Source organism: Lissotriton helveticus, chromosome 9 (assembly GCF_964261635.1).
Source record: "Lissotriton helveticus chromosome 9, aLisHel1.1, whole genome shotgun sequence".
Classification (NCBI taxonomy): Eukaryota; Metazoa; Chordata; class Amphibia; order Caudata; family Salamandridae; genus Lissotriton; species Lissotriton helveticus.
Window position 1 is genome coordinate 377,023,588 of NC_136070.1, and position 144,179 is coordinate 377,167,766.

The following is a 144,179-nucleotide window of genomic DNA, read 5'->3' on the forward strand; positions in this document are numbered from 1 at the left end:
GTGACCGTAAATCCAGCAGCAAGGAAGATTGGTGGTATTTCTGAAGCAACAATACATAGGAGTTGTTCATATACACAGAGATGATTCAGAAAAGGGGGTGGTGATGAACAGAGTGCCTGAATTAAGCAGACCACTCTTACCCAGTCCAAAGATCAGGGCTTGATCCATCACCGTTTTTTAGCTCACTGCACCATCCCAGCTCAGAACTTGGCTATATGCAAATTAGTCTGTTCCTGTCCCAGTGCATGATGGGAACAGGGCAAACCAAACTACCAAGCCAATTCTTATACTGGGACGGAAACAAGCTTCCGGGGACCGGTTTCTGCCATTTCAGGCGTCGTCGGCCCGGCTTGCTTGAATCCTGATGGTGCAATGAGCAAGGGACTCACATCTGAGTATACCCTTCCACGCTTATGGTGGACAAAATGATTCAGAAAAGGGGGTGGTGATGAACAGAGTGCCTGAATTAAGCAGACCACTCTTACCCAGTCCAAAGATCAGGGCTTGATCCATCACCGTTTTTTAGCTCACTGCACCATCCCAGCTCAGAACTTAGCTATATGCAAATTAGTCTGTTCCTGTCCCAGTGCATGATGGGAACAGGGCAAACCAAACTACCAAGCCAATTCTTATACTGGGAAGGAAACAAGCTTCCGGGGACCGGTTTCTGCCATTTCAGGCGTCGTCGGCCCGGCTTGCTTGAATCCTGATGGTGCAATGAGCAAGGGACTCACATCTGACTATACCCTTCCACGCTTATGGTGGACAAAATGATTCTGAATCATTTTGTCCACCATAAGCGTGGAAGGGTATACTCAGACATGAGTCCCTTGCTCACTGCTCCATCAGGATTCAAGCAAGCCGGGCCGACGACGCCTGGAATGGCAGAAACCGGTCCCCGGAAGCTTGTCTCCTTTCTGGTGAAGAATTGGCTTGGTAGTTTGGTCTGCCCTGTTCCCATGATGCACTGGGCCAGGGACAGACTAATTTGCATATAGCCAGGTTCTGAGCTGGGATGGGGCAGTGAGCTAAATAACGGTGATGGATCAAGCCCTGATCTTTGGACTGGGTAAGAGTGGTCTGCTTAATTCAGACACTCTGTTCATCACCACCCCCTTTTCTGAATCATTTTGTCCACCATAAGCGTGGAAGGGTATACTCAGACATGAGTCCCTTGCTCACTGCTCCATCAGGATTCAAGCAAGCCGGGCAGACGACGCCTGGAATGGCAGAAACCGGTCCCCGGAAGCTTGTCTCCTTTCTGGTGAAGAATTGGCTTGGTAGTCTGGTCTGCCCTGTTCCCATGATGCACTGGGCCAGGGACAGACTAATTTGCATATAGCCAGGTTCTGAGCTGGGATGGGGCAGTGAGCTAAATAACGGTGATGGATCAAGCCCTGATCTTTGGACTGGGTAAGAGTTGTCTGCTTAATTCAGACACTCTGTTCATCACCACCCCCTTTTCTGAATCATTTTGTCCACCATAAGCGTGGAAGGGTATACTCAGACATGAGTCCCTTGCTCACTGCTCCATCAGGATTCAAGCAAGCCGGGCCGACGACGCCTGGAATGGCAGAAACCGGTCCCCGGAAGCTTGTCTCCTTTCTGGTGAAGAATTGGCTTGGTAGTTTGGTCTGCCCTGTTCCCATGATGCACTGGGCCAGGGACAGACTAATTTGCATATAGCCAGGTTCTGAGCTGGGATGGGGCAGTGAGCTAAATAACGGTGATGGATCAAGCCCTGATCTTTGGACTGGGTAAGAGTTGTCTGCTTAATTCAGACACTCTGTTCATCACCACCCCCTTTTCTGAATCATTTTGTCCACCATAAGCGTGGAAGGGTATACTCAGACATGAGTCCCTTGCTCACTGCTCCATCAGGATTCAAGCAAGCCGGGCCGACGACGCCTGGAATGGCAGAAACCGGTCCCCGGAAGCTTGTCTCCTTTCTGGTGAAGAATTGGCTTGGTAGTTTGGTCTGCCCTGTTCCCATGATGCACTGGGCCAGGGACAGACTAATTTGCATATAGCCAGGTTCTGAGCTGGGATGGGGCAGTGAGCTAAATAACGGTGATGGATCAAGCCCTGATCTTTGGACTGGGTAAGAGTGGTCTGCTTAATTCAGACACTCTGTTCATCACCACCCCCTTTTCTGAATCATCTCGTTCATATACACAGAGCAGTTGAGACCGGTAGGTAGAAAGTAAGTTTATATCGACAATTGTCCTTAAAACATTCTAAAAACTGCACATAAAACAGTTCAAATATAAAATTAATATGAGCCCATCTGGCCAACCCATCACCCTACCTCCCACTATAATTCATTGTTAAGACTCTGTTTGACAGAACATCAAAACCAAGGAATTCCTACTGCCACATCTAAATAATGCATTTCTGACAGCAACTCTACTGCCTTCATCCTTTGAACAATTCAATAAAAAAAAAAGGTCTTCAAAACTTAATGCGGCTTGAAAGATAAAAAAACACAGTCCATAAGTATGCAGTAAGGAGCATTTTACTTTCAGTGAGCAGGGACAAAAGCCACTGTCATCCTGGACCAACCCACTCTTGCCCATAAAATTTAATTCTGTAAGCCGGGGTTAGGTAACTAAGTCGGGTATGGAAAAACAATATCCTGGCCTAGAGCGGATATGGAAGAACTGATAGGTTTCTTACTCAAATAGGCCATGTCAAGAGTCCCAGCCACCTGTACTTTGGACTCTTTCAGTACATGTTTACATGGGAAAGGGGACAAGGACATAATTGTACCACAGTCAGAATGGAGGTCCTTGATACAAATTAATCTATTACTTCCCTTTCCCATCTTCTTTCACTACCTTGAATCTCATCCCAACAAAGTTTGGATACCTTCATCACTTCATTGTTCTCCGCGAGTCTATTAAAGAATCTTAAAGCCTGAATAAATGCCAACAAGTTCGAGTAGGTAAGGTTGAACTCCATCCTTATGCCCTGGACCATGGTGCCGAGAGGGAGCGACAGAAGTCGTGTGAGAACTGCTCCTTTTTATCGGTCCCACTCATGGAGTGGAAAGAGGCAAATACCTCTCCACCATACAATCCCAGGTAGGTATCTTCCCTTCATAGGCCCTCAATAAAGGAATATGGGAAAGCCCTCCAAATTTCCAATTAAATCTAGACTTGCAGCAGGGACTTCTGTTTAGTACAATCCCAGTGTGTGTCCCCTTTTAAGTTCCTCCTAAATGCCAAACCAAAATATTTATAATGGTCAACTTACTCCACCTCGTGAGTGTCTAAATGCCAGCTGACTTTTTTACTCTTTTACCAAAGACCAAATACCTTGGTCTTTCTAGATAAATTTGGAGCTGGTTCTGCTTACTATATGTTTTAGGGCATTTAGGGGCATATGTAGGTAATTTCCATTTTGCGATTCCCAAATAGCGATTTTTGAGGAATCGCTATTTAAGAATAGCAAAATGGAATGTTGGTAAAAATTCACAATTTTTTTGAGAATCTTTAACATTCCTTATTTGCGATTTAGCAAATTGCGAATCGCAATTAAGTAGGAATGAATGGGGATACATTCTCAAATTGCGATTTTCTGTGTGAAAATCGCAATTTAAGAATCGCAATTCCAAGGGTGACAGGGTGTCCAAAGGACACCTGTTGCACCCCTGGAGTGTGCCTGTAAGTACATGTGGCGCACATACATGCCCTAAGGGCATGTCTGAGCGCCACATGGCACTTTGAATTTTTAAAAAAAAATGCATTTTTGAAGGAAATCGCAAAATACCATCTACTTGAAGTAGGTGGTATTTTGCGATTCCTTATGCAAAAATCGCAATTTTTAAAGCACTCCTACATAGCATTTAAGGAATCGCAAAATTGTGATTCCTTAAATGCTATAAGCAAATAAGGAATCGCAATTTTTCCGATTCCTTATTTTGCTAAGTGGCACCTACATATCAAAACGCCGTTTGCGAAACGGCTACCTACATATACCCCTTAATTTCCTCTGCAGACCAATTGGGGTACAGTCTACCCGTACCAGAGCATCTGCATAAAGCAGATAAACAATATGCTGTTTCCTGACTTTGGGGGACAAGGACTTTGAGATATAAAAGTGGGGAGGTTCAGTAAAAACCAAGGGTGCTAAATCACACCCCTTCCAAGGAGGCCATTCTTAAAGGGGATTCTCTGGGATAGTTGGCAGTTGAGACATGTTCAGTACAGTTAGGTTTCTTGGCAATACCCCATTCCTCAGCGATTATGTAGCCCATGAAGAGCCAAATTCTCTGAGCAGCTGCAAAGATAGCAGACCATACTAACAGAGGGTTTCAGTATCCAGGAAATGGCTGCTTACCTCAAGCAGAGGGGTAACCATTAGGGTGCAACAATGCACGGCTGTCAAGGGCAGACTAAGTTGGAGACTTGACCCACTGGCAAATGATGAGGCAAGGTTACAGTTCCCGCAGAAAGTCACAGACTGAGGCTAGATGCAGGTTCAGAGGCAGGTGATGGCGGGTAGATGTAGCATGCTTGCACTGGGATCAGTAAATCCATGCCTCCAGACCTTGCCATTTAATGGCTGTGTTGGTGATGAGCAGTACCTGGTAGTGTTGCTGCTAATCAGCCTGCAGGTTGGAAGGCTGAATCGACAGGCTGGAAGTAATAGCAAGCATCCCCAGTGGACATGTTATTTGACAGCTGTATGAAAGTAGGATCTGCTTTCACGGCCACCCCCACTTTTTAGGTCGAGCGACCTATCTCAATGCGCATGCGGATTGAGCGGGAGCGAGATATATAGGGGCTTATCGAGAGTTTACCTAACTGGCGATTCCTCTGGCGATTTCTTGCAGTGCATGTGCTTTTTAGGTCATTGCGCAAGCCCTAAAAAGCGCGTGCACAATGCCACCAGCCGCCTGCCTGCCTGCCTCGCAGTACCACATCAAAGGCGGCCGCGTCTCAGGCCCCTGCTGCTTCACACCCTCATGCCGCTCTCCCCGCTCAGCCCCCTCCCCTGCCCGCCGTGTCGCATTTCTCCTCCCCCCTCCCCACAGCAATGCCCTCCGTCTTGTTTTACCTGTTTCTTCTTTTCTCTATCTGTCCCGCGTCCCTTTCTCTCTTTGCCTCGCAGCGTCTTTTTTTTTGCTTTTGATGCCCGTTAAAAATTCCACCTCTCCTTGCAAATGTTTTCCCTTTACACCGCATCGTGTCTCAACTCTCCCATTGTCACGTTTTCTGCATTTCTTTTTCTCTCGTTTACCTCCTCCCCCATTTCCAGTCTCCGCTTATCTCTTGTTTATGTTTACGATGCTTCCATTCATCAACTGCCATGCTCTCGGTTCCAGGAGCTTTTAGTGAGCTAGATTTACTCCCACCGCATCAGCGTGTCTCAACTCTCCCTTTGTCACGTTTTCTGCATTTCTTTTTCTCTCGTTTGCCTCCTCCCCCATTTCCAGTCTCCGCTTATCTCTTGTTTATGTTTACGATGCTTCCATTCATCAACTGCCATGCTCTCGGTTCCAGGAGCTTTTAGTGAGCTAGATTTACTCCACACAGAGTGCAGTAAATGTCAGTATAAAAGGCTTCAGGAGGACACTCCACAAACAGAGCCCATTTGGCCCCAAGAAGCCCAAAACAACATGTTCTCCCAGGGCACTTCTAGCTATTCCAAACGGAGGAAGTTGTTTTCTTGTTTTATTTAGTGCATTCAAAGGCTGGCCAGACTTGTAAATAACCCAGAAAGATAACAATGACTTGGGAGCAGAGGCTGATTTTCCGTCACCAACCTTTAACTCTGATCAGGACAGCCTCGGAAGCCGGCCCTTATCTGCCTTTGAGTTCGGGACACCCTGCTTGCCCCCTATTTAGTCTGCAGCCTCTTGGCTTTGCTATCGGCCTGATAACAGGCTGGCTTATTGTCAGCCCCAAGTGCGCCAGGGACACTTCCTGCAAATAGTTAAAGGGTCGGCAGGCCAATGCAATGGGCTATGTTTGTCTGTGCTTAAATGCATTCATTTAAAAATCTCAATAAGTACATGGTCTGTCAAACATCTTCCCCTTCTCGCTCACCCTTGCGCATGCTTGTCGCTGTGCAGAAGGCAGCATGGTGCATATCTATCTGTGCCTGGAGTGTAATTATCTACGGTGAGGGATGTATAGATAAAAAAGCAGCTCTCGTCTATATTTTGCAAATGAGGAACCCTTTATTATCATCAAATTGTAAGTAAGCACTAGCACTGAAATACTTTACTGACGCTTTGCAGTTTGCTCAGTGATGGACGACAGCATCACATAACAAGCATTGGCATAGCCAATAGGTCTCGCCTTTGGGACCTTATAAGTGTTTAACCATGCAACAGTTAATGTCGTTGCACCAAGGATATTGTGCTGCATAACTAAGTACTTATACAGTCCCAAAAGCGAGACCTATTGGCTATGCCAATGCTTGTTGCTGGTGTCATTATGTTTCTTTGACTAGTCTGACTGGGATCCTGCAGATCAGGACCCCAGTCTCTCTCTGTGCTTCTTCCCTGAATTGGACATGGTATTTAAGTATTCCCTAAATTGGCAACTGATGTGCCCTTATAAGTCCTTAGTATATGGTACTAAGGTACCCAGGGCATAGGTACACCAGGGGTCCCCGATGGGCTGAAGCATGTATTATGCCACCCATGGAAGACCACTCCCATTGTGACTACAGGCCTGCCATAGCAGCTTGTGTAGGCTGGTGCAAACACCACCTATGACAGATACGCTTTTTTATAACTGAGGTCACTACACTTAAAACATATAAGTCACCCGTAAGGCAGGCCTTTCAATCCTGAAGGCAGGGTTCTTGGTCAGAAGTGTGAGGGTGCCCCTGCATGAGCAACGCACCGCTACAATCCACGGAGTCCTTTCTCCCGGGTTGTAAGTGCATTAGCCATTACAATACATAGTGTGGCCAAGCGTGATTACGCAATGGCTATCTCTAAACTGGCTGTAACGAACCCTGTCGTGTTTGGTACCAAACATGTTGGAATCATTCTCCAACACCGTAAACGATGTTGGATTAAAGATTCCATGCACTGTAAAGCTCCTCTGGGAGGCCCTCAGTGCTCCCGATACTAATCTTCTAGACCCGGACAGCAAATTATGGCTGCTGCCGACCAGAGACACGATTATGCCCTCCCGCTGCTGAGCCGAGCACGTGCAGGGGAAGGCAGGACGATGGGTTTCCTGTCACAGGGAGGTGTAGCCACCTCCCAGACAGGACTTAGTGTATTGGGACAGGGTGGTGGTGCTTACCAGCACCACTAGACTGCTTTGAAGGGCACATATGGTGCCATCCTTGCATACTCAAGTTGAGACCAGTTTAGGGAGCCGTTGGCTCCTGCACTGGTGTGAAATTGGACATAGGACATGGAAGGATCCTCCCCACTGTCCAGCCCCTCCTCTAGTAGGGACCCCTGAATCGTCCCAACCCTTTCCTTAGGGTACTTAAGGGCTTATCTGTGGGTGGGTCTCTAGATTCGTCTTGGGCCAAGATTCAGATCTGAAACCACTTCAATGGTCTGGGCACTTTAAACTTCACTTTAGGAACCGAGACTGCAACTGAGAAGACTCCTGCTGCTCCTGGTCTTTAGTCCTCTGCAACTTCTGTGCCTGTGCTCCATACAAGTTCTTCACAAGGCCTGTGGACATCCAAGACACCCGAAGGAATCTCCTTTGAAGTGAAGGAGTCACTTCCCTGCATTTGCAGGCACCGCAATGAAGCTGACCGGTCTGCTGTTCCTGACACCTCCTGTGGACTCCGAAAGGTTCAGCAACGCCCTTGAGGCCTGCACTGTCTTCATAGCAAGTTTAAAGTCAATATCCCTCGTTGGAACCGCTGGAGCAATACCCCTGTGCACTGCCTCAACTTGCTGTTGCCAAGGCTTGTTGACTTTCTTCACCAGAGATCTTCGGTCTCAAGCATCTCCTGCAGCCAAGATCTTTGCCTGCACCGCATCCACTGCACTGTGGGCCATCATCCTTTGGTGAGGTGCTCGAGGTCCTCTTGCGACTCCTGTGCTTTCAGCCCATGGGTGTCCTCTTGAGGGTCTTCTTTGGCTCGAGTGGGCTCCCCTGCTTGCTCGGGCCTGCTCTATCTTACCTGCTCGTGGTGAGTCACTTGGACCTTGCTGGTCCTGACACCGCACCATTTTCGACAACTATGTTGGTTGTCTTTGCCAAGGCTTATTGGTGCCCCTGCCGGACACTGACTCCTGACTCCTGACATCTGACGTGGGACAGCTCGTGAACGCCTCCTGGTCTTACACAGAGTCACCTGGTCCGCACAGCTGCAACTTACAGGACACCGTCAAATCTCCTGCATCTCAGATATCGGTCAACATGCGTCTTCTATGCCTACTGGTCACTCCTGAGTGGCATAGACTCTGTCCCATATATAACAACAAAAAGTAGCGGTGGGTCAAAGAAAAACAACGAATGCCTGACTAAACAACTGACAACATGTGCTATTTTCTAAGATCTAATGAGATCACTCCACTAAAATCTATGGGGTACTTCATTCATGACTGAAGAAAAATACCCATCAGTAATCGACCTGTGGCGCCCTTTTCATCATGTGGGTTCCTTCAGACCACGAAGGAAAGTTGTTTTTCTCCAGTGTCGAATATGTTTAGACTGGAGAGGAACCAGTGATTATATTTCAGGGGTAGCAGGAAGCTACTGAAAAGCAGTGCATATAAACTATGTGATAAGTGCAAATGTGAATAATTGTGCTAATTAAAATTAGATAGACAGGAGGAAAAATATTTTATTTAAGACCTCACTGCTTCTAAATCAATAAAAAGTAGTGTGATTATAGTAGTTTTAACTAATAGCTACTAATATTTACTGGTCGACATGTTTCTGCAGATTTCAAGGACCCCAGAGGTATCCACTGCATTCCTCAGGACCTATGACGCTACTGCTTAAAAACAAAGTGAATTTCAAAAAGTAAAATGGAAGTATTTCACCTGGGTATTTGAAGATTCATTCTCCCAGCTGGATTTTCCACATTCCAAAAACGAACAGGGCACATGTGTACAGTTACAAAAAAAAGACAGACAAACAAACAGTTAGCATAGATCAGATGTCCAATATCTCACATTATTCGATACATCATGTCTATAATGGGAGAAACGATATATAGGTTGTTTTTCCAGTACTGTTGATGTTAATTCCACAGTGATACCTCTTTGTGGTATTTGTTCTCTCACTCACCAATTAATGCAGGAGAGAAAAGCCCCACCTCACCTGGCTACAGCGCAGGTAGTTGAAGCACCGCTCTGGGGGGGGGGGGGAAAGACGAACAAAGACATGTCAGCTGTTGCTGACTTCACAACACAAAACAATGCTGGCTCGGTCTATGCCGCGGTTTACAACTTAAGGACTGAATGGTAAGTCCCAAGTATTGAGGTCATGGCAACATTTGTAATCACTAACAGAATAGGTCCAGTGCAAGCGTAGAAGAGTCTGACTCATCCGACATACACACAACCGAATTTCACCCGACTCATTAGCGCATTACTTCTTGAGTGATTATATCTCTAATAAAGGTTTTGAATAAAGGCGGGTACCCCATCGACCGCTATTTTCAAACGCGGGAAGTTTACAGCCCATATTGTCTCTTATCCCGGCTGCCAAGGGTTAGATGTAATAAGTCCTCATCAGTCGAGTATCAAAAGCACATTCGGGAATGACCTTAGAGAGTGAATGCTAGCGAGTACGCATATCAATAATAGATGGATTTTCGTTCCTACCTCTCCGTCGGTACTCCAGGCGTCCCTCTGGGCCGTTTGGGGAGGTACCGAGCGGACGAGGAGCTGTAGTATTTACTTCCTCAATCTCTCATGGTGTCACGACGTCACAAGCGTTTCTCACAGTCACGTGACCGGACGTCTCATGGGAATTGTAGTTTAAAATGCACAATTCTCCGCGTGTGGGTTTCCCGTTTGTTATTCAATACGGAAAACGTCTATTTTTGGACACAAAATTAACAATTAATTCCGAAAAACGGGACTGGCAAAAATTATTTATTTCGGCAGGCCAATGGGAAATACTCATTTACCCAGAGTGACTGTAAAAAAGATGACATTAATTAGATACAGTTCTGTACACCACTCACTCTGATAGGAGGCATACTCATGGCCATTCAGGGTGTATGTCAATTATAAAAGGTGGTAAGCGAGATGGCATTAAATATTAATTAACATTAACAATTTCAACAGAACCACAAATCTTTTGTTAATTTCCCAAAGAAAGAGCAAGAGGCTTTAAGAAAGTTAACTAAAGATGAGTCGGTAGTGATCAAACCCGCCGACAAAGGTGGAGCTATAGTCATACTGGATAGCTCCACATATCGTGAAGAGTGCCTCCGACAACTCAGTGACATCAAGTCCTATCGGAAACTAGATGAGGATCCCACAGAAAGATTATCTGTAACCATCACTCAATTTGTGGAAGAAGCTCTTTCAGAGGGATGGATAACACCAAAAGAAGCACTGTTTTTACGAACAACTCATCCAGTGATGCCGTACTTTTATGTACTGCCAAAAGTACATAAAACCCAGAGACCGCCTCCGGGCCGCCCCATAATATCGGGCATAGGTTCACTGTTGGAACCCCTATCTACTTTTGTGGATCATTTTTTGAGACCTATGGTCCGAGAAATGCCGACGTTCCTACAAGATACAAAGGACGTTTTGAGGATTCTACCTGATGTAGAGTTCGATATGGACCTGGACCTATTAGTGTCCTTCGATGTAGAGTCTCTTTATACATCCATTCCCCAAATGGAGACGCTCGAAGTGATAGAGACTTTATTATCAGAACGTGATCTATGTTCCATCACACCAGTCACCTTTATCATGACCTTAGCAAATCTAGCTATGACTGAGAACTATTTTCAATTTGATGATTCTATCTTTTTACAGGTCTCTGGGACCAGAATGGGCAGTGTTTTTGCCCCGAGCCTGGCGAACCTTTACGTTCACAGGTTCGAACAGGAGTTCATTCTCAACAATACCAACCCTTTTTTCAACTCAATACGCCTATGGAAACGTTACATTGATGACGTTCTTGTCATATGGCGGGGAACTGTGGACGAACTATCTAGTTTCCATAATTGGTTGAACAGTAGGAATGATTTCCTGCGGTTCACTGCAGAATACAGCAAACAAAATCTTGCTTTTTTGGACCTCATGATAACAGCGACTCCCACTGGTTTGCAGACAGAACTCTATCGCAAACCAATGGCAAGGAACTCTTTGTTAAGTTATGAGAGCTGTCATCCTAAAGCTCTAAGAGACAATCTTCCCTACGGACAGTTTCTAAGGATACATAGAAACTGTTCGCCAAAGGAGAGTTTTCATGAACAATCGAAGAAACTAGAGAGCAACCTGGTTGATAAAAAAATATCCTAAACATCTGATACGCAGGTCAAAAAAGAGGGCTCTTAATAACAATCGAGAGAGTTTGTTAGAACCATCAGTGTCCAAAACCAAAGAAGACCGCATTACATGTGTAAATACCTTTGGAACTCAATCCAACAGTATACAGAAGATCATCAGAAAGCATTGGGGAATCTTAAATACAGGCGATGATACCTTGCCTCCTCCACTGTTTGCATTCAAAAGGAGTCAAAATCTTAAAGATCAACTGGTTCATACCAGACCACGATCAGTGATCCCGAGGGCAGGAGGAACGCTTTGGGATATGCCAGCCGTCACAGGTCACCATCCCTGTGGGAACTGTGCGGCTTGTCCCCAAACCACTAAGACCACGACGATCGACATAGGCAGTAAGCGTCCCTGGGAACAGAGGCGGTTTACGAATTGTAACAGCCAGAATGTTATCTATTTAATAACCTGCCCCTGTGATCAAAAATATGTGGCGATGACCACGAGAAAAGTTAAGATTCGCATCTCTGAGCATAAGAGCACGATTAGATGTCGAAAACAATCTACTAAAATGACCAACCATTTTCTCGAGGTAGGCCATGGCCCAAATGATTTTCAATGGACAATAATAGAGCAACCTCTGATACCGAACCATGTAACAGATTTGAACAGGTTCCTGTTCAAGAAAGAGCAGAAGTGGGTATACACACTCAATTCTGATAAAAACGGGCTGAACGATGATATCCCATGGATGTCTCTCTAATGGCAGACATCCTCTCTTTATTTCCCTTGGATATAGTTCTGATTAGAAATTGATAACGTTTACCCTCTCATAAGCGACATAAAACACTCTGAAGGGTTACGGGCATGCTTCCTATCTGGGTGTGTGGGGGACAGAACCCTATTTAATTAATATTTAATGCCATCTCGCTTACCACCTTTTATAATTGGCAGACACCCTGAATGGCCATGAGTATGCCTCCTATCAGAGTGAGTGGTGTACAGAACTGTTTCTGTAGTAGGGGATCTCTGTGTATAGTCATAATCTAGTGAATAGTCCCGCCCATGTGCGTGGACCCCGGAGCAATCAAAAATAATCTCTTACAGTGTCAAAAAATGCAGAAAATGCATAGACACTTAAGAGAGAATTTAAAGACAGATAATGCAGCCAAAAAGGCTACACTGTCCAGTACTTCAACTAGAAATTCCACCATAAAATCCACAAAACAGCAAAGCCTGTACAGATTTCCCTTGCTTAACAGCAAAATCCCTCAGGAATGATAGAGAGAAGAACCTGGACAGACAAGCCCCATAGGCTGCCATTATGTGGCTTAATTAGGATACTGTGCCTTTAAGGAACCTTCCAGAACCTTCTCTCAGTATCCCAGAATGCATAGCAGGTCCAACTTAGCCTCAGTTCTTTTTTCCGGCTCCTGCAAGCAGGACCCTGGAGCATTGAGCTCTCCCTTTTCAAGGGTTTTGTTGGTGTTTTTACACTAATTTCGATTTTTGGTGCTTTTAAAGTACTTTGGTGACTTTCTTTCTGTGTTTCTGCACTCTTTTTTGTCCATAATGCCTGCATTATTCGACAAATGCCCTGAGTGCTCAAGAAAGAAGGCCAGGACAGACTCCCATGAGGTCTGTATTCTCTGCCTTCCCTCTTCCCACATTCCTGAGGAGTGTAGGATCTGCAGAAGCTTCTCTGGAAGGACCCTGAAGGAGAGGAAGAAGATCAGGCTTCAGGGCCTTGAGGAGAGAAAGCTGAAGGCACGAGGTGGGTCAGGAGGGGCTCCTTCTACCCATGCTGAGGCCTCTGGGGGGCTCCCCAGGGGCAGGAAGACCAGCCCTCGCCCAAGGTCTCCGTCTGGGTCAGCTGCGCTGACCACGACGTCGAGGGGACGGTCAACGGCCAGTTCCAGGTCTCCCCAGGGCTCTGGGTCGAGAAAACGTCGCCCGTCGACGTCGAGGAACGTGTTCCGGCCGCCGTCGAAGCCGGTGTCGATATCCTCGTCGTCGCTGTCGGCGTCGAGTGGTCGACATCGGAGGGCCCGGCGTCGGCGCTCGCCGTCGAGGCGACACCGCCGTTCGCCGTCGAGGACATCGTCGTCGAGGGGATCCTCGTCGTCGAGGTCGCCGTCGAGACGGAAGGCGTCTCCGGCGCAGAAGAGGTCGACGTCGAAGCATTCCAAACGACCGACGTCGAGACGGTCTAGGAGATCGACGTCGAGAAGGTCAGAGAGGTCGACGTCGAGAAGGTCCAAAGTGTCGCCGTCGAAGCGATCCGAGAAGTCGACGTCGAGGCCGGCGAAGAGGTCGAGGTCGCCGTCGAGGCACCATCGCCCGTCGTCGAGGTTTCGTGGCTCGTCGATCTGGTCGGGGTCGACGTCGAGACGGAGACACGGTTCGACGTCGAGAAGTGTGATTCGGTCGACGCCGAAGGACCGTTCGACGTCGAGGGGACATCGGTCGTCGTCTGGACACCGGTCTTCAGCGTCTGGAGGTCCTAAGGACAGGCCCAGGACTGTGGGGGGCTCCCCACTCTCTGGTAGAGGTGATGGCTCGCCGGGACCGGCGCATTCCGGGGTGGATACTCCGATGAAGCCGTCTACACCTCCTCCGCGGCCGGCTGTGCCGAAGGGTCCTCCTCCGAAGGCCCCTACCCCGCCTCCGAAGCCGGCTCCGCGGGACCCGCGTCCGGTTGCTCCTCCACCCCCGATCCCACCGAGGGAGGTGTCGATGCCTAAGTTCCCGACGCCTCCGAAGAAGACTCCTAAGAAGCCTGGAGCTCCTGACCCTGGTAGGCCGAAGGAGCGTCCGAGGCCCAAGAGGTCGAGGTCTCGCTCGGGGAGACGGGACAAATCGAGGAGTGGCCGCGGATCTTCATCGCGATCCAGGCATCATCACAAGAGACGTCGGTCCAGGTCACGTTCTCCATCTGGGACCCGTTCCTACTCGCCCACGCTGTCCGATTCGCCGGAGACTAGGGTGTCTCCGATAGACGATATAAGCACGTTTCAGGAGGTTCTCCTGCGTGGTGCGGCGAAGTTGGGCATTGAGGTTGAAGCACCTACGGCTTCTACCTCGGTGATATTTGAGACTTTACACAAAAGGCACTTGTCTCGCCCCCTGTTACCTCTGGTGCCGGGACTCCTTGAGCCCGCCGAACAGCTATTCCTGACGCCGGCGACGGTGAAATCTGTGCCTTCCAGGATCCTAAAGAAGTACAGGGCTCCGGACTCAGACCCAGCCTTCTTGAGGAAGGACCCGGTACCGGATTCAGTCATCGTGACTGCTGCTCGGAAGCTTCATGCCACCTCCCCTGCGTCCACGGTGCCTCCGGACAAGGAGAGCCGGTGGATCGATTCTGCTGGTCGCAAGGCGTGTGGGACATCCGCCTCGTCCATGAAGGCCGCCAGTGACTCGGCGTTGCTGGGACGTTACGACCGGTCCCTGTGGGACTCGATGGAGCAGTTCGCAGACCTCGTCCCTCGGGACCGCAAGGAGGACTTTGTGGAGATCGTCAAGGAGGGGATGCTGGTCTCTAATCAGGCCATCGGCGCCGCAGCGGACATATCATTGCTGTCCGCGCACGGATATTGCCACGGGATTCACCAGAGACGCCACGCTTGGCTCAGGTTGACGTCCTTGAAACCGCAAGCACAGCAACGCGTGGCGAATCTCCCGTTTTCCGGAGATACCCTCTTCGGGAAACACGCGGATGATGAGATGGCCAGGATGAAGGCCGAAGCGGAGACCCTGACGGCAGTGGGCTTGGAGAAGCCCAAGGAAAAGAAACCCTTCCGACAGTACCAACGTCGGTTTGGGTCGCAGGGTCGTGGAAGGGGGCAGTCTGCTGGACAACATCAACAGCAGCAGCAGCAGCAGCCGTACAGGCGGCCCTTCCAGAAGCGACAGGGTGGTAGAGGTCGTCAACAGTCCTCTACCGCGACCAAGGGCCCGGCCGGGTCCCGTCCCTGAGCTGTTACTTTCCCCTCGTCCGTTACCCGCTCCGGTGGGGGGAAGCGTTCAATTTTTTCTGGCAGAGTGGAGAAAAATTACTCAGGACAAGTGGGTGCTGAATATTGTTTGCAATGGATACAGTCTACGTTTCACCAGCCCTCCTCCATCGATTCCTCCCGTCAGCTCGCAGTATCAACTGCGCGAGCTTCAGGCGGAGGCGGACATTCTGCTAAGGAAAAGGGCGATCGAAGACGTACCTCTGTCTCAAAGAGGAAGAGGTCTTTACTCTCGGTTCTTTCTTGTCCGCAAGAAGGACAAGAACGAGTTCAGGCCCATTCTGGATTTGCGGCAGGCAAACAAGTGGATTCGCAGAGAAAAGTTTCGCATGCTGTCGTTGCATCAGATCTACCCTCAGCTGCAACGAGGAGATTGGATGTGTGCCATAGATCTACAGGACGCATACTTCCACGTGCCCATTGCATGCAAACACAGGAAATTTCTGCGCTTTCAAGTCGGCACCAATCACTATCAGTACACGGTGCTACCCTTCGGACTGAAGTCGGCACCCAGGACATTCTCAAAATGTATGGCAGTGGTAGCGGCGCACCTGAGGAAGAACAAGGTGTTTGTCTACCCGTACCTGGACGATTGGTTGATCAAAGCCTCCTCCTTCTCGGAAGCTCAAGCACACTTCCAGAAGACGTGCGTTCTCTTGAACAAGCTGGGGTTGCACATCAACATGTCCAAGTCGGTCCCGATTCCGGTGCAGTGCATCCGGTACTTGGGGGCCTCCATCAATACGCTGTCAGCAAGCGTGTCTCCTTCGGAAGAGCGACGTTTATCACTCGTTCGGAAGGCTCAGGCTCTCCTGAGAACTCCGTCTACGACTGTGAGGACGGTGTCTTCTCTACTGGGATCGATGGCCTCTTGCATCTTTCTCACTCCTCACGCACGGCTACAGATGAGACCTCTGCAGGAGTGCTTGGAGGTTCAGTGGGACCAGAGGAGAGGTTCTTGGGACGACAGGATACGACTGTCTCTACATGCTCTTCAGTCTCTAAAGTGGTGGTGCTCGAAGGAGAATCTCCTCAGAGGCGTTCCCTTCCACAAGGACATTCCCACACAGACCATCGTGACGGATGCGTCTCTCCTAGGTTGGGGGGCGCATTCCGGAGACCTGCAGATTCAAGGGACGTGGTCCCCGGCGGAGTCCACGTACCACATCAATTTCCTGGAACTGAGAGCTGTCCACTTGGCACTGAAGGCCTTTCATCCGTCCTTTCAGACCAACTCTCTGCTTGTTCAGACGGACAACACCACCACGATGTATTACCTCAACAAGCAGGGGGGCTCGAGATCGCGCACTCTGTCGCAGGAGGCGCAGGCGATCTGGCACTGGCTTCTGGCTCGGGGACTGTCGATTACGGCCACCCATCTGCCAGGTGTACAGAATGTTCAGGCAGACGAACTGAGCAGAATCGTGCAGGAAAACCACGAATGGGTCATAAACGACGAAGTACTAGGAGAAGTCTTCGCACGGTGGGGCACTCCAGACATCGATCTGTTCGCCACCGCCGAAAACAGCAAATGCCGAGGCTTCGCTTCCAGGTACTACCAGCCGGGGACGCTGGGGAACGCGTTATGGATCAACTGGTCGAACAGCTTTCTGTACGCTTTTCCACCAATTCCCCTGATTCCGGCGGTTCTCATCAAGCTGTCTCAATCCAGGGCGAGGATGATTCTGATTGCCCCGGAATGGCCCAGACAGTGGTGGTTCACGGACCTACTTCACCGATCTCTCCTTCCTCACATGAAGCTGCCGTGCAGGCCGGACCTTCTCACGAAGTTCGGGGGGCGGATGGTGCACCCCAACCTCTCGTCTTTGAGTTTGGCGGCATGGCTCCTGAAATAGTGCAATATGGCCATCTGAATCTCCCAGAGGATTGTATGGGCATACTGAAGGAGGCTAAGCGACCTTCCACTAGGACTTCCTATGCTTACAAGTGGAAGAGGTTTTGCATCTGGTGCAAGTCTAAGAACTATGACCCTACGTCATGCAAGGAAGAGGTCATCCTTCCATATCTGCTTCATCTAGCGCAGTCGGGCCTTAATGTCCATTCCATTAAGGTTCATCTGGCTGCTTTGCCTACAGGAAAGGCCCTTCACAGACTTCCTTTTTCCAGATCCCTGTGATCAAAGATTTTTTGGAAGGCTTGAAGAAAGTGTTCCCTCCTGTCAGGCTTCCTTCGCCTTCATGGGACTTGAATGTGGTGCTGTCCAGATTGATGAAGGAGCCTTTTGAACCCATTCATAAGGCTTCGTTGCAGCACCTGTCCTGGAAGGCGGCGTTCCTCGTGGCCATTACATCGGCCCGCAGGGTGAGTGAGATTCAGGCTTTGTGTTGCCAAGAACCTTATACTGTATTTCATAATGCTAAAGTTGTTATGCGTACTCACCCTAAGTTTCTTCCCAAGGTTGTTTCTGATTTTCATATCAATCAGACTATCACTTTGCCTACGTTCTTTCAGAATCCTTCATCTCCGGCGGAAAGGTCTTTACATTCCCTGGATGTGCGGAGGGTGCTGAAGTTTTATCTTGATAAGACTACAGATATTCGTAGGTCAGACCAATTGTTCGTCAATTATGGCTCAGTCAGGACAGGTCTTGCTACCTCTAAACAGTCCATCTCGAGGTGGATTGTGTCCTGCATACAGTTGTGTTACTGCAAAGCTAATAAGACCTTAGGAGGTAAGCCTAAGGCTCATTCCACCAGGGGCAAGGCTGCTACGACAGCTATGCTCCGTAATGTTCCCATTGCAGAGATCTGCAAGGCGGCCACTTGGAAGTCGGTCCATACCTTTGCTAAGCATTACTGCCTGGACTCTGATGCCAGGGCAGACGCTCAGGTTGGGCAGGCTTCGCTGCGGAATCTGTTCGCACAGTAGTGGCGTTATTTTATTCTCCACCGCCGCTTGGTGTGGGGATGGGCTTGCCATTCTATTCACTAGATTATGACTATACACAGAGATCCCCTACTACAGAAGGAGTAGTTTCTGTCCTGTAACTCCAGTTCTGTAGTAGGGGTATCTCTGTTATAGTCATAAGCGCCCTCCCGCCTCCCCGGTGGAGTGTTGTTCATGATCATAATGCTACAGGTCTGGCGTTTTCTGCGCCTTCAAAAAGAACTGAGGCTAAGTTGGACCTGCTATGCATTCTGGGATACTGAGAGAAGGTTCTGGAAGGTTCCTTAAAGGCACAGTATCCTAATTAAGCCACATAATGGCAGCCTATGGGGCTTGTCTGTCCAGGTTCTTCTCTCTATCATTCCTGAGGGATTTTGCTGTTAAGCAAGGGAAATCTGTACAGGCTTTGCTGTTTTGTGGATTTTATGGTGGAATTTCTAGTTGAAGTACTGGACAGTGTAGCCTTTTTGGCTGCATTATCTGTCTTTAAATTCTCTCTTAAGTGTCTATGCATTTTCTGCATTTTTTGACACTGTAAGAGATTATTTTTGATTGCTCCGGGGTCCACGCACATGGGCGGGACTATTCACTAGATTATGACTATAACAGAGATACCCCTACTACAGAACTGGAGTTACAGGACAGAAACTACTCCATCTAATTAATGTCATCTTTTTTACAGTCACTCTGGGTAAATGAGTATTTCCCATTGGCCTGCCGAAATAAATAATTTTTGCCAGTCCCGGGTTTCGGAATTAATTGTTCATTTTGTGTCCAAAAATAGACGTTTTCCGTATTGAATAACAAACGGGAAACCCACACGCGGAGAATTGTGCATTTTAAACTACAATTCCCATGAGACGTCCGGTCACGTGACTGTGAGAAACGCGTGTGATGTCTTGACACCATGAGAGATTGAGGAAGTAAATACTACAGCTTCTCGTCCGCTCGGTACCTCCCCAAACGGCCCAGAGGGACGCCTGGAGTACCGACGGAGAGGTAGGAACGAAAATCCATATATTATTGATATGCGTACTCGCTAGCATTCACTCTCTAAAGTCATTCCCGAATGTGCTTTTGATACTCGACTGATGAGCACTTATTACATCTAACCCTTGGCAGCCGGGATAAGAGACAATATGGGCTGTAAACTTCCCGCGTTTGAAAATAGCGGTCGATGGGGTACCCGCCTTTATTCAAAACCTTTATTAGAGATATAATCACTCAAGAAGTAATGGGCTAATGAGTCGGGTGAAATTCGGCTGTGTGTATGTCGGATGAGTCAGACTCTTCTACGCTTGCACTGGACCTATTCTGTTAGTGATTACAAATGTTGCCATGACCTCAATACTTGGGACTTACCATTCAGTCCTTAAGTTGTAAACCGCGGCATAGACCAAGCCAGCATTGTTTTGTGTTGTGAAGTCAGCAACAGCTGACATGTCTTTGTTCGTCTTTCCCCCCCCAGAGCGGTGCTTCAACTACCTGCGCTGCAGCCAGGTGAGGTGGGGCTTTTCTCTCCTGCATTAATTGGTGAGTGAGAGAACAAATACCACAAAGAGGTATCACTGTGGAATTAACATCAACAGTACTGGAAAAACGACCTATATATCGTTTCTCCCATTATAGACATGATGTATCGAATAATGTGAGATATTGGACATCTGATCTATGCTAACTGTTTGTTTGTCTTTCTTTGTAACTGTACACATGTGCCCTGTTTGTTTTTGGAATGTGGAAAATCCAGCTGGGAGAATGAATCTTCAAATACCCAGGTGAAATACTTCCATTTTACTTTTTGAAATTTACTTTGTTTTTAAGCAGTAGCGTCATAGGTCCTGAGGAATGCAGTGGATACCTCTGGGGTCCTTGAAATTTGCAGAAACATGTCGACCAGTAAATATTAGTAGCTATTAGTTAAAACTACTATAATCACACTACTTTTTATTGATTTAGAAGCAGCGAGGTCTTAAATAAAATATTTTTCCTCCTGTCTATCTAATTTTAATTAGCACAATTATTCACATTTGCACTTATCACATAGTTTATATGCACTGCTTTTCAGTAGCTTCCTGCTACCCCTGAAATATAATCACTGGTTCCTCTCCAGTCTAAACATATTCGACACTGGAGAAAAACAACTTTCCTTCGTGGTCTGAAGGAACCCACATGATGAAAAGGGCGCCACAGGTCGATTACTGATGGGTATTTTTCTTCAGTCATGAATGAAGTACCCCATAGATTTTAGTGGAGTGATCTCATTAGATCTTAGAAAATAGCACATGTTGTCAGTTGTTTAGTCAGGCATTCGTTGTTTTTCTTTGACCCACCGCTACTTTTTGTTGTTATATATTGCACTTATGGGGAATATAGCTGTGTGTGGTCGGTAAAAATTCCCTTGGACCTTCCTATCCCTGTTTTGTTCATAGACTCTGTCCCCTCTCTTATCTTGGATCCACCTTTGGGTTCCACTGGACTCTTTCGTCTTCTTCGCCAGCGGCATCTTCACTGAAGTCCTCTATTTTGGTCTACATCAGTTTCCGACGTCACTTTGCAACTATGCACCCAGCTCCCCAGGTGTAAGTATCCTGGTTCCTGTGGTACCCACGAGTGGGGTGACTCTCCAACCTTTCTTCTTTCACGGGGTTTCTTCAGGGTGCGCTGTGAAAGGTCCTTCTTTAAAATTGCAACCGCAACTTACCCATTCACTTGTATTAAGCACGCAGTCATGTTCCCACTCTGCACACGGCCTCCGTGAGGTTCCCAGATACCCACCTTGGGTGGTTCCTTTGGCCCCGACTCTTCTAAGTCCTCTGGGTCCAGTCTCGACTTGAGTTGTGGTTCACATTCCACTATTTTAGTATATGATTTGGTCTCCCTCTGGAGACCACTGTTTAATTGTGCTACATACGTGTTCTCTTATCAAATTATTGTGCGTATTGTGGTTATATCTCCGGGTAGGAGATATTGCACTGTGTTAATGAGTGTTTATATTAAATACATATTTATATAACTACACGGTGCGTTTTTTTTTCACTTAACCTATACCATAAGATTTAGTACTGGTAAAACAAGCTGCTTTAAACTCCTCCTGAACTAAGCCTGAAGGCTGCTCTCCACAGCCAGCACTTAGAGAGCTTTCTATGGTTGTTTAAGACCACTAAAATCACTATAAGGGTAGTCTGGATTAGTGCAGGGTGCTTCACTTAAATAAATGTGCACCATATACTAAGCCAGGCTCTCACAACGGCTCTCCCCCTTTTGACCAAAAAGCAGACTGCCTTGGAGCGATTTAATGAGAGGAAGCCATAGCATGCACCTTGGGTCTTTCTGCTCTCACCAGACAATTTCACCATTTTCACCCTCTCTGTGACTATGGTCGGGGCTTCCAGTTCTGCCCACACCAGGCCTCTCCACCATCCTTATCTGGACGAGGCCATGGTTCTCAGACATCACACCTAGAAGAGCATATACAATGTGCAAGTCAGTCCTCCAGCATCTGCAGCCGCAAAGCTGCTTTAGTTTGTCCTTGCCGGCACAGAGCCACCTTGTCTGTGGCAGGATCGAATATTTCCTGTAAGAGTGGCAGGCCATCACCTCAGACAAGTGGGTCCTTCAAATTGTCCATCGGAGCTACACTGTCTCATTTTCTTCTAACATGCTACACCTTACGCCTCCATCTGGGTGACTAATGGGGGACCATCTGTCTCTCTTGCAGCAGGAAGTTCTGACCCTCTTACCCAGCGGGTCAATTGAGTGCATTCCGGCCTCGGAAGTAGGAACTAGGTGTTTGGCTCCAGCTGCTGCCTTGTGCTGAAGAAGGACCGAGGCCTGCACCCTTTCAACGCCTTCCTCCAAAAGCACAAAGTCAGGATGGTCATGCTAGTCGAGGTCGTATCTGCATGGCACACTGGGACGTGTGCCATGGTGACTCTTCAGTTTTCTCTGCACCAAAATACACAGGCTGCAGTGGCAGTGTGTGTGTTAAGGTGCAGGGCCTCTAAGGGTGGCAGAACAGGTGCTGCACCCCTTAAGGGCTTTCCCTGGTTACAGTGCCCTTGGTACCCATGGTACCTTTTGCAAGGGGCTTACCTGTGGCCAGGGATGTGCCAATTGTGGATGCAAAAGTGCAGTCTTGTGAAGGAACATAGGCCCTGGGAACCTGATTGGCAGGAACCCAGGGCAAATCAAGTCAGGTTGCATCAGATGTCAGGCAAAAAGTGGGGGTAACCATGCAAAAAGGGGCACTTTCCTAATATCTCTCTCTCTCTCTCTCTCTATATATATATATATATATATATATATATATAGATATTTATATATATATATATATATTTATATATATAAACGCTCAAACACTCCTCCGTTTTCGGAAAGAGAAGAGCAGCACTCCAGGGAATTACTTAAACAACGTGCAGTTTATTCCAGCAAAACATATATCCTGTACACTCTAACCACTTCCAAATTCGCAGCGGTTTGGCGAGGAAAGAGACGCAGACCACACAATTTCTGGGCAAGAAATCTTCTTTTTATTTAACGACCCAAACACACAACGCGTTTCAAGCCCTAAAGCCCTTGTTCACGTGCATATATATATATATATTTATATACACACACACACACACACATTAAAAACAAAAGTTACAGAGATATTGTAGTTAGGCTTAGATTTCACTTGTACAAAACCAGTGAAATTCAGCAGTCATAGTTACCTGAGCTAACTAGAACTTACACTCCGTCAGTGCACTGCTTATGACCTCACATATTACATCACTCATGACATGGTCAGTGACATCACTGATGACATCTCAAATGGCATAGCTCATGACATCATCTAGTGAGTCCAAGTTTTTTCTAAGAGTTTATAATTGTTAAACATATATGCTAACCTACTACAAAAGTTAAATTAGTATACTAGGTGCACTACTAATAAGTGATACTACTTCTAACACAGTGGTTCCCAAAGTTCATCTACCTGGGGCTCCCTTGACCTATTTGCAGTTGGCTGCAGCTCCCCATTATGTTTGGTGGGCGGGGGATGTTCACCCAGCCTCAGAAGTACTTCCATTTTTCTCCCTTAAACAAATGCTTACAATTCATTAAAATACCCAAGGCAGCATCCTAACCTCGATGCCTTCCACAAAGAGATTATTTGTGGTCTATTCGCTATCTCCAGCGGCTAGCCATAACCCATCAAAAGTTGTAATCAATTCCTTCCAAACTTGGCCCAGTAAATATTGCATTTATTTATTGATGTAAACAGGCAATCAGATGTTGCCAGGAATGTATTGGTTGTCGTAGCTTCAACACTGCCTGCATTTTATTTTCCATAAGTATTTGCAAAATGAAAATGAAAGTAAAAAAATGCTGACCTTTGTGACACTCACAGTTGTGCCAACAATCAAACAGAAGACTGGCAGTAATCAACCTCAAACATATAGGTCTTCAATTAAATGGATTCTATTTAATTAAACAAATTGACACCACTGAAGTTATAGTGTGAAAGAGCAGGAGACTTGGTTAACCATAGTTTGTCATAGCTGATAATGAAATTCCATAGTCTTCGAATTTCCCCCAGCCTTCCGAAACCATGGGCCGTTCCAGCCCCTGCCAGGCCTCTTGAAAGGCTCTTGTGAATAGGTGAGCACTGTGGTGCCCTCCTTGAAGTCCATGGACCTGCAATGGCATCATAGGTCACAGACGGAATTACTCCGCAGCCAATGCTGCTCTGGAGAGACACTTCCGAGTTCGCTGCATAGCGACAGCAGAAGCTGAGGTCTTTGAGCATGCACGTTTCTAGACTCTTAAGTGTGAAAGTGATGCCCTGATATGCTGGCGAAGAAAAGAGGCTGAAACGCCTAGTCTAAATAGTGTGCAACGCGGAAGAAAAAAAGATGTGAATTTAAAAGATGTGAATTTTCATAGTTGCTGGGTATTTTTTAATATCTATTGTATACTCTGTAGCACTGCGGTTTTAAAAAAAGATATCTGCTTTCCTGAGTTACGGACGCAGATCTTTTTGTAGTTTTACATGCATTTTACTCCAGCATGTCTAAAGCACTGTGCACTAACCTTTGGGTAATGTTAGTCCTTTATTATATCGTGCAGGGGTTCCCAAACGATGCCTGGTGCGCTTCAATTCACGGCGCCCCTAGCAAGTTTTGATGGCACACTGGGGAGCCACGGCGCACAGATTGGGAACTGCTGTTCTAACATATTATGTGAGTGGCTGTGGTTGTAACTATGTATTCTTGTGTGTATGGGTGTGTGAGTGGCTGTATGGGTGTATAAGTGGGTGTGTCAGTATCTGTGTGAGTGAGTGAGTTGCTGTGTATGTCTGTATTGGTGAGTGAATGTGTATGTCAGTGGCTGTATGGGTGAGTGAGTGGCAGTATGAGTGGCTTTATGGGTGGTTAAGTGGGTGTATGAGTGCTTGTATGGGTGAGTTAGTGGCTGTGTTCAGAGGCTGTAAGGGTGAATGAGTGGGTGTTTAACTGTAGTTAAGTGGGTTTGTGAGTAGGTATACAGGTGAATGACTGGTTGTGAGAGTGGCTGTGTGAGTGGCTCTATGGAGGAGTGAGTGGGTGTGTGAGTGCTGGTATGGGTCTGTGAATGAGAATGTGAGTAGTTGTGTGGCTGTGCGAGTGAGTATATCAGAGGTTCTATAGGGGTGTGAGTGAGTGTGTGTGTGGTTCTGTGGATGGTGTCATCAGTTATGTCACTGACCATCTCATCAGTGATGTGATATGTGAGTTCATAAGCAGTGTATTGTGGGGGCATGCGTTATAGTTAGCTCATGTAACGATAACTGCTGAATTTTTAACTGGTTTTGTACAAGTGAGATCTGAGCCTAACTATAATGTCCCTATAACCTTTGCTTTTTTTTTAAGTGAATTTATATGTTTTACAAAAATAGTTGACACGTTTGCAGAGTGGTCAAGAAAGGAGGTGGGGTTTCCATGAATGCCGCTGTATGAAACTTACTGGACGTAAAAGGAGGGGTAGTTGGCCCCCAAGGACTCTCTGCAGCCAAGGGGACTTAATCCCCTAACCAGTAGTGCGCCAGGAGGCATGTTTGCAGAATGGTGGTGAAAAGGGGCAGGTTTTCCGACGACCTCAGCAATGCTGCAGTGTGGAAATTACTGGAGGTAACAGGAGGACTTGTTGGTCCCCAAGAACCCTCAGCATGCAACGGGACATCATTCCCCAACTAGTAGTGAGTTTGCACAGTGGTGGTGAAAGGATGCGGGCCTCAGGTGACTTGCAGGGTGGCTTTTAAAAAAAAAAAGTGTTTTATTAGGAAAGGGGGGCCGCGAGGCCCTCCTTCCCTGGGCTGATTTTGGCCCCAGGGTCTGCATCATCTGGCATTTTCTATGGCTCCAGGAGGAGTGGCTGTGTGGCCCCCCCTCCTTTCTAATTGGTAGGGCCTGCCCTGGGGAAGTGGTGGTCGCGGGGGCTGAGAACTACCCGGGAGGGGGGCCACACGGCCTCCAATTTCTTTTTAAAGAATATGACCCCGGAGAGGTGGTGGTGCCTGGGGGGAATCCCTGAGGCCCCAAATACAAATTGATCATGGCCCGGGAAGTGGTGGTCCCCGCAGGGGGTCAGAGAGGCCGCCCATAACACTGAATTAGCCCCAGGGAGGTGGTGGTTCCCGGGGTACGGGTGGGTCCAAGAGGCCCCAAATTTGTATTTTGCCATGTGGCCACCGGGAAGGTTATAATCCATGGGGGTGGGGTCCAAGAGGCACCCTGTTTTATTCATAAGCCCCAGGGAGGTGGTGGTTCCCAGGGCATTAAAAATCCCCAGGAAGGGAGGCCCATGCTCACCTCCTTTATTATGCTAACTCCGCCAGGACCAGTCCCACCCAGGGGCCGATTATTAACGAAGTGCAGGAGCCCATGCTTTTTTTTTATCCGGCAGGATCTGCAAATTCAGCATGACTCCAGCTGGAAAAAATACATGCTTTTTTGGCCCTGCGGGGTTCCTGTGGTATCCCCCCTCCTCCTCGAGACCTAGGGAATCAAAGTATTTCTACACTGCCCCATTTTCTTTTTTTTCTGAGATTCGCCTTGAGTCCCAAGATGACTGCCAACAGTTCCTGGTTCGAAGTGTTGGCTGACAATCAGACCTCAGCACAAGATCAGGAGGGGTCGCAGATCCTCCGCATCCCTATATATACAATTGGAAATGTCTTCAAATAACTCTGCAAGGGCGTGGCTAAGATGGCTGCGAGGTAGGAAGCTGGGTTCTGTCGCTCTCGCCATTCAACACAGCACAAATGGGTGAATTATGTTGAGCATCGTCCCCTGAGGGCCTTGGAGCAATTTAGGCGACATCCGTGTGGCGGGAGCAGCGAGGCAGAACGGACATGGAGGAGCTGTGCGGCCCTCTGTGTGCACCACTGGTAGAGCAGGCGTGGTCAGCCTGGCCCTCCGCACTGCCTGGCGAGACGCCGGAGAGACATTGGCCCAATCCAGCTCTTGGGAGGTGAGCAAAGCGAGCTGTGCACAGCGGAGGCCAGCGTGGACTGAGCGGCTGGGCTCTGCTGAGGCCGTGCGGCTGCAATGACCAGGGGCCGAGACCTGCCCCGCCAAGTTCGAGGCATACTGATCGGCTGGTGCAGTGGCGAAGGAAAGCTGCAACGCTCCCATCGAACGTGAGTCCAGGGACACCTTGGTGATTAAGCACCCCGCACCACACGGCTAAAACCGTCTTTAGGTCCCATAAAACGTTTGGGCACAGGCCTGACATTGGGGGCTATGAGAAGGAGGGATCCCAGGCGCAGTAGCGGCATAGTGGGGAAGAAGCCACCCTTGGAACCATCTTGAGGGCCCGAGCGCACCAGGTAGGGCCTTCGGGGTGCCAACGTTGTGCCCCACAGAGCAAGAGACTGTTGACCCCCCCACACCCGCTCAGCAGAGGGGATCAGCTAGGAGACCACTGGCAGCTTTGCACTAGCTCACAGGAGGGAGTGGGCACCCGCTTCGAGGAACACAATTGAAGCGCCAGGACTTTTCAGGAACAGGCACGGCCGAGGCTCGATCAGAAGCTCAAGGCCTGGGCCCTCACACCCTGGATGTGGTCAGCCCCATAGCACTAGAAAGGTGGAGTTTGCCGGGTGTGCTCGCCCTCCTAGTGAGAACACCAGGCAGGTTACAAGGCAAGGCCACTGGACAAGTGGGCACCTGGGTCAGCTGGGACTGACAGCACAACGGGCCAGCTCTGAAACACCCTTCAGACGGTAACAGCTGTCTGCAACAAACCTGGACTATGACCTCCACCCGGGTGAAGGACAGAACACTTAAAGACCTGCTTACACGCCCCCTGGTGTGCAGCACAATGGAGAACCAAGAAACAGGAAAGGCAGCCCGTGTTCAGTCAGAGAATATGTAGGAGGTACCAGTGACTGGCATTTCCGGAGTCACTTTTCACGGTGCTCCGCGAAGATCTACAGACGGTCAAGCGCGACCGTACCCTGAAAATCAAAGACATTAGGAAAGATGTGGACGCGATCAGAGAGCGGGTGGCTTCGTTGGAGGACAGAGGAGACAATAGACACACCGAAATGGCATCCTTACAACAAGAGGTCATCCTCCTCTAAGACCAGCACATAGACTTGCATGCGCATTTGGAGGACCTTGAAACCCTCTCCCGTAGACACAACGTCCAGATTAGGGAGTCAAAAACTAACGCAAAAGGAAGCGGCATCTTCAGCTTTGCAAGAGACTTGTTTAATCACATCCTCGCCAACCCCTCTAACACTGAGCTCAGGCTAGACAGAGCACACAGAGTTGGCCCGCCGTGCTCTGACAAAGCCCCCCCTCCCCAGCAGACATATTAGTCTATGTGCAGGAATACCAAACAAAAGAAGAAATCCTCTGTAAAACCAGGTCCATGCACCCTATCACCTTTAGGGATCAAACTCCGACACTGTACCAGGACCGTGCCATGTTGAAGCTGCAAAAACGAAGGGACTTCCGACCGATCACTGCACACCTTCACCAGCACGCCATTCCATACTCTTGGGGCCATCCGATCCGGCTCATCTATCGCTGGGACGGCAAACTTTACCAGCTGAGATCCCTCACTAAGGCAGGTCGGCTGCTGGGAGTGGAACTCCCTGAAGAGAATGAAGAAGGAGAAACCCACCACCCCAGCTCTGGAGAACAACTTCCACGATGGCGGTGCCAAGGCTGCAGGCTACACCCGAAAAGACCTGGCCAGGTAGAGATCAGGAAAAGACAACAGGAGGCGCTGGAGTTCATCCCAGCCGCTTTGGCAAAGCCACAGGCTTCGTGAGCACACAATTTGGGCATACACCCTTTTCACTAGATAAGGGCAGGCGGGTCAGGGACCCAGCACTTAGCCACACTATGGACCCCATAACTATTTCCTGCAAGCCACATATGGCTGACGGACTATTCCTGAAAGTATTACTGTTTATTTGTACACATGTTTTGGGGTTCCTCATTCACTGTATCACTACACTGTGAGGCTATACAATGGGATACACATGTCCTCTAGGAGCAGCGGCAACAAACAAATGAGACAGCCTACCCTCAGGACTACCTTTATAGGTCCTGCACTCACTCTTCCTGATGCACCCCTCTGACCTCAAGATCCTCGCACTCACTGTGAGGGGTCTCAACAATCCGATAAAAGGCAGGGCAAAATTATCGTACCTAGAAAGCACCAAGGCAGACATGGGTCTCTTACAGGGTCACACATCCTTACCTGCGACTGCTATAGGCTCAAGTCCTGTATGTTCCCCACACATGTATTTTTGTCTGGCCCTACCTAAGCTGCAGGGGTGGCTATCCTGGTGTCCCGGTCCTTCCGAGGCAGTGTGGTTCAGAAAGAGGCAGAAATTAGAGGGAGGCTGTTGAGACATGGGTCTCTTACAGGGTCACACATCCTTACCTGAGACTGCTATAGGCTCAAGTCCTGTATGTTCCCCACACAGGTATTTTTGTCTGGCCCTACCTAAGCTGCAGGGGTGGCTATCCTGGTGTCCCGGTCCTTCCGAGGCAGTGTGGTTCAGAAAGAGGCAGAAATTAGAGGGAGGCTGTTGACTTACCAGTTTACAATTGGGGGCCAAACATTGATAATTGGGTTGATTTATGGGATTTATGACCTTTGGAGATCCCAACACCCCCAACTCAAAGACTACTCCTTTTTTTCAAACGATCACAGAACATACGCCAGACTTGACTACTTGATAGGCTCTAGGACTATACATGACCTTTCCTATGGAGGTGGAAATACTTGCAGCATCTTTGTCGGACCATTCGCCGGTCATAGCCACATTAACGCTCCCCCCTTTGCACCGCCCTGCTAGGCAGTGGCACCTTAGGGACACACTTTTGCAGCACCCAGACACAGTGACACCAATTCAGTGAGACATTGACAACTACCTCCTCCACAACAATACCCCAGATACACATACTGCAACATTATGGGAGGCACTCAAAGCGGTAATTAGGGGTGAGCTCATCACGATTTCGGCTCCAGCTAATGCTTGCCGCAGAAAGAAAAGAGAGGACCTATCTCGGCAGATACGGGAGCTAGAGCAGATAGACCGGACGACGGGGCACCCCGGGACATTGCTGGAGCTGGCCCAGGGGCGTGGCGGTCCCTAAGGCCATCTATGGCTTCTGAATGGTGTCACTCCATTGCAGAACACAGCCCGAGGGAGGAAGTGGTGGTCCCCCAGGGCTGCGGCTGGCGTGCAGGCCCCCCGCATTAATGTTGAATTTTGCCCCGGGGAGGTGGCAGTCCCCAGGGCACAGGGGATCATTTTCAAAATGCCCTCGGGAGGTTGCAGTCCCCGGAAATGTAATGGTCCAAGGAAAGGGGCACCAGGTGCTCACCTCCTAAGTATTATACACTTGCCCCTGGGACCTGGCCCACCCGGGGGCCGATTACAAAGTGTGAGAGCCCGTGCTTCATTTTTTATAAACATTTTCGGTGGGAGTCACGGATCCAGCATGGCTCAATGCAAATGAGGCCTAGGTGGTCAGGATGTTTCTACCCTGCCCCCATTTCTGCCAACACTTCCCGGTTTGAAGTGTTGGCAGCCAATCAGATCACCAGCATGAGATCACGAGGGGTCGCGTATCCACTGTGTCCCTATATACAACTGGAACTTTTGTTTTTTTTCTCCACAGCTACTGAACGGATTTACTCCAAATCACAAAAGGCACTTTCTTGGACTAACATCTACCTTCCTGCCAAATTTGTTGTAATTCTGCTCTGCAGTTCGGGCTGTAGCCGTGTCTAAAGGTCCTATGGGAATTAACGTGGGGAAAAAAGGTGCTTTTAAGCATCCCCTAGTTCTCGGTCTCCGCTTGATGGATCACCCTGAAACGTTCAAGACAGCAGCTGAAGTGACGAAAAACGGCAAAGTTATTGGCAAATGAAAAAATGCTATTCCTATTGAAACTAGGTCCTAACTATACCTAGTGCCAGTAGGTTTTATATTTATATATATATATATATATATATATATATATATATATATATATATATATATATATATATATATATATATATATATATATATATATATATATATATATATATTCACTGAAAAAAACATAGGTTATAGACCATATATAGTTAGGAATTAGCATTTAAAAAACCTTGTTTTACTCACACAAAACCATTGAAATTCCATATATAGTTAGTAGTACTAACTATATATCGCGCACCCGCAATCCACTGCTGATGATGTCACATATTACATCATTCATGACATGGTCAGTGACATCACTGATGACATCACTGATGACATCTCAAATGACATCACTGATGACATCTCATTTGACATCAATGACCACATCACTGATGATATCATTCATGTGACAATACAATGCATCTCCTCACATTTTAATATAACCTCTGTTACACCCAGTGTTAAATACAGAGTATAATTTTTGAAACCATTGACACACCAATACTAGTTACTACATACGCACTCACTGATTCCTACGTCTACACACACATTCACTCATTCACCCATACAATCATTCATACATACAATCACTCATCTTTACAACACTATCATATGCACTCATACACCTATACAGACACTCACACTCTGCCACTCATCCATGGAGTTACTCACACACCTAGTCAGTCCTGTAAAGAATCAATCACACTTCCATTTTCTAATCTATACAGTTAAACATAGATCACCGTACGTTTTCAACCATATACTAACACATACTTACTCTCTTATACAATCATTGATACAAGTACACATTGATCTGCACAGAGTCACACACCTCCCAGCCAGCCACACACACACTCAGTCTCCCATGCAAATACTTGGGCAATCAATCAATAACCCATATAGTTACTCATATAGCTACTGATCAACACATGCAGCAGTTTACAGAACAACAGACATAATGATGCACAAATTAAGACAGTTTAGTCACTAACCCATGCACTCAGTGAGACACATTTAATCACTCACTCATACATTCAGTCACGCACCTACTAAATCCTTCGTCCAGACACTTATACATCTACTCATTCTTCAATATGTAAAACATATTTAAACTTTACAGAAACACACAGTCACTGGATGATGTCATCAGTGATGTCATCAGTGATGTCATTTGAGATGTCATCAGTGATGTCATCAGTGATGTCACTGACCATGTCATGAATGATGTAATATGTGACATCATCAGCAGTGGATTGCGGGTGCGCGATATATAGTTAGTACTACTAACTATATATGGAATTTCAATGGTTTTGTGTGAGTAAAATAAGGTTTTTTAAATGCTAATTCCTAACTATATATGGTCTATAACCTATGTTTTTTTCAGTGAATTTTCAAGGTTTTGTAAATGCTAATTCCTAACTATATATGGTCTATAACCTATGGTTTTTTCAGTATATATATATATATATATATATATATATATATATATATATAAAATTTCTATGGCAAAATTAACCCCCTCATTTTGTTCCTTTGCAAATTAAATGTTTTAAGTGTTAACACTTTATTCCAATCAAGATGACTTCAGGTGTGCCATACTTTTGTCATAAGTAAGACTGTTAGCGCTCTAGTTGTTCTTTAGAACACTCTGGGACATTCTGTCACTGGGCTATAGTTGGGCTACATCTGGCTGATATTTGGGCTACATTTGGGCTCTTTTGTCTCTGGTGGCCATCTTTGGGCTACATTGGGCTACATTTGGGCTCCAACATATATATAGCCCAATGTAGCCCAATATATATTTTTCAAAGTTAATTTTCGTAAAAACCACTGGAGCATATATCTTGAGACATAGCAAAGGCACATCGGGCTACCAGTCCCTACAATTTTGCCAAGTTTTGTGGAAATCCATTCAGCCGTTCGAGCTAAAAGTGAGGCCAACCGCCCTATGGAAAACTCAATGTTAAAAACTCGTTTTGGGACCCCCCTTTTTTCTCGGCCCCCCCTAAACGAAACCCCCCCAAATTTTCAGGGGCTGCTCAGAAACAAAATGTGCCATTTTCCTGAAAATTTCAGCCAATTCCGTCCACAAACGCCAAAGTTATTAGACATAGAATTTTCAGAAATCCCATAGAGAAAAAATCCTAACTATATATACCTACTGGCTATCGCCAGTAGGTAATATATATATATATATATATATAATATATATTCCTTCTTGTAGCCTTTAATCCTCAGACTCCCAAAAACTGAAACGGACTCCAAGTTTCTTTTGCAATTTTACTTTCAGTGCTTGAATGCCGCCATGATGCGTTTCGGGCTCGAAAGCCCTTGATCACATGACATGTCAAAGCATGTTTCCCCCCATTTAAAGTGATAGTGCATTGGATGACATGAAAAACAGAATTACGTTTCCCAGATCTTTCTTTTAGCTGCATAATGCTTTTTCAAAGTTTTCATCAAAACAAAACATGAACATTGTTTGTCTGTGTTGTTTCACATTAATGATGATATTAACTTAATATCTGTTTAAATACAAGATAATAGTGTGACTTCTGACCCATCGATATAATACATATTTAATATATAAAAGCTGAAACCGTTAATAAATATAAATAACTAAAAAGTCATCTGATCCAAAAAAATTATCATCATTGGTAAAATCTGCTGATATTTGCATTATTAAAACCAACGTAACACCATTTTTTAAAAGGTATCATCCCACATATCCTATCATTGTACCCAAACAGTAAAATCAGTCGTCTAAAACAATGCATAGAAACAGTGCTAAAAATATGTTTTAAAATTTAAAGTGCCTCAGTGCTGTGTAAAATTAACACCTTTAAAGTGATAAAGTGCTTATTGTTTAAAAAAAAATTTCAAAACAATTTCTTTCTCATAATTTTTTTCTATTTCTTTCGGTGGAAAAAAGCTCTGGAGGTTGGGCATGATATAGAAACCATAGATAATGAACTTTATTTAATTCTAGATAATCCTATATGTTATTCCAATTTTTAGGCAGTTAACTATCAATGTGCACTTTTAAAAAGTATTTATACTTGAATTTTTACAGTAGTGCCAAATACACCCCCTCGATTTGACCTATTAGAGCCTTGTATATAAATCCTTGGTTGGTGGTGTTTAGGCCATTCGGACTTTTACTATCGAACTCCAGGATATAATGAGTTTCAAGATTTTTTAGATTTGCCTCTCTATTGCCACCTCGTCTTAGGGAAGGTATTAAATCCATAACAAAATACTTTAGATCTGATAATTGGTTGTTGTGGATTTCCCTGAAATGGCGGGCCACTGCATAGCTTGGGTCAAAATTGGTAATGGCTCTCATGTGTTGGAGGACTCACTTATGGACTGGCAGTTTAGTACTGCCAATGTACTTTAGTCCACAGGAGCACTCCAACACATAGATGGCGTATTCAGTTTTATAGGTCAAAGTTTTAGTAATTGGAGTGGGAGTTGTCCTAAATGGGGTACATTAAGAACTTCTGTTAATGCCTAACTTGGAAAGCTTTGCAAGTCTGACATTTTCTGAACCCTTTTTTGTCCCAAAAGCCAATTCTTGTTAGTAACAATCTCAGGGCTATTCTTTACTAAATAATCACTAGTTGAGGTTACCCTTCTGTACGTAATGATCGGATTTTTAGGAATTAATTCACCAATTGATGTCATTACGTATTATATGCCAGTTTTTCCTTATGATTCGGCATATATCTACTCTGTTTTATTCATTTATTTATTTATTTATTTATTCAAAGTTTTATATAGCGCGAACAAGATCTTTGCAGATATCAGAGCGCTTTACAGAAACAAGGGGGTAGGGGCAACAAGAGGGTGAATAAACAATCTATTGGGTACAATATAGTAGTCGGTAGTAAGTGAGTAGCAAAATAGGATAGCAGTCATGTTAAAATACAATACCAATAAACAATCAGGTAACCAATAATACAAAAACGGTGCAAAGTCTTTGATCCAACAACAATAGAGTTCAGGTGAACTTGGCCATAAGGATGGCTTTTACTTCTTTCTTAAAAAATGCAGTGGAGGAGATAAGCCTGGTTTCAGGAGGGAGTGCATTCCAGATCCTGGGTGCCATTCCTGAGAATCTTCGAGGTTTCAGGAGGAGATTTTTTGTACTTCTATTGGATCTCGAGCCTCCTGATATAGTCAACTTTTGAGTGAGGTAGTTGGGTGACTTGTGGTGTACAGCCGAGTGTGTCATACAGGCGATTTTTAGCTGTATTCTGGCTTCAAAAGGCAGCCAGTTCAGGGATTTTAGGTAAGGGGATATATGCGAGTGTTTTCTTGAACCAGTGATGAGTCTCGCGGCAGCGTTCAAGGAGGCTCTTAGGGGTGCGGTTGTTGATAGGGGGAGTCCGCTGAGAGCCACAATTCCGTAGTCTATGCGAGGGATGACTAGGGCTTGTACAGCAGTTTGGAAGTCCTTAGCTGGGAGGAAGAGTTTAAGTTTCCTTAAAGTGTTGATTTGGAAATTAGCTCCTTTAGTTGCTTTGCTAATGTGCTGCTGCATGTTGAGGTTGGCGTCAAGTGTGATGCCTAAGGATTTCGCGATTCCACGATGGTGGGTTGGACATTGAGCGCAGTTAGGTGATTGAGCCAGATTTGAATGATGGCGATTTTCGCAGGAGGTGAGATCAGAAGGAACTCAGTTTTCAGAGCATTTAGTTTGAGGTGATTATCGGCCAACCATTATTGGGTGTTTCTGAGTGTGGTGTTCAGAAGTTTGATGTCTTCCGGGGATTGTAGCTTGAGGTAAAGTTGAGTGTCATCGGCGTACATATGGAAGTGTACATTAGATGCTTGAAGCAAGGTGGTGAGTGGTTCCATGACGAGGTTGAACAATGTGGGGGATAGGGAAGATCCTTGTGGGACGCCTAAAGTTACAGGCACAGATGAGGACAGCACGTTGTTGGTCTTGAACTTCTGAGACCTGTTTTGTAGGATGGAAGTGAACCATTTGAGAACAGTCCCGGATAAACCCATTCTGGTATTTAACAGCTCCAATAGGTTCTCATGTTTGACAGTATCAAATGCTGAGGAGAGATCAAGGAGGATGAGGAGGCAGGAATCATTGCGATCAAGGATTTGGAGGGCGTCATCAATTATGTGCGTCATAGCCGTTTCCGTGCTGTGTTTTGCTCGGAAGCCTGATTGATGAGGGTTGAGGAGGTCAAACTGATCAATGTGTTCTGTCAGTTGGAGTTGTACGCATTTTTCCAGCAGTTTGGCCAAGGTGGGGATATTGGTGATAGGGCGGTAATTGTTTAGGTCAGCCGGGTCAGCTGTAGGTTTCTTGAGTATAGGCGTGACTTGCCCCACCTTGAGGGAGTCTGGGATGAGTCCTTGTTGAAGGGAGCTGTTAATGATTTTAGTCCAGAGTGGTAGGAGCAGGGGGGTGAAGTCTTTTACAGCATTAGCAGGTGGGGGGTCTGTGAAGTGATTAAAGGGCGTCAAGGTGCCGAGCAGTTTGTGAATTGTTTCTTCAGAGTAGGTGTCGAAGGACGTCCATGATGCGTTGTTTTTAGGTTGAGTGGTAGTCATGCTGATGGGGCTGGAGTATCGGCTTACATCATTGAGGAGATCACTTCTTATGTTGTCGGTCTTTAGCTTAAAGAAAGCAGAAAAGTCTTCACAGTGTGGAATATCGCTTGTTGTGCTGTTTGATTGTAAGGGTTGCATCTTGGTTTGAGTTTTGACTAGTTCGAACAGTTTTCTTGCTCGGTCCAGCTGGAGGCTAAAGAAGTCAGATTTGGAGCGCTTGATTTTCCTAAAGTAGGCATTTCTCTTGTTCTTAAGCGTTTTAAGGTGCAGTGCTGAGGGGTCAGATCTCCAGGTGCGCTCTGCCATTCGCATAGCACGCCTGTCTTCATTGAGTCTACCATCATACCAAGGGTCCGAGTTCTTGGTGGAGACTCTCTTTAGTTGCAGGGGGGCGGCTTCGTTGATTATTGAGGTCATAGAATCGAGGTAGAGGTCGGTCAGTGATTGAACATCAGAGGCGCCCGGAGGGGGAAGGAGGAGACTGCAGTTGTGGGAAGGCAAGGAGTTAGGGTTAAGATTCTTCAGGTCCCTTTTCCAGATCTTCGATTTGGTGGGTTGAGCCGGGTTAAGTTTAATTTTTTCGTTGATGAAGAAAGTAATAATGTGGTGGTCTGACCAGTCACAAGGTCGGATCGCCCCCAGTTGGATAGAGTCTTCTTTGGCGATGATGAGGTCGAGGATCGAGCCTTTGTCGTGTGTCGGGCTGTTGCAGATTTGGGTGAGGTCAAGCGCATTAAGGAAAGTTTTGAGACTATTCACTACTGCGTCTTTAGGATCGTTCCAGTGGAGATTGAAGTCACCCAGGTAGATTTGAGTGATCTGCCGACCGGCGTTGGATGAGATCGTGTCCATGAGTTGTTGGGTGAAGGTGAGGTTGTCCCCGGGCGGGTGGTAGATGACATGTAGAGAGCATACAGGTTTGCCCTCGCTGGAGATATCGAGGCAGAAGAGTTCAGTAACTTTAGTAACAGCGAGGTTGCTCCTAAAAATGCATGTGATTCCCCCGCCCGTCTTGCCGGTCCTGTCGAGTCTAATGATGTGGTAGTCGGGGGGGACTAGTATGTCCATTATAGGTGTAGAAGTTTCAGTTAGCCACGTTTCAGTCAGAATGGCTAGGTCAAGATCCATTATTATGATGAGATCCGCGATGTCGGAGGAGTGTCTTGGGGCCGATCTGCAGTTGAGTAGGATGCATTTGAGTCTGGGGGTGAGAGGGGTGGTCGAGTGTTCTAGAGAGAGGGGGACTTTTCTAAGATTAGTGGGGACGGAACTTCTGTTGCTTAGAGTGGGGGGCCTAAGAGGATTTGAGAGAATTGTAGGTATGGGGAGGTGTGTGGTGGTTGTGTGTTTTAAGGGACCTGGGCCATATGAGCGAAGGAGGGTGTGTAAGTCGTGGTTCGAAAGGGTGTTGAGGGTGCGACGGGGGCGGCAGGTGTGATTGCGAGCGGGGATAGAGGGCCAACGCGGGGAGTATTGAGTGAGAGGGTCTGTGGGGAGGGTGGGGGACTTGTTGGGTGAGGAAGTGGTGGTGAGTAGGGGGTGTCTGGGGTGTGTGAAAAGAAGTTCTTTGATGGTGTGGAGATCTTCTTTGACTTGTAGGAGGGTGGATAAAATCATGTCCAGAGTTGGATTGGGGATGGGGTTGGGGATGAGAGCCGTGGGCGAGTGGTCGAGTAGGGAACTGGAAAGGGAACTGGGGAGAGGGTGGAGGGATATGCTAGCGTTAGTGCAGGGCTCTGCGGTACTAGTAGGTGGGGTGGCATTCAATGGGTGAGAGAGTTTGTGGGTGAGGGGTGTGGATGAAGTAGGGGGAGGTTGGAGGCATAGGTGAGGACGCTGGTGGGAGGCGGCGCAGGTGAGTTGAGGGATGAGTGTAGGCTGGAGACGGTGGGGGTGCAAGGAAGGTAGTGGGGGCTGAGAATGGGGGGAGAGAGGAGGAGGGGTTAAGGTAAGGGAGGTGGTGTGTTCTGTGAGTCTAGTTGGGAGAGTGGGGTAGTGGGAGTGAGAGTGGGGGGAGAGATAGGGTGGAAGATGGACCTGCCGCGGGGAGATAAGTTCAGGGCAGTGGTGGGTTCTGCAAGACTCGTAGGAGGTGTGGTGTGGGGGGTAGGGAGGGTGGGGGTATGGAGGATGTATGAGGGGGAGTGATCTTCGCCAGTGGATGAGGGGTGTGGAGAGGTTGCATCGGGTGGGTGACTGACTACAGTGCTGGGGGGGCGGGGAGAGGTGTGTGTGTCGTTCAACTGTTGTGATAGGTTAGGCATGTTAGATTGATGATTGGAAGTGGGTGTTGTGTAGTCTGAGGTGTTAGGGATGGAGGATCGCCGGTTGGAGATGTGTTCTATGAAGGTGGGGAACAGGTTGTCGAGTAGGTCAAGGTTCCTATCTGTGGATTGAATAGGATGGTCCCGTTGTTGTAGATGGTGATGGTGGCTCTGCCTGGGAAAACTTGGGATGGTGTGATAGAAAGCGTTAGACCATGAGCGGATTTTCTGGTGGAGGAGATAGTGAGAATGGAGAGGAGCGCTTTCCTCCACTGTGCTCTACGTAGAGTGTAGAGGATGATATCGGTGCTCGTGGCTCCATTGATCAGTGAAAAGTAGGTGTCCACAAACGGGGTTTCAGGGTGGGCCTTCAGGAAGTTGTGTTTGAATCGTTTGGCGTTTTTTTTTGTGAGCTCGGGTGGGTAGTTAATTTTGTATATGTGCTTGCCCATGCGTTTCATGGTGGAAGAGGTGTAGGTAGAAGAGGGGGGGGTTGTGCGTGGGTGAGTGTGTGAGGTTACAAGGCTGTTAGAATGAGAAGAAAAGAGAAATTGAGGATAGCCTTAGGTGTGGGCAGTTAATGAGGATGAATAGTCTAAGATGGCCACCAAAGTGGAGGACTAGTCAAAGATGGCCACCAAAATAGCATATAGCGAGACAAGGGTAGTAGTCCTTTGTCTGTTGTTGTTGTGATTTAGAGAGTTTAGTTTCCCTTTCTACTCTGGGGCAAGTCGAGTCAGTCCAGCATCTATGTTGCTTGGTGGGGAGGAGAGAGACCAGCTTCTATGTTGCTTGGTGGTGAGGAGAGAGACTTATCTCCGTTTTGATGACCCCTGACCGCGTTGGTATGCAGCCTCATGGTCATCTGGGGGGCAGTGGAGGCGATTTATTGCTCCAGTTTTATGGCCCCAGCCATTTTAGACAATGGAAAGTGGAAAAGACAGCCCTGACCGCGCAAAATAGAATTTGAATGCAGGTACCACTTTAAGATTCCGGGCAGGGAGTGAAAAACCGGCATGAGTGTTCAAAATAATAATTTTGCGTGCAGACACCTTATAAGATTTCAGGACATCGTGGTCATCATGGTCGTCAGGCTGCACTGAGGCTGCTCAGATCAGGCACTTTAAAAGCAGAGCTGCAAAAGCAGAGCTGCACTGTAGCTGCCTGATCACGCAAGCAGGGCACACCGGAGACGCCTTGATTGCCAAACTCGCCAATGTAGAAGCGGGCAGCTGGGGGGCAGTCTCTGTTCTCGATGTTCCTTTGGGGGGGGGGGGGCATCCGGCTGAAGCAAAACGGATGTTCCGCGTTATAAAGAGAGTCTACACGGGGGTGGGGTTGCCCTCGATCACTTGCGCTGGGTCGGTCCGCGCTGACTCTCTTCTGCTTGGTTCCCGCCCGGCGGTTCCAATGATATTGTTTGGGGTGGGGGGACGCCAAACTCGCCAAGTCAGCAGGACGCCACCTCCTCCGGGTGTCGCCGGGGTGTGAGGGATTCAGCCCAGGAGCGAGCAGACAGGCACAACAGATCGCAGGGTAGGGCAGGGTGATCACTCCCAACGTGACCGAGACACATAGGACCAGCCACCCTGCTCTGGAGACCGTCGTCTCAGGGATCTAGCCTCGTTAGTTTTTAGGGGTCTCCATCTTAATGATCAGTAGCCGCCACTGCCCCACGTAGGGTCTGGTAGTAACGGTCCGATGGACACCCGGGACCTCTGGCGGTAGATCATGCAATCTTCCTGAATCGACGATGACGAATCTCCCTCGTTGCAGCCCGAACGGCGTCCAGTCCGGGGTCCACGGGCAGGATGTGGGAGATTAAGGCAGAGAATTGCAGGCGGGCAGGACACCTCCGCACTCCCGTGGGCAGTGGGTTCCAGTCGTCCGTCCGGAGCCTCTCGATGTCGGCCTCTCAGGTGGGTGCAGCAGGGATCCAGGCTCGGGTCCACACCCACGTAGTCCGGTGCTGGTGCGGTGATTTCAGGCAGGTCGGACACCTCCGGTGGTCCGCAATAGCTCACTCGCAGGCAGTGTGTACCAGTCGTCCATCTAGTGCTGCTAGAGCATAGCGGGCTTCAGGCAACAAGCATCCGTGCCGTGCTCCGCCGATGGCCAGGGACAGCCCAAGGTCCGAAGAAGCAGGTGAGTGTGACTCGGTCTTCTCCTGCGATGATCACAGCCTCAGGGCGGTGATTTCTATATGTCAAAATGAGTCTAGGATTACTAGTTTCTGCTGTTTGTTTGAGACCAGATTTTGATTTGGTTTTGGACAAAAGGTCTTCCCTACTTAGTTGGTTGGTTTTACGAATCGCTGCATCTGTAGTTGTGGAGAAATACCCTCTGGCTAAAAAGCGATCCTTGCATTCCTTTTGTGCCTGCATGAGATATTTTTCTCTACTGCACAACCTACGCATACGAAGCATTTGCCCGTAGGGGATACTATTTATTGTGTGCTTAGGATGAAAACTGGATGCGTGCAGTAGAGTATTTCCTGCAGTGAGTTTGCGGAATAAGTGTGTTTCAAAGTGATTATTGGCAACCAATACCTCCACATCTAGGAAATAGGCAGATTGATTACTGATGTTGTAAGTAAGGTGTAAATTGATGTCATTTTTGTTCAAATTGGCAATGAAAGATTCTGCACTTGATCTGTCACCTCGCCATATCAGAAACAGATCATCTATATATCTGCCCCTTTTAATTACATGACTAGATAGTATCTCTTCATACAAGGTGTTGACAATCATCTCTTCCCACCACCCCAAGTGATAGGCAGGCATAACTGGGGGAAAAACTTGCCCCCATAGCCATGCCTCCCACTTGTTGATAAAATTGGGTCTGGAAAAGGAAGTAGTTGTTATTGAAGCAAAATTCTGTTAAACTCATCAACATCTTGTTATGATTGCGATATTGATTTGGTCGCCTATCTAGAAAGTGTTGTAGTGCTCTCAAACAATCCTTGTGGTGTATGCTAGTATATAGATTTGGTACATCTATAGTTATAAGCAGATAATCTTTACACCAATGACACTCTTGTAAGGATTTTATATATATATTCACTGAAAAAAACATAGGTTTCAGGGACGTTATAGTTATTGGCACATTTCACTCATACAAAACCATAGAAATTCGTCCGTTTATAGTTGAGCTAACTATAACTCACCCCCCCCGCAATGCACTGCTGATGACTTCACATATTAAGTCATTCATGACATGGTCTGTGACATCACTGATGACATCACTTATGACATCTCAAATAACATCACTGATGACATCATCCAGTGACTGTGTTTCTGTAAAGTTTAAATATGTTTAATATATATATTGGCCAAGGTGTATTGAAGAATGAGTGGGTGTATAAGTGTGTGGATGGAGGATTTAGTAGGTGCGTGACTGATTGTATAAGTGAGTGATTACATTTGTCTTACTGAATTCATGGGTTAGTGACTAAACTGTGTGAATGTCTGTATCAGTCTGTCTATTGCTGTGTAGGCTGCTGCATTGGTTGGTGAGTAGCTGCATGAGTGTCTATATGGGTTATTGATTGGTTGTCTGTGTATTTGTATGGGTGCCCGAGTGTGTGTGTGGGTGGGTGGGAGGTGTGTGACTTTATGCATAGATGTGTGAGTTCTTCATTCACTTGGTGTATGGGTTCAAGAGTGCATGTGGAAACAGCTGTTTGGGTGGGTCAGTGTGTGTATGGGTGTGTTGGTGAGTGAATGGATATCTCAGTGCTACATGTCCAAGTAACTACGTATGTAAAACGCAGTGCATGAGAGAGTTGGAGTATATATATGACTATACGTGAGAGTCAGTGATAGTGAGAGTCGCTGTATGGATCAGTGTGTACTTGTATCAGTGATTGTATAAGTGAGTAAGTATATGTTAGTGTCTGTATGATTAAGTGAGGTTGTGTATGTATAACTGTAGAGGTGAGTAAATAGAAGTGTGATTGATTCTTTGCATGACTGACTAGATGTGTGAGTAACTCAGGATGAGTGGCGGTGTGTGAGTGTTTGTATAGGTGTATGAGTGCCTATAACAGTGTTGTATTGATGAGTCACTGCATGTATGAATGACTGTATGGGTGAATGTGTGTGTGTGTGTGTGTGTGTGTGTGTGTAGACCAAGGAAACAGTGAGTGTGTGTACGTAGTAACTGGTATTGGTGTCTCTATTGTTTTGAAAATGGTAGTCTATATTTTAGAGTGGGAGTCAAAGGTTTTATTAAGGTATGAGGAGGTGCATCAGATTTTCACGTGGTTGATGTCATCAGTGATGTCATTTGAGATGTCATCAGTGATGTCACTGACCATGTCATGAATGATGTAATATGTGACATCATCAGCAGTGCATTGCGGGGGCGTAAGTTATAGTTTGCTCAACTAACTATAACGGCGGAATTTCTATGGTTTTGTACGAGTGAAATGTGCAACTAACTATAACGTCCCTGAAACCTATTGTTTTTTCAGTGAATTACAAATGTTTTTAAATGCTAATTTGTAACTATAACGTCCCTGAAACCTATTTTTTAGTGCATTTTAAAGGTTTTTTAAATGCTGATTTCGCATTATAATGTTCATTAAAACTATATTTTTTCAGTGATTTTAAATTATCATTCCATTCTCAACCTAGTGAAAACAGCCAATATCCCCAGTTTTCCATCAATAGCTTCCACAAAAAAATAATCGCCACAAATGACAGCAACAACTAACTGTAATAATATGCAGAGTAGGCGTTCCCATGCAAAAATAACACAAAAACGCCACTTCCCGATATTTTCAACGAGCAGCCAAATCTGGGGTGCGATCCAAAAACAGGCAATAACCCTTGTTAGCAGTAGGAATCTATTATTTTCCTTTTACTGGTGTAAACCAGGATGACTACCTACAGTGTGAAAGGGAGCCCAGCCCAGAATCACATCTGAAGAATAACACGTCATAAATTTAGTGTTCATGCAGCTCCGACACCCGAGAAGGCCACAACGCCCACTGCCACCAGCCTCAGGACGTTCCCCCCTGGACCTCCCCCTCCCTACTACCACCGAGGCCTGCAGAACAGGACAGCAGACCTTCCAAAAGCAGCATGGTCCCTCAGCCACACAAAACTTGAATGTTGGCAGATGTGGCAACCAAGTATGTGTGAAGGATGCAAGTCACCCATCAATAATAATGCACACAATAGCAAGTGTGGCGGCAGTGATGTGCTGGAGAGACCTTACTATGCAGAGCACAAACCTCTCCATATGTACATATACTGCTGGTGCTTGTAGTGTTACGGACAATAGATGCAACCATGTTACCTCAGGCAGTGGAGAAGATCTCGGTCATGTAGCTGCGTTGTCCCCCCGCGGAAGCTGAGTGGGCTGCTCCAACGTATGCCACTCCAGCGTAGGAGTATGAATAAATAGGCCAGAGCTCTGGGTGTGGTTCACTTCTGGGAAGGCCAAAGCTTCTGCCAGAGCAGTGGCCCTCACCTTGCCACTTGGCTGCCTCCATGACCGAGGGCCTCCTCGACACAGGCCCCATGATAATCCAGCGGCACAGCACCACAGACTTATGTCTGTAGAGACTACTGCCTTCGATCTACACTGCAGACAGCAGGGCTCACAATTGAGATGGAGTGGTGATTGCAGTTGACGTAGTCCAGTACGCAAGACACATTGCTCCCAGTGCAGCCCCCCCCCCCCCCCCCCCCCGGACCACGCATTATCGCAGGGTGCGCACAGGCTGAGCGCCAAAGGTACCATTAACTCAGTGCACCAGAAGTCAATGCCACGTGGCCTTAAGGGCAGAATTCATTAGACAAGAAATATTGCTCCCAGTGCGGCCCACCCGGTAACCACGCTTCATCGCATGCTGCGCACATGCTGAGTGCTTTAGGTGCCGCTAACTCACTGCACCGTAAGTCATTGCTACGTGGACTTATTAAGGCAGAATTCAGTAGGCAAAAGACATTTCTCCCAGTGCGACCTGCCAAGACCACGCATCATCGCAGGGTGCGCACACGCTGAGTGCTTCAAGTGCCACTAACTCACTGCACCATAAGTCATCACCACGAGGACTTATTAAGGCGGAATTCAGTAGGCAAAAGACATTGCTCCCAGTGAAGGCTCCCCGGACCACGCATCATCACAGGGTGTGCACACGCTGGTTGCTTCAGGTGTCACTAACTCAGTGCACCACTTATCATCGCTGGCTACACACACACACTGAATTGCCAATAACTGTGCAGCTCAACTCAACACCACGTGGCTGTGGGCCCTTGTTAACCGCCGCCTCCTGCCTAAACTGCGGTCATCAGGGCTCACAATTAAAATTGAGTCTTCATTAATTGCAGAGTGCAGAAGGCAACTCGGTATAACGTCCCTCAAACCTACACAATATCCTTTAAGTACCCTTGCTTCAAGAACTTGTTTTACATCAGTTATAGCTTTACTACGATGACCAAATTCATCTTGCAAGTCCAAACGAACACTGAATGGCAGACTACACTGCTGACAGCAGAGCTCACAATTTGAATTCAGTTTTGATTTATTTATTGCAGAGTGAACTGTACTCTGTCGTTGGATTTTCTCAAGAGGAAGTCACAATAGCATTCCTTGATGTCTATACTGACACTGCGGATAGAAGGGCTCACAATTCACATCAAGTCGCAATTGCAGATGACGCAGTCTAGTACGCAAGAAACATTGCTCCCAGTGCTTCCCGCCGAACCACGCATCATCGTTGGCTGCGCACACACTGAATGCTTCTAATGCTCCTATCTCAGTGCAGCACAACTCATGGACCCTTTATGATACAATATTTTGTGTATAATTTCACATCTGGTGCCCCTACCTCAGTGTACCACAAGTCATGGACCCTTTACTATAGAATCTTTTGTATATTATTTCACATCTGGTGCCCCTACCTTTGTGCAGCACAAATCATTGACCCTTTATGATAGAATCTCCGTGTCTGATCCAATGATTACTGTTGTACTTGTTGCCAGAACCAACCATTCCCGGAGGGCTGGCTTACACTCACCCCACATGCATCCAGCATAGACGTCACTGAACATGTGGCCCTGATAATAAAAAGGAGTCGAGCGCACGTGCCCGTACCCAGTTCCACTATCTATCTGTGTCGGTGTGTTCAATATGTATGCAACATTCTGCCCCTGGGCCCTACCACATTACATTGTGCTCTGGACAGCATATGTAACCAACTTACCTTTGACAGTGGGAGAAAACTTTGGTTGTATACCTTTGTCTCAGTCATTGTACAAGTACGTACGTAGAGACTGGATAATTAGAGTACGGCAAGGAGAGTGTATAGTGAATTTATAAGTGCGTGGGGATTGGCGGAGTGATTGTATAAGTACATATGTTGGCGCAGCCTAACTCCGACAATGAGTTTGTCTCTAATTGGCTGCCCTCTATGTGCCAAAACCGAAATTTGGGCTTTGCATGACCCTGTATTGCTACAGCTGCAACACTCCACTGAGCGTGCAATAAACATTCATATCCAAACAGATGTGTCATGTCCACCATCTTTCTTGTGTGGAACTATGGATGAATGTAGTCTCAGTAATTCCCCGTACCTTCCATGTTGGCCATGTTGTGGAACTTGGCTCACAGAGCGACACATTGACGCTTGCCACCCAGGTGACGACAGCACTACAACAAGAACACCCGCAGTGCATCAGTTGATTCCTCATACAGCTCACGATGGAGGCACGCCCATAGCTCCGGACTCATTCTTCACAGCCTCAAGCAGGACTGGCATATGCCAGGCAGGCCCACTCCGCTTATGCTTACAGGGAAGGACAACAACGCTACATGGCCCAGATTTTCATTGTAGTGATCTGCTGGTCACAGGTCTAGTTGTCAGTATGCCACAGCCACTCCCTCACGGCTGGTATACACCCACACCACACCCATCCAGCCCAGGCGTCCCAGGACACGTGACCCTACCAATAAAAAAGACCGGGCGCACGTGCTCGATGCCATTTTAGAGTTGCTCCCTCTGCATGCACTGTGATGGCCCGTCCCGGTGGTCCGGACACCTCATGTAGGCCTGAGCCATCGAACAGGGGGGCCTACCGCCACTTGCGTGGCCTCACTGGTCGCTGAGTTTGTGACACCGCAAGGACTGAGCAGGTGTGCAACCTGCGATGATGATCGGTGCACTAGTATGTCCTCTGCCATGCAAATATCAAGGTGCAGCACTAAATGTAAGACTTGTTGACTTGCGGAGCGCGGCTACATGATGTTGAGAGTGCCCTGTCTGCGAAAAGGTGAGCAGTGGGGTCTGGGTGCACAGCGGCGGGCAGATACCTCTGGACGCAGGAGTGGATGGGGTGCAGCAGCCTGGATGCAGAAAGGCGGCACAGCGATTAGGTGTATGCAGTCGTATATACTCTGCCATTACTAATTCTGTACTATGTTTCAGATGTGGGAGTTTGGGGGCTCCACTAGGTCCCGGCACGTGGTTGGAGACACAGTAAAGGTGAGCTGTGAGGGTTTTGTCCACAGTATGGGCACTCACTATCCCTCTTCATCTCTTCCTTTCTCTCGCTCTTCCTCACACTTTTTCTTTTTCTCTCTCTCTTCCTCTCATTCTCACTGTTTCTAGCTTTCTCTCTGTCTTCCTCTCACTCTTTTTTCTTTGTCTCTGTCTTCCTGTCACTTTCTTTCTTTCTCTCTCCTTTGATGGACGCATGACGCACAATCTTATCTTGCTTTTTATCTAACAGGCTGTGATTCACAAATTGAGCCCCCCCCGCGACACGGAACTCCCGCCACTCAGTGCCACCAGAGCTGAACTCATGTGGAACCTGTAATGATGCATGGCCATCCTGACAATCAACACCCACTCTGGTGCGCTCTGCTTTACCGCGAGTACACCACGCCTGAGAAGGTTGCTTCAGCACGTGGTGGACCCACTTACACACACGCCGGTAGCGGAATGTGAGCAGAGAGACTTCTTTCCGCACTAGCGGGCAGTCACCTCTGGGCGGTGGGAGTGGGTAGTGTGCAGCAGCCTGGGCGCACAAGAGCGCACAGACACCTCCGACCAGTGGGAGTGGATAGGGTGCAGCAGTGGCGAAACAGAGAATTCCGCGTGTGCAGTTGTATGTACTCTGCAATTACTGCAACACCTGCCTGCTTTATTGAAGAAAATGTCCCGCCCAACTGGGCGTGGTCTCCAACGGGCTTATGTCGTTTGCCGCTAAGCACTCTGGTATTTGCAGTCCCAACAACTATCAAACCACAGTGGGTGCTGATGAACGCCCCCAGTAAGTCTATATACACTACCCAAGTGGGTTGATGAGAGGCAAGGGCACTCGGGGCAAATAAAGGAACTCCTCACTCCCACAGGTGATCTAAATATATGCAAAGAAAATGTGTGTCATTGTTGCAATGCATCCTGGGCAAGGTAGTTCAAAATATGTCACAATCATAGGGGTCAATATGCTGCAATCAAATTTTTCAAGGGTTCGGCTTGTTCCACCACGGGCCCACAATCAAATTGGCCCTGGTAGACCCTCAAACGCGGCAATCCGCGGTGACTACACCACCAGTCTGAGAATCCGCGGGCAATGTGATGTCGTTTTGGAGGTGGCGCCAACTTCTACAGGCACTGGCCTGTGCCGCGAAATATGTCTTTACCAATGCTCCCACGAAGACCCCGGAAAGCAGTAAGTGGCACACCCAAGCTGAAACTGTGTCCTTTAATCATTGCAGCAGCACTCCCTTTATATTCCCAACGCGTTTCGACAGTTCGTCTTGATCACGGGATTTGACAAATACAGGAACTCCTCACATTGTCTCTGAGTTAAGCCTGACTGCTTTTGTGCCAAGCTACAAGATGGCTAAGTGCTGGTTGATTTGTAGTTTGCTTGTGACTTCACCCTGATTGAAATTGTGGATGGTGTCTGAATAGGATTTCTACCCCCTCAACCATTAACCCGATTTCCAACAGAATCATAAATGTGCCCTACATTACCAAACAGAAGAAGAAATCATGTCCAATCCACTTCCCATTCTGACCCAACCCTATCCCACCGCTCTAGTTTGAAAGAGATGGTGCAAGCTTATCATGATTAGCATTACACCCAAAGCATGGCGTGGCCAACAGCATGGCCGAGTAGACGCTACTGCCGGAGCTCAGGCTGCCCGCATTAAATCCTGTAATAAATCCTGCCTTCCGGATTCAATCTACCCAACCAAATTGGCACCCTCAAGTGCCCAAGAACCACAGCGGAACGAGCTCTGGCGATCCCGACCGGCAACACAACAGCCACCTAAAATGGCGATTGAGCATGGGCCGGTGTCCCAGGCGAGGCAACGGCCTGAGAGGAACCGGTGAGTGGGGTGCTTAAACCCAGCAGAGACTGCCTGGCAACAGCATAGACCGGGGGCTGTGCGGCGGTGTGAGGAAGAGAAATGGAGAGTCGGGAGCGGCCTCCATGACCAAGGAGACTCCGTGCCGGTCGCCGAGGGCACCACGTCAGACCTCCTCCGGGACCCTCCCGGGCAAAACAAGTGCTGGGGGGGAGCGGCAAACCCCTACAGAGAGGCACGGCTGACACAACGAAGATCAGCGCACCCTGCAAGACCCAGCTGCTGCTCGCGGGGATGAGAAGGCAGCAAGAGAGGATGGCGAGGCTGCCTGGCAGGAACCACAGCCGCAGTAGCAGACACCCTGGAGTACCGTGAGACCAAGGGCCAGTGGCTGGTGTCCCGGCGTTTCCCCATTGAAGTTCTGTGAGCACCCAGTGCCAGGCACAGAGATCGGGTGGAGTTCCCTCGCGGCCTGACGGGCTGCTGAAAGAGGGTGCTGAGAGGGCCTCCCTGCGGCACCTTAATAGTGAGTAAGCCCCGGGCTGCAAAGGTGAAGAGAAGACTGGAGGTCTGACTGAGGCCCGGGAGGGCTCCACACAACAATCTGCCATTAATCCAAATGTAAGGAGCTGGTGGCCTGCAGCAGAGCCAGCTTGTACCAACTGGACAATGGACTTACAACAAACATCGGGTGGCCAGCAGACGGAAACAGAGGTGTGGAGCCCTGGTGGCCGGCAGGAATGAGAGGGGAGAGACCCTCACTGCAGGAATAAGAGCATGGCAGGGGACCGACCACTCCTTGCCCAACCTGGGAAACACAGACACCGTGAAGAGGTGGGGGGATGCCGAAGGTTGCACCTTCCACTGCCATTCCCTCCTCCCAACACAGTGCAAATGCGGGGGGTACTGAGACTGGAGACACACAGTGAACATTGAGAGGTGTGCCGGGGGACCGTTGGCCGTCAGAGGGTAATTCCGAGGGACTAAGCCAATGAGACAAATACACCCCTAGACCCTCAAGTGGAGGACAGCGCACAATGGCGAGAGATATAGACCCTAAAGCAACTAAACAGGGCAAAATGGACAAACACACTAAAGTGATCCCCCTGCCAACGGAAGTAGCAGGCGAGGCGAGCGTCTTGCCAGACAACCCAACTCTCCTTCAGACGATCTACTCCTCCAGAGAGGAGAGGTGCTGGAGGGGAGAATGGCTGAGATACTATCGGAGGTGACCCTCCTGCACCAAGACATGCATAACATCTCCGAGAGGGTGCCGCAAATAGAACGCCGCATTTCCGAAGTAGAAGATACATCAGGCACCCTGCCGAGAGAGGTCTCTGGCCTAACAGCAGCTTTAAAGGACGTAACCTGGAGAGTGGATGATGCTGAAAACAGGGCCCTCAGGAACTACTTGCGCTTCATTGGATTTCTAGAGGGCATGGGGGCGCGGACCCCTGTGCGTTCTTGACCACATGGCTCAGGGATTCATTGCCAGCTGCCAAATTCTCAGACTGCTTCATAATGGAGCGGGCCCACAGGAGGCCCAGTACGCAGCCGCCGCCCGGGGCCCCCACAAGACCGATGATTGTGCGATTCCTCAACTTCCAAGACCTTGACCTAATACTCCGGGATTGGAGAAAACTTGGGGAGCTTAAACACCAGGATAATGGCGCTCCCAGACTACTCCAGGGAAGTGAAAAGGCTGATGAGAGGCAACACACAAGCTCTGCAAATTACAGTGCACACAAAGCAAAGTTCATTCCGCAGGCGTTGTGAGTTTTGTTGCGCGTCTTTATTTTTCAAAAGTCCTTTGTACACATGTGCCAGCCAACGTGTTTCACCCTTCAAAAGGGCTTCTTTAGGGCAAAAGTAAGGTAGCCAGATTCGTGTGTCAGTCTAATGAATCCAGCAATAAGTATTATTGCAAAACGTCCCTGTTGGGGGACGTTGTCTCCACAAATGAGGCCTAAAGCCGGTAATGAGTACCCTTGTATCATCAGTCCAATTAAAACGTACGTTGCATCCAAACGGCGATAAAATAACTCATGGCATTAATAAGCCTCCACTGTAGTCAGTTAAAAGTACTTGAATAAGCCTGTATTTGTGTTAGAAATGAGCCTGTGTCTGACAGAAGCAGAGGTACTACTACTGCTGCTGCCAGACACAGGCTCGTTGTGCAATAATTAATCTCTTGAATTTATCTGTGGTCATGTGGCAGCTGGCCATTTGAGGTGGGCAATAGGAGTTGAATGTACTTTTCATGACTAGCCTAGGTAGTGCAGTTGCCCTACACCCTGCTGACCTTTGCCTTTGTTGATACTCCAGGGAAGTGAAAAGACTTTGATGCACGTTCGACTCAGTCAAGGGCAAACTCAGAGCTCTTCATCTCCAATACATGCTCCTCTTCCCCGCAAAACTGAAGGTTGACTTTTAGTACAAATCATACTTTTTCCAAACGCCCAAAGAAGCCTGGGCATGGATTGAGGCGCGCCCCACACCGAGGTGAAGCCATAGTGCAGAGGAAACTCCATACAGGGGCTCCCAGAAAAGAACAGGCCCCAGGTCTAGGAGAGAAAAATGGAGATGCCTTATTGCTGAGAATCTTAGAACGCGGGCAGGAACCCCATTTCATACGCCATCCCTTAGCAGGAGCGGGGATTATTTCTCAAACTCCGAGGAGTCTGCGAAAGATAAATCCCCAAGGAAACAACTGAGCAAGCGGGAGTGTGGAACACCGGATCCGTCGGACAGAGATAACTCAGCAGATGAAGACAGTGACCTCCCGCTCCTCTGCAACATTAATCTCATGGAATGCACGACAGGGGAGACAACCAAACTAACGCTAGCACATCAACAAACCCTTGCAGAGAACAAAGAAGAACACAATCCATGGCTAACTGGTGGCTGAGCCAGTCCAGAATGACCAGGACCCCCCCCCCCCCAAGACAACGGCTACTTTAAGCCACTACAGAAAAACGGACTAACTACAAGTCTATATCCCTGTTGTTGGTCTAATCTTTCACAGTTTACATCAGATTGACTTAAGTTACGGGGAGGGTGGGGGTACAGACCTCTCAGACTACACGTACGCCCGGATTGTCATGTTGACCATTGGGGACTGTGGCGCGGGCAGTGGGAGAGTGTGGGTTGGAGGTATAAAAGGGGGGGGCAGCCAGCAAATAGTGTTGCCGGAGAAATCGCTATTTACGTTTCCAGCCAGATATCAGGAATTAGGAGCAGCATACAAACAGTCAAGCGCTCTGAGCAGCTGCAGGGCGCAAATGAGCGGTAGGCACGAGATCACACACAGGAAATATGGGTGACAGGAGCCATTTGGTGCTGAAGTGGAACATCAACGGGATGGGGAACAAGATTAAGAGGGTGCTTGTTACCAGATACCTCAAGAGGCTTAAACCTGACATAGTTCTCCTCTAGGAGACACACCTACGCGGTGAGCAGTGTACCTTTCTGGGGAGTGGGCCATACACTGTGATAGCACACATGGGCTTCACGTCAGGATCGAGAGGAGTCGATACTAGCCAGAAACCTACACCCTTTTGCATAACCAAGACCTGAGCAGATCCCATTGGCACATATGCCGCAGTACAGGGTGCATGGGGTAGGAGACAATTTACTCTGATCAGTGCATATGCTCCACCATGAATGCAGAGCCACACATTGAATAAGCTAGTTGAGATACTCCTTGGGTCCGGTCCCTCCACACACATAATAGGTTGCAATTTTAATGATGTCCTGGACCCTCGTATGGACCGCTCCAAGGTAACTGAAGGGACGTGTATACCTGCCCGGCTAGGAGAGTTTATAGGCTCTTTAGGACTGATTGACCTCTGGTGTAGACACAATCCCATAATATGGGGCTACTCATACTTCTCAGGGGCTCATAGAACCTTCTCCAGACTGGACTATATTTTCGCACCCGTAGGGGATCTGGGAGGAGTTCAAAGAGCAGGGTACTTAGCTAGAGGTATATCAGACCACGCACCTCTATGGTTGATGGTGGATGGGAGTACCCCCAGGTACAATCGGGATTGGAGGATGTCTGCTTGGGATCTGCACGACCACAAGGTGGCCGGGAGGTCCGCACAGCTACAGTAGTTCTGTGCAAACGAGGGTACAGTGCCCTCTGCAGTAACCCTGTGAGAGCTGCAACTGCGCCTAGTGCAATATAAGATCTTGCACAGAGTATACTTCAACAGGGCATGTCTTCATGCATTGGGGAGTGCAGACTCACCCAACTGCCTGAGATTTAAAACCCTATGTGGCACATTCATACACACATTATGGGAGTGTCCTCTTGTGGATAACTATTGGGACCTGATACTGGGGGACCTGAGCGGGATACTGGAAGCCCAGATTCTCAGGGAGGCTAAACATGTGCTATTGGGAGTCTCCACAGAAATTGATCTACCTCGTGCTAAGCTTCTATTATGCGACCTGGGACTAGTATTCGCCAAAAGGGACGTAGCAAAACACTGGGGAGCCCCTGATCGCCCTACTCACAGAATGGGGGGGGCGGGTATGGACCTGTATATGGTCACAGAAAAGGTGACTTACAAAGCCCAGGGCTGCCCTAAAAAGTTCACCAAGATTTGGGCCCCATGGCGGAGACATTATGGCCTAGAGATAGGAAACAATGATAGGGACAGCAGTCACACACCGGAGTGAGACGGAGAACGAGAGAGGGGGGACCAGTGGCGAAGCCCCTGCGCCAAAACCCACATGGGGGAAGGGGTGGTTGGGGGAGCCCTTCCCCATATCCCTTCTAGAATGTACAGTCGAATTTTACCGCTGTACCAAAAATGTTCTTCTACAATGTGCTCGGAATCTGTTTATGTGTACTGGCAACCTCTGTTTAAACAAAACCAGTTATAAAAAAACAAAATTACACCCAAATGCGGTTTCTTTATGAGTGCGGGGGAGCATTGCCCCCCGCCCACTGCACTAAGTGTTCAAAATAAAATGGCAATGAAGTGCTTTTATTGACATTTTATTTTGAACACTTTGCACGGCTTGCAGCAGCCGCCATCCTGCCCCCGAGCCAGTAGAAATGGGTGCATCTCCTTTGCTGCCGATTGGCAGCATGGAGGACTGGCCAGACACAGTAAAGTACGCATGTCAGTTTGTCCGGCTGTCTTACGCCGGCCAAAGTGACATGCATACTTTGCTGCTCTCCACTCAGCTGTCTTAGACAGCAGGGTGGAGAGCAAGATTAGGCCTCCACGGCCTAATGGAGCGTTAGTGCAACCCACTCCATCCAAACCTGGAGCTCCTCTCATGCTGGTGAACAGCATGAGATCAGTGTCTGGATTGGTTATGTAAGCTCTTCCTGCCACTGACTGCAGGAGTATACTGAGGAGGGCACATAGTAGCCCGTGGGTAAGTACAATTTACATTAAATGTGTAATGCATGTAGTTAGTTCATATTTCACTTTGGGGTTTTAGAGGGAGGGGTTGTTTTTGTTTGGGCTTTTAGAGGGAGCGGTTGTTTTACCTTTGGTTTTTGGAGGGAGAGTTGTCTAATTAAATATTTGGAGAAGCAGAGGGGCACTTTGCTTGCCTCACCACTTTCAAAGGGTACCAGCTACCCCTGACTACATCTCTTCGGATTCCCTGGGTCCAGGGCCGATGTAAACCCTGTAGCAGATAGCAGTCTTCAAGAACGTCATGCTGCAAAATTTCAATCCAATTCTGGCACTCTTTCAGGCCCCAAGAAGCCTCTAGGGCCTACAGTTTGATTACCACCTGCAGGTCCTCCCCCAAAGCTGTGCCTGTCCCCTTCGGACCCAATATCGGGCCCAAATCCGCTCTGGTTCAGTCTTCCAGTGATCCACACTGGTTCCTGCTGCACCAACACCAACTCCACCAGTGCAGTTGGAATGCCTGGTGCCAGCACCCATATTTTCTTTTGAACCGAAGTCAACTGGAGCTCGACTGACGTGGCTCTATGAAATTAGTAAATTGCAGCCAGTTGTTTTAGCATATGACTCTCACCAGACACCTCTAACACCATGCAACTACTAGCAAAGGCTCCACTCTCTTTTTGGCTCTGATTTTGACCCTATAAAAAATACTAATAGGGCCACTCAAGACACTGATGATGAGGAATAGGGCATGGGCAACATTCCACTCACTATACATATGATGCCCTAAACTTTGATCACAAAATGGCAGTCTGCAAGACATCTCCCCTAAAATGTAGTTTGACTCGCCACATGGGCCACCAGTCGAGTAAAGTGCCTTGTTTGCAGTGGTGGTCCAGAGGGCAATTGAGGTGCTACATCTGCAGTGGCCTTCCACTGAGACAACTTTCTGAGAGAAATTCTCAAACTAGAGTCAATGTCATTTGAGCCCTTGCTATCCATTTAATGATGGCCTTACTGATGCTATGATGGCTGCATGGTCCAAGCCTTGCTGTTTCCGAACACTAGCCATTGTGGTGATATAGACCTGTGCCTGATGATCCGGACTTCCTAACCAAGCACCCTATACCTAAGAGAGCCTTATTGTGCAGGCTTCCAGTAGTAACCTTCCCAACAGTCCTACGGATGGGGAGTCCAAAAAGATTGATGCATTTAGTAAAGTAATGTTTTATTTGGCATCAGGTTTATTTATTGGGCAGGGCATGCACATGTAATCATGTAAATGACACATTTCGGGGTTGCAGTTCTTGAACCTTCTCTGTTCCCAGTGGGTTTCATTATTGAATGTTATTTTTTTACTCTGTGTGGTCAAATGGCAGACATTACAATTACCGCACGTCCTGCAAGCGGGGAGAGGAAACTTTGTGATGGTTCTTCATCCTTGTTTTGTTGTGGTCTTTTGTTTATTATCATGTCTCTTAGACTCCTGCCTCTTCTATGTGAGAGCATAGGTTTCGGGAAATCTAGGGTTCCACTATTCAAGATTCACCAATGTTTGTTGATTACTTTGCTAACCTGGTTTGACGCTGTATTGTAAGTGGTTATACAGATCAGTCTTTCCTCCCTTGGTTTTTGTGTTCTTTCCTCCAGAAGGGCCACCCTGTTGTTATTCTTTACTTGCTTCATGGCCCTGTCTATGACTCGGGTTGGATAATTTCTTGTCACAAATTTGTGATGTAACTCCTCTGTCTGTTGTCTGAAAATCTTTAAGGTCTGTGCAATTTCTCCTCAGTCTCAGGAATTGGCCGAAGGGGAGATTGTCCCTTAGGTGTCTGAGAAGGAATCTGTTGTAAACCAGGAGGCAATTCTTTGCCGTTGGTTTTATGTGTGTTGTCATCTTCAGTTCTCCCCTTTCCGAAATGAAGTAGAAGTCCAGGAAAACTAGTTCCTTGTTTGATATAGTGTTGGTAAACTTCAGGAACTCGTCTTGGCAATTTAACCATGTTGGAAAGTGGCGTGCTGTTTCTTCATCACCCTTCCAAATGATCAGAACATCATCGAAGTATCGTTTTGACAAACCAATGTGTGGTAGGAACGGATTGCCCTGACTGAGGATTTTGTGTTTCTCTAAGTGGTGTGCATACAGTCCAGCTATGCTTGGAGCAAAGGTTCTCCCCATGCTGGTCCTATGTTTTTGAAGGTAAAGGGCATCGGCAAACTGAAAGAAATTCTTGGTAAGTGCCCACTTGCAGAATTCACCTTCAAACAATACCTCTTCAATAATGCACAATGTTTCGTCATGGGGGAGGATGGTGTACAGGCTCTTGACATGTAGGTGTCACTGGGAATTTTTAAATTAGAACATTTCCCTCCTTCTGTGAGATCCAATCATGGGAGAGTGCTTCTTCTACCGTACTTGTGATGTGCACACGCAATAATTCTGTAGGGTCTTCTTTTAATACCTTGCAACAGTCTCCCGATTTTTCCTTCCTCACTGCTCTGCCTTCCAAGCTGCTTTAGTTTATCCTCAACGCTTCATGTCAGGCGAGGGAGAAGGCAGGATTCAACATTTCCTCTCCATTGGATATCTGTATGTCAGACAAATGGTCTTACAAATGATCTAAAGGGACTGCTATCTACCATTTATTTCCTCCCTGCCCCATCCTCCTCCAACACCAAAACAATGGCTGAGGGTCAATATGACATTTGACAATCCATATACATGAGCTAAATTGTTTACTCTCCAAGTATGCTATTGAATGGGTACTGGACTCTGAGAAAGGCAAGATATACTATTCATGCAATTTCATCATCGTGAAAAAGAACGGGGTTCTTAGGCCTGTTCCATACCTTGGCCACTTGAATTCATTTTTGAGGAAGGACAAATTCAAAATGTTACTGCTGGCTCAGATTCTGTCCACCATAGACCCAGGAGATTGTATAGTATGATTGGATTTGCAAGACGCATATTTCCATATACCCGCCCTGCAGACCCAGTATTATTATTTGCAGTTCAAGATGGGCCAGGAATGCTTTCAAATTGTTGTGCTCCTAGTAAGCTTTACCTTGGACCCGCGGGTGCTCACTAAACTGATGGCAGTGATGATGGCCAATCTTCTGACGGTGCAAGTGCCTATATTCCTGTACATCAATGACTAGCCGCTAAAGGTGGGTTCACCACTATCGGTCATTGACCACCTCAAGGGGACAGTCAAACTCTTTACATTGTTGTGTTTCGCCCTTACTGAGCCAAAGTCCCACCTGAGCCCAGCACGGAGACTTACATGCATTAGAACATTTCTGGACACTGTAACGTGTAACATCTTACCTCCATCTTAGTGAATTTGAACATTTAGGATCTGACCTGATGTTTCAGGATCAGTTCTGGATCTCGTGAGGATGGCTCTGAAGACTCTTTGCCTCTGGCATCCTCCTCATTCACAATGCCAGGTGGCATCAGTTAGTCCCACTAATGCAGGGATCTTCAAACTTTTTGATGACGAGACCCCCCCTGTCAAACATTTCTAGAACATGGTACTCCTCTTCATTGACAACTATCAACAACCATAAACACCCCCAATTCCCACAGCAAATCATTTTTACAGTGAGGAAATAATATTAAACAGTGTTTAGCAAACTAAAGATCAGTGAGCGTGGGGGTATAGTCAAAGGTGTAGCTAAAAACAAAGGGCCTCATTTATGTAGAATTGCGTAGGTCAGTCTTCTTGCTGCACTGCCCTATGCCAATGTCAAAAGGGCATGAATGCACCTTATTTGTGAATTATGGTGCTTTCCTGTCCTTTCCCCCTGCGTTGGTGCACAAATTGCTGTCTAACGCCAATGTAACCAGGATTGTTTTTGTGCAGGAAGGCGCACCTTCCTGCACAAAAACAATCCAGAGAGGGATGGAAAGAGGAAATAATGTGGATAAATGAAACATTTCTCCTCATTTCACCTGCTATGGGGAAGAGTAAGGTCTTGAGGCTGATTCAGGTTTACATGGTTTTGTAAATCTGGGGCAGAGTCAAAATCCATAGGTGTTGCATGGGAACACCCATCGCAATGTCCATGGAACGCCTACTTGACCTAGAATAAGGCAACAAAGTGAGTTGCACTGCTTTTTCTTACTCCATATCTATGAGGCCATGCAAACCCACACAGAGTGACTTTGCGCTGCTACATAGATATGATTGAGACGCTTGTGCCGCTGGAGCTTCAAAAAAAGTGACTCTGGTTGGGCAAGCATCTCATAAATTGGCCCCAAAATAACTTGTTAGTTCTTTAGGTCTTTCACCATAAGGTAGCTACATATAAAATAATAAGTAGCTTAAATGAAAAATATATTTTAAAAAGTTGTTACTCAGAGGGAAATGCGCTGTAGTACATTATGAAACCTCTATTAGTTAATGCACTGCAGATGTCTGTGTATAACCAGAAAGCCACAGAATTTAATTTGGTTGGTGCAGAGGAGAATACTGACTTGTGTATTTTTAGTGCTACGAGGTCACAGCCTGTGACCAGTGGCATAATGAAACTTGAGGGGGCCCCCTCCGGACTCTATCAGGAGCTCTCCTGCCGAAGTGCTATGCTGAGGGTGGCCCCTGGAGCAAGGGGGCCCCCACACTGCAGGGGCTGCGTGGGCCTTTGTTACACCCCTGCCTGTAGCAGGAAGCTCTTTGGTTGTGTAAGACATTAGTTTATGCTTGCATTACACACATTATAAGATAGACTGCTACAAACTGTGCAAATTGTTGGAGGATAAAAATGGAGCCTCCAAAATGTAGATTTTAGTAACACATGACCGTAAGTAATGCATTTTTTTCTTTTTTGCATAACTCCCTTCAACACCTCCTCGGGGGTACTAAGCGCTGTGTAAATACAATTACGATTAAAAGCATGTATTTTACAGTCCAGTTGTAAAACTCTTAGTGCTACCACTAAAAAAAAAAAAATAATCTTTGCCATCACTATGCTTGGAGTGAATCGAGCAATTAAAGTCCGAACTGCTCCCAAGCACCTTTTACATTTGCAGATTAACTCATAGCGAAGGTTTGCATTTTATTCAGGAAAGCAGGCACCCAGGCACAAGGACTGTTTTACCTGTCTGCCAGGCCTCTTTATTTCACAGCACAGAAGCCTCAATTAACTTAAGCTGAAGCATTTTAAAGATCAGAATGAAGCATCCCTGACGGTGAGCACATGTTCTGTATTCCAGGCAGAAACAAGGCCTGGAAATGCGCAACCCCATTCCCAAGACTCCAAGGCTCACCTGGGGGTCGCGCCCCACAGTTTGAATACCTCTGCTCTAATGGGTCCCCAAATCTCATTGGGCTCAGCATCAAGCCTCTCGCTCCCACTCCATTCAGGCATCAGGTGAGATGGTTCAAGGTCTGCAGTGGTGGTTGCCAGATGCCAATGTGACCGGCGGCAGGTTGCTCTCCCATCCCACCAAAAGCTCGTAGTTGTGGCAAGCTCATCGCTGCTAGGTTGAGAGGAGTTACCATGGGGAGGTTGAGATCAGAGGCATCTGGTCTTCAAATGAAGAGTCTGCTCCACATCATCCTGCTTGAGCTTCTAGCAATATGCATTGCCTCCATAGGCTTCCTCCGGTCAATCAAAGACAGGCTGAGGCAGATTCTAACGGATAACACTACCAGCATATAGTACTGCAACCAGTAGTGCAGAGTGATGTCCTGAGTCCTGTGCCAGGTATGTCTCCTTCTCTAGAGGCTGCTTGAAACAACAGAACATTTGCTTGGTCGTCAGTCACCTGGCAGGGACCGTGAATGCCAGAGCGAATGAACTGAGTAGGCATCATCTGGTAAGTCAAAAGTGGTATCCCCATTCCGAGGTGGGTCAAGTCATGTTCCAACACTGGAGGGAGGCCTGGCTATCTCTCCTCAGCTCCTCCAGGAACTCACAGTGTCAACAATTTTGCAAAACTGACTTTTCCATCAATGGCTATCTTTAGGAGATGCATTCCAGCTGTCCTAGAACAAGGTATTCATGTACACCGTAATACTGATACCTCTAATGCTTCTGGTTCTGATGAATGTCAAGAAAGACCATGCACAAGTCATCTTAATTGCTCCAGATAGAGCTAGGAGAGTATGTTACTTGGAGCTTCTGAGCCTGCGAATGTGTCTTCTGTTCCACCTGCCTCTACAGTACGACCTCCTGTCTCAGCAGCAGGGCAGTGTTCTGCATCTGAATGACCTCCTGTCTCAGCAGCAGGGCAGTGTTCTGCATCTGAATCTCCAGAGCTCCATGTTAGGAGATTTAATGTTTGCTGTTAAATGAGATTGAATGCTGAACAAGGTGGTGGATGTTGTCCTTGCTTCTAGATGCCATACCACAAAGTCTGTCTACACTGGACACTTGGAATGTGTTATGCATGGTATAGTGCTCGAGAAACTGACCCTTTACAAGAGAGACCAATTTGTTCATTATTTTTTGCTAAGCCTGGTGTGGCTTTGCAGAGGGCACAGTGAAAGGTTACATATCATCCCTTTCAGCCATTCTGATTTTACCAGACCAACCGTCCTTGTTTAAGTCACTACATGTGTTGCTTTTCATTAAAGACTTTTGTTTGTTTCCTCACAAATCATTTGTGATGCCCCAGACGGACCTTAACCTCGTCTTGACATTCCTTATGTGCTCACCCTTCGAGACTATGTGCAACTGATCCTTGAGACAATTAATGCTAAAGTATTCCTTATTGCCATTACGTTTGTAGGCCGGGTGATTGAGCTGCAGGCACCATCATTAGAATCAACTAACAACACCTTTCTGGCCCAATTACTGTTGAGGACCTGGGTAGCTTGCCTCCTGAAGATCATGACGCCCTTTCATGTTGTCCACGGGTCTATACGTAACCAATCAACCTGTCAGAGAACATGAACAAACAGAACCAGTGTGTAACAAGGTGCCACACAGATGTGTCTAATAAGTAAGGATACCCATCAGTCACTATCCGATACTGCCCTAGTCATCATCTGGGCTTCCTGGTGACCATCTTCTAGTGAGTCATAAGAGATGTATAAGAGGACTAGATGGATCCGTCCTATGCCTTATTATGAGACACAGGGTCACTTAACTGATAATGAAAAAGATGTCAGATGATGGGTAAGGAATAGAGACAGATTACAGTGCATAGAGAAAATGAAGTAGTGGCGAATTAAAATTGGGTAAATGAGAGAATGCAGAGTTTATTCTTATCGCTCAATTGCCAAAAACTAAAAACAGTGCAAAAAATGGCAGTTGTAACTAATATCTTCCAATATAATTTATGTGGTCTTATGTGGTCAACATGTTTTAGCAGAAAAGTTAGACACTTTTATCCCCTGCCTTCGTCAGGGCCTTAATCAATATATTGCTACTGCAAAAAGTGAATGTATAAGAACATAGTAAAATTAATGAACCCTTTCACCTGGAATCCTAGGTGTACGGTTCCTCCTCCTGTGTGGCAAATTTTCGCCAATGTAGAGAAATTATGTTGGTTACATGTCAAAGAAAGGGAAAAAAATGAGACAAAAGACATTAATTTGTTAGTTCAATTGCTATGGGATGCCTATAGCATTACAGTTAACCACAGGCATACAAGTGTGTGACTGTTCCTCCTTACCCGTTTAACAGGAGTTCATAGCTTCGCCTCACCTGGCTGCGGCTCAGGGGGAAGAAGCACCGCTCTATAAAAACAAAAAGAAGGCATAGACATGACCCATGTCCCATAACCAACTCCTTGTAGTGTGACTGTGCAAGTCTGAACCATCTATACAATCTCTGCCTGTGTTTCTGCTTAAGTAGAACAGACTCTAGTCAATGTATCATGTCTGCCTTAAAATACCCAGGTCGATGTAGGTTCCATACCATCTTAAGACAGTTTCTTTTATGTATGTCCCCGGTGCATGTCTCGCTGCGTTTATTCTTTTAGGCTGATCAAAGAACTCATACTTCTAAAGAACTGACGAAACAACTCTACTCAACTCAGGAGTACCGACGGAGAGGTAAGCTGGCCGTGTATGTGTACTCCATGCAAGTGGAAGCGGGCAATGAATGTGTGGCAATGTACATACTATAAACTTAGGGTTACGAGTGATTTGGCAACATCCCGTAGTGTCTGTTAGCACTGATCTAAGTAGATCTAGTGGTGCATGTATGTTTTTAAGGGAGTCTCAAAGAAGGAAATATCCTATTTGTTCGGCAGGCATGTGCTTTGAAAAGGACGCAGGACCAAATGTCGTAGGCATGATGGTATGATTATATTAAAAAGTTGGATAATCGTAGTAGCCTTGTTGTAATGAGATACACTGGCTTTTTCCCTACTTCTCTGCTTATGCTAGAGTGTTTTGATCGAGCCTTACAGTGTATATCTAATGTAAGGGGTTGAGTACATCCGATGTAGAGTTGTTTGGTCAGTTCTTTAGAGGTATGAGTTATTTGATCAGCCTAAAAGAATAAACGCAGCGAGACATGCACAGGGGACATACATAAAAGAAACTGTCCTAAGATGGTATGGATCCTACGTCGACCTGTGTATTTTAAGGCGGACATGATACATTGACTAGAGTCTGTTCTACTTAAGCAGAAACATAGGCAGGGATGGTATAGATGGTTCAGACTTGCACAGTCACACTACAAGGAGTTGGTTATGGGACATGGGTCATGTCTATGCCTTCTTTTTGTTTTTATAGAGCGGTGCTACTTCCCCCTGAGCCGCAGTCAGGTGAGGCGAAGCTATGAACTCCTGTTAAACGGGTAAGGAGGAACAGTCACACACTGTATGCCTGTGGTTAACTGTAATGCTATAGGCACCCCATGGCAAGTGAACTAACAAATGAATGTCTTTTGTCTCATTTTTTCCCCTTTTTTCCCTTTCTTTGACATGTAACCAACATGATTTCTCTACAGTGGTGAAAATTTGCCACACAGGAGGAGGAACTGTACACCTAGGATTCCAGGTGAAAGGGTTCATTAATTTTACTATGTTCTTATACATTCACTTTTTTGCAGTAGCAATATATTGATAAAGGTCCTGACGAAGGCAGGGGATAGAAGTGTCCCACTTTTCTGCTTAAACATGTTGACCACACAAGACCACATAAATTATATTGGCAGATATTAGTTACAACTACCATTTTTTGCATTGTTTTTAGTTTTGGGCAATTGAGCGATAAGAATAAACTCAAGTTTCTCGAATTTACCCAATTTTAATTCATCATTACTTCACTTTCTCTATGCACTGCAATTTGTCTCTATTTGTTACCCATCACCTGACATCTTTTTCGTTATCTGTTAAGTGACCCTGTGTCTCATAATTAGGTGTAGGACGCATCCATCTAGTCCCCTTATACATCTCTTATGACTCACTAGAAGATGGTCACCAGGAAGCCCAGATGATGACTAGGGCGGTATCGGATAGTGACTGATGGGTATCCTTACTTATTAGACACATTTGTGTGGTACGTTGTTACACACTGGTTCTGTTGGTTCATGTTCTCTGTTAGGTTGATTGGTTACGTATAGACCCGTGGACACTCTGTTGTTATTAGGTTTATGGTTAGGGGCTGTGTCCATGCTAGGTCGGTAAATATGCCCTAGGACCCCTCTTTAACTGTTTGTTTTCATGCCATTTCATGTCGGCCAATCAAGCACTTTTCCTGGATTCTTTGCTTTGCCTTATCCTTTGAAAGAGGAGGAGAGGTTCCTTATCCTTGATCCAGAGAGGATATTAAACTTTTATATAGACTGTTCGAAAGATCAGGAGAGGATCAGCTCTTTGTCCGCTTCTCCGGTGCAAAGAAAGACAGGGTGGTTTAAAAGAGGATCCAGTCTAGGTGAAAAATTCTCTGCATAAAGATGTGCTATGTACTGGCCATAAAGCATCCACAGACGTCCAAAGAGACCCTTTGACCAGTGTCAATGCCCCTACAATGGCAGTGGCACGAAGGATGCCTGTTCTTGATATCTGCCAGGCTATGATGTGGGCATCAGCACATATGTTCACAAAGCACTACTGCCAAGGCAGCCTGGTCTTAAGAGAAGGTCGCTTTACTTGATCCTATGGGACTTTTTGGTCTTAGTCCATCCCCCAGGCCCTCCACCTTTGGGAAGTACTGTTTTGGTATCTGTTGTAAAGGTGAGGAATCTGTGGTTAAAGGTATCTATCAGAAGAACAAGTTATGTACCTCCGTTAACACTCTTTCTGGTGAATACTCTATCTAACTGCAGATTTCTCACTTCTCTCCCACTTCCCCGATCTGTAGAGTGGCCTGTGACATCTAAAATGTCCCAAGTTAGAGGTTGGCACAATGTCCTCAACTAGTCTTCCTTTTTTGTTTTAAAGAAAAGTATGGTTTTACTTATAGGATTGAAGGTGGAGTTGTCAATGCCATGGCCCAAGTATCCAACCCATGTAAAGGTAGTCAAGTTACTGCAAGTAGTGTGAACACTTTGTCTGCCTGCTAGAGCTTTGCAATCAAAGTGACAATTCTTACCAACTGTGGCCTTTATAGCTGAGTCCTAAACCCACTCGGACTGCTGGCAAGGTAAATATAGAATGTTAAGGCTGGTGTTAAATCAGGAAGAGACAAGAAGATAGCCTGCTACTGTATCTACTGTAAATGATGGACGCTAAAAAGGTTTCTATTGCTATTTGAGAGCATTGTGATGAACGGCAAACTGCAACTAAAACTAAGGGATGCATCCTTACAGATAAGTAATATGACTCTCATTGTTTTCCGGTGTGGCTCTTGGACCTTTCATGTTATGTAACTGGCTCTTTGTATAGACTTTTGGCTGCAGCTGCGATTTTTCCAGTGAGCTTTTTCCTCCATTAAGTTCCTACCATCTATCACAATTGGTGTGGATGAGAGGTGTGGAGGTTGTGCTGCCTTTATGGAGGTGTGGGTCTTGCACCTTTCTAAACTCACCCATGTGAATATCAAATGTGAATAAATTAGGATGTCAGAGTGTTGATCTGTAATTGCTGTTAGGTCCTCAGCCGACTTGTGTCAGTTCTTTGCTTGATGAAAGTGCATTTCTGAGTGACTTTTTGCAGGTATTGTATTCTTCTAATGGTTGTGTTGTGTGGTGCTTTCCCCCCAGCTATTATAGTCGGGGCAAGGGTCACGGTGATGGGATAGGATAAGGTATTCAGAATTATTTTGGAGGTACTTCATGATGCAAATTTAAGCGTGAGGGAGGTCAAGGCTATGGGGAAGGGGCACAGCAAAAGAAAAATAATATGCAGAAGGTGTTTTGTTTCTACTCAGTCTCCCAAACTAAGTCCATAAGGTACTAAGAGAACCTTCACATATCATTCACAAAACTTCTTGCGAATCGGCTGAATAAAATAGTTGGGTCTCTTCCAGATCAGTGCGGTTTTATAGCAGGAAGACACCTCCACACTAACACAAACTTTTTATTGGAGGCATTGGACTATTTTAAGATCAATAAGGTGGAAGCCCAGATCTGGCTTTTAGATGCCGAAAAGGCTTTTGACCTAGTGTCATGGGACAGTCTTTTTGCGATTTTGCACAGCTTTGAGTTTCCGACTGATTTTATCTCCCTCCTGAAACAACTATATGAGAATTCTAAGGCACAAATTATTATCAATAACATAAATGTTGGGACATGTAAAATTAACAGAGGCACACGTCAAGGCTGCCCCCTGTCGCAAATTTTATTTGCTTTATTTATTGAACCTTTGGCGATTGCAATTAGGGGGAAAATGATCGACACAGTACCTGTAGCCGGAATGACAAATTCAAAGCCTACAAGTCAAGTGGAAATTAAAAAAAAAAAATCCGACTTTCAAAAGCTAGGAGGCTACAGAATAAATGTCAACAAAACGGAAATCATTTTAGCTAACTGCACGGTAGACACTTTATCATCGGAATTTAGGCAGATCTTTAATACCCACCCCAAGAGATATCTGGGAATATTAATTTCTGACAATTTGGAAGACCTTTATACGTTAAATTACATACCCCTGTTAAAACGGATTGGTTCAAAACTAGATCGTTGGAACCAACTATCGATATCAATAATGGGACGTGTTGCTCTAATCCGTATGTCTATCCTATCACTTTTTAATTTCCTTTTTAGTGCAGCCCCGTGTGCAATTTAGGTTTCATTTTTTAAAAAAGTGGATGCCATGCTCTCCTCGTATCTATGGGAAAATAAAATTCCGAGATTAGCACTTAGCACTTTATACCTCCCGTCCGCACAAGGAGGGTTGTCCTTACCAAATATTAGAGAATACTATTTTGCTACTTTTGCACATCACAGTTTTATTTTATTTTTTTAGATAATCAGGAGGATGTTGTTGAAATTTAAAAATCTATGAACCAGTAAGAATCACGAAATACCCAAAGAAGGTACGTTATAAGTCTTTACAGTGGCTATTTAAACAGAGAACCCAGCAAAACTATACTAGAATTAAATGGCTGGTATGGTTCGGAAATTGCTAATTTTGAAAAATTTATGAGAAAGATCACTTTAGATGTAAAAAAGATTAGTGGCTCAGGGAAAAAGGTATTTGTTCCTAGCGAATTGCGCACCCTGAATAAGGAAATAAATAAATTAATGCGGGTGCAATATCTAGGCAGATCAGGTGAACGAGCCAAAGAAATATCGAGGTTAAAAAGAAAGAGGATCAGATTAAAAGCAAGACTAAAAAAGGAGAAGGAAGACCTAGTATGGATAAACTTACGGGAGGCAGTTGTGCATGGCAAAACTAGAGAATTTTGGTCAATAATTGGGAGGGGATGCGGCACCAGAAGCACCCCTCTTCCCATTCCTATCTCTGAAGAGGTATGGTCCGCTTATATTAGGAAGTTGTATGCAGGGAATGTAGCTTTGGCTGTAGATAGTGTCCCTGATCTAATATCTGAGGATCCGATTAATTATCCCACAGAGAAATCAATAGAAATGGCCATAAAAAACATGCGTTTGTCCGGCGCAATGGGACCTGATGAACTCCCTATGACGGTTTTAAAGCAGGAACCTTCGCTTTGGAGTAAGATTCTCTACCCTTTGTTCAAATCCTGCTTTGACACTAAAATGGTCCCTGCCTCTTGGAAGGTAAGTATATTGGTCCCTATTTTTAAGAAGGGAGTTAGGGACTGCCCCATGAATTACCGTTTGATCGCTCTCCTCGACTCAGTTGGAAAGGTTTTTGCCAAATGTATTTTAAGCTTGCTTGAAAATTGGGTCGAGGAGAATAATATTCTTCCCTGTGAACAAACGGGCTTCCGTAGGGGTCATGGCACGTTAGACAATCTTACCACCCTGCATATGATTTCTGATAAATATACACGTGTAAGAGGAGGAGTGGTGTTCGCCGCGTTTATTGATTTCTCCACGGCGTTCGACAAAGTTGATTGTCGAACGTTGTGGAGAAAGTTAGCAGCCCTTGGTTTACCACTGTATCTATTGGATCTGTTACGAGTACTTCATTCAGAAACGTGGTGTAGTGTTCTCCAGGGGGGCGAGAGGGGACTCTCGTATAAAATTCCTTCTTTGAACGGCCTCAAACAAGGCTGTCTGCTGGCACCACTACTGTTCTCATTATACACCGCAGATCTTCCCGCTTCTTTTGTCAGCTTGTGTGGGTATAGCCCCGGTGGTGGGGGGGGACCCCTATCTCTTGTCTCATGTATGCGGATGATATTCTGGTGATGGATCTAACCCCCAAAGGTCTCGCTAATCGGTTGCAAGCTTTACACGTTTTTGCTGATGCTCATTTTATAAAGATGTTTTTTTTTTTTTTTGTTCAAAAACCTTTATTTGAGCAAGCATGGAAAAATACAAGAATGGGCCTACAACCTCACGGGCTGGCCGCTAATAATAAGGCACAAGGCACAAATCAGAAGTGTACACCCGTGATCAGGCAGAAATCCAGCACAAAGCATTACTCCCAACATGTCACAGAGCATATTGAATTTTTATTTATACAAAAGAAAAACAAACACTAAAAAGGTGAATGCACGGTAATTATTATTATTATAGGGGCTTATAGAGCGCCTGGTGACGTCTCTCGACGTGTCCCCGCGCTATGGAGAAGAGTGTTGCTTAGATGGAGTGAAACATCAGACAGTTTAGATGGTGAAAAGATATGTTTTTAGATGTTTCCTAAAGAATGTTTCACTTTTTTCCTGTCTGATATTCATAGGAAGGGTATTCCATTCTTTAGCTGCGAGAATGCGGAAAGATCTGCCTCCAAGTCTGGCTTTTTTTGGGCGCATTATCTTGAGCAACCCTGTTCCCTTCGAGCGAAGGGATCTGGAAGGTTCATAGGGTAAGGCTAAGTCAGATAAATAGGAGGGGGCTCTAAGGTGAATGATTCTGTGGCACCAGAGAAGGGCCTTGAATATTATTCTTTTTTTTATGGGTAGCCAATGCAGAGCATCCAAGGAAGGTTTAGAAGGAGCTCTTCGCGGGAGTCGTAGCACAAGGCGTGCTGCTGAATTTTGTAGGACCTGTAACTTCCTAATGTTTTTTCCTGAGGTGCCCAACAGAAGCACATTCCCATAATCAATACGGGATGTGATGAGAGCCTGCGTCATCGTGCGCCTGGAACTCAGAGGAAGAAGATCCAGGGTGCGACGGAGCGTCTTCATCACTCCGAAGCATTTCCCAACTGTTTTTTGGACATGACTGTCAAATGACAGTTTGGTGTCAATCCAGACACCCAAGTTCTTGGCCTCCTGACTGGGGATGGGTAATGATCCCAGACATGGGGGCCACCAATCCTTGGTCCAGTTGGTGTTGTTCCCACCTATGACGAGTACCTCTGTTTTTGTTCCGTTTAATTTGAGGCAATGTTCGTTCATCCATGTAGCCAACTTGCACATACATGAGTTGAAGTTATCTGCCTCAGAGGAGGGGGATTGAGACAAGGAGATCAAGAGTTGAGTGTCGTCGGCGTAAGAGACAAGCTCTACGCCGAACGATTGGACCACCTCTGCCAAAGGAGACATATATAAGTTGAACAGGGTGGGACTCAGGGCAGAGCCCTGAGGGACCCCCTGTTCTAAGATCAGACTGTCAGAGAGATAGATCCCTCTTTGGACCTGAAAGCTTCTGTTGGTTAAAAAAGCCTTCAGCCAGCCTAGAGCCTCTTTAGTGACTCCCGCTCTGTTTAGACACTGTAGCAGTATAAAATGAGCTACAGTGTCAAACGCGGCACTGAGGTCCAGCATGATCAAGGCCATAGTTTTGCCTTTGTCGGCTCCCTCCCGCAGAGTTTCAGTGGCTCTTAGAAGTGCAGTCTCTGTGGAGAAGCCTGTTCTGAAACCCGATTGTGATGGGTGAAAGGTTTTTTGGGTTTCGAGATGGGTCATTAGTTGGGCGTTGACCACTTTCTCGGCCAGTTTGGCAAGGTAGGGGAGTAAGGAAATTGGGCGGAGATTCTCCAGTATGTCTTGGCTTAGGTTCGGTTTTTTCTTAATGGGAAACACTATGGCTTGTTTCCAGTCAGCAGGAAGGGTGGCTGTGGAGAAAGATGTTTCCAACATAAATCTAAAGTGCGGCTCCAGGACCGGGAGACTAGCATTTAGTATTTTCGGAGGTGCGGGGTCGCGGGGTGATCCAGATTTAATCCCCTTACAAATTTTATTCAAGATTTCAGTTGGAGGTACAGAGAAGGCACACAGGTGGATAGAAGTGCTGATGTAATCTTCATTCTCAGAGAAATCATTGCCAGATTTTATATTGCCAGAAAAATTAGCGTATATGTTAGTGATTTTGTCAGAAAAGTATTTTGCAATTTTATTACAGGTATCCACTGAGTCTTTCTGAGAGGTGGGGTTGGACTCGACTGTGGAGATCTCTTTATAGATTCGAAAGAGCTCTTTAGAGGAGTTCTCAGCTTCCAAAATGCGTGTGTTATAGTAGGAGGCTTTAGACGTGCGCACCAATTTGTAATAGTTTTTTTGAGCTGTTTTATATCTGATTTTTGTTTCGGGACAGAAATTTACACGCCAATCTCTTTCGAGTTTTTTGCATGCTGTTTTAGCGATCTGAAGCTCTTGACTATACCAAGGAGCAGTTTTTTTGGTTCTAGTGGCATTGGTAATAGGGCGGTTAGGGGCGGTCGTATCCAGTGCTTTAGCGATATTGTTTTGTAAATGAGCATATACAGTCTCACTATCATATCCTTTAGGGGGGCCGGCAGTCTGGATTATGCGAGAGAAGGAATCTATGGAAATTTTTTTCCAACTTCTACGCTTGAAGCGTTGAGAGCTTTGGTTATATAGCTCCGCCTTTTCTTGTTGGATGACTATCGGCACTATGTGGTGATCAGACCAGGGGATTGGCAGAGGATCTAGGGTCTCAATTCCCTTCCAATTTCCAAAAACAGGATCTAATAAATGTCCATGTTGGTGTGTGGGGGCAGTGTTTTTTAACTCTAGTTCTAAGGTACGTAGCTCAGATTTGATGTCCGCCGCCTCTTTATTAAGCGAATCGTCAAAATGGACGTTAAGGTCACCGAGTACTAGGATACGCGTTTTTTTAATCGCCAGATGAGTTATGGCTTCAACCAGAGTAGGGGTGAAGTTATACAATTGTCCAGGGGGCCGATACACCAGGATGCCAGAAAAGGAATGATTCGGACCAGTGGTGATTGTAAAAGTGGCCGCCTCACTGTGATCAACCAAGATAGAGGAGAGGGTGCATTCTAATGGAGTCTTAGTGGCTATCGCGATGCCTCCCCCTCTACCATCTTTCCTGTCCGATCTGGTGAGAGTAAAGCCAGGAGGAAGAGCTTGTACGATATCGGGCTCAGAATGTTCATCCAACCATGTTTCAGTCAGAAACAGGATTTGAATATTGTCTTCCTCGAGCAGATGGAAAATTTCTAAGCTGTGTTTGCGAAGAGATCTGCAATTAAGCAGAGCTGCCTTAAGTGTATTAATGTTGCTGGGCAAGGTCTGATTGGTGACAGGGGCAAAAGTGCAGGAGGGGCAGTTTACTAGTGATAGGGCGTGCATCGAGTGTTTATTACATGTCGGAGAGGTTGGACAGATATCCAGCAAGTCTTGTCTGCCATACCTTATTATTGTCGGTATGGGTGAGCCGGGGGTTGTGGCCCCGCGCCCCGTCCTGTCGCGGACGGGCGCAGACGGGCTTGACTTTGGCTCGACTTCGGCGCGCTTCCGGCGCGCCCGCTGCACGCGTCCGCTGCGCGGTCGCTGCTCAATCAAGGTCAGCCCAAAGAACGGAGGGGATGGTCTACAGTCAGGAGAACCCACCAAGAGCCCAGAGGCTCCAACAAGGTCGGGGGGGGGGGGGGAGCAGCGGGGAGAATCGGAAATTCAAAAACCAGTATGAAAGGGTTCCGGGAACGCTCATCTAGGGAGATAGGACAACATCAGTAGTGCCCACAAGGGGAGGTGTGCAGATATCTCCACGATATTCATTCCACTGGCCCCAAATCCTCGTCCACGCCCTGGGTCTGCCCCTGGCCACATAAACAGTCTTCTCCCGAAACATGGACCAGTCCATGTTGTCCTCCCATTTCGAGACCTCAGGGGGCCTGGATGCGCCCCAGAGTTGCGCAATATCACGTTTCGCAATCATGTAGCCCAAGGTAGCCCACCTGGTCTGGGCCACAGAGTAGTCAGTGGGCTCCCACACATTCAACAGACATCGTCGAGGCTCAGGCCGCAGGGCAACACCAGTCACTTCAGTCATCACCTCAAGCACAGCAGTCCAGTAAGCCACCACAACCGGGCATTCCCAAAGGATGTGTAAAAAAGTAGCACTCAACCCACAGCCACGCTTGCATAACCCATCCAAGGAAAAGCCCATCGTTACCAGACGCGGACCAGTGACATACACTCGATGAAGGATTTTAAGTTGAACCAAACGGAGACGGGCAGGAATGGCTACCTCCTTGGGAGAAGAGAGTGCCGACTGCCAATCCTCGTCGTCCAGTTCCAACCCATCGCCGACCCAAGCCTCCCGAAGTCGGACCAATAAGTCCGTCCGATTATTGATCAGCTTCTTATAGATCAGGGAAATAGTGCTATCAGGCAGGTGCCCATCAAGGACACGATCTTCGAGGGGGGAAGACTCGGGCAGGGCCATATCAGGAGTCAAAACTGAGGCGAGGGCGTGCCGGACCTGCAGATAACGAAAAAATTCCCTACCATTCAAACCATATTCCTCCTGGAGGGCCTGGAACGATTTCACACTACCCTTCGAACATACATCACCCACCTTACTTATACCAATCATATCCCAGCGGTCGAAGCCCTTAGTAGACCAGAGACACCCCAATCGTTCCGAGGCATAAAGCGGCGTCGCCAGCGTCATTCGATCTTCCCATCCCAAACTCACATTCGCGGCTCGCCACACAGTTACCGCACTCCTGGACGGGCCCACAAGATGGCGCCCGGCTGATCGGGAATAAAGCGCTCTATTAAAGTCCCCACCCGGCAGCTGGAGTCTATCCATCTCGAATGCAGGATTTCGACCCGGTGAAAACATCACGTGATTAATAGCAGACAGCTGGGAAGCCCAATAATATCGCTTGATATCGGGGAGCGCCATGCCCCCGTCGTACCAAGGGATGGTGAGTTTCGCGAGGGCAATACGTGGACGCCCGTCCCAAATCAATTGCCTTTGAAGACTCTCGATCTCTCGGAAATAGGTCTTGGGGATAGCGTCATAGGAGTTCTGGAGCGCGTAGAGGAACCGTGGCAAGGACATCATTTTAAACAGGGCCGCCCTGCCCAGAGGAGACAAAGGAAGCTTACGCCAGCGGGCCACGTCCAGTCGCAATCGACGCAACGGGGGGAGGAGGTTACGCTCAAATCGGAGCGAGGAGTCCAACGTAATAAAAATCCCTAAATATTTGAAGCCAGACTGGACCACCTGGATGGGAAGTCTGCTCGGCAAAGGGGGTAAAACACCCGAAAGAACATACACGCAGGACTTGGCCCAGTTAATAACGAGGCCCGAGTTGGCACCAAAGGAAGTGAGAACATCAAACAAAACTGTCAAAGATTTACGCGGGGAGGTAAGATATAAAAGAATGTCGTCCGCATAAAGCGAAACACGGTCCTCAAAGTCCGGAGACCAGCGAATCCCCTTGAGCGAAGGCTCCCACCGAAGCCAAGCAGCCAATGGTTCCAAGGCGAGTGCAAAAAGCAACGGAGACAAGGGGCATCCCTGACGGGTACCCCTACCAAGGGTGAAAGGGGCCGAAACTCTACCATTTACCACTACTTGTGCCAGAGGTTCCGCATATAATAACTTGATCCAACCAATAAACTCAGGCCCGAAACCAAATTTCTCAAGAGCCGCCCAAAGATAAGGCCACTCCACAGTGTCGAAAGCCATTGAGGCATCCAACGACGCCAAAATGGCCGGCTCCGTCAGAAGCCCCGCCCTCGCAATCGCGCCGTGGAGACGACGTAGGTTCAGAGCCGTGTTGCGATGCGGGATAAATCCGGATTGATCTGGATGGACCAAGCCACTAATGACCGTCAGGAGGCGGGACGCTAGGAGTTTCGCCAACACCTTGGGTTCAACATTTAGCAGGGATATGGGCCTATAGGATGAACAAAGGTCTCGTGGTTTACCATCCTTGGGGATGACAACTATCGTGGCAAGTCGCTGATCATAAGGGAGAACACCTCGTTCCCGGGACTCCAGAAACATGGCGCGAAGATATGGCGCCACTCTGTCGGGACGTAACTTGTACAGTTCAATTGGCAACCCGTTCGGGCCCAATGCTTTGCCCGAACGGAGTGAACGGATGGCAGTGGCTATCTCATCAACCGTAAAGGGGGAGTCCAACGCTACACGATCCAAATCAGTGACACTGGGTAGAGCTATATCACGCAATAGAAGGCGAGAGTCAGCCACATCTCTCACAGACACAGGGGTATACACCACACGGAAATACTCAGCAAAACGGTCAACTATTCCAATCGGGTCCGTCACACTCACACCACTCGAAGACTAAATCACGGGTACCACACGATTAGCTCTCTCCTTCTTATCCAGCCATGCCAACAATTTACCCGCTTTGTCACCCACATCATACAAACGACCCTGTTGCTCCCGAAACATTACTTTAGCAGCATCCGTGACCACAGATTTATAGGCAAATTGTTTCAGACCCAGGGCGTGGAGTTTCGCAGACGTGACACCAGATTCCAAAGCATCCTCCAATGCAGAAATCTCTCCCTCAAGGTCCACCACCTCCCTATTCCTCGCCCGCTTAGCTTCAACAATAAGGGAGAGGGCCTGCCCACGAATCACCGTCTTAAAGGCCTCCCATAGGGACACAGCTGAGGAGACTGACCCCTCGTTATCCAGAAAATATGCTTCCAAAGACTTAAGCAAAAGGCTGCGGGTCTCGGGGGAGGTAAGGTACCACGGATTAATGGGAGCTACTCTGCCTACCGCCTCCACTCCAACCTCAAAACGAAGCCAGAGCGGAGAGTGGTCAGAAATACCCCTGGGTAGGTGTACAATCTCACACACCGCTGGTGACTGAGCCGCAGGCATCAGGAAATAATCCAGCCTAGACAGACTCCCATGGGCCCCAGAATGAAAGGTGTATTGAAGCTGAGTAGGATGCAGAAGCCTCCAGCAATCCACCAAGCCAAAGGTATCCAAAAATCCACCCAACCACCGTTGGGCCGCAGGAGTATCTCTAGGGGGGTGGCGATCGTGGAGACCGGAGAACACTGAATTAAAATCACCAGCCAAAAAGAGAGTACTATCAGGGAGGTCCAACAATACGCGGCCCAAATCTGAAAAGGTAGAGGTCTGCAAGCCGGGGGGCACATATACAGTAAATAAGGAGAGGGCACGACCCTCATAGCGACCCACAAGGACAGCATATCGCCCCGATCATCCTGAATCACATCATCAATAGCTAGGGGGAGGGAAGCCCGAACAAGGATACCCACGCCCCTAGAACCGGAGGTAAACCCCGAATGTGCTACGAGGCGATAGCCCCACCTATTCATTGCATGACAAACATTGCCTACCAAATGAGTCTCCTGCAGGAAAACAATATCAGGAGATAAACGTCGTATACATTTCAACTCCACACTTCTTTTGATACGATCTCCCAGACCGTTAACGTTCCACGAAACAAATCTCAACCCGCTACCCCCCATCCCACCCAACAAAGCCAAAACCCCCCACCAATGAGCATAACACCAGAAACATCTTCAAATACAGGATAAAGTCGCCTCGAAAACAAAACACACAAACAGCGAACTTCCCTACCACCCTCCCCCCAAATAACAAGAAAACACCCCCCACCCTGCACCCCTGCAAAAAGCTAAAAAGCCACCCCAACCTGCAGTGTGCCTGTCGCCCAAGAACCCCTATTCTACACAAAGACCCCGGAGGAGGAAAGGCTCCGTCCCACCCGCCACCCCGATCAAGACCAATGACGAGAAAAAGAACATACATCAAATCACATAAGCGGTAGAGGAACAAAGGCACACTTTCCTGGAAGAATTACTCAAAACAAGGCACCCGGCATAGACGAAATGTTCAGCTCTCTACACCACCTTCAGCACCGCCCGGGTGGGCATCGGACTCAGTCTCAGGAGGTCGGCTAGGCAAGGAGTCCAGCCAGTCATTCACAGCATCCGGCCGATCAAAAAAGAAGGTCCGGTCATTATACTCAACCCGCAACCTGGACGGAAAGAGCATAGCGTAGCGCATCCCCATGTCCCTAAGACGCTTCTTGGCACCACGAAATCCCATCCGCTGCTTCTGGACCTGTTGGGAAAAGTCCAGATAAAAGTTCACCGTGGCATTCTCAAAGGCCACCGGGCCCTTCACCCGCGATGCCTGCAGGATAGCGTCCCGATCTCTATAGTGGAAAAGCTTGGCAACAATAGGTCTCGGCGGGGCGCCTGGCTTACCCTGGCCCCCCGGAACACGATGTGCACGCTCCACTGTGAAGAATTTACTAAGGCCAGACGGAGAAAGGTGGTTCTGGATCAGGTCTTCAACCAGGAGATCAACCGAGTGAGGTTCTGGGTTCTCCGGGACACCAACCACGCGAACATTACAGCGACGTGCCCTGTTCTCAAAATCTTCCAAACGCCGGGTCATGAAATCGTTCACCCTACGGAGATTGCCAATCTCCGTCTGTAGCTCAGAGACGTCCGCCGTAAGGCTGGATGATTTGATATCCAACGACTTCACCTTTTCGTTCGTTTTGGAGAGATCGGCTCGTATTAGATTCAAATCGATTGCCACGGTGTCAATTTTGTGGGTCAAGGTTTCGTATTGTTGGCCTATTGACTCCCTCATGCCAGAAATGGCGCCCATGATGTCCTGCAAGGAAGGCTCCGTAGACGCATCCACGACGTGATCAGATGCACTGGGACCGGGCAGGGCAGCTCCGGGGGACCCCTTAGAATGGGTGTAACGGTCCATAACGTTGGATTGGACCGGACCCCCGCGCAGAGGTGTCTTCGTCTTGCGCGTCTCCCGGTCCCCTCTGCCTGCCATTTTAGAGATGCGTCACAGGGAGAGTCACCAGGGTCAACGGCCCGGGCCCCAGGAATGGAGGCCTCGGGACCAAAGGACCGTGACAAGAGTATCACCAGGATAAGGGCAGCCAAATAGGAGAACAGTCCAGCCAAAGGCCCGACGGCCGACGCGTGTCCGGGAACCAGCTCTGGCCCGACCCCCTCGCCGAAGTCCCAGTCAGAGGCAGAATCGAAACCGAAACTTAAGAAGGGGACCCACAAGTCCAATCCCCCTGCCGTTGTTGTTCAACTCCGAGACGGCCAACGAACATCACCCAGTCCCGGGCGCACCTCAAGGGTGGAGCCCAAAAGTTCAATTCACCATAACTCAGGCACCCGGGGCCAAAATAAATTTCTGAAAGGTCCAGGTAGATCAGGCCAACGTCCTCTATACAAATCCTCGCGAAAAATCAGGATTCATGCAGGATATTATGCCGGGAGCGGCGGGGGTCCGGGGAGCGCTGTGCTCACGCGGCCATCTCGGATGCCCGCCAAGCTCCTCCTCCATTTTATGAAGATTAATATATCTAAAAGCAAAATTATGTGTATTACTGGAAAAAAGAAATGCCGTTCTGAAAATTTTGGATGGCTGATCGGTGGCCAGAAATTAGAGGTTGTTAAAACCTATACCTTTCTGGGTAAAATCATTGCGGCCAATCTGAGTGAGAGACCCCATATCGAGCACATTTCACGCAAAGCACATGCGCATGGCAAAGGTTTAAATGCTCTCTATTCTGCCACTGGAAAGAGACACTTTGCTTGTCTCCTTGAAGTATTTAGGGCAAAGATCCCCCCTACGATACTATATGGCATAGAACTTATAGAGTTGAAGCATTGGGATTTTTGTAATAAAATTGAAGGGAAACTCTTAAGATCCCTATCCACCCTTAATACCTTGTGCTCCTTGGCAGCATGTAGGCTTGATTTTGGCCTTAGGAGCAGCTGGGTTCAGGGACTATGTGCCCTGGTAAGATGGGTGGCTTGCTTGGCTAGAGCCGAATTGGGGTCGTTGAGAGCCCTCCTTAAAAAGGAATTGTTGGGCAACTTTAAAGAGTTCTCACGATTAGTAAGGAGTTTCAGAAGAGCTGTGTCACTCCTAAAGCTAGATGAAAGTGTTTTATTCCTTCATTCATCGTCTCAGCTAAAACTCCTGCTAAAACAGGCATCGTGGGAACTAAGTTATCAAATAGATAAGAACACAATACAAGAAAAAGGGGGTTGCGATCTTCTCCTTAATTCTTATGCTATGAAGTTGGCCCAACCTTATGCCACATGGAACATGCCACATGGTGTTCGTAGATTATGGTTTCTTTTACGATATGACCTAGTGCCCTTAAATTCACTTCTATCTAAATGGAATGGAACCTCGTCCACGTGTAATTTTTGTAACTTGAGTATCCAGGATCGTATGCATGTCTTATTGATTTGTCCTGCTCTTCGTTCATTGCGGTTTAAATGGTTAAAATCGATATGTCTCCAATTGGGTATTACTGATGTGAATTCTTTTTTACGATTTTTATACTGTCCACCTAATGAAATGTTTTGCTTTTATATTTTTAACTTTTTTAAAGGTTTTTTAGCTATTTATTAAGGAATCTGGAGAGGTCTGACATTGTTTTCTCTTGTCAATTTTCCTATGGATGAAATCTGTTTTGCATGTATGATTGTATTTACGCTTTTCTTTTGTTTGTATTCCTTTTGTGAATTTTATGTGGCCCTTACCAAGAGCCAAAACATAATAAATAAAAATTGAGAACCCAGCTCCTGAAATATTATGATATTTTTAGAACAAGTAGTTCGACTAACTTACTCAATTTAAATATTGGGAAGAGGGGTTGTCTGGATAAAAATACTGTGAGACTTTGGAAGGAAAACGGCTTCGAGAAAATTGAGGACTTTCTATTAGGGAACAGATGGAAATCTTGGGAGGAAATCACTGGGGAGATCCACCACTCGATTACAATCTTGAAATGGTCCTTTATCGCTCTTCATGCTGAGTTCAGAGAGCTAGACATATGTAACTTATTTCATAAAAGTGTCATAACGGATGCATTGAATAGCGCTACGCAAAGGAAAATTAGTGTTTGGATAAAAAATCTCAAGGATGATAATTCAATTGTATTGTATAATAAGGCCAGCAATAGGTTGAAAAAGAGGGAAGACATTGAAATTACCAAATTCACGTGGGATAAAGTTAATAAATTTAACAAATGCATTTTTAGAGGCGCCAATTTTAAGCGAATGCAATTCTATAGCAAATGGTTAATTTATAGAACACTCTTGTTTCTCCATAGTATATATCCCCAACTTGAGAATAAGTGTTTCCGCTGTGAAGAAAAGGGCACTTGGAAACATATAGTCTGGGAGTGTTCCAAAATACAGGAGTTCTGGAAGAAGATAGGAAAATATCTCAGTAATATGATCAAAGTCAATATTACATTTGATGAATTTACTTCTGTCCTTGGTTGCTCCTTGAACTCCACTCCCTACGACGAATCCTTGTTCATAGCATCATTGGTAGCAAAATCGCGTATTTTGCAGTGCTGGAAATCAGAGGAAGTACCAACTCTTTATGCATGGAAAGTAAAATTATCTAGGATTCAGGGAAGGGAAAGAAAGTATGCATTGAGATCAGGAGCCCTTAGGAAATATGATAAAAACCTGAGTGTGTTCGAATCTTAGACTTATTATGCTGGACATAGATTCTAATCTCTTTTCTCAGTCTGTTTTTCTGTCCACATATTGCACTATGCACATTGCACTTTAAGAGTATTTTAAAACTTTTTGAATTTGAATATGACTATGTATGTACTTAAATGAATTTACTTAGTTTGCTTACTGGTTTTTATACATATTGTACCATGCACTTTATCAATTTCATTGCTTAAAAATGCCATGTAATGTTTATCCATTGTCTATGAACTCTCAATAAAAAATAATTAAAAAAAAACATATCATTCACAAATCATTTTACAATTGTTCTACACAGTGATTGGACATGGTAGAGGCCACAGTGAGTGTCTTGAAGCTCCTAACAATTTATAGATGTGTAATTTGATGGGCCGACAATGGCGATTGTTTTGAATCTTCAAATAAGAATATTTTAGGCGCACTTCTCTGAGAAATGTGTAATGAGAGGCCTGCAACGATGTGCATTGGGCTTCAGAGTTTCCGGCATCACATGATCGGCATCACAAACATGTTTCCAAAAGAGCCTAGAGGCATTCAGTCCTGGCGTAGAAAACAAGCAATTTAAAACACTCCACACATGCCTGAAAATACTCCCTCAAAGGATCCCCTCGTCATCCGGTGCTGTATAAAAGGTGATTCGTGCAATGTGATGGGAGGAGGTCCCAATTTGCAGCGTAAGCAGTGAGATATGTGTACCACAATTTGTCTGTGACCAAGTCCAAATTCATTGCTTAGTGTGGGAACCGGTTTTAGCATGCCATCTTTGAGGATTTAATGTACTGTAAAAATCCTTTAGCAGCCCATTGTGGCTTGTAAATTGGCGTGTTGTCTATTAAGATATTGAGATTATGTTGTAAAGTGGCTGTGGCATGCAGGAGGAGGTCAGCCTTTTTAAAATCTTTATTTGGGTTTTCAAGAAATCTATATAAACCAGATACAATGATAATGCAACCGACAGCAGCTTGCTGGGTTTACATCAAGGGGCAGATTTTTTAGGATTTGATGCAACGCAGTAAGACATGTTGCTGCACTGAGTCAAACCGGGGAGGGCATTAATAGGAGTGCACCTCTCGTCAAAATATTTGGGTCTTGAGTACTGTCAAATTCAAGAGATAGCATCTTTTGAAAATGTCGTTTGAATCAATAGCGAATATTACTGAGAACAGGGCAACTGCTTTGGTATATACTACAGATCAAGCATAGAAAATGTATGCTTTAATTCAGGATGTTAAATTAACGGATACTCATGGAGGTTCAATCTTCCAACAACTCAAGCAACTTGAATATTTAACCAGACGTCAACTCAATCAAAGATTGCCTGCTTCAACTTTGGTTCAATATACTAAAGCCAAATGGACCCCAAGAGGCTTGAGATTATCTATTAAAACAATGCTATTCCGATTCCATCTAAACACTGCATTTATGAAAAAATGGTATTCAATCTTCAATAAATGTTCACTCGATTTGATACTACTGCTTATTGAGGAATTATCCAAAACAATAAGTGAACTGGAGGAGGAAATAGATAATCTCAAAAGTGAGTTAGAAGCAAGGATGGAGAACAACACATGGAAGATCATACAGCAAAGAACTTCAAGAAAAACTAAGGAAATACAAAAGGGACACTATTGATTATAAATTAAATTAAGTGTATACGTGGGCTGAGATCTATGAACGTTGGAGGTTTGACCAGAAGAAAACTACTTCATCTGAAGAGAGTATAGCAACTGAGAAGGATACAGCAACCAATAGGGAATCCATAAGATCAAGTACAACAGAATCAGTTGAATCTGGACCATCAACAGAGTTAGGGGAAACAGCACAACCCAATACATCAGTATCTTTTTTGTCACAGGCTCCGGATCAAGGTCAACTACCAGTTCAGATAGGACATGGGGCACAAGGAGCAACCGTAAAACCCAGAGAGGACAATGCAAAAGGAAGGAAGAGCTTGGGCAGCGGCAAAAACAAATCCTAATAATCAACATGTCATCAATTAAACTGATACATCAATAGATCAATGTCTTAAGCAAGTGCATGTCGTTTGTGCCCACGAATTTCCCCCATGAATTGGAAATAGAAACAGCATTGTTTAGGTTCATGCGTACCTTACGATTAAGACACTTTTTTACTAACATAATAATCGATGATCGAACCTAAAATGAGTCTGAAGTCACACACTTCAAACCTAAGAGCACCTATCAAACTCCAGTATCTCCCAAGATATTAGATACATTCGAGATCATGGTGAAAAATGACATCAGGAAGTTAAAATTCAAGACCGTAAGGGCAGAACTTGACACAGCATAACAAAATAGCTATCAGATCTATAGCGAATAATCCTCATCTTACATTACAACCAGTGGAAAAAGGGGGTGCCCTCGTAGCAATGGACACAGCCTATTATCACTCTAAGGTCAACCAACACATAATGGACGAGACCACATACATGTTACTGGATTGTAACCCTACAACACAACTAACTGGTATTCTGAATAAGATTTTACAATAGGCTGAGGACATGGGTTGGATTGCTGAAAAGACCAGATCATATTTAACTACGAGCAACCCACGCCAACCTAAATTGTACATGATCCCGCAGATGCACAAATATCTAGCCAATCCTCCATTCCGGCCCATAGTGTCGGGATGTGGATCATTATTTGACACCCTGGGAAGGTATCTTTCAACAATTCGTACAAAACTGGCATTCCTATATCGGGGACACAACAGACTTCTTGCAAAAACTCTAGACAATAGAATCATCAGCACAAGAACACTGGCTGCTAGGCACCATAGACTTTACAGCATTATATACATCTATCCCTCATGAGGCAGGATTGGAAGTTGTAGAATGGGCACTGCTTCAATCACATGACATCAAGCTGAAAAGGTGTTTCTACTGGAATGATTCAATTTTTGCTTGAACATAGACCTTTTTATGGCAAGAAAAATGTTATGCCTAACTCACGGAGACATCTATGGGCTTTTCAGGGACCCCCGCATATGCCAACATTTTTATGGCACAGTTTGAAGAACAACACATTCTTAGCAATTTGAGGTGGCAGACAAATATACGATGATGATATATTTTTAATATGGACTGACACAAGAAGTAAACTTGAGAACATGATAACGTTTCTGAACACACGGAACCCCTAAATACAGTTCACGCATACCATTGATGACACACAAATACATTTTTTGTATGTACTGGTTATGAAAAAACACACAGGTTTTAGAACTCAGATATACACAAAGCCCACTGATAGAACTAATGTACTGGCATTCTTCAGTTTTCATCCACGAAGTTTAATTCACAACCTACTATTTTCGCAGTTTTTGAGAATCAAAAGAATTTGTTCAGACCAAACTGCGGGCACTCAAAAGATCACAGAATAGAAACAAAAGTACATTGAAAGAGAGTACCCGGAAGAAATACTGATGGAATGCATCACAAGGGTGGGCAAGAAAGAGAGGAGGGAGCTGGTCTCTATACCAAGTAAACCCAAAGAGGACTTTTAGTGTTTGTTTCTAAATACTCAACATGCTCGAGAGCCATTAAAAGAATGATTAATGCAAGATGGGAACTTCTGGAGAATGAGTTAGATTTTCATTTTTTATTTAAAGAAAAAACATTACATGTTTATACTAGAGGAAAGAACTTATATGAACTATTGGCAACATCTGATAAGAAGCATAGCATGGATGGACACAAAAGGCACTAACAAATGCCTTAACTGCATACACTGCAACAATGTTATAATTGGCAACAGTTTGTCACATCCTACCACAGGAAAGATCATGAAGTTAGGACACACAGCGATTGTAATACTCAGAATGTTATATACTGCATAAAGTGCCTATGTGGGAAGGCATATGTAGGGAAAAGGGACCGCAAGATAAAAGTAAGATTGACCGAACATAAAAGCACGATAAGTACAAAGAACAAGATGTCCAGCTTAGCCCTACATTGGCAAGAAGCAAATCATTCAATCTCGCAACTGAGATATCAAATCGTTGAAACCATAACACCTATACCTGGAGTTGACAATAACAAGAGACTGCTCCAACACAAGATCTATTTGGATCAAGCGATTGGACACAATATTACCTAGAGGTCTTAACGACAGGATTGATATGAGTTGCTTCATATAATAAGAACACAAGGCTGATATCTTAATTATCAGTGATCCTCCTAAGACAGGAATTTGATTAGTCATGTGATCCAGTATATGTCATAACCACTAAGGAGAATTTATTGTTTAATCCACAATTTATTTTAAAAGTGACATACATCACAACATATTTTTTACACTGCAACAATGCAGGTTAACACTTGGTGGAGGGCATGTTGACAAGTACTACACTGACGCAAAGATCAATAACGTTTTCTTTGTTGCGAATAAAGTTCTCTTTATTCAGTTGGATAAGGCCACAGATTACGCTGGATTATTGAAGTGGACAGCTCTTCGTTCGTAATGATTGGTGTGTCGTCATGAGTACTGTAGGAGTTGGGGTGGGCTAGTTGCATTGCTCAGGTGAGCGAATTAACATGGTACCACAAATATGAGTGGTCTCATTGACAACCAGGGTATTCTCTATGTAAGAACACCACACACTCTAAACGTCATTGTTTCGCCAGCAGTTATCATACCATCGGATTGGATGTGGGACAATTCACAAGGCATAGTTTTACAATCAGTATACATTCATTACAATTTAAGGGGGCTTAACGAGTAACATTATTTTTTGATTATGAGCAGTACGTTTTTGGCGGTAGGATGTATGTTATTTTGTTCTGTGAATATTCGATATACTGTATTTTTATGGTGATGTTGGATATAGCTTATCCCCACATGGGGGTAATAACATCTTTTTATTCATGAAATATATATTAGGGAAGCGTCCAGGCATCATTAATTGATTTCTGAATAAAGTTGTACCCACTATCTCTCACTATTAATATGATGTTATAAGATGGCCGCCGTAATGTAGAAAGGTATCAGAGGATTCAGACGCTAGAGGTCTGTCTTCGCTGTTTACCTCGCAGTTTGACTCACACGTATTAGAGAGCGCAAGTCACTTCAGTGTTACTTCGTGTTTCAACTCAGGAGGCAAGGACGCTAGTTTGTACCGGTAAGCGGGCGGTTGGGACTATCTTGTTCCATTTATTAATCAGGCAACATTAACAGCGAGTCAGGAGAACATACTGGAATCAGGCTAATCGGTAATCATTTGTTATTCACACAGAATTGGGCAATAAGACAGTCACAAAGTGAAAAAATGAAAACTCAAGAGGTGAGGTGTGATATATTGCGAGGCATGGTGGTTTGTTCCACTAAAGGAGTTCATTGGCATATAGCATATTACATTTTAGTTATTTTTGGTTTACAGATTGATTTTGGTTTATTTGCAAAAATAATGTTAAAAATAAAAATTAAAGAAATCTAGACTCCTCAAGAGGTGATCTTTGATAGATTGTGAAGCATGCTTGTTGGACACTTTGTTTCGCAAAAGAAGCACATTGATAAATGGTATATTATACTTCAGCTTATTTTGATTTACAGACCTATTTTGGTTGATTCACACCTCTACACTTACCGATTTTCTACTGAGTGCATACCACGAGGTAGGACTGATTAGAAAACGTTATACACTCTATCATGAGTTGTGACAAACAGCACCGGGTGTTTTAAAATAAATATAGTGAGACAATGGTCACTATAGAATGCTATACATTTTGCATGAACAGCAAAAACGCACCTGAGTTTAACACATACAGGCTTGATTTGATAAACTGGATCATTCACTGGAAGGTTGTTTTAAAGAGAAATGGTAGTTTGTGAGAACCATCATGTATACAATGGGTTTTTGGTTGTTTGAGAAACTCCATGTATTCTATAAAGATGTTTAAAGAGTGATATATTGTTTGGGTTTTCAGATATGCCCCTGAGGAAGGGAGCAAGCTGTCCCAAAATGCATCACGCATGAAAAGGAACACGACATACATTTTGTGTAGTACAAAAAATTATATGATTATATATTGATGTTGAAACAAGTATCAAGGAAATTTATGTTTAACTTTTTTTTTTGGTCGGAATTTGTTTGAGGTACTAAAAATATGGTACCATGCCAATGAAGTAAAATTATAAATGTTTTAATAAATGTATTAGAATGAACAAATAAGTAGATTGTTATTAACAAATTATTGAATTTGGTTAAAGTGAACAGTGCACACTTCATTCAAGTCCATTTATTTGTTATAGGATGAGGGCAGGAATGCGCCATATCTGCTAAGGTACGGTGCCATTCCTGCATACTTCCTACGCTGGCGACTTGTGGCTGCCAAGAGCCAATGCAGACACCCTCGCACCACTTGTGTTACAGCCAATATTGTTTTTGTGCAGGAAGGAATACCTTCCTGCACACAAACAATCTTGTTATGTTAATTTAACTTATAATGCGCATGAATCACCCCGAGAGGGGTATCTCAGCGCTGTGGGGAAGCTCGCACGCTCTCTCCACAGCAAACTGAAGAATCTGCTGCAGAACAGAGAGCGTGGCGGAACCAGTAGCTGAGGTTAAAAATGCAGCCTAACCATGCGTTGCCTACCAATAAAAGAAGGGTTGAAGTGATAGAAACAGTGAAAGGAAATACTTTAAAACAATGCGTGAGAGCACACATGCTGCAACTTGCCTGAGGTCTGTCTGCATCTGATCTTCTGAGTCTTTTGCCTCCTTATTTGTGTGCACACGTAGAAAGAGGAAACAAGCATTGTCTAAGCCAATAAGCTTCGCCTATGCATAAACTGTTGGCTTTGCCAATGTTTTTTTAACATGTAGGAAAGTAGGATCTGCGTTCATGGTTATCCCTACTTTTCGCCTGGTGTCAGTGTGTTTTTGAATTAGTCTGCTGGGATCCTGCCAGTCGGGGTCCCAGCATCTGTGCTTTCTCCCCTAAATTGGCATGGTAAGTACTTGTGTACCTCCACAATTAGCTACTGGTGTACACTTCTAAGTCCCTAGTATATGGCACTGCAGTACCTAGGGCATATGTACACCTTGGGCCTCCCATGGGCTGCAGCATGAATTGTACCACCCATGGGAGTCCACTTAAACTTTGACTACAGGCCTGCCATTGCAGTCTGTGTGAGTTGGTACTTGCACCTCTCACAACAGATATACATTTCCTTATAACTCAGGTCACTGCACTTAAAACCTATAAGTCACCCCTATAGCAGGCTCTTAAATCCTGAGGGCAAGGTGCTTGGTTACAAGTGTGAGAGTGCCCCTGCATGAACAGGACACCCCTACAAAACCCAGAGTCTATTCGCCAGGCTTCGTGAGTGTGGCCAGCAATTTTTATGACATATAGTGGGCATCAGTCAGAGATGTCTAACTACATTATGGTTGCACCAAACCCAGTCACTTTTGGTATCAAATATTTTGGAATCATGCCCCATCACCGATTCCAGTGTTGGAAGTATGATCCCATGTACTAGGGGGGCCTTAGAAGACCCCCCTGTACACCCAATAACAGCCTTTCAGGGTCTGCAAGTTAGTGCTGCTGCTGACCACAGACACGATTCGGCCCTCTGCTGCTGATCCAGGCTCGACCAGGGAGAGGTAGAACAATGGGTTTTAAGTCACAGGTAGGTGTATTGGGCTGGGGTGGGGGCACCACAAGGCTGCTATGAAGTGCACAGATGGTGCCCTCCTTGCATAGTCGAGTTTGAGCCAGCTCAGGAACCCTTGGTTCCTGCTCTGGCGTGAAACTGGACAAAGAACAGGGGAGTATCCTCCCCTCTGTCCAGCCCATCCTCTGGGAGGATCCTTGAACAGTCCCAACCCTTTCCTTAGGGTATTTCAGGGCTCCCCTTTGGGTGTGTCCTCAGATTTGTCATGTGACCAGACTCAATCCTGAAACAACATCACTTTTCAAACATCTAGGCAATTGGACTTTGATGGACTTCGACTGGAACCAAGACTGCACCAAGGAAGACTTCTGAAGCTCCCGTTGCACTGTTCTTCATGTCTTCTGCATCATTTGTGCCTGTGCTTCATTCAGGTTCTCCAGAAGACCTGTGGGCATCAAGGGCAATCAAAGAAATCTCCTTTGGAGTGAAGGAGTCACTCCCCTGCATCTGAAGGTACCGCTATGAAGCTGACAGGTCTGCTGATCCTGACGTCCCATGGACAACCAGAGGCTCAGCAACACAGGTGATGGTTCTGTGGCTCCCTAGAAGCCGACCTGTCTTCTCTGCAATTTGGTGGACAGTATCCCTCATCGGGGCTGCTGGGACCGAACCCCTGTGCACCATGTCGACTTGCCGTTGCCAGGCTTTTTCTTTAGGATACAAGAAGCTCCAGCCTTACTTCCTGAAGAACAGAGGCCTCCCTGCATGTCATGCATCATGGGCCTCCGACTTAGGTGAGCTGCTTGAGGTCCTCTTGTGACTCCTGTGCCTCCGGCATGTGGGTCCTTGCAATGGTCTTCCTTTGCTTCAATGGCTCCCCTGTTTGATTAGGGCCCATTTGGACTCTACTGCATTTGTTGAGTTCCTTAAACCTTGCTGATCCCAACGTTTTCATTCTTCACGCCAGTTGTGGCTACCAAATCTTGTTGGTGCTCCCGCCGGACACCAACCACCTAGACACTGACATCCGATGTGGGACAGCTCATGCACGGCTCCTGGTCTTCCTCAGTTTTGCCTGGTCCTCACATCTGCAACGACATGGTCACAGTTGACTCTTCTGAACCTCTCGACATTGGTGGGCATTGTGTTTCTGTGCCTCATGGTCACCTCCAAGTGACATAGACTTTGTCCCCTCTGCTTGCAGGTTTTCCGCTTCAATAATCCACCCTTGGATTCACCCGGACTCCTTCACAGTCTTCTCCAGAGGCATCTTCTTCGAAGTCTCCTATTGTTGTCTATGGCAGGTTCTGACGTCACTTCCCCCCTATGCACCAGACTCCCCTGGGGCTGGTAAACTGATTCCTGGGGCATCCACAGTTGAGGTGGTTTTCCAACATTCTGTCTTCCAAAGGGTTTCTTCGGGGTCCTCTGGTAAGAGTCCTTCTTCTTTAAAACTGCAGCCACGACTTCTCCTTTGACTTCCATTGGGCAGGCTGCTGTGTTTCCAGTCTGCGCACCGCCTCCATAGGGGTTCCTGGATACTTACCTTTGGTGGTTCATTGTGACCCCAGCTCCTCTGGTGGTCCAAGTTCAGTTCAGTTCTCCTTTGCAATTCCCCTTCCACTTTCCTAATATATGGTTTGGTCTCCCCCACACTATTTTGTGCAACTTACATGATTGCTTTCAAACTATTCTTGTGTGTGCTATTGATATATACCAATATGTTAGTGATCATGTTGTATAATAAATAGACATATTTATATAAACACTGTGCAGTTATTTTTCATTTACCTTACACTATTGATTAAAGTTGGTAAAATAAGCTGCTTTACACTCCTTCAAGATAATCCTGAAGGCTGCTCTCCACAACTACCACTTTGAGATCTTTCTAGGGTTATCAAAGCCCACTGAAATCACATCAGGGTTGTCTGGATTAGTGCAAGGTGCATCACTTAAATAAGCGTGCGCCATTACTAAGCCAGCCTCCTGCACTTCAGCCCAAGCTGCTGCACAAATGGCTTAAAGAAAAAAACACTATGATGCGGCCATCACTGACCCTGTCATTGTGCATTTTATTTTTACTTTAAGCTATGCTGCATGGTCCACACTGCAGTATGCTAGAGCACTGAGCCAGATATGCAAATTTTTCTGTGATAGACCTTTTTAGATGACTGGTAAATAAAGAGTAGTTAGTATCATCCAAAAGTTCAAACTTACAGTGTAACCCATTTGTCTAGACAGTGAGGACCCAAAGTCGATAAATGGGATTAAATGCAGGTTTAGTACAAATTCAAAGCCAGACTGATGTACTCAAGTCTCAAGAATATATTATAAAAATTCAGAATCACTATTGGCAGTCCAAATCATTGGACAAAGTTTAACCTCAGTAACATAAAGCATACAAGGAATTCAGTAATAGCAATACAGAAAATAACGAATAGAATATGATGATCAGCATATGTTTCCGGCCGTCTTACCTATACATGAGTAAATCTAAATTACCTAAACTAAGTAGCATTAATTGGGGAAACCCCTAATTAGATCCAGTAAAGCTGGAAGGTGTCCGCATTGTAAAGTGCTCTGTAAAAGTTCTCGAAAATCGGCAATACTGCATAGCATAAAGCCACACAACAGAAATATAGCTAAGGGTAAAGGAAATCCGACAAAAGCTAAAGTGTGACCATTAACTAAAACATCAAGGAACATTCGGGAATCCCACATAACGTGTTTCACCTTCTAATGGTCTAACTTGGCTGTTTTACTCGATACTCCCATCTCTTGGTCTGAATATAAGAACATCCTTGGATTCCTCCCATCTCCAGATATTTACATGCACCTGGGGTCCTCCCTTTGTTTGTTAGCTCCTCTTGTCCTTGACAAAAGTTATTCTTCCAAGCCTCACTCGCTCTTATACACTATGTGTCTTTCACTAGCTATAAGATCATATGAACGTACCTGCAACAAATCAATCTTCCAATTAATTGAATGTTCAAAAACAATGCTCCCATTCGGAGGCGAGGTACTGGGTGTACAAAATCTGCATTACAGTTACAAGACGTAATTTCTGCCTGTTTTCACAGCCTATCCTGAGAATTGTGATTCTGTTGTTTTTTGTTTTTTTTTTAAATGCTGACAAACCAACGTAAGTTTCCATATAAGTTATTTATACTTAATACTGGCGAAACATTATTTCCAATTTAGAACAAAGCTGATCTAAATTAAATGAATTTCAAAAACCCTAATTCCTTAATATCCTTAATAGAACTAATTCATTCCAACTACCCGATGAGCAAACAGTTTTAAAAATGATAGGCCGAAGCTGATAAGATTGTATAGATTCTTGTGCATTGTGTGTTTTCATGATGTCATGACCTACATAGATATATTATAAAATGAGTATAAAATGATTGTGAAAATAACAGTTTACATTATTGTAAATTAGCGTGTATATAGGCAGGGGGTCGCTTATGCAATTTTGACTGTGTAATGATTAACAGATGCTCTTTTGGCCTAAGAATTAGGGACAGAACGCAATAGTCTTGCTGATAGTTGTCTTGTTTATCTTGTGTCTTTATTTCAGTTGTGTGCCCTAATTTTGAAGTTCTTTAGCTGATACTAAAAAATGTTTATTTAATTGTTTTTACAGCCCTGGTGAAGTCCTTTTACGGACGAAACGCGTTGGCTGGGCAGATGCATGTATTCATTCTTCTAATTGTGAAAATAAAAGCAACAAACTGAATTCAAGAACTATCAAGACTCCCGTCTACATATGTTTCATTAATGCCATGATTTCAAAGATTATATTGTACTTGACATTTGAATTGCTTTAGATATTAGTGTGTTTCTTGATGCTATCTTTGCTATTAGGAGAGGAATTCGTTTTCTCAAAAATTTGACTGCTCAGTAGTGGGGTCAAGTCAATTGTGATCACCTTTGTGCTATATCAGATTTTGAGGACTTAATTATTGGTGCAGCCCATATTGCCCACAATACTGTTCAGTTACCTTTTGTATACATAAATACAGATATATATGAAAACTGCAGTTTGGTATCACTAAAGAAAAACATTAGTATGCACGCTCATGTAAATGTTTGGATTATACAGCGATTGCACCATTAGTATTTTGGTCAATTGCTCCACTTTACGTTAATGATGTTAACGTAGACAAATATGTGGTACTACATGCACGCATATATGGCATCCCCAGGATGTGAAAGGGTGGAGCCAAAATTTCTATGCTCCAAGTGCAGCATGTAAAAAAGAAAACAGCACAGGGTGTTGAAACACAAGGGAGAAGGGTCGGAACACAATAGAGAGCAGGAGAGGGGGTGGGAGATACAGGTTGGAAACAACAGGAGGGTGGCGGGTGGTGGTGGGGTTTAGAAACAACAGAAAGCAGGATGGTGGGTTGAGGAGAGCAGGAGTGGGTTTTAAACAAATAACAAGAAATGGGTGGGTTTTAAAAATAACAGGAGATCGAGTGGGAGGGTGAAGGTGAAGGAGAGTGCCTGAAAAGTAAAAACAAAAAAGAGCACCTGGAGTAGTCTGCAGTGGAAGGACACAGTCCACCAGAAGCAGTACCTGTTCCAGGCTCCATGGCAGGACGAAGACCCGAAGCCTAGGAGGAAGACTGAGGCGAGGAAAAGGTGCCGACCAATATGAAGCAAGGAAACAAAAGTGATGTGGGAGCCAGCCATTGGTAAGTAAAGGTAAGAAATGGTCTTGCTCTAAGCCCTTTTCAAGATTCCTTTTTTTAAATACAAGAGATTGCACAAGCACTGTGCAGGCGCAACCTAAATAATGAGGAGAAATAAACCCACTACTTCTCGTTACGCCTCTAGGGCTGGAATTGGGTACTAGTATTAGTAAATCACTAATGTGCCAAAAATCTTAGGTGGATGCATGGGAAAACCTATGATCCACCCATGAAATGCCTTTCCAAAGGAGAGGACCACAAGCCAGAAACTTGTGTTGCCTTGAGTTACTGCAGATTTGCTATGCCACGCAAGGTGGCTCTGCCTGGCATACTAAATCTTGCTTAAGGGCTTGAGTTTCCCTTTTGTCACATTGCGTTATGCAAGGGCACCGCTTCCCCTTGATAAACCTAGCCCCAAGTTCCTCCTATCCAGTGTGGTAAGTATACACACAATTGCAGAGTTATAAAATATCAGAAACGTAAAACACATATTAAAGACAAAGACAGACTTCCCTGGCAGTGATGCAGCAGACACTCCTTTCAAGGCTATGGTCACAGGTCTGGCATTTCGTGTGTGGGCCAGCAAGGGCATTAGTCTTTTAGTTCCCCTTCCCCTGCTTCTAGGGCCAACAAACACCTTTAGTTTACCCTTAGGGGTGCAGCTCAATCAGTGTGGGACATGATTCAAAATTATCTCCCATTTTGTTGATTCATTATGTCCTTCAGATAAGTGTTGCAGATTTACATATTTTTCAAAATGACCATGCCTTTTCTTGCCTGCCATGCAGTGGCAACAGAGTACACTTACTACCAACCTGAAGGTCTGCCCATCTATTTTACAGTTGGGCAGACCTCAGGTTTGTCAGCGACGGAGCCAACTCTGTAAAGAGGTTCAGCCATCAAAGGTGTACACGTAAGACTGACCAATGGACAGTGTTGTGTGTGGTTTCTTTTTATTTCTGTTATTCATCTTCAAAGCGATACAAAAGGGGATGATGGACGGAGCGTTTGAGCAAATCAAACTCTCACCCCCAGTCAACTGATCTGGGTTTAATCCATCACCGTTCTTTAGCCCACTCAGCCACCCCATTTCAGACATGGCCATATGCAAATCAGTCTGACCCTGTGCCTCATGGGAACAGTCCAGCCCGAACTGCCAAGCCATGTCTTCCATGGACCGGAAACAAGCATCCTGGGACCGGTTTCGGATTCATAATCCTCATCAGCCAGGCTATCTTGATTCCAGTGGCCAAGTGAGCAAGGGACTCACGTCTGAGCATACCCTGCCACACTTAGGGCGAACAAAGCGATACAAAAGGGGATGATGGACGGATCGTTTGAGCAAATCAAACACTCACCCCCAGTCAACTGATCTGGGTTTAATCCATCACCGTTCTTTAGCCCACTCAGCCACCCCATTTCAGACATGGCCATATGCAAATCAGTCTGACCCTGTGCCTCATGGGAACAGTCCAGCCCGAACTGCCAAGCCATGTCTTCCATGGACCGGAAACAAGCATCCTGGGACCGGTTTCGGATTCATAATCCTCATCAGCCAGGCTATCTTGATTCCAGTGGCCAAGTGAGCAAGGGACTCACGTCTGAGCATACCCTGCCACACTTAGGGCGAACAAAGCGATACAAAAGGGGATGATGGACGGATCGTTTGAGCAAATCAAACACTCACCCCCAGTCAACTGATCTGGGTTTAATCCATCACCGTTCTTTAGCCCACTCAGCCACCCCATTTCAGACATGGCCATATGCAAATCAGTCTGACCCTGTGCCTCATGGGAACAGTCCAGCCCGAACTGCCAAGCCATGTCTTCCATGGACCGGAAACAAGCATCCTGGGACCGGTTTCGGATTCATAATCCTCATCAGCCAGGCTATCTTGATTCCAGTGGCCAAGTGAGCAAGGGACTCACGTCTGAGCATACCCTGCCACACTTAGGCGAACAAAGCGATACAAAAGGGGATGATGGACGGAGCGTTTGAGCAAATCAAACACTCACCCCCAGTCAACTGATCTGGGTTTAATCCATCACCATTCTTTAGCCCACTCAGCCACCCCATTTCAGACATGGCCATATGCAAATCAGTCTGACCCTGTGCCTCATGGGAACAGTCCAGCCCGAACTGCCAAGTCATGTCTTCCATGGACCGGAAACAAGCATCCTGGGACCGGTTTCGTATTCATAATCCTCATCAGCCAGGCTATCTTGATTCCAGTGGCCAAGTGAGCAAGGGACTCGCGTCTGAGCATACCCTGCCACACTTAGGGCGAACAAAGCGATACAAAAGGGGATGATGGACGGAGCGTTTGAGCAAATCAAACACTCACCCCCAGTCAACTGATCTGGGTTTAATCCATCACCATTCTTTAGCCCACTCAGCCACCCCATTTCAGACATGGCCATATGCAAATCAGTCTGACCCTGTGCCTCATGGGAACAGTCCAGCCCGAACTGCCAAGCCATGTCTTCCATGGACCGGACACAAACATCCTGGGACCGGTTTCGGATTCATAATCCTCATCAGCCAGGCTATCTTGATTCCAGTGGCCAAGTGAGCAAGGGACTCACGTCTGAGCATACCTGCCACACTTAGGGCGAACAAAGCGATACAAAAGGGGATGATGGACGGAGAGTTTGAGCAAATCAAACACTCACCCCCAGTCAACTGATCTGGGTTTAATCCATCACCATTCTTTAGCCCACTCAGCCACCCCATTTCAGACATGGCCATATGCAAATCAGTCTGACCCTGTGCCTCATGGGGAACAGTCCAGCCCAAACTGCCAAGCCATGTCTTCCATGGACCGGAAACAAGCATCCTGGGACCGGTTTTGGATTCATAATCCTCATCAGCCAGGCTATCTTGACTCCAGTGGCCAAGTGAGCAAGGGACTCACGTCTGAGCATACCCTGCCACACTTAGGGCGAACAAAGCAATACAAAAGGGGATGATGGACGGAGCGTTTGAGCAAATCAAACACTCACCCCCAGTCAACTGATCTGGGTTTAAGCCATCACCATTCTTTAGCCCACTCAGCCACCCCATTTCAGACATGGCCATATGCAAATCAGTCTGACCCTGTGCCTCATGGGAACAGTCCAGCCCGAACTGCCAAGCCATGTCTTCCATGGACCGGTAACAAGCATCCTGGGACCGGTTTCGGATTCATAATCCTCATCAGCCAGGCTATCTTGATTCCAGTGGCAAAGTGAGCAAGGGACTCACGTCTGAGCATATCCTGCCACACTTAGAGCGAACAAAGCGATACAAAAGGGGATGATGGACGGAGCGTTTGAGCAAATCGAACACTCACCCCCAGTCAACTGATCTGGGTTTAATCCATCACCATTCTTTAGTCCACTCAGCCACCCCATTTCAGACATGGCCATATGCAAATCAGTCTGACCCTGTGCCTCATGGGAACAGTCCAGCCCGAACTGCCAAGCCATGTCTTCCATGGACCGGAAACAAGCATCCTGGGACCGGTTTCGGATTCATAATCCTCATCAGTCAGGCTATCTTGATTCCAGTGGCCAAGTGGGCAAGGGACTCACGTCTGAGCATACCCTGCCACACTTAGGCGAACAAAGCGATACAAAAGGGGATGATGGACGGAGCGTTTGAGCAAATCGAACACTCACCCCCAGTCAACTGATCTGGGTTTAATCCATCACCATTCTTTAGCCCACTCAGCCACCCCATTTCAGACATGGCCATATGCAAATCAGTCTGACCCTGTGCCTCATGGGAACAGTCCAGCCCGAACTGCCAAGCCATGTCTTCCATGGACCGGAAACAAGCATCCTGGGACCGGTTTCGGATTCATAATCCTCCTCAGTCAGGCTATCTTGATTCCAGTGGCCAAGTGGGCAAGGGACTCACGTCTGAGCATACCCTGCCACACTTAGGCGAACAAAGCGATACAAAAGGGGATGATGGACGGAGCGTTTGAGCAAATCAAACACTCACCCCCAGTCAACTGATCTGGGTTTAATCCATCACCATTCTTTAGCCCACTCAGCCACCCCATTTCAGACATGGCCATATGCAAATCAGTCTGACCCTGTGCCTCATGGGAACAGTCCAGCCCGAACTGCCAAGCCATGTCTTCCATGGACCGGAAACAAGCATCCTGGGACCGGTTTGGCCGCCATAAGTGTGGCAGGGTGTGCTCAGACGTGAGTCCCTTGCTCACTTTGTCACTGGATTCAAGCAAGCTGGGCTGAAGACGGCTGTAATGCCAGAAACCGGTCCTCGGAAGCTTGTTTACGGTCCAGGGAAGGCATGGCTTGGCAGTTCGGGCTGGACTGTTCCCATGAGGCACAGGGTCAGACTGATTTGCATATAGCCATGTCTGAACTGAGGTGGCAGAGTGGGCTAAAGAACGTGATGGATCAAACCCAGATCTTTTGACTGGGTGTGAGTGTTTGATTGGTTCAGATGCTCTGTCCATCACCACCCCCTTTTGTACCGTTATTCATCTTCAGGTAAATTCTGGCAATGAGGGACAGTAAAAAAAATATATATTACCTCCCGCCTCCACACCACAGGAGACTGCCCCCATGGTGTGGAGGCCATTAGTATTACTTTTTCCAAAAACAAACTCCCATACTGTAAAAGTTTGAGAGGTGAGCATTCATTTTTGATGAAGCACTCCGCTAAACTTTTATAACATTGACAGAAATTAATATGATGGCAATTCTTGCTAATGTTTAGAGTTGTCCACAGGGCTGGCAGACAACTCTAAATTTGGCAGGAGGAGAGTCCTCTGCATGGCACGAGTAAAGTAGTTAGCTATACTGACTGCACGCCAAACTCTGAATCAGTCCCTGTATTTAACTTCAGATTCTTCACTGTTCTCCCTCCTCTACTTTCTGTTGAGTGGATTCCAATGGATACTCCTAACCACAGATTCCTTACCTTTTAAACATTCCTCAGGCATCGGGCTGGATCTCTAAAGCAGTACTTCTGCGGCTCTGTATCTACTTCATTTAAATCCAGAAAAGACAAATGGAATCACATTTAAGCACCATCCATGATGAGCACTAATGTCAATTCCTTTCTTTCTGCATTTTCAGACACAGATCCGAAGCCCTACTCCTTACGTCTGCGATGAGGTTTTTCTCTAATTTCTTTTCTCAAATTTTAACCAGTGTGCAAGGGGAAATGTCCCCTCCTAAAGTGACAGGATTTAAACCTTGTAGAGACTGTCACAAACAAATGTCTGTGACAGATCTCCACCAGGTATGCCTCTGGTGCTTGTGGTAGGAACACAACTCCAGAACCTGCAATGACTGCACCCAGATGAGCTTAAAAGCTATTCGGGATCGCACAGTGAAGCTCTGCCTCACTAAACACAGTAAGACTTTGCCCATGACTGGTAGAAGTCGAGTGGAAAGTCCCATTCCCACTCCCAAAGTCGTTCCTGCTGCAGATTTTCAATGTGGCTGAAGTCTTCAGCTAAGTCAAAGGAGAAGGATAAGAAGTCCAAGCAGGTTTCAGCCCCTTACCCATCATTCATGATTTCCAGAGAAGGACTGATGGCGTTAGCGTGCCACCTGTGTTTGCTCATGAATTCCTGAGGAACTGATTCCGAATCTGGTCCTGATGAACTCTTACTTTCTGAGTCTGTCTGTGAGGTTGCAGAAAGTCAAGGCCTTTAGAGGCTGTACTATGCATTTTCGGCGTTCTTATGGTTTCTTCAAGTGCGCCTACATGTCCCCAAAAATCCGCAGGGGCCTCCAGTCAGAATCCCGCTGGCAGGTTCATCCTAAGCATCATCTGTGCCTCTGGAATCTGCCTTGGATTCTGCAAGGCCTTTGGTGCCGACTTCGGTCCTGGAGCCACTCTCTGTGCCACTTCTATAGACATTGATGCCAATGCTGGATGAAGATCCACAACCTAGTCTCTAACTCTGAATCTAACCTGCCTCAACCTTGGCCAAGGGCACGCTTTGAGCCCATTAAGGAATAACCTTTTGGCAAAACCTTTTACTCACACTCATTATCTTTACAGTGCAGTTGTCCACACAAGCTATCCCAAATTTGTTGCTCAGATTCACACCAAAACCAGAATTTCGGAGATAATGGAGGGAATGTGTCCCATAATACAGTACAAATACCTACAGGATGCCAGTGGTCTGGACACTTAGCCTGATATGGGCTTCGTCTTTCCCCCTGGCTCTGCCTTGGAGGCGAGTGCATCTTTTGTTCCAGTGATCAGAAGGGCTGTAGAGGTCCTTAATCTGCTGCTCTTTTCTATAGAAGTTAAAACCAATGTCCTTAAGAGGGTGCTTCAGCTTGGCCAGGCACCTTCCAAATGTCGCCTGCCCTTTAATGAGACTCTTACATATACACTCTTGGGCAAACCCACGTTCTGGATCTCAAGTCAACAGATTTGTCACCACAGACCAGCTCCTGGTGACCCTGAGTTTCTCATGCAGCATTAAACGCGAGATAGCTCGGTGGTTCAGGCACTATCAGTAAAGGCCACCCTAAATCCTCTCTTGTGATCCCTCAACTATTCAGGATTGCCGAATATAGTGAAATTGGTTATCCTTTCTGGCCTAGACACGACAGATAGCTTGAGTCAGGTAACTGGCACAAGTGTGGTTCTTCAGGGCCATGCATGGATGAGGTTTATGGGCTTCTCAGGGGATATCTAGGCATCCTTGATGGATGTGCCATTTGATGGGTCCCGCCTTTTTAGTGAGTAGGTGGGTTTGGCCTTAGAACGATACAAAGAGAGTTGCACCACAGCTCCCTCATTGGGTCTCTCCACACCCGCCACTTTTGCCTGCAATCTCGCCGATTTTAAGATTACTCAGAAAATCAAAATGAGGGAGATTGAAGCAAAAACATGGGGTACACTCTATTTCCTTAGTTAATGAAGAAATTATCAAAAGGAGTGAGCATGCACCATTCTCAAAGGTTAGGGTCTCTTCTTAAAATAGGAGTGAGACACTCCACAACTATTTTCCTTCAGTGGTATGTGTTCTCCATTTGAGTATTAGTAGTCAGTTGTGTCATCAGAAGGTCTTGCCTCCACCAGGAGGTAGAGTCTCTTTTATAAGAGAAATGGTGGAATCTTTGCAAAAAGTGAGTTAAAATTGTCTCCGACTCTAGGAGGTGCTATTTTATTACAAACTGGGGTGGAGGCAAGATTAAAAATATGTGAGATGTGTCGGGGACGTTTAATTTATCCTTCACATCCAGTGGGTAATCAAAAAAGAGGTCGACACGTTTTAACCTACTTGAGCCCAGAAGGTCACCGGCTTTCTTCAGGACCAGTTAAATATCAGATCCCTGTGATACCTGGTTGGACATTATCCCCCTGGAACTCTAATCATGGGTACAATCACTCCATCATATTGGGACATCTACTGCTATGCCCTATTATGGGGAAAGCTGGGTCCCCATAGGTTTCTCGGGGAGGAGACAGTAGTTGCTATTTGTACTAAAAAATGGTAAAGTGAAGGTAAATGTGGTTTTGTTACATCGTAAATTCTAAATTAGCGTTGGATTTGATTATAAATGCTTTGCTATTCCTAGTTGTGGAACCTGTAGCTTGCATAACGCGTCCTTCCCGGCTTGACTTTTTTATTTTTTATATGAAGTTTTATATAGCGCGAAAAAGACCGTTTCTGGTTTCAGAGCACTGTGTAATGGTAAGTGACAGAGAGAGTGCATAATACAAGGAGTCATAGGATAGTAGCAAAGCTCTGTGCAGTGGACAATAACAGAGAAAGTAACAAAGAGTCATATGGTGATATCAAGAAACAAGAGCATTATGGGTAGCAGGGCTTTGTAATGCAGTGTACCCATAAATTATGGTGAGCGGGAGATCGACTGTAACATAATTGCAGTGTCATAAAGGTAAGCGATAGAGAGTCAGACAAGGGAAAGTAAAGAGAAAGTAATTGTCAGAAACAACTGGATTCAAGGTGGTACGATTCTTTGCATCAGAGAGGAAGGGGATTATTCAGAAGTATTGTTTGTACTCCTTTTTTGAAGATAGTTATTAAAGGGTTGGTCTTGAGCCCTGGAGGAAGAGAGTTCCAAATTTTCGGGGCAAATCCGGAGAAGGTTCGCATGTAGGTTTTCTTGCGGTTACATTTTTGCGGTTTCATCAATAGGGAGCTTGTGCTGCAAGAAGATCTATTCCCACCAGATAGAACCAGTTTCTGAGCCAGCCTGTAATCACTTGGAAAGATCTGATTCTTGTGTGGATGTAATCCCTGAGTGCCCTCGGGATTGGGTGTGAACCTATTGTTTTACCCGTGGCGCACCTGCGCTGGAGGAAAGCAGACTCAGTTCAAGGTAAAGGTTTGAGGGTTCTTTATAATCAATACAGAAGCTTCTATAGTGGGATGATGCTCCCTAGAAGCACAACTAAGGGTTAACACCACCCTATAGTTCGTTACCTCCCTTAACCGTCCTCCGCATGAGTGCCCGTTCGGACACTCTCCAACGGAGGGCACCGCATACAGTAATGGCCGAAAATGCCAATCGAATATCCGGTCTCAAACCGTCCCCCGCACGAATGCCAGTCCTGGCACTCACCAACGTGGGGTACAGTAATCCTGGTTAGCTTCACCAAAGGTTAAGGTCCCAAAGTTAGTCAGCCCTTACGACTGTTGATACCCCTGTTGACAGGTTCGCTACTCAGGGAGAGCTGTTAAGTCACTAGCTCCCCAGAGCGTGGATCGGTCACTGTTCTGACTGCCTTCAGTGATACTGGTGGGTCACAGGTCCGCTACACCGGGAGAGCAGTTAAGTCACTAGCACCCCAGTGTATAAAGTCAGGTATGGAGCGGTTGCTGTTCTGTTCGCTCTCCGTGATACAGATTTAGCCTTGCACCTGCTTGGTGCCGAAAGAGTTCTCCCACAGCGCTGTGAGGCTCCGGAGGTTCCAAAGAGTTCGCTATGTGCGTGAGGGAGGACGCCGAACTCAGACTAGGTGGCCGCTGGGTAGGGGTGTAGAGCTATCCCTGAACAGAACCAGAATGCAAGCGCAGGAGAACGCCGTCTCTTACCTTGCGGCGTGGCCTCAGCGTAGCGGCAGCAATAATCAACAGGGTCCGCGGGCGCCACCATTCCTTAAATACTGCCCGTGTGAAGCGCACATGAGCCGCGCATCGCCTCACGGGAGTTGTAGTTCTTTCCGGTATCGCGAACCCGGAAGTGTAGTCCGCGGCAGTCGCGCTGTTGTGCTTTTCCCTCTTCGCCGGTAGCTTGTATCCTTTCTGGTGAAGAATTGGCTTGGTAGTTTGGTCTGCCCTGTTCCCATGATGCACTGGGCCAGGGACAGACTAATTTGCATATAGCCAGGTTCTGAGCTGGGATGGGGCAGTGAGCTAAATAACGGTGATGGATCAAGCCCTGATCTTTGGACTGGGTAAGAGTGGTCTGCTTAATTCAGACACTCTGTTCATCACCACCCCCTTTTCTGAATCGTTTTTGGCCACTATAGGTGTGGCAGGGTATACTCAGACATGAGTCCCTTGCTCACTGCTCCATCAGGATTCAAGCAAGCCGGGCCGACGAGGCTGAAATGCCAGAAACCGGTCCCCGGTAGCTTGTATCCTTTCTGGTGAAGAATTGGCTTGGTAGTTTGGTCTGCCCTGTTCCCATGATGCACTGGGCCAGGGACAGACTAATTTGCATATAGCCAGGTTCTGAGCTGGGATGGGGCAGTGAGCTAAATAACGGTGATGGATCAAGCCCTGATCTTTGGACTGGGTAAGAGTGGTCTGCTTAATTCAGACACTCTGTTCATCACCACCCCCTTTTCTGAATCGTTTTTGGCCACTATAGGTGTGGCAGGGTATACTCAGACATGAGTCCCTTGCTCACTGCTCCATCAGGATTCAAGCAAGCCGGGCCGACGAGGCTGAAATGCCAGAAACCGGTCCCCGGTAGCTTGTATCCTTTCTGGTCAAGAATTGGCTTGGTAGTTTGGTCTGCCCTGTTCCCATGATGCACTGGGCCAGGGACAGACTAATTTGCATATAGCCAGGTTCTGAGCTGGGATGGGGCAGTGAGCTAAATAACGGTGATGGATCAAGCCATGATCTTTGGACTGGGTAAGAGTGGTCTGCTTAATTCAGACACTCTGTTCATCACCACCCCCTTTTCTGAATCGTTTCCCTCTTCGCCGTTCCTTCGCCCTCGGGAAGGTATAACAGCACATCCCTCCTCACACGGCTCCCACCGACGGGCCAGGCTTCTCAGGATGCTTCCTGTGGAATGCCGTGATCAACCGGGTGGCAGAGATGCCCGCTACGGGCTCCCACGTCTGCTCCTCCGGACCGTACCCCTTCCACGCCACTAGGTACCACAGCTTGCCTCTTTTCCACTTCGAATCGCGGATACCCTCCACTTCGTAATCCATGTTGTCCTCCGCCTGAACCACCACGGGAGCAGGGGGCCTTGAGGACACCGAGGGCTTCAAAAGGGATATGTGGAATACTGGATGTATCCTCATAGAGGAGGGCAAGGACAGCCTCATGTTCACCGGACTGATGCACTTCTCGATGCGGAACAGTCCAAAGTATTTAGGGTGAAACAGGCTATGTTTCCTGAAGTGCATGTTGCGGGATGATACCCATACATAGTCTCCCGCCTTGTACAATGGACCAGGCCTCCGGTGTTTATCCGCTTGGGTCTTGTACCTGTCCTTGGCCTTGGCCAAACACTCCTGAGTACGCCCCACCAGTTCCTTCATATGGGCTGCTCTCCGGGTAGCCTCAGGCAAACTCCTGGCCCCTGTTGGATGTGCCAGTGGGAGAAACCTGGGATGATGACCATAGTTGCCGTAGAACGGTGACACCTTCGTGGAGCTGTGCGTGGCATTGTTGTACGCTATTTCAGCTAGCCACAGGTGTTCCACCCATTCCTCTTTCCCCTGATCAATGTAACACCGGAGGTATTGTTTGAGTGTTTGGTTGAGCCTCTCTGTTTGGCCGTCCGTCTGCGGATGGTAGCTGGTGGACAGAGCAGACTTGACGTGTAAGGAGGAGCACCAGGTTTTCCAGAACCGTTCCGTGAACTGGGACCCCCTGTCCGACACGATCACTCTGGGCAATCCGTGAATTCGCACTACCTCTTTCAACAGCAAGTAAGCCAGTTTCCCGGCCGTTGGTACCTTCTTACATGCTATGAAGTGTCCCATCTTGGTGAGGTAATCTACCACCACCAGAACAGCTGTCATCCCCTGATCCACCGGGAGCCCTACCACAAAATCCAGGGAAATGCATTCCCACGGCCTATCAGGCGTTGGAAGAGGTTGCAGCATGCCTTGGGGTTTTCTGTGATCTGCTTTCATGGATGCGCATACCTCACATAACGCTACCCACGCCTCCACGTCCCGGCGAAGGCCTGGCCACCAGAAGTTCCGTAGGATGTACTCTCCCGTTTTCTCGGACCCCAGATGTCCGGCGCTTGGCGATTCGTGGCACCATTTTAACGCTTGTTTCCGCAGTTGTAGGTTAGGTAGCAGCATGCTACTCCCTTTCATAGGGATACCGTCCTGCATTTGCCACTCTGGGTGATGTTTTAGCCACGTGTTCCACTCGTGAGTCCTTACTCCCATTAGCACCCTTTTCAGGAATGTTGCGGGTTGGATCGCCCCGATTACCTTATCGGGTTGAATGATGGAGGCCACCGGTGCAGGGATGAGTGTAGACACCGAGGACTGGCGGGAGAGAGCGTCAGCTTTACGATTTTCCGCTCCGGGTCTATAGGTGATGGCGAAATTGAAACCCGAGAAGAAGAGCATCCACCGCATCTGCCTGGGGGAGAGTTGCCTGGCCGCTGTCACGAACTGGAGGTTCCTGTGGTCCGTATAAACAGTGACTACATGTTTAGCCCCCATCAGCAGATGTCTCCATTCCGAGAAGGCGTCCTTGATAGCCAGCAGTTCCTTCTCGGCTATGTGGTAGTTGCGCTCGGCCTCGTTCAATTTCCTAGACATGAATGCCACAGGGTGTAGCACACCAGAGTTCTGTTGCCGCTGAGACAAAATGGCTCCCAGAGCCACGTCTGATGCATCCGCCTCCACTATGAAAGGTATGTCCGTATTCGGGTGTGCCAACACCGGTGCCGTTCCGAAGGCCTTCTTCAAAGCAGAAAAGGCTGTCTCTGCTTCAGGGGTCCATAGAAAGACATGCGCTTTCCGCATTAATTGGGTGATCGGGGCCACCAGTCCCGAAAAGCCATTGATGAAACGCCTATAGAAATTGGCAAAGCCAATGAAGCTCTGCACTTCCTTGACGTTCCGAGGCGTTGGCCATTCGTTTATAGCTTTTACTTTCCTATCAGCCATCATCTGACCCTCTGGGCTCAGCATCACTCCCAGGAACTCCACTGTTGTGACGTGGAAGTCGCACTTGCTGAGTTTACAGAACAACAGGTGTTCTCGTAGGACTTGCAGAACCTTAGACACATGCTGTACGTGTTCTGTTTCGTTATCGGAGTATACCAATATATCGTCAATATATACCACGACAGAAACGTCCAGCATGTCCCGGAGGACGTCGTTCAGAAAAAACTGAAAGGCCGCAGGGGCGTTACACAAGCCGTATGGCATTACCAGGTATTCGTACAGCCCAAACCGCGTTTTGAATGCCGTTTTCCATTCATCCCCTGTTCTCATGAGCACGAAGTGGTATGCCCCTTTTAAGTCCAGTTTGGTATATATCTTGGCCGTTTTCACTTGCTCCAACAGAACATTGATAATCGGCAATGGATAACGGTTCTTTACCGTGATGGCATTGAGGGCCCGGAAGTCCACACAAGCGCGGAGTTCCCAATTGGCCTTGGGGATGAAGAACAGGGGAGAGGCGGCCAGTGATCTTGATGGGCGTATGAACCCTAGACGTAGCATAGTGTCAATGTATTCCCGCAGGTGTACGTTCTCTGGTTCAGACAGCGCGTAGAGCCTTCCGCTCGGAACGCTTGCCCCCGGGACCAAGTCTATCTGACAATCGTATATTCGATGTGGTGGGAGTTCTTCGGCTTGTGTGCTATTGAACACGTCGGCGAATGCTTGATAGGCGTCGGGTAATTCCACTCGTTTTTCTGCTGCCGTGGCAACAGCATGCGGTATTGCGTGCTTTTCCTCCTGAGCGGGAACAGACGCCCCGCAGTTGTGGGCACAGTAATCAGACGTCATGCTTAAGCTATGGGATAACCAGTCTATTGAAGGGTTGTGTTTCTGGAGCCACGGCAACCCCAATATTACTCCGTATTGGGGGGCTTGTATGATATTGAAGTCGATGACCTCCGTATGTTCTTTCCCGTATCGTGTTCGGATGTTCCCAGTATGTTGTCTGATGGGCCCAGAGGCCAGACGCCTACCGTCCACCGCAAAGACTTCCTCTGCCACTGTCTTAGTTGCAAGCTTTAGAGCGAGTTCTCTAGCCTTTTCTGCATCCATGAAGAGACCCGTGGCACCTGAGTCCACCATGGCTTCCACCGGAGACCACTCCCCTTTGACTTGTAGGTGAATGGTTTTGAACATGTGTCTCGGTTTGAGCAACGTTTTCACCTGTACGGAAGGGATCAAACAACGACTCCCGGAATCCCCTTCTTTCTTCCTGAAGCTCTTCAGTTTTCCGCAGTGTTGTCGATAGGTGCCGCGGTTATTCTTGAGCCCTTGAAGCGATGGGTTTTCGGTTTAACCGGACACTCCCTCACAAAGTGGCCTTTCTTGCCGCAATACAAGCACAGGCCTTGCTTGCGTCGTGATTCTCTTTCTGTGGCCGTTAGGCTGGCCCTTATGGCCCCTACCTCCATGGGCTCGGTTCGTACTAGATGGGTGGTTTCTGTGGTTCCAGGAGACCCATGTACTGGCAGGGTCTTGTCCTTTTTCTTATGATCCCCACGGCGTTCCCCTAATCTGTGGTCGAGTCGAAGGACCAGACTGATGAGTGCTTCACACGTGGCTGGTTGGGGGTCAATTTGGGCTACCACATCCTTCAGCTCTTCGCTCAAGCCTTGATGAAAGAGCGCAGCCCGCTTTTCATCAGGCCACTTAGTTTCCGACACCAGTCTTCGAAAAGAGTTCATGTACTGCACCAGCCCGCTATTGCCTTGGCGTAGCTCTAGCAGCTCTCTGTCTGCTGTATACGAATCGGCTCTCCTGTCGAACACCTTTATGAATTCCTCCTGGAATGTGTCCCAGTCGTGAATGAGAGGATCGTCTCTGCTCACTAGTGGCACAGCCCACTGTGCTGCGTTCCCGGCAAGATAAGATATCAAAAAGGCGACTCTCGCCTGGTTCGTGGGGAACGACCTTGGCTTTGCAGGAGAAATGCAGCGCTACTTGAGTAAGGAACACTTGCACCGTGCTCGGATCACCACTGTACCGTTCGGGTGTAGCAAGCGGTATAGATACTGGCAACTCCACAACCACTGCAGCTGGCTGAGTCACCACAGGCGTACCAGCGTTAAACGGGTTCCGTTGGATGTGCTCCATTCTGGCCCGTATGTCAGCGGTCTCCAACCTTGAGGCCGCTAGCTCGTTCTGGACTGCCTGAAGGGCCGCTAACACATCGTCCATATTCGACATGTTCGTTCACCCAACTGGGAGGCTGATTAGATTGGTAAAGGTTGATTATTTTGTAATCCCTGAGTGCCCTCGGGATTGGGTGTGAACCTATTGTTTTACCCGTGGCGCACCTGCGCTGGAGGAAAGCAGACTCAGTTCAAGGTAAAGGTTTGAGGGTTCTTTATAATCAATACAGAAGCTTCTATAGTGGGATGATGCTCCCTAGAAGCACAACTAAGGGTTAACACCACCCTATAGTTCGTTACCTCCCTTAACCGTCCTCCGCATGAGTGCCCATTCGGACACTCTCCAACGGAGGGCACCGCATACAATAATGGCCGAAAAGGCCAATCGAATATCCGGTCTCAAACCGTCCCCCGCACGAATGCCAGTCCTGGCACTCACCAACGTGGGGTACAGTAATCCTGGTTAGCTTCACCAAAGGTTAAGGTCCCAAAGTTAGTCAGCCCTTACGACTGTTGATACCCCTGTTGACAGGTTCGCTACTCAGGGAGAGCTGTTAAGTCACTAGCTCCCAAGAGCGTGGATCGGTTACTGTTCTGACTGCCTTCAGTGATACTGGTGGGTCACAGGTCCGCTACACCGGGAGAGCAGTTAAGTCACTAGCACCCCAGTGTATAAAGTCAGGTATGGAGCGGTTGCTGTTCTGTTCGCTCTCCGTGATACAGATTTAGCCTTGCACCTGCTTGGTGCCGAAAGAGTTCTCCCACAGCGCTGTGAGGCTCCGGAGGTTCCAAAGAGTTCGCTATGTGCGTGAGGGAGGACGCCGAACTCAGACTAGGGGGCCGCTGGGTAGGGGTGTAGAGCTATCCCTGAACAGAACCAGAATGCAAGCGCAGGAGAACGCCGTCTCTTACCTTGCGGCGTGGCCGCAGCGTAGCGGCAGCAATAATCAACAGGGTCCGCGGGCGCCGCCATTCCTTAAATACTGCCCTTGTGAAGTGCGCATGAGCCGCGCATCGCCTCACGGGAGTTGTAGTTCTTTCCGGTATCGCAAACCCGGAAGTGTAGTCCGCGGCAGTCGCGCTGTTGTGCTTTTCCCTCTTCGCCGTTCCTTCGCCCTCGGGAAGGTATGACAGTGGATCATTGTTGGTAGATATGATCTCCATGATTTGTTCAATGAACTTATGCTTATCTCCAGGAGAGCAGTAGACCGTGTACAGTTTGCAGGTTGAGTTGTCTTTGGTTGAGATGTTGATCCTAGAATATTTGCAGGAGGATATTGGCGTTGTGAGTGTCTGTTTTACTGAAAGGTTAGTCTGATATATGCAAGCTAAACCACTCCTATGGCGGTCTGCTCGGTCCAGACGGAGGATGTCCTGTCTGGGTGGAACTAGGATGTCTAGAATAGCGGATAAGGATTTATTTAGCCAGGTTTCAGTTAGAATTCGGAGTTTTAGGTCCAGATTGAGTATGAGGTCCGTTATGTCGACAGCGTTGTTTCACTGCTGGCCAGCAATTGAATAGCAAACATTTTAAGTATGTTTTGTAACAGTAGTAGGAGAGTGTGCGATAGGGGCAGGTTTGAGGTTCCCTTTATTAATGGATCTGGGTCTTGGATGGGGTCTCCTGGGTGGATGGTTGATAATAGTTTGAATCTTTTCTGAGGTCAGAACAAGGTCATTTGGGGTGGCGTTAAATGATGCAAGAAGGGAGAGGATGTCATTGTATGATAGGCGTCTAATTAATCTGTTGGGCCGGGTGGAAACATCGAGATTCAGTTTATTTCTCTATCTAGGCTGCATAGTGTTGATGGAACTGTCAGCAGGAGTGAATCTCATTCAACTGGATGTGATGGATAAATGAAATGTCCCTAACACATCTCACATTTTTAATCTTTCCCCTGCCTCAGTTTGTAATAAAATAGCACCTCTTGGGTTTGGAAACAATTTTAACTCGATTTTGCACAGATCCGACCATATCTCGTAGTGGAGGCGAGAACTTATGATGATGCCACTGTCTACTGGTATTTTAGTGGAGAGCACATACCACTGAAGGAAAATAGTAATTGAAGATCTCACTATTATTTTAAGAAGAGACTTTAACCTTTGAGAATGTTGTAGGCCCACCCTTTTTGATATTTTCTACGTTTTAGAATTATGCCAGGGTTTGGTATATTGATATTCCAGAACCCCCACCACTACAGCAGCCTCCTCAGCCGGCGATCAAGGCCATAGCTCCCAGAGGCAATGCTAGGACTTCAGAGACGATGTACTGCTCAGTCCCCTCCCCTTAACATCTTTGCTGCGGCGGCAATTCCGGCGCAGCGCTAGGGGGCAGGGAGGCCGCGCGGTGCTCCCATGCTCGTGACGGAGCGCGCTATGCTTGTGACGGAGCGGTTCCGTCACGGCCCCGCCCGTTAAATAGAACGAGCCGCGCATGCGCGAAATCAGCGCCGCGCAGGAGCGCCGAGTGGGCCGTGACGGAACCGCTCCGTCACCAGCACAGCGCGACCGAGGCTGGTGACGGAGCGGTTCTGTCACCAGCATGGAATGGGTTAAGCAACCACAACTTCAAAACCATTTTAGTCTGTCCTTGCCAGCACATAGCCACCCTGTAGGAGGCAGGATCTACCATCTTTTCCAGAGGTGGCAAGACATTACTAAATGGGTCCTCCAAATTGCACAATGGAGCTATGACATCCCATTTCTTTTTACCTCACCTCACATTATACCCCCAATCAGGACCGCTGACAGAGGACCGCATATCCATTTTGAGCAGGCAATGCAGGCCATTTTGGCCAAAAAGGCCATTGAGATGGTTCCGGCCTCACAAGCAGTTACTCCTGTATTTTCCTTGGCTCAAAGAAGAACAAAGGCCTTCGTCCTATTTTAGATCTTTACCCTCTCATTGCTTACCTGTGGCAGGGTAAATTCAATATGCTTAAGCTAGCCCAGGTTCTGTGTTTCCTGGAGACTGGATTGTAACATTGGACCGGTAATTCTTATTTCCAGATTCCCTTGCTGCAGGCCCACAGGCATTATCTGGGTTCACAATGGGCCAAGAGCTTTCTCAGTTATGGGGCTCCCTTTTGACCTCACCAGTGCCCCCCCCAGTGTTCACAAATTTGATGGCGATGGCCCATCACATCTTCAGAGGTTGAGTGTTTTCCCCTTCCTTGATGACTAGCTGTTGATGGCAAGCTCGCCTTAGATGCTTGTAGACCACTGGCATACGAAGGTAAAGCTAACACTATCAAGTTTACTATCAGTCCCACCTGACTCCTTCAGAGATGCTCAATTTCATCAAAGCAATCCTGGATATCGTGCATTTATTTTCTTTCTCCTGGAGTGGAGAGTCCAGGAGATTCATCTTCTTGTTTCAGCCTCTGTCCTGGATTTCAGTGAGAATAACCCTGAGGCCAATGAGACTGTTGGCCTTCTCCATCCTGCTGGTCAAACACGCCAAATGGCACATGCAGGCTCCGCAGTGGGCTCTGAAGTCCCAGTGGGCGCGGCACCAGGATAACCTATCGGATTGCATCTAGGTTTAGGAGGAGACTGCCAAATATCTGCAGTAGTAGCTGCTCAACAGCAATTGGGCCAGCAGTAGAGCCCTCTCCATGCCACACACAGAGCTCACAATGGTGACTGATGCATCACAGCTGGATTGAGGGGCATCTGGGAGAGGTGGAAATCAGTATTCTGGTCTTTGGTGGAAACCCAACTCCACATCAATCTGTTAATGTTGAGGAGGATCTGCTTGGAGTTGAAGGCCTTCCTGGCCACTATCAAAGGGAGGCTGCAACAGACAACACCGCCTCCATCTGGCACTGCAATGAGTAGGGTGGGGTCTTAAGGGCCATATGTACAAAACAATTTTGCATTTCTTAACAGACCGAATCGCTTTTTCAGGCTAGTAAGAAATGCAAAATAGGCTTTTGGCATGTACGATAGACATGAACATGGTCGAAAAATGCGATTTCTACCTAGTAGAAATCGCATTTTGAAAATCGACAAAATAGGAAATATACAAAGGATTTCCTAATTGCGACTGGTCGCAAAATGCTCATTTAGGAAACCAATTACCATTGACTCAGAACAGGTGGTAATCATGTGCAAACTATAAAAAGGCCCCCAAAATGCATCTGGTTCTTTCACAATGGCGGCGTTATACATTCTGGCAAGGAGGATGAGGATTTTAGCTGCAAGGGAGAGGAAGAGGAGAAGACAGGAGAAGATATTTAGGGTGAGGGCTACCCTGTTTAAACTGACAGAGGAGGAGATCATTGAGAGGTACAGACTGAGTGGTCAGGTCATACTTGATTTGATAGCTGATTTGCGATCCCAGCGAAGGCCCCAACACTCGAGAGCAACGCAATACCACCTCATGTTCAGGTACAGTGTTATCTACACCGCCTAGCATTGGGGAGTTACTGGGGTGTAATAGCAGTAATGGGGGGGGGGGTGTCACAAAGTGCCTTTTCTAGGTTCTTTCACAAGTTCCTTGACATAATGGTTAGAAAGGTAAACCAATACATATTTTTTCCAAATGCCCCCCCAGTCATTGCATCAAATAAAATTGAATTTCTACAGGGTAGCACAGTTCCCCAAAGTAATTGGAAGTGTTGATGGCACCCATATTTCCACATGCTCCCCCCCTCAGCCACTGAATACATCTACAGGAACAGGGAAAGCTCACACTCATTCAATGTGCAGGTGGTGTGTGAATCCTCCTGTATCACCATAGAGCTACCCAGCCAGATACCCAGGCAGACACACGACTCCTTCATGTTCCGCCACAGTAGAATACAGGACCGACTGGCATAGGGGAATTTGGTGATGGATTCATACTTGTTAAGAGAATCACACACACAATGAATACAGGGGCCAGGAGTGTTTGTGTAATGTGACCTAATGGTTTCCATTCTCATACGCTTAAGGTGATAGTGAATATGCATGATAGCCCTTGCTCCTCAAACCGTACCTGAACCGAGGATACCAAGTAAATCAATCAATCAATCAATCAATCAATCAATCATATCATTTGTAAAGCGCACAACTCACCTGTGAGGGTCTCAAGGCGATGGGGTGGGGAATGCTGCTACTGCTCGAAAAGCCAGGTCTTGAGGAGTTTTCGGAAGGTCAGCAGGTCTTGGGTCTGCCGTAGGTGGATGGGGAGGGTGTTCCAGGCTTTGGCGGTGAGGTGGGAAAACGATCTGCCACCGGAGGTCACTCTTCGGAAGCGGGGGACTGTGGCGAGGGCAAGTTCGGCGGAGCAGAGCTGGTGGGTGGGGGTGTAGAAGCTGAGTCGTCTGTTGAGGTACGTTGGTCAGGTGTTGTGGAGTGCCTTGTGTGCGTGGGTGAGGAGCTTGAAGGTTATCCTCTTGTTGACCGGGAGCCAGTGCAGGTCTCTCAGGTGGGGTGTGATGTGGCTGCAGCGAGGGATGTCGAGGATCAGGCGTGCAGAGGCATTTTGGATGTGTTGGAGCCGTCTCAGGAGTTTGGACAAGGCTCCAGCGTAGAGGGCGTGTCCGTAGTCCAACCTGCTGCTGACGAGGGCTAGGGTGACCGTTCTTCTCGTTTCAGTGGGGATCCACTTGTAGATTCTGCGGAGCATGCAGAGGGTGTTGAAGCAGGAGGAGGAGACGGCATTGACCTGTTTAGTCATGGAGAGGGTGGAGTCGAGGATGACCCCTAGGTTGGTTGCGTGGTCGGTGGGTGTTGGAGCGGTTCCCAGTGCGGTCGGCCACCAGGAGTCATCCCAGGCCGAAGGGGTGGATCCGAGGATGAGGACCTCCGTCTTGTCCGAGTTCAGCTTCAGTCGGCTGTTTCTCATCCATTCAGCGACGGCCTTCATTCCTTTGTGAAGGTTGGTTTTGGCAGTGTGGGGGTCCTTGGTGAGGGAGAGGATCAGTTGGGTGTCATCAGCGTAGGAGATGATGATGAGGTTGTGTCGACGGGCGACGTGGGTGAGCGGTGCCAAGTAGATGTTAAACAGAGTTGGGCTGAAGGATGAGCCCTGGGGTAAGCCGCAGATGATCTTGGTGGCTTCGGAGAGGAAGGGGACACTCTGTGTTCTGTGAGAGAGGAAGGAGGTGGTCCAGTCCAGGGCCTTCTCTTGGATCCCGGCGTTGTGGAGGCGTGTTCGTAGTGTGTGCTGGCAGACCGTGTCGGAGGCGGCCGACAGGTCCAGGAGGATGAGGGCCGCTGTTTCTCCATTGTCCAGCAGGTACTTGATGTCATCGCTGGCGGCGATGAGGGCAGTCTCAGTGCTGTGGTTGCTGTGGAGCCCGGACTGGGAAGGGTCCAGGATGTTGTGCTCCTCAAGGTAGCGGGTCAGTTGTTCGTTGACAGTCTTCTCGATGACCTTTGCCGGGAACGGGAGCAGAGAGATGGGCCGGAAGTTCTTGAGGTCCTTGGGGTCCGCCTCAAATGAGAGACAATACAACAGGGCATACAGGGCAATGCGCTCACTCATTGAGCGGACCTTTGGCACCATTAAAACTCCTGCTGCCTCCACAAGCCCGACGGGGCAATACTCTACAAGCCGGACACATGCTGCAAAATCATCCTGACCTGTGCAATCCTGCACAATATTACAACATCCACATCACATCGAGCCACTACAGGTGCAGCAGGAGGGTACCTATCCAACGGAGGGACGTGCACAATGCACAGAGATAACAAATAACTAGTTCCTAGGTAAAGGATAACATTACCTAATAGAAACTAAACATCACACTGTGATGTATTCCTATAGGTTCTGAATCGATCCCCCTATTCCTGACCCTATTCTGGTTAGCAAACTAACAAGTTAACTAAGTAATCAGCCCATGAGGCAGAAAATCCCCATGATGCAGATACCGTTATCTGACGCAGTCACACTACGGCACAGGAACGTGTTATCTGATTAGGTCATAACGCTTGCGATCTAATTAGACAAGCGATATTCCTCCAGCCCCTGATAAGGCATACGGAGTTCTCATAACAAATCAAACCTATGACAACCTGGGCAAAACCCTGCGGCCATTGTTTTGATTTCACCGAGAACTTCAGCAAAAGAATGTGCTAACGAGCAAGTCGTATGACATCCTTATTGACGTATCTATGTCCATCCTTACGTCAATCTCAGCACCTTAAAGGTATAAATATTACCGATCTTGCCCTATGCAAACACACGCGTGGTGACGAGACGGAGCAGCCATACTTGCCGAAGCGAAGAGCAGAGCAGACCCCGCTGGCGCAGCCCCGCCTTTCTGACGCGCTGAGAGACGCGCTGCTTTCTCCTGCGGAGAAATCCAGCCCCGGCGTTTCTGGGCAGCCCTCGCAGGCAGCCTGGAATATCGAGACCAGAGAGAGAGATACCATCCCTCATTCATCCTAACTTCCAGGTACAGAACTGAATAACCCCTCACAGAGAATTCTTTAGTTATTCACTTGGCAAAAACAAACTTAACTTAAACTGTAACTTTCTATTCCCGCCCACGTATTAGGCTTAGGTCAGGTACACGGGGTAGGCGTATTTAGAAACACCAGTTGAGTACGTTTAGTCAAATGTAAATGTGTATGTAATATATTTTAATCATTTTAAACCTTCATATGGCTTAGAAACCATATCAATGTTTTTACAGTATTATTTTATACTTCTGCTTTTAATGTATGCACTTTACTTAACTATAAGTATTGCAATAATATCGATCCATTTCTCTTGTATGAGAAAAGAGACTGATCAATAAATACCACCTTTTTTTTGAACACGCCCGTCTCTTCCTTTTCTCTACATTCTGATGAGACTAAGAATGCACGTACTGACTGAGTAAAATAAATTGCCTTTTGTTCACACGACTCTCGAGATATACTCTTGATTAGGGGAGAGCAAAGTTGTCATGTTCTATGGTTGTCAGAAACTAAATCCCTTCTTGTCTAATCAGGGGAGTTAATTCTTTCCTGAACATTCGAGAAAGTTTCTAGTGAACTCTGAGCTAAGCTGGCAAACCCAAAACTTTAAGTCTAGTATCGACAGTAGTAGACCTAGTTAACGTCTGGTCTAGGCCTTTACTGCTGTAGGTATTATTCCAATGCGCAGAGCCTATTGGGATGATAGGAACTACACTACATGGCGCCCAACGCGTTTGGAAAGGGCGATAAAACTAACGTAAGACATTTAGAGTAACTCAGTCGTGCTTTCTCACTCAGACCCCTTTTCCCACTATACTCCAAAGACGTCTGGAGTGGGTGAAAGGTAATATCCGCCAGACCTCGCAGGAGGGAACTCCTATGTATGATTCTTGGTTTAGTCAATGTTGAAGGATACACTGTTCCAAAAACATTGTGCATCTAATCTTTGTTTCCACAAGAAACCTGATCTGCAAACAAACAGAATAACCATCCTGTCGGTAAAATGGACAGTGATGAAGAAAGAGAGACAGTTAGAATAGCAACTGAACTCGCAGCAGCTGATGCTACTTTGCAAGACGCAGACCCGGAAATAATACTCATCCCGGTCATCAAAAGGAAATCTATAACCTTAAAACTTATAGAAAATGGACTGACACCTAGAGGTGGCACAGTCATATTCGTAATTGAGGCACACGAATATCGACAGACAGAGGTATACTATTCATGGATACACTTTCCAGCAGCAAATGCTGTAACAAAGTACTTCCACTACTACAAAATAGAGGAACCTCCTGATATTTACACTCCTTTCGAGGAGGTGGAAGTACCACTTAAATTTCAAGAGCATTTGCTCTTATTTAATGGCGCCCTAAAACATAATAATCACATCACCAGGCTTGGTCCTTTAGGTAGACCAGGAGCAACGTGGCCGGTCCTAGCCGGATACACACCACATCCAGACATCGACGGGATGTCTGCAGCAGAGCTTTTAACACAGCTAAAACAACTAATAAAAGTACATAGACAATTAGTCCAGTATGTGATGCGGACTTCAACAATTCAACCAGCAATTAAAATTCCACAGCTGCCCCCCACCAGGGGAACACAAAGAAAATTACACCACAGAACATCCAGTCCTGCCTAGGTAAGGTACCGGCTAAACGGGAACAAATACCATTCTGGTTGGCACAGAAAATCACCCAAATAGAGGCGGTGTTTCCTGACACCACCCCATTAGAAAAACACAGGATTCTGACTATCTGTCTCCCAATGGGAATCGCACCACACATAGAGGACTGTGACACTTGGGGTACAGTCTTTGCTTCCATCTACACAAAAACGCACGGTGTTCCATCCATCTCGGTGATACCAGATGTGCTAAAACAAATTCAAGACGAATATGGTCCGGAACCCGCTTTAACTCTTGGTATGAAATTACTAAAAGACTTCAAGCAGGTCTCGGCTATACTATTAGCCAACATAAAAGGAGAAGCAGCAAACGTGGCGATCCGCCAGAGGTTAAAAGAGACAGATATAGCAGACCAACCAGCTGAAATAGCCAGAATCATAGAAAAATCCTATGAGGAACTAGGCAGAGATAGTTTAGGTGGGATACCAGTAAAACCGCAACTAATTGAAAGTCCTGAAAAAATATTTTATAATAATAAATCTACATCACCAAAAAAGAACTGGGATGGAAACAAACAATCCAATCCTAAAGAAAAGAAATTCCAGTCCAGAGGAAGGTCTCCTAGGCGAAGAGAAAAATCTCCGAACCAGAAACACAGGTCACCACAAAGTGACCCCTCTGGGAACAGATATAACCTTAGAAATAGGGATAATATAAAAAAGCCTGATAGATATCAAGACATTGATACACGTCCCTCTCAATCTTTTCAGACTTCCTCGCAGAAATCGGAAAGAAGAGGACGATCAGAACAAAGAGAAGAGCACGCCAAGTCCAAAGACAAGGAACCTGCTCAGCTAAAAAAGAAATTACAATTTCCAAAAAAGAAGGTAGCCAGTATCAAGGTAGTTAACAATGCCGAGAATACTGAGGACACAACTGAAAAACGGGGAATGGGCTCAGACAATGCTAGACAGCGCAGCAGAAGTGAGCATAGCTCGCAATGTCCTTATGAATCATCTGGAGACAGTGGACACGAATGAATATCTTCAAGTGGAAACTGCGGACACCAGAGTTAGCAAACCTCACAAAATATACGAAATAACATTGCGTATAGAGGGGGATAAGACTAGAAAAATAAGGGGACTATTTTGGGATAATCTCTCCAAGGGCTATGACATCCTTCTAGCTGAAAAAGACTGGCCACCAGAGTTTGTCAGGGAGTGCCCTCATGGCGAAGAAGTAATTATGCCTGCCTTCTCAAATCATATTCCAATTCATAAAAAATACACACTTGCCAGGAAATGGGCAGTGGCTCTAGCTCCTGCTTTATATAAAAATCACGTGGGATGGGATGAGGACTCTCCTCCTCACAAAATCCAGTTAAAATCACAACCTACTGCACAAAGACAGTACCCAATTAAGCAAGAAGCTAAAAAACAGGTAAATGAAATACTAGATCAGCTAGAATACCAGGGGGTGATTGAAACTTGCACCTCACAAATGAACAACCCTTTGTTTCCGGTCTCCAAACCAGACAATTCATATCGTCTAGTTTTGGATTACCGACACCTTAACACATGTTGCAAAACTTTTGCAGTGCAAAATTCACACAGTGCTGCACTAATGAATAACATAGTGCGCAAAAAATACAAAACAACCTTAGACATCTCTAATGGATTCTTTTGTCAAAACATAGCACCAGAGAGCAGATATTTAACTGCGTTCTCAATAAATGGCACTCAAAAACAATTCTGTCGGTTAGCCCAGGGGTACAAGAACAGCCCGGGGGTATTCTCAGCGAGAGTAACAGAATTACTACAACTATATGATGATGAAGCATTATCTTATGTCGATGACATTTACTTAACAGATGATGACTTGGAGACTCACTTGAAGAGAGTGAACACCATAATACTTGGGTTCGCAGCAGAGGGTTACAAATTCAACTTTAAAAAATCCAGAATTGCCCATCTGACAGTCCTGTTCTTAGGATATGAGTTATCAAGTGAAGGCAAAAGCCTGGCTGACAATTTTCTAGAAAAATGTGCCGTACTCCAAGCACCTAGAACACTAAAAAACCTCCAGTCAATTCTAGGCTTCCTAAATTTTGGAAGAACATACATTGCAAATTACGCAGAAAGGGTCAAACCCCTTTATGATCTGATAAAACCAGATTTTAAAAGAACCAATTGGACTCAAATACACACAGAAATTCTGAGATCCTTACAAACAGACATGCTAATTAAAACAAAATTTGAAACACGTGATAACACACGCAATCTTGTGATTCGAGTCATCCCAGGGAGATGCGGATTCACATACCTGACCTCTAATGAGGGAGAAAAGGTACCAATTGCATTCAAATCGCAGTTGTACACAGAAGCTGAAAAGAAGTTCAGCAGTACAGAAAAAATTGTTCATGCAGTTCAAACCGCAATAGCTAGAGAAAAAGATAAAGCTGACGGTAGACATATCATAGTCAGAACAGCACAACCAGCCTTTGAGGCATTAACAACACCATGTAATTTGCCAACAACAGCATTGAATCCAAAGTGGATACAATGGGTGAATTCAATCACAAAGGACAAAGTATACTATTACCTTGATCCAGAACTAGAAGAATTGAAAAATCTAGAATATGAAAGAATATTCCCTCTGCCTATCGACATTCTGCCTTTACGACATTACGCCTGTGTAATTTATACAGACGGACATGCTCAACCCCCCGTTTGGGGAGAACAGGCATACAACCCAACATGTGGGATTACAAAAGAAGTGTGGCGCGGAGGTAAACTAAAACCTCTATTAACAAAAACACACACAGTAGAAACTAATTCAGAACAACAAACTGAGATAGTAGCTTTGAAAATGGCGCTAGATAATGCGGATCGCGAATTCCCGACACTTATAGTGTCAGATTCATATTACTGCGTCAAATCATGTAACAAGGATTTGCAGACATGGATTCAAAACGGTTACAAAGAAGACACAGATGCACCAATAAAGCAGAAACTGCTCTGGGAACAAATAGCTCTTTTGAAAAAAGAACTACCAAAGACTCACGTGACACACTCACTGAGTCATCAGCGTGATGGCGTTCACGTTGCAGGGAATTCATTGGCTGAAACAGCCACAGCGGCAGCAACTAAAACGGCTCCCGTAGTTCGAAAAAAGCGTACATTAAAATACATTGACGGTGAAACAGTGCTGGCGGTGAAAACGTCATCAAAAGGCGACTGCTCAGCATTACCGATCAACTATCCACTCAATTATACATACATAATCGATGCAAACTCCGTCCCTTTTGCTCGAATCCCTGGAGTGGGGGATAGAGTGATTCCAAACATGGACAGGAGAAACTTGTTAATCGCAGACGCACATATGGGCGAGGGTCTCAGACACGTCAAACTAAAAGATTCTCTGGAAGAATTACAATCACGGTACTGGTGGCCAGGCATGAGCCTGCGTCACACCATGTTTGTAAAAAACTGCCCAAACTGCAACAGAGATCGCAGTGGGGAGAGAAATAGTTTAATACCTCGCCGTTTTGCTCCAGAAAAAATCAAGAGTAAAAAGGAAGGGTTGCAATTAACATATACAGGCTAGTTTCCACTTATAATGTAGATCCTCAGCACTCGGCTGACGTCTGGACTGTTATACAAAGATTTGCGAGTCTAAATGGCATATACGCTAAGAGCATGCTACGTTTGACCATTGTTTTCACTCTAGCCCTCCAGCCTGAGGGGAAACATGACCAAATGAGCATAGCCCAGCGGGAATCTTCTCACTTCCTTCCTGAGGGTACGGGATGGTGTAAAGAAAAAACCAAGGCATAAAGCAATCTATAACGGAAAGGATATTAGGTTCGGGAGCTGGGTGGGTCAAACATCTAATAAGTGTCCAACGTAGTCTAAATAACTTGCCAAGAAATTCTCTGAAGGGATTCAGTGCGTACGAATTATTATTTGGAACTAGGATGATGATCTCTGACATTGATAGTCAGACTTCAGTGGTGAAAGAAAAAAACTTTGATATCAAAGACCGTTTGGCTATTTTGCAGGACTTAAACAAAACAAGAAAAGACCTGAGCAACATAAAGTTGAAACAACAGCCAACAACCACTGAAGAACCACCACCTGTCCCAGCAAGACCTGTCTGGATTCCAAAAGTCGGGGATCTAGTCAGGGAGAAGATCGCGGTAAAGAAGGAATTTGGGCCTTCTTACAGAAAAGCAGTTCCTGTCTTGTCTGTCAACGGGACAAGATCAGTTGTACTACCGCCACTTGCTGGTAAAAAGGAGAACAGAGTTGTATCCATCGACCTGGTAAAACCACAATCATGTGGCCGATAACAAACAGTAGGCCAAGTGGACTCCCAATAAGTAGCAGAACACCTAGGTTTGCTACCAGTACAGAGGTCCTAACGAAGAGGCTCATCACATTCGAAACGCCTACAGAAGAACAAGAAGGACTATGCAACAATGCAATAGAACTCAGACCTCTGAAAACCCAAATAAAAACATTTAGCAGAGACACACCAATCTACAATGAAGTACCAAGTGAAAATGCAAGAAACAGAAATCCTGAACCAATTGGAACAATTGACAGAACAGCATCCGGCTACTTCATAAACTTCGAGGATTCCTCTGAAGGCTTCATTGAATCAAAAACACAGCCATCATCAAAAACTTTTAAAGATAAAGCTAAAGAACTTTTGAAACAACTAAAAGAAACATATCTGATTTCTCCATGGATTGAATTTTGGGTGGGTTTTGGTGCATTTATCCTCATACTTTGGCTCATCATGGTACTAACTTTGGGACGCTTCATTGAGGGAAAATATGCTAAAATGGACACAGCAAGTCAGAAAATCAACTTGATCCTCAAACCACACACATCTTCACACATCGAGAAAAGAGAACTTTCTTCAGTCAACTTCACAGCCAATCCGATACCTGGTGGGGTAGCCTGGGACAACACTGACTATGAAATTTATGGTCCGGTCGAAATCCTGAAATATCCACACCAAATTAAGATCTCATTGAGTGACTTTGCAAAACCAAACTCATTTGCTGATGATTGGGACTTCGAAAGCATTAATAATATGATGTCTGACTTAGTAATGTCTGCTAAATTTACCAAACATGATTATTTGCAGGGTTCTACAAATTATGATAGTATGTACTGTTACAACCACTATGGTAACCATTTTCTCCATAAATCTGCACAACCTAGAAATGTTTTAAATTATAATCAATGGGAACATTGTGCAACCCCTCCAAAAGGAAGCTCAAGAACCTTCTATGACAAATATTCATACTTTTCAGGTTTTAACACAAGTAATGCTGAAGCATTCTATTTTAAATTGTCAAACAAGACAGGAACCAAGACCATGATAACCAACACAAAATTGATTTATTCAGACTCATTTTTTGAAAAAATGAATACCTTTGGTTTTGATTATTGGGACAAAAATGTTGAATTGAAAAGTGTTTGGGGCACAAAAGATTGGCAAGTACAGGGTATAGAAGCTTTGTTTAGAGCCTGCATGATCCCAGAACAAATGATATTTTTAAATGACACTGTTCAACAAACCACCTGTCTTGGCCTAGCCAAAATCAAAGATTTAATTAAACCGTCTATTCCAAAACCAACAATGTTTAGCAACACTTCTACAGATGAAAAGATAGACGTAAACCATATATTAAACCAAAACAGAACACATCCTGATTGGAAACAGTGGTTGATCTGGCCCACAGATACTAATAACTGTCAAGACAGATTCCTGAATAAAACACAGGGGTTCAAAATGACCAGGCCAGACCCTAGATATCCCCAAAGACATCACCCAGGGATAATAACAACCTACAGTGTGGGCAAATTATGCCTTCAATGGCTACAAGCTGCCACACTGGCAGAAATTAAGCAACACCTAACTTTACTTACTGATGGTGCTGACTTGCGTGATTTCATAATGGGACCACGCAAACAGCGTCAAAAACATTTCATAGCAGCCTCTGTATATGCAGCATACAATGAGGCCTGGAAGGTTACTCAAATTGAGACAGCAGAGAGAATACGGGAAATTGACCGTATTAATTTGGAAAAATCACTTTCTGTAGTGGACAATGGGTTAATGACTCTGTCCTCCAGAATTTTTTCTTTGGACAGCATTGTGTCTTCAGCAATCGACATATTATCGCAAGACTTACTGTTATTACAACACGGTCAGTCTCAATTGCGTTCTATTGTACAGCTTGGCTGGACGTTACAAAACCTGCGTTCAGGCTATGTGCCTTGGCGTTTAATCAACACAACGTCACTATTCCAAATCTTTAACCTTACTGATAGACAAATCAGTATGGCGCAAAGGGGTGCTGATTATACAATCTTGAGCATTGAAAAACTTGAAAGATTACCAATGACAATGTCAGAACGACCTGTCAGTGAATGGATAATACATGGGATAATAAATATTCCAATCTCAACCTTCAGGTTTCAATACTGCCAAAAATATATACAGGCTGGCATGTACGAAAAATTGGGAAAGGGGTACCTTAAAACAACATGGAACCTGCCCTATTCATATGCATGTGTCAGTAATAAAGGACAGAAAGTGTTTCTTAGTGGCAATGATTGTGCGATGTCACTAAGCGGCACGCTTCTGTGTAACGGAATTAGTTTGCATGGAGCCTGTGAAGGGAATTCATACAACCTTTCATGTCACCAGCAAGGCGCACCTGCAACAGAAATAGAACCATTCTTTCAAAGACTCTATAATGGGAGTTACATTCTAATTGTAGACCGCAGATGCTGTAGTCTTATGCCCGGGACTCCTTATCTAGTAACTACGACTGCGAAGGTCAAGTGCTGTGGACGCTCATTGTTCCCCAGCTCCTTTACAGACAGGGAGGCAAGGGCATGGCCCAACTTGAAAATTACTTCTATTCGAATAGATACTTTAAGCAGAATGAAAACAGTGCTTCTTCAGACGCCTACCAGGCTCTCGTCATCAAAAGAAACATATGATCTACAAGTCGCAAGGACGACTGCAGAGATACATTCATTGTTATCAACTAATTCCCCCATACATTTCGCGGAAATTCTAAATGAAATCTTAAATATTTCTGATACCAATGGGGTCTCAAAGGTATTTAAGACAGTATTTTCGATGGCATTAACACCATTCAAAGCCATACTGGGTATTTTTCCAGATTTCGTCCATTCGATTTTTGGCGGACTTCCCCTGATCTTGGGACTAATTGCAGGAATCCTATTCTTAGTCCTTATTTTTCGTTATGGCAACCCATGTCACAGACAAAACTCTTGCGACAAGGGAAGAAACAATCCTAGCCATTGGATACCGGGACCGGATATCAAAAATCCTGGGACTCTCCCGGCTTAGAGACCTAAACATGACTTGGTTTCTATCATTTCGACCAATGTGGCAAAGATGTGTTTTACCTGTACTAAGGTGCCTGCTATGCGGAGAAGAATGCGTGTTAGACACCTGTCTGACGCTACAATCGGATGCGCCAATGGATGCAGAAACATTGTTGAGCCCGATCAAGGTTCATGCTTTGTGCTGCCCTCAAAGGCTACCAATCCTGATGACGGCATTCGTGGAAGCTTCACCACTACGATTGAGGGGTAGTGAAGTTCAAGATGAAAGCAGCATCGAACAGGTACGACCTTCTGTCAGCAATGCGAATCAGAATGTCAATGGAGACAATCATGCGCACGAATGCATGATTACACCTATTTCCGAGTTAGTGGAACTTTCCCAGGAAGCTGTTGACAGTTTTTTCGAAAGCCTAAATGATATGATGTTCTCACCAGAGCAGAAATAGAGACTTTTGAGCAAGCTCGCACAAGGCGTTCCCTGAATCCGGCCTTCAACTTTAAAAATAAAGTCACATGAACAATTTTTACATCCAGTTCACGGACAGCAAGTTTTTCCAGCAGCCCCAAATATTTTTTACAAATTTTTGGGACACTATCTTCTGCTTAAAGTAAGAACTATTCTTAAAGAACTAAAATTTCTATATTTTAGATAGCTTATAGACATTAGCTGCCCGCTGGTATGTTCACAAATATTTTATTATGTGATGGAATGGTCTCGAACTTTTTTCTGTATTAAGAGCCATTTCATGTGTAATTTCTCATATACCAAATATGCAATAATGTATACAAGATGCGTAATTACTTAAGCATTATTCCATAGCTTGAGTGCATACAATACATATGACTGCAATTTTTCGGTATATTTGAAAATTTCAAAATGCATTTATGTATTTTGGGGTGGTAAGGTATACACTATACTCTATAGTATGTTGTACTATGTTATACTATGCCTAGATTAGTAAATATGACCATAGTTAGCGTGGAGTGGGTGTGATGTATTCCTATAGGTTCTGAATCGATCCCCCTATTCCTGACCCTATTCTGGTTAGCAAACTAACAAGTTAACTAAGTAATCAGCCCATGAGGCAGAAAATCCCCATGATGCAGATACTGTTATCTGACGCAGTCACACTACGGCACAGGAACGTGTTATCTGATTAGGTCATAACGCTTGCGATCTAATTAGACAAGCGATATTCCTCCAGCCCCTGATAAGGCATACGGAGTTCTCATAACAAATCAAACCTATGACAACCTGGGCAAAACCCTGCGGCCATTGTTTTGATTTCACCGAGAACTTCAGCAAAAGAATGTGCTAACGAGCAAGTCGTATGACATCTTTATTGACGTATCTATGTCCATCCTTACGTCAATCTCAGCACCTTAAAGGTATAAATATTACCGATCTTGCCCTATGCAAACACACGCGTGGTGACGAGACGGAGCAGCCATACTTGCCGAAACGAAGAGCAGAGCAGACCCCGCTGGCGCAGCCCCGCCTTTCTGACGCGCTGAGAGACGCGCTGCTTTCTCCTGCCGAGAAATCCAGCCCCGGCGTTTCTGGGCAGCCCTCGCAGGCAGCCTGGAATATCGAGACCAGAGAGAGAGATACCATCCCTCATTCATTCTAACTTCCAGGTACAGAACTGAATAACCCCTCACAGAGAATTCTTTAGTTATTCACTTGGCAAAAACAAACTTAACTTAAACTGTAACTTTCTATTCCCGCCCACGTATTAGGCTTAGGTCAGGTACACGGGGTAGGCGTATTTAGAAACACCAGTTGAGTACGTTTAGTCAAATGTAAATGTGTATGTAATATATTTTAATCATTTTAAACCTTCATATGGCTTAGAAACCATATCAATGTTTTTACAGTATTATTTTATACTTCTGCTTTTAATGTATGCACTTTACTTAACTATAAGTATTGCAATAATATCGATCCATCTCTTGTATGAGAAAAGAGACTGATCAATAAATACCACCTTTTTATTGAACACGCCCGTCTCTTCCTTTTCTCTACATTCTGATGAGACTAAGAATGCACGTACTGACTGAGTAAAATAAATTGCCTTTTGTTCACACGACTCTCGAGATATACTCTTGATTAGGGGAGAGCAAAGTTGTCATGTTCTATGGTTGTCAGAAACTAAATCCCTTCTTGTCTAATCAGGGGAGTTAATTCTTTCCTGAACATTCGAGAAAGTTTCTAGTGAACTCTGAGCTAAGCTGGCAAACCCAAAACTTTAAGTCTAGTATCGACAGTAGTAGACCTAGTTAACGTCTGGTCTAGGCCTTTACTGCTGTAGGTATTATTCCAATGCGCAGAGCCTATTGGGATGATAGGAACTACACTACAACACATGGGGTAGTGCTTGGTGCACACCTGAGTGACCACCTTTTATTCAGGTGGCTAGTGGCTACCACATCACAGTAAACATGCAATTAGTAGGGTAAACATTGTGCTGGTAAAACAAAGGTAACTCATATCACTGAGTTGCTAGGGAGTCACTTCTTGCACCACTTTGTGTTGGGTGCTTTCTCTGCAGTCCTAGGTCGTGGGACTGACGCTGTGTCTGTGTCGGCGGGATTGTGGTATTTATGCCTGGTTGCGCATGGCTCCTGGACAGACAATCCACTGAGCCCTCCTCACTCTCAGGAGGCGGGGGATGTTGGGGAAGCACAGGTTCTGGGTCTGTATGTTCTCCAGCCAGTTTGTGACCCGCACCAGTCCATGAGCGACGTCCTGGCATCTTGGTGTCATGTCTGTCTGTATATTTACAGTATGCCTTGCCATTCTTGATGTTGCAGCAGCTAGCCAGTTGATTGACCGGCTGAAGGTGCCAAAGCAGGTCAGATATTGTCTGTGTCACAGCTCCTGTGCACAGTGCTTCCACTCCAATGCTGATAGCCAGCGCTTCTTCCCTTTCTCTATGGATTTTGCCATGCACTGCAGCTGCCTACTGACAGCACCTATTGTTTTGCTTTGCAGATGCTGTGTTTTCAGGATGGACCTCTCAAGGCCACCATACATAGGTGGTGTATCCGACACATCGGACATGGTGTCTGTGTGCCTTTTCAGTGTCCTGGGCCCTGCTGTTTTGGGGTTACTGCTATGTGACTGTCTGCCTTCGCTGTCCTAAAAATTGAGCAGTGGGGAGATGGCATCTCTCTTAAAAGTTAGGGTTGTTGCAATGGGCTGAGGAATGGTGGTGGTGTGGGTTCAGGGACAATCTCAAGGCAATTAACCCCTTTGGCTGCCATGGGTCCTGACCAGTCCAGGCTGTGATCTGAGGAATTGCATTTATGCAATTATTGTAATTAAATAGTTTATGTTTTGCCACAATGTTGTGACTGCTGCATTTGTTTGTGACATGTTTGTGTTGTGATGAAACAACAAAAGAGTACCTATTCAAAAAAAGGCCAAATAAAATTTTGAAGTGACACAATCCCTACTTACTAGAAACCAACCTTGGAAAATGTATGGGAATAACAATAAGGTCAATTAGACTGAGAAAAGAAAAGACTATTTCTTAAAAGAACCCTCACTCACCCTAATGGTGACCTGCTTCATCATGGGGTTCCCACAGGAGGGACCGAGTGCCCCCCCCTGTGTGCTACAACGCCTGCAATTGCAGCGGAGCAGGTTGTCTTAAACAAAGTGTAGCAATAAGGAAGTGAATAGTGATGTGGGTGAGTGTTAAAAGATCACAATTGGACCCAGAACAACTTTATTAGTGGACCAATTGCTCACATTAAAAACAGTGAGGACACAAAATGGTTTTTAATTAGAACCACTGTGACCTAAAGTGGGTGGTTGACATGTTTCTGCTGGTAAATGCTAGTTCAGCTCAGCTTTCTTCAGGACCAGTGAAAAAATTACAAAAAATAGCTTAGAAACCCCCCGGGGGTCCACGCTCGCTAAGGCGTGTCCACTCCGTGAGGGTAATGTGAAAAGATAAATCAAGGAAAAAATTAATATTATTTTCCTATGCAACTCACGGTTTTACCCGCAGCTTGTACTCCTGGAATTTTGCCTGGAGAGTGTCTGCAAAATCACATAAAACACACATAACAACATAATTAGTTTAGCATATAGTTTGGCTGACCTGCAGTCAAAGTGACACACAGGATCAAGATCAGCTAAATCTACAGGAATAGTCATAAATTTCGATCTCCATCATACTTAGTTCATGGGTGACCAAAGAGAATGACTAAATTAATGTCTCTTTATTCTTCACACCTTTTAAATAAAGGACTTAAAAATTTACAACTATATAACATGGCACCTAGATGGTGATAAATCACTCCAAAGGCTAACAATGCGTCGTTCGTAGTCACTTAAAATTCACTGTAAAAACCCCGTTAAAAAACAGAACCAAAGCCCTAAACAAAGAGCCTACAGTACCGGAGACATAAAGGAATTAAGGGCTTAAGGTCAATTACTTACATCGCTCGTAATTCAAGCAAGCCTCATGGACTCACAGAGCGGCAGTGTCTTCACGCTGTGCTCAATATAATCGTAAAACAGAGTAAAAATAGAAGTTGGTCAAAATACCTCTGTTCCCGCACAATCCGTTTCCATATTACGACCGGACAAATGCACAGAAGGTACTCACTGAGGGCACAACGACTCGCCGCCGAAAACCTAGGCGTTAGGCATCTACAGTCCAGATCTTGGCCGGAAGAGAAAACCCGTGCGTATTATCGGCGTAATCGTGATCACGTGTCCCTAGCGGGATCCCCGTTATTGGACGCTGATTCGTCCTGAAATCAAACTCTGAAACACTATTCCTTTTAGCGTTCCCCTCAATAACGAAATATTAAGAAACACCCATTTAGTGTCTTTTGTCAGGAAACTGCTTCTTCCACTCGTTAGTAACTTCCGTCTACGGCCATGATGTTTAGAGACAGACCACACACTTCCGGTTAGTAGAAGGCGAAGCTAGACCGCCAACCTTGCCAAACACGGAATATAAGTTTCTTTATCGAACTTTATTAGACAAGAGTAAACACAGGGACATTCGGCTAACAAGCTCATATTTAGAAAAGGAAGCCAGACGCGTATCCTTGTGATTTAATTATTCCTAGAGAATTAATATCCAACTTTAGGAGTAATGGTGGAATAATACTCGAATATCGAATTAGTAATTATTCCTAATACCATTTTAACATTAGTAATAAGGATACAACAATGATGGAGCACACAAGGGAATACCGAGTGTTAAGCTGTTACTTCTGGATTTCAAAATTATTGGTTTAGAAAATCTTAGTTAACAGGAGAAGTCTTTTTCAAAGAACACTACCCCATGGGATATCGTCGTTGAGACCCACCAGATGGGTTGACAAGCGGTGCACCCACCTGTGCTCTTTCTCAAAGAGTCTGTGAGACACCCCAAGCTGTAAATGCTCAATCACTGTCCAGTGAATCTGATACACTACAATTACCGCATGGGTAATGGCCCACAATCTGAGAACCTGACTAGCAAACTACATAGCAGGGGCTATCCAGAACACCTTCTATCCAGAAGCTACAAGAGGGCTCGCAACCAAAACCGAGACTCTTTATTAGAAGAACTTCCGAAGCACGGCACAGAGGAGGTTCCACTAACTTGTGTCACTACCTTTAATTCGGTATCCAACCTAGTGAGTCGGAGTGTTAAGAAACATTGGAGGATTTTGACATCAAATAATTGCAATTGGGAAAAAACGTTGTTTTCCTACAAAAGAGCTCGGAGTCTAAAAGACTCGTTGGTCCACACACGCCCACAGAAAGCACAAGAAACCCCGAGAAGTGTTCTGAATGCCTGGGGTCTACCGCCTGTGGTGGGCCATTACCCATGTGGTAATTGTAGTGTATGTCCATATACTTTGAGCTCTAAAACATTGGATTTAGAACCCGTGAAAATCTGGGAACAAAGAAATCATACAAACTGTAACACGAGTAATGTTGTGTATTTGCTAACCTGCCCCTGTGGATTAAGATATGTGGGGATGACCAAGAGAATGATCAAACTCCGCATTGGTGAACATAGGAGCAACATAAGATGTGGCAAGAACAATACAAAAATGACCACACATTATTTGGCACAGAAACATTCCCCAGATCAGATTCACTGGACAGTGATTGAGCATTTACAGCTTGGCGTGTCTCACAGATTCTTTGAGAAAGAGCAGAGGTGGGTGCACCGCTCGTCAACCCATCTGGTGGGTCTCAACGACGATATCCCATGGGGTAGTGTTCTTTGAAAAAGAATTCTCCTGTTAACTAAGATTTTCTAAACCAATAATTTTGAAATCCAGAAGTAACAGCTTAACACTCGGTATTCCCTTGTGTGCTCCATCATTGTTGTATCCTTATTACTAATGTTAAAATGGTATTAGGAATAATTACTAATTCGATATTCGAGTATTATTCCACCATTACTCCTAAAGTTGGATATTAATTCTCTAGGAATAATTAAATCACAAGGATACGCGTCTGGCTTCCTTTTCTAAATATGAGCTTGTTAGCCGAATGTCCCTGTGTTTACTCTTGTCTAATAAAGTTCGATAAAGAAACTTACATTCCGTGTTTGGCAAGGTTGGCGGTCTAGCTGCGCCTTCTACTAACCGGAAGTGTGTGGTCTGTCTCTAAACATCATGGCCGTAGACGGAAGTTACTAACGAGTGGAAGAAGCAGTTTCCTGACAAAAGACACTAAATGGGTGTTTCTTAATATTTCGTTATTGAGGGGAACGCTAAAAGGAATAGTGTTTCAGAGTTTGATTTCAGGACGAATCAGCGTCCAATAACGGGGATCCCGCTAGGGACACGTGATCACGATTACGCCGATAATACGCACGGGTTTTCTCTTCCGGCCAAGATCCGGACTGTAGATGCCTAACGCCTAGGTTTTCGGCGGCGAGTCGTTGTGCCCTCAGTGAGTACCTTCTGTGCATTTGTCCGGTCGTAATATGGAAACGGATTGTGCGGGAACAGAGGTATTTTGACCAACTTCTATTTTTACTCTGTTTTACGATTAGATTGAGCACAGCGTGAAGACACTGCCGCTCTGTGAGTCCATGAGGCTTTCTTGAATTACGAGCGATGTAAGTAATTGACCTTAAGCCCTTAATTCATTTATGTCTCCGGTACTGTAGGCTCTTTGTTTAGGGCTTTGGCTCCGTTTTTTAACGGGGTTTTTACAGTGAATTTTAAGTGACTACGAACGACGCATTGTGAGCCTTAGGAGTGATTTATCACCATCTAGGTGCCATGTTATATAGTTGTAAATTTTCAAGTCCTTTATTTAAAAGGTGTGAAGAATAAAGAGACATTAATTTAGTCATTCTCTTTGGTCACCCATGAACTAAGTATGATGGAGATCGAAATTTACGACTATTCCTGTAGATTTAGCTGATCTTGATCCTGTGTGTCACTTTGACTGCAGGTCAGCCAAACTATATGCTAAACTAATTATGTTGTTATGTGTGTTTTATGTGATTTTGCAGACACTCTCCAGGCAAAATTCCAGGAGTACAAGCTGCGGGTAAAACCGTGAGTTGCATAGGAAAATAATAATAATTTTTTCCGTGATTGATCTTTTCACATTACCCTCACGGAGTGGACACGCCTTAGCGAGCGTGTACCCCCGGGGTTTTTCTCAGCTATTTTTTGTAATTTTTTCACTGGTCCTGAAGAAAGCTGAGCTGAACTAGCATTTACCAGCAGAAACATGTTGACCACCCACTTTAGGTCACAGTGGTTCTAATTAAAAACCATTTTGTGTCCTCACTGTTTTTAATGTGAGCAATCGGTCCACTAATAAAGTTGTTCTGGGTCCAATTGTGATCTTTTAACACTCACCCACATCACTATTCACTTCCTTATTGCTACACTTTGTTTAAGACAACCTGCTCCGCTGCAATTGCAGGCGTTGTAGCACACAGGGGGGCACTCGGTCCCTCCTGTGGGAACCCCATGATGAAGCATGTCACCATTAGGGTGAGTGAGGGTTCTTTTAAGAAATAGTCTTTTCTTTTCTCAGTCTATATGACCTTATTGTTATTCCCATACATTTTCCAAGGTTGGTTTCTAGTAAGTAGGGATTGTGTCACTTAAAAAATTTCTTTGGCCTTTTTTTGAATAGGTACTCTTTTGTTGTTTCATTATATTGAAAAGGGGTTGAAGAGTGACCTCCAAAAACCCTTCCTCTCTTGTTGATTATATATGTTTGTGTTGTGTACATATATTTTGTGTGGTCATCAGCACTCATTGCTACAAGCAAATGATGTGCACTACAACTCCAATGATGCATTGCTTGGGTGGGACCATCACCTCAATGGAGTAAATCATGCTGTGATGTATGATATGTGGATTGCCTAACGTTATGGTATGTACGGTGGATCACTGACATAATATCGACTGACAAAATATCGACTACCAAAAATATCGAGGAAAAAATATCTACAGACAAAATATCGAGTTTCTATGTACAAACAGGTAAGTACAAAAATATCGAGTACAAAATATCGATTCCCACTCCAGTGGGTGCAACAGTGAGGAAAGCGTTGGATAGCGTAGTGGTAAAAAATACTATTCCCACTCCAGTGGGTGCAACAGTAGGGAAAGCGTTGGCTAGCGTAGGGGTTAAAATTACTATTCCCACTCCAAATAGTGCAACAGTAGGGAAAGCGTTGGATAGCGTAGGAGTCTAGATTACTATTCCCACTCCAAAGACTGCCACAGTAGGGAAAGCGTTGGATAGCGTAGGGGTTTAAATTACTATTCCCACTCCAAAGAGTGCAACAGTAGGGAAAGCGTTGGATAGCGTAGGGGTTTAAATTACTATTCCCACTCCAGTGGGTGCAACAGTAGGGAAATCGTTGGATAGCGTAGGGGTTTAAATTACTATTCCCACTCCAAAGAGTGCCACAGTAGGGAAAGCGTTGGATAGCGTAGGGGTTTAAATTACTATTCCCACTCCAAAGAGTGCAGCAGTAGGGAAAGCATTGGATAGCGTAGAGGTAAAAATTACTATTACCACTCCAGTGGGTGCAACAGTAGGGAAAGCTTTGGATAGCGTAGGGGTAAAAATTACTATTCCCACTCCAGTGGGTGCAACAGTAGGGAAAGCGTTGGATAGCGTAGGGGTTAAAATTACTATTCCCACTCCAGTGAGTGCAGCAGTAGGGAAAGTGTTGGATAGCGTAGGGGTAAAAATTACTATTCCCACTCCAGTGGGTGCAACAGTAGGGAAAGCGTTGGATAGCGTAGGGGTAAAAATTACTATTCCCACTCCAAAGAGTGCAACAGTAGGGAAAGCATTGGATAGCGTAGGGGTAAAAATTACTATTCCCACTCCAGTGGGTGCAACAGTAGGGAAAGCGTTGGATAGCGTAGGGGTTAAAATTACTATTCCCACTCCAGTGAGTGCAGCAGTAGGGAAAGTGTTGGATAGCGTAGGGGTAAAAATTACTATTCCCACTCCAGTGGGTGCAACAGTAGGGAAAGCGTTGGATAGCGTAGGGGTTTTAATTACTATTCCCACTCCAAAGAGTGCAACAGTAGGGAAAGCATTGGATAGCGTAGGGGTTTAAATTACTATTCCCACTCCAGTGGGTGCAACAGTAGGGAAAGTGTTGGATAGCGTAGGGGTTAAAATTACTATTCCCACTCCAGTGAGTGCAACAGTAGGGAAAGTGTTGGATAGCGTAGGGGTTTAAATTACTATTCACACTCCAAAGAGTGCAACAGTAGGGAAAGCGTTGGATAGTGTAAGGGTTTAAATTACTATTCCCACTCCAGTGGGTACCATTAAAAAATTAATTAACAATTAATTCTACAACAATACCAATAAATATGTTTGCATATTTAATTAATAATAAATAAATTACTTCCCAACCAATTCCCCTATAAACCCACAACCCGCTACAGAATATAAATTAGAAAAATTAACATAATTAACAATTAATTTAAATTAATTGGCAATTAAAATTTAATTAATTACCAAATATAAATTAATTAACAAATAATTAAAAATTAATAACAATAAAAATGTTTACATATTTAATTAATTATTAATAAATTACTTCCCACCCTATTCCCCTATAAACCCATAACCCGCTACAGAATTAAATAACGCAAAAATTAAAAAATATAAATGTCATTAATTATTATTATTTATAACATAAATACACACATTTCACACATATAATAACATAAAAAACACTATAAAAAATTCAATGTTATTAAAAATTAGATAATTTTAATAACCTATATTATATACTTTGATATTTTAACTGTCTATATTTTTAACAGTCGATATTACTTTACTTACCTCAAAAACAATATTTTTGATGTCTATATTCTGTCCAGTCGATATTTTGTCCAGTCGATATTTACAACTCGATATTATGTCCAGTCGATATTTTGAAGTCGATATTTTGACTGTTCACCATGTACGGTACATAAATGGAAGATGACGTACCTTGGCAGGTGCCTGCAGGGATGGATGTGTCGATGGCCCCAACTCCTGCAACACTCTCCAGTTCGAGGGTCCCCTCAATTAGCGTCTCCATGGGAGTTAGAGGGGGGTGTTTTGAAGGTCCTCCACCAGTCCCAAGTCCGTCTGCCATCCTGCTTGCCAGCCTCTCCTTGGTACTGGACTGCATGTCATACCACTTCTTTCTTATCTCTGGAATGGTCCTCTGCGTCAGTCCCAAGGAGTTCACCTTATCAAGGATCCTATTCCAGATCCTGCTTTTCTGGGCCTCAGGGACCGTGAATATGGCCTTTCCAAAAAGCTGGTCCATGTTGGTAGCACACTTCTCTATCAGGAAATCCAGCTCCCTCTCGGAAAACTTCACCTTGCGCTTCCTGCTGTGTTCAGCATCCTTCTCTTCAGCAGCCATGGTGTGGTTTGTTTGGGTTGTCTGCTACTGCCAGCAGTGAGGCAGGGGCACTCCCCGCTTCGAGAAGGTGTGTTAGGCCTCTGGCTGGTGGCCACACTCTGTAATTAGTCTGCACCTGGGCTCTGACCTCATTATCCTACTTGCAGCTGCATTTGGCGCTCCGTTTCCTAAATTGCCATTTCCTATTAGGAAATCTCAATTTAGCAATTTCCTAAATTGCGATTTCCTAATAGTGATTGGGAATCTGTAGGTATCACTATTAGGAAATTGCAGGGTATGTATTCTGATTTGCGATTCCCAAATAGCGATTTCTACAGATTCACTATTTAGGGTTCCCAAATTAAGAATTTCATACATATAGCACCTTAGTCTCTGAAACGGGTTGAATCGTTAGGGCATTTCACTGGTCGTGAAACACCTAACTGGATCTTTAAATACCATGGTGGAAAAACTCATGCACCAACGCTTAGCAGTTACACCCAAGGTGGTGCAGGATGGTTACCAACAACGGTTAAAACCGTAGCTTGAACTCTTCATCACCGCCAAGAATGTGGAATGTCCGCATTTATGCATGCTAAAATTCCAAGGAAGGCTCTCTCTTGGAGATGCATTCCACCTAGAAGGGAGCTAGGGACAACTATATGCCTTTCCACCTCTGCGTTCTTAAAAAGATCAGGAACAACTGTCCCTAAGTCATCTTAATAGTTTTTTCAGGGGTGCAGAAAGGCAAGGCAGTACAGAAAAAGAACATCTCAGGTGGATGGTCCTCTGCATTGCAATATGCTGCACACTAGCAAAAATGCTGCCCCTGAAGGATTCCAGGCTCATGTCACTTGGACCAATGTTGCTACTACAGTATTAGCACGTGGAGTGCCCATCCTGAATATCTGTAAGACTGCTATGTAGGCATCAGTGCAAACAATCATGAAGCGCTGCTGTCTTGACTGCCCTGTTGTAGGTATGGGCATTTAGTCTGTTTGGTCCTGCAGGACATTTTGGTCTGAGCCATTTCCCAAACTCACCAATTTTGAGGTACAGCTCTGGTATCTATTTACGAGGTGAGGAATCTGCAGTTAAAAGTATCCATCAGAAGAACAAGTTACTTACCTTCAGTAACTCTCTTTCGGTTGGATACTCTCTCTGCAGATTCCTCAGCGCCGCCACCCCCCTACACCACTACCTCCCCAATCTATCAAATGTACCCTTTTCCCTCCTAAAAATATGACATAATAGAGACATACCACTGGTCATACCATTTGCTGATGAGCTCTGCGTTCAAGGGTGCAAACAAGCCTAGGAAAGAAACTGACAGCGTGCATGGGTGGTGCGTATATGCAGCTCCATTCCTTATTTCCAGAGTGGAACAATGTTGGTGTAGAGCCACAAGGCGCCACCTGCCGGTGCAGAGGAGTACTGGTTTCGAGATTTTCCTGATCCATTCTGATGCCTGGGGAATATTCACAAGGTGAGTAGTCTGCAGTAATATAGAGTATTCACTAGAAAGTGTGTTACAGAAGTTAAGTTACTTGTTCTTCTCATACATCATCCTCAGTTACATTTTGGCTCACTGTCACTTACAATTTGTTAATTGTGTGTTGAAGGATAAAGATTAAGAAACTGACAACGGTGAGCAAAGAATGTGCTTACATGTGACTCCGCTCTGTGACGTCCTGGGCAGTGTGAGGTCACTGCCGGCAATACAGTGCCATGTACCGGCATGCCGTGAGCACAGCTGAACAAACTTTGGATCCAGTCTAGAGTCCTGGAATATTCTAAGGCTGAGGAATCTACAGTTAGAGTAGCCACCAGAAAGAATGTTACCGAAGGTGAGTGAGTGAGCAGTGGCAGGGCTCGCAGCTGCTTTGCGCGCTGTTATTGTGTACTGTGTTTTTAATTGTGCTCACGTAGCGCTTTTACGGACTGTGCTGCATAGCATACCTTCATTTTTAAAAATCTTTATTTCTGCACGGTAATTGGATGCACTCTTAGCAGTGTCTCCGCTAAAGCTAAAGCCATACCCTTAGCGGACTTAGGCTTCTAGAACCCCCCCGGACCCCCTGACTCACCAGACGCTTTGGGGTGCCTGTCTTGTCTTCCCTCCTCCACGCCTCGGTCCGACAGGGTGGCTAGCACCGTTGAGCGGAGGGCGTGGAGGTGAGAGACAGTCACTTCCGTTTCCGCCTGCGAGTGGCCGGTTAGCGGTCTAGTCGCGGTGAGACAGACGGGCTGAGGGCTTTAAAAGGCATCCAGGAACGTGGGACGAGTGGCGGTGAGTGAGCAGTGGCAGGGCTCGCAGCTGCTTTGCGCGCTGTTATTGTGTACTGTGTTTTTAATTGTGCTCACGTAGCGCTTTTACGGACTGTGCTGCACAGCATACCTTCATTTTTAAAAATCTTTATTTCTGCACGGTAATTGGATGCACTCTTAGCAGTGTCTCCGCTAAAGCTAAAGCCATACCCTTAGCGGACTTAGGCTTCTGGAACCCCCCCGGACCCCCTGACTCACCAGACGCTTTGGGGTGCCTGTCTTGTCTTCCCTCCTCCACGCCTCGGTCCGACAGGGTGGCTAGCACCGTTGAGCGGAGGGCGTGGAGGTGAGAGACAGTCACTTCCGTTTCCGCCTGCGAGTGGCCGGTTAGCGGTCTAGTCGCGGTGAGACAGACGGGCTGAGGGCTTTAAAAGGCATCCAGGAACGTGGGACGAGTGGCGGTGAGTGAGCAGTGGCAGGGCTCGCAGCTGCTTTGCGCGCTGTTATTGTGTACTGTGTTTTTAATTGTGCTCACGTAGCGCTTTTACGGACTGTGCTGCACAGCATACCTTCATTTTTAAAAATCTTTATTTCTGCACGGTAATTGGATGCACTCTTAGCAGTGTCTCCGCTAAAGCTAAAGCCATACCCTTAGCGGACTTAGGCTTCTAGAACCCCCCCGGACCCCCTGACTCACCAGACGCTTTGGGGTGCCTGTCTTGTCTTCCCTCCTCCACGCCTCGGTCCGACAGGGTGGCTAGCACCGTTGAGCGGAGGGCGTGGAGGTGAGAGACAGTCACTTCCGTTTCCGCCTGCGAGTGGCCGGTTAGCGGTCTAGTCGCGGTGAGACAGACGGGCTGAGGGCTTTAAAAGGAGGATGTCATACCGGGAGCGCAGCGGACGTGCGCAGCGGGCGCGACGAAGGCGCGCCGAAGTGTCGCCAAAGTCGAGCCCGTCTGCGCCCGTCCGCGGCCGGTTGCGGGCTAGGGTGACGACCCCTGGTCGTAAGATCCGCTGGTCTAAGGAGCAGCTCCTTGGCTTCCGACCGCGCACTAAATCCAAATGCATGCATGGTATGACGAGTGATGATAGGGATTGTCCTCAATGCGGCTACTGCTTTTCTACCTTGCTGCGGGACACTACGGAGCAAGCACTTTCTTGTGGCCTCCCTAATGTAAGATCATTACGCAAACATAGACTTGATGTCTATGAGATGATCCTTGATAAAAAGTTTGACCTAATGTTTCTTACGGAAACTTGGTTAGACCAGTTTTCCGACTCAGATATTATTGAGGCCACGCCGGAGAACTATTCTTGGGTTAGGCAGGATAGGCCTGAGGGGGTGGGAGGGGGGATTGCTATTATTTTTAGGAATACTTTGGGCTGTTGTTTGGAGCGCATGATGATTGTGGAGAGTGAGGCGGGAGTCTTCACGATCCAAATCAACGGGGGCACAACGATTAAAGGCTGCCTGATATATCGGCCGCCAGGGGCCTGTACTAAGTTCAGAGAGAGCCTGCTTGAAAATCTTATGGAGGCCACCCTACGCAGGGATAAATTCCTCCTTTTAGGAGACCTGAACATTCACTTAAATTGCCCTGAGGATACAAGGGCTAAGGACTTCTGCCGGGATATGCTAGCTCTTCAACTTGAATTGAAGCTATCGGACCCCACGCACCGCCAGGGACACCTGCTGGACCCAGTTTATGCTAACTGGGGAGGTGTGGAGGTGTCCGGTATAGAGCCTATCCCTTGGACAGACCACTTTCTGGTGGCATTCTCCATACAGAGCTTAAAATCCAACAAAGCTAGTCAGGCACCCCCCAACTATCTCAGGAGGAAGTGGGCCAAATTCTCGGTGAAAGATTTCAACCAAGCTTTAAGTAAGGGTGGCCAGCCGGGTGGCGAAGACATTGAAACAGTGGTCTTAAATCTGAATCAGCGCATTATTGAAGCGCTTGACCAGACAGCCCCTCTCTGCCGCACTGCCATGGGTGCTCGGAAAGAACGCTCTGCCCCATGGTATAGTAGTGAACTGAGGTTAACAAAGGCAGACTGTAGGCGAGCTGAAAGAGCATGGAGGGTGGCGTATGACAATCAGGCCAGAGAATTGTTCTTGGAAAAAAGGCGCCTGCACCATAGGCTGATCAAAAAGTCTAAGGCGGCCTACTATGCTGGACAAATCCTGGGGTCGAAGAATTCGGCCAAAGAACTCTTCGGTATTTACAAGTCTTTGACCACGGTAAAATCATCTACTGAGCCGGAGAGTTCCTCTACGGAGTCTTGTGACCGTATTGCCGAATATTTTTCAACTAAAGTCGAGAAGATCTACTCGACTTTCCCCAACCCGACAACAGGGATTGACCTCGCAGCAGCCTTTGCGGACACGGAGTCGGCAGGGCACCTCACTAACTTCTACACCCCTCCACCTGAGGACTTAGTAGTGGTGTGCCGCTCTGTTAAATCAGGGTCCCCGTGGGACCCAGTGTCTCCCAAACGCCTGGCGGAAAGCCTTGAAGTTTTGGAACCTTATATGAGGCATGTCCTGGACATCTCCTTCAGTGCGGGGAAGCTCCCTGAGGGATGGAAACAGGCGGTGGTGCTCCCGCTCCGAAAGAAACCCCACCTAGGCTTCGAGGTATTAGAGAATCTGAGGCCCATCTCCCTCCTGCCGTTTCTGTCCAAAGTGGCAGAAAAGGTGGTTAATACTCAAATTATGAAGCACGTGGAAGAGACGGGATTGCTCCACGCGACACAGTTTGGCTTCAGGCCACGCCATTCCACCGAGTCTGCCCTCCTTATGGCAACGGAACATCTGAGGAAGGGGGTGGATGCAGGCCAAACTATGGCCCTGATCTTGTTGGACCTCAGCGCGGCGTTCGACACTGTAGCTCATAACATCCTGCTACAGTGTCTGAACAGAGGTGGCATCTCTGGCACCGCGCTGAGATGGATCCAGGACTTCCTCATGGGGAGAAGCTTCCGAGTTAGGCAGGGAGACTGCTATTCAAAGGGGGTTCCCTTGGGCCAAGTCGTACCGCAGGGTTCGTCATTGAGCCCGACCCTTTTTAATATGTATGTCGCGCCGGTTGCCTCGATTGTGGAGAGTCATGGTCTCCAATTGGTCTTGTATGCCGATGATACGCAGCTGGTGATCTCCCTATCGCACGCGCCCTGTCTTGCTGCCGATGGCTTCCGCTCGTGCATGAAAGATCTTGCCGAGTGGATGGCTATCAACTGTTTGAAGCTTAATGGCAACAAGACAGAGGTGCTGGTGGTGGGGAGAGCCCAGTCTGCTTGGTCGTCGGCATGGTGGCCTCCTTGTCTTGGACCAACCCCGACCCCCTGTCAAGAGGCACGCAATCTCGGGGTGTGGTTTGATGCGGATCTTACTTTTGGCCCCCAGATTAATCGGGTGGTAGGAGTCTGCTTCGGGATTTTGAAGAAGTTGAGAAAGGTCCTCGACCTGCTCCCGATTAGCGCCCGTCAAACCCTGGTTCATGCCCTGGTGACAGCTAGGTTGGATTATGGGAACCTGCTGTACCTGGGGGCTTCGGAGAAAAGCATGGCACGCCTGCAAGTGCTGCAGAATGCGGCAGCTCGTTTGATTCTTAGGCTGCCCAAAAGGGCGCCTTCTAAGGCGGCGCTTCAGAAGCTACACTGGCTCCCTGTAAGGAGAAGAGTGGAGTTTAAAGCCCTCTGTACCTGTCATCGAATTTTGAATGGCAGGGCACCCGGCCCTCTGAATAAACTGATCGAAGTGTATCAACCAACACGTGCGCTTCGATCCGCAGGGGGCGGTCTCCTTAGGATCCCTAGAGTCAAGAAAGCCCGTATGGGAGGCAGGTCCTTCAGATGCTTGGCGGCCAATAACTGGAACAAACTACCAGTGGACCTGCGCTTGGAGCCGGAGGAAGCCAGGTTCCGAGCGAGACTGAAAACATTCCTCTACACAAAATAATGGTCGGCTCTGTCTTTGTGATCCCTGCCTGCTGCCTCTTCCTCTTTCAGCGCGTGGACACGCCGGTGTGCGTAACGCAGCGCTCTACAAATGTCCCAATTCAATTCAATTCAATTCAAGGTAAGTAACTAGTTTGATGTGACCTCAAAATGATGTAATAGGATGCAGACCTGACAAGGCGCCATCTGCTGGGCAGAGGAGTACTGGTTTCGAGATTTTCCTGATCCATTCTGATGCCTGGGGAATATTCACAAGGTGAGTAGTCTGCAGTAATATAGAGTATTCACTAGAAAGAGTGTTACAGAAGTTAAGTTACTTGTTCTTCTCATACATCATCCTCAGTTACATTTTGCTCACTGTCACTTACAATTTGTTAATTGTGTGTTGAAGGATAAAGATTAAGAAACTGACAACGATGAGCAAAGAATGTGCTTATATGTGACTCCACTCTGTGACGTCCTGGGCAGTGTGAAGTCACTGCCCGCAATACAGTGCCATGTACCGGCATGCCGTGAGCACAGCTGAACAAACTTTGGATCCAGTCTAGAGTCTTGGAATATTCTAAGGCTGAGGAATCTACAGTTAGAGTAGCCAACAGAAAGAATGTTACCAAAGGTAAGTAACTAGTTTGATGTGACCTCAAAATGATGTAATAGGATGCAGACCTTGTAGAAGAGACTGAAGATTTGAGCACTTTTATAATTCACTAACAGGAAAAAAATGGTTAGAAACAAGCAAGCAGTAATAGGATTTGTTTTTCCACATCAAATTAGTTTTTTAAAAAGCTCTTGCCAGAAGTTGTAGAAAACAAATAAACTATTATTATTGGATGCAGATTCAGCACTGTGCTACTTCAAAATACTGTATGATATAAACATGTATAAATCAGTCTTGTCTTAAAGATCTTTGGTGCTCCGAGCGAAACATTATTTTGGGGCCCCCTGTTCTGATTTTTGCTGCCTTTTTCTTGCCAATTCAAGCATGCACGATACCGAACAAGCTTTCAGAAACTAGGTTCACAAATAAACATTTAACTAGGACTCACACTCCATAAGATGCCACTGGGCAAAGACAGAGAGACTCGAATGTAGGGGTAGGCTGAGAGGAGAGAGTCTGAGATATAGAAGAAAAACGAGGTGAGCTAGATAGAGAGAAAAATCCCTTTCCAAGGGGAGGAAGCCTTGGAAGGTGGGGGCTCTGTCAGTTGCCTAATTTGCCCATGTCTTCAAACGTCTCTGGAATAAATAATGTGTTTATCAGGTACATTTAAGAAGGCCTGGTACAGACTGTTGTGCTGAGCTGAGAAGGATACTGCTGTAGATCATCTGCAGTGATACTCATAGTATGGCCCGCAGCCCTCCTGACCTTTACATGCAGCCCCCTGGGCCTCAGCAGCACTGGGCTGCTGTTTCCTCGACTCAGCACTAACATTAAAAAAATGTTAAACAAACAGTAAGCACTAATTTAAAGGTTAATTGCAGTTAAAGAAAGGAAATAAATTGACCCTTAACTTTAGGAGCGCATTCATTTTTAAAGACAACAAATTGTGAAAATTCGGAAGTCATTTCCAGAATCAAAAAGTGTATTTCATTAACCTGTAGAACCATTTCAGCCTAATAAATCAGATTATAGCAGTGCATTCAAAAGTATTTTTTTTTTAAGTGATGGTTTTCAAACATGAATTTAGAAGCGTTCATGCTTCCCACCCCATCTCCCAATCCTGACAACAATGCCATTAGTGATTACATCCAAACGCAGGAGAACGTTTTGTATAGCACGCATCCTGAAGTCATGTATTTTGAGGTCCTCTTATATGTGATAATAAAGCAAAAGGAGGGAAATTGAAATAAAATAATTGCCCAGGATCACACAGTTTGGTCAAGTGGGAAAGACGAGATTCATCCCAGGTTTTCTGGTTTCACATTGTGCAATTAAGTTCAACCACTAGATGTACATGCTTTTGCTTCCCCTACACCCACTTTACGCCCCCTCCAAGCTGGCATTAGTGCGGCCCTCTGTCTCATCAAAGACCAAACTGCGGACCCTGGAAAAATGTTTGTGAGTACCCATGATCTCAAGAGTATGTGAGTGAAGAGTAGGTGGAGTGGCTTTGCGGTCCTTATCGTCTCAAAAATCCAGTTTGCTTTTTGTGATGGGCTCCCGCACATTGCTATGATTTTTTTTCTAACGGGCCCTCACATAACCCTATCCACGGTCTTCGGCTGGATCCCTGTTTACGTGTTTCTGCATCTTTGTCACTTATGGCAATTTGTATATTTGAGCTGTGCAGTATTATTTGTATAGACTTAAGCAGGGCTTTAAGTGAGCCGGGTCTCGCCGGTTTTCTAAAGGGGGCCTCGAAACGGGTCCCTATCGGCAGGGGCGGCTGGTGACATTTGACAGTGGTGGGGCGTAAACTAATTTGCATATTGCACCGTAGCGAGCGAGCCCGAACCTCCCTAAAGGAGGTTTGGGGGTTTCCCCCCCTGAGAAAATTTTGAAAAAAGAGAAGAAAACCATGCATTTCCAAGCAAATTTGAGAAAGCAGGAAGGTTAATAAAGCAATTGTGAAAGTGCAGTTATTACATTAATAGTTGTCCTAACATAGGTACCACCACAGAGCTTCATACATTCCATCCTATTACGCTGCTGAATTCAGACTATAAGACTTTCATGGAAATCTCAGCTCTAGGAGTAGAAGAAGTTGCACAGCAGTTGGGAAACAGCCTTCACAAAGCATTGGGAACCACGCATTACCGTTACTGTGGGGAAAAAACATAACGCTCCAATTTTTTCCTTGCAGTTTGCATGCAGCTCTTAGGTGACAGTTATTATCTCGCTGTTGTACGATTTTTTTTTTTAAAGCAAATGTTATTGTGTGAACTCGCATGTTATGCATAGCTCTGACATCCAGAGACAAATGCCACCATCAATGCACCACCAACGTTCTATGGTCACATGTAGAAAAGAAGAGTTTAGAACACTTTCCACCTCCCCCCCGCTGAGAGTAAGCTACAGAATAAAATCAACGTGTACCCCCCACTGTTGTACGATTTCAACTTAGAAACTGCAAGTAACAAAAGGATCTCTCTGACAAAAGCTGTGACTCACTGACCTATTTACATCATATGGAGTTTGTGATCTGCATCAGGTACATGTTCTTTGCAGCAGGCACATTAAGCTTCTGCGCTGCCGCCAGCTGCTATTTCACTACTCGGACCACAAACATTGGCTAGCTCTGCCAGACTTCGAATGCACCTCCATATATAGGCCAACAACTGATTTTTCTATTTTTTGTTTTATATAACGCAAACTAGACCCGAGACATCAGGTATCAGATTGCTTTACATGAGCACCAGTTTCGTTACATTCCCATTAATGGCCAAACCTTAGAATAAAGCTTAAAATCCATGCCGGGGTAATTTGCCCCAACATTGTCAGGGACGTGAAAAACATTTCCACAGACCGACCAGTGCAAAAACAACATTTCTGCCGGTTGGTCAATATTGATGCAAAGTCAGAACAGGAAGGTATGAAAATGCTGGCATATTTGGAGTTATATTTAAACAACAAGAGAGTGAGGGTATCAAGGTCAGTCCTTTTCCCCTAAGAAATATTGAACAACAACATAAGAGTGACTCAAGGTGCTATAAAAGTAATTACCCACAAGCAACCACAACTATAATCAAAAAGAAGAAGGTGAACTAACAAAGTGCTAAAAGTAAAAACCTTAATTTTCAGATATCCTGGGAGAAGAGAACTGGGAGTTAGAGAATGAGTTGGTGGAAGGGAACAGCAAATCAGTACAGGGTAAGAAAGCAGAGTTAAACAAGCATTTGTAAAGCAATAGGTCTCGCATTGGGAAAGTTGGAGCTATTGGTCCTGTAAATGACATTTTATATTTATGTGTTGTCATTTACAATGCCAATACTTTTAACTTTTGCAAATGTGACACTTATAGCATTTGTAATGCAACATGTTTTGTATTTACGTGACTTAGATGTATTGATATTACTAATAAAAATGGCTTATATTTGTTTAATTAATTAATACTTAAATAAAAGTTATTGTAATTTATAATGGCAATAGCTTACACTTTTCTAAATACCTTGTTGTGAAGATTTTGTTCAGTGTATTTTATTGTGACGAAAATCCAAGAACTGAAGTGAAATATTAAAATATTTTTGTGACATTTGTAATAAAGCTTGAAACA